At 38.0% G+C, this 140,857-nt stretch overlaps 14 protein-coding genes and 1 pseudogene across 28 annotated transcripts; 6 read left to right on the top strand and 9 right to left on the bottom strand.

Moving 5' to 3' along the window:
- Positions 1–7,700: 7,700 nt before the first annotated feature.
- On the bottom strand, positions 7,701–10,762 carry LOC149020529 (RING-H2 finger protein ATL46-like). 3 transcript variants are annotated; one of them, XM_089148696.1, is made up of 2 exons: positions 10,047–10,169; positions 7,701–9,807 (listed from the first exon to the last, which is right to left on the bottom strand). In XM_089148696.1, the coding sequence occupies exons 1-2, from the start codon at positions 10,068–10,070 to the stop codon at positions 8,941–8,943; spliced, it is 891 nt and encodes a 296-aa protein (XP_089004822.1). In that variant the 5' UTR covers positions 10,071–10,169; the 3' UTR covers positions 7,701–8,940. The 3 variants fall into 3 exon arrangements, with proteins under 3 accessions (XP_089004822.1, XP_089004820.1, XP_089004821.1); XM_089148694.1 differs by adding an exon at positions 10,452–10,762 and having other exon boundaries at positions 7,702–10,214; XM_089148695.1 differs by adding an exon at positions 10,290–10,444 and having other exon boundaries at positions 7,702–10,214.
- A 2,442-nt stretch (positions 10,763–13,204) lies between these two features.
- LOC149020528 (ubiquitin-conjugating enzyme E2-23 kDa-like) lies at positions 13,205–20,902 on the bottom strand. The gene is made up of 8 exons (XM_089148697.1): positions 20,739–20,902; positions 18,555–18,665; positions 18,354–18,429; positions 17,476–17,555; positions 14,604–14,718; positions 14,217–14,269; positions 13,773–13,901; positions 13,205–13,629 (listed from the first exon to the last, which is right to left on the bottom strand). The coding sequence occupies exons 3-8, from the start codon at positions 18,395–18,397 to the stop codon at positions 13,496–13,498; spliced, it is 555 nt and encodes a 184-aa protein (XP_089004823.1). The 5' UTR covers positions 18,398–18,429; positions 18,555–18,665; positions 20,739–20,902; the 3' UTR covers positions 13,205–13,495.
- Positions 20,903–36,964: 16,062 nt separating this feature from the next.
- LOC149020527 (protein RICE SALT SENSITIVE 3-like) lies at positions 36,965–38,984 on the bottom strand (annotated as a pseudogene). The gene is made up of 7 exons (XR_016172218.1): positions 38,780–38,984; positions 38,555–38,608; positions 38,275–38,451; positions 38,062–38,167; positions 37,908–37,949; positions 37,764–37,820; positions 36,965–37,581 (listed from the first exon to the last, which is right to left on the bottom strand). The product of XR_016172218.1 is annotated as a protein RICE SALT SENSITIVE 3-like (transcript).
- A 12,061-nt stretch (positions 38,985–51,045) lies between these two features.
- Positions 51,046–54,943, bottom strand: LOC149020526 (RING-H2 finger protein ATL48-like). The gene is made up of 2 exons (XM_089148698.1): positions 54,500–54,943; positions 51,046–51,576 (listed from the first exon to the last, which is right to left on the bottom strand). The coding sequence occupies exons 1-2, from the start codon at positions 54,582–54,584 to the stop codon at positions 51,416–51,418; spliced, it is 246 nt and encodes an 81-aa protein (XP_089004824.1). The 5' UTR covers positions 54,585–54,943; the 3' UTR covers positions 51,046–51,415.
- Positions 54,944–57,302: 2,359 nt separating this feature from the next.
- LOC149020524 (uncharacterized) lies at positions 57,303–72,636 on the top strand. The gene is made up of 18 exons (XM_089146841.1): positions 57,303–57,530; positions 57,643–57,705; positions 57,841–57,957; positions 58,138–58,405; positions 58,581–58,736; positions 59,198–59,349; positions 59,460–59,624; positions 66,864–67,323; positions 67,410–67,574; positions 67,650–67,789; positions 68,852–69,128; positions 69,929–70,203; positions 70,349–70,411; positions 70,561–70,677; positions 70,786–71,032; positions 71,130–71,288; positions 71,370–71,521; positions 72,017–72,636. The coding sequence occupies exons 1-18, from the start codon at positions 57,337–57,339 to the stop codon at positions 72,171–72,173; spliced, it is 3,327 nt and encodes a 1,108-aa protein (XP_089002967.1). The 5' UTR covers positions 57,303–57,336; the 3' UTR covers positions 72,174–72,636.
- Positions 60,995–65,113, top strand: LOC149020525 (WAT1-related protein At5g40240-like). 3 transcript variants are annotated; one of them, XM_089148691.1, is made up of 7 exons: positions 60,995–61,310; positions 61,426–61,488; positions 61,585–61,698; positions 62,813–63,053; positions 63,616–63,774; positions 64,043–64,194; positions 64,535–65,113. In XM_089148691.1, exons 1-7 carry the CDS (start codon positions 61,108–61,110, stop codon positions 64,680–64,682), a joined length of 1,080 nt encoding a protein of 359 aa, XP_089004817.1. In that variant the 5' UTR covers positions 60,995–61,107; the 3' UTR covers positions 64,683–65,113. The 3 variants fall into 3 exon arrangements, with proteins under 3 accessions (XP_089004817.1, XP_089004818.1, XP_089004819.1); XM_089148692.1 differs by having other exon boundaries at positions 61,170–61,310; positions 61,422–61,488; positions 64,535–65,112; XM_089148693.1 differs by lacking the exon at positions 60,995–61,310 and having other exon boundaries at positions 61,472–61,488; positions 61,577–61,698; positions 64,535–65,112.
- Positions 72,637–73,152: 516 nt separating the features above from the next.
- LOC149020523 (protease Do-like 9) lies at positions 73,153–84,820 on the bottom strand. Its single transcript, XM_089148690.1, has 9 exons — positions 84,024–84,820; positions 82,859–83,058; positions 82,583–82,763; positions 82,174–82,365; positions 80,963–81,195; positions 74,598–74,699; positions 74,441–74,491; positions 74,245–74,349; positions 73,153–74,152 (listed from the first exon to the last, which is right to left on the bottom strand). Exons 1-9 carry the CDS (start codon positions 84,619–84,621, stop codon positions 74,051–74,053), a joined length of 1,764 nt encoding a protein of 587 aa, XP_089004816.1. The 5' UTR covers positions 84,622–84,820; the 3' UTR covers positions 73,153–74,050.
- A 5,256-nt stretch (positions 84,821–90,076) lies between these two features.
- LOC149020522 (protein MOS2-like) lies at positions 90,077–95,404 on the top strand. Of its 5 annotated transcripts, none has more exons than XR_016172215.1 (4): positions 90,077–90,987; positions 91,093–91,159; positions 93,023–93,795; positions 94,533–95,404. XR_016172215.1 is itself a non-coding variant. In XM_089148689.1 (2 exons), exon 1 carries the CDS (start codon positions 90,204–90,206, stop codon positions 90,978–90,980), a length of 777 nt encoding a protein of 258 aa, XP_089004815.1. In that variant the 5' UTR covers positions 90,077–90,203; the 3' UTR covers positions 90,981–90,987; positions 91,093–91,973. The 5 variants fall into 5 exon arrangements, 1 of the variants encoding a protein (XP_089004815.1); XR_016172213.1 differs by having other exon boundaries at positions 93,008–93,795; XR_016172216.1 differs by lacking the exon at positions 91,093–91,159 and having other exon boundaries at positions 94,533–95,401.
- A 1,295-nt stretch (positions 95,405–96,699) lies between these two features.
- Positions 96,700–103,456, top strand: LOC149020521 (rac-like GTP-binding protein 3). 2 transcript variants are annotated; one of them, XM_089148686.1, is made up of 8 exons: positions 96,701–97,241; positions 97,514–97,601; positions 97,867–97,976; positions 98,069–98,132; positions 100,523–100,587; positions 100,708–100,773; positions 101,584–101,675; positions 102,527–103,456. In XM_089148686.1, exons 1-8 carry the CDS (start codon positions 97,137–97,139, stop codon positions 102,576–102,578), a joined length of 642 nt encoding a protein of 213 aa, XP_089004812.1. In that variant the 5' UTR covers positions 96,701–97,136; the 3' UTR covers positions 102,579–103,456. The 2 variants fall into 2 exon arrangements, with proteins under 2 accessions (XP_089004813.1, XP_089004812.1); XM_089148687.1 differs by lacking the exon at positions 102,527–103,456 and having other exon boundaries at positions 96,700–97,241; positions 101,584–101,679.
- On the bottom strand, positions 103,068–103,928 carry LOC149020520 (MLP-like protein 423). The gene is made up of 2 exons (XM_089148688.1): positions 103,676–103,928; positions 103,068–103,550 (listed from the first exon to the last, which is right to left on the bottom strand). Exons 1-2 carry the CDS (start codon positions 103,920–103,922, stop codon positions 103,270–103,272), a joined length of 528 nt encoding a protein of 175 aa, XP_089004814.1. The 5' UTR covers positions 103,923–103,928; the 3' UTR covers positions 103,068–103,269.
- A 1,206-nt stretch (positions 103,929–105,134) lies between these two features.
- On the top strand, positions 105,135–108,796 carry LOC149020519 (Protein kinase superfamily protein). 4 transcript variants are annotated; one of them, XM_089148684.1, is made up of 9 exons: positions 105,135–105,378; positions 105,455–105,514; positions 105,766–105,863; positions 106,007–106,191; positions 106,703–106,901; positions 107,018–107,181; positions 107,257–107,361; positions 108,040–108,162; positions 108,250–108,796. In XM_089148684.1, exons 3-9 carry the CDS (start codon positions 105,794–105,796, stop codon positions 108,484–108,486), a joined length of 1,083 nt encoding a protein of 360 aa, XP_089004810.1. In that variant the 5' UTR covers positions 105,135–105,378; positions 105,455–105,514; positions 105,766–105,793; the 3' UTR covers positions 108,487–108,796. The 4 variants fall into 4 exon arrangements, with proteins under 4 accessions (XP_089004810.1, XP_089004811.1, XP_089004809.1 ...); XM_089148683.1 differs by having other exon boundaries at positions 105,136–105,378; positions 105,739–105,863; positions 108,250–108,795; XM_089148685.1 differs by lacking the exon at positions 105,455–105,514 and having other exon boundaries at positions 105,135–105,454.
- A 572-nt stretch (positions 108,797–109,368) lies between these two features.
- Positions 109,369–114,813, top strand: LOC149020518 (uncharacterized). Its single transcript, XM_089148681.1, has 2 exons — positions 109,369–110,566; positions 114,095–114,813. Exon 1 carries the CDS (start codon positions 110,014–110,016, stop codon positions 110,563–110,565), a length of 552 nt encoding a protein of 183 aa, XP_089004807.1. The 5' UTR covers positions 109,369–110,013; the 3' UTR covers position 110,566; positions 114,095–114,813.
- An 8-nt stretch (positions 114,814–114,821) lies between these two features.
- Positions 114,822–117,773, bottom strand: LOC149020517 (xyloglucan O-acetyltransferase 3-like). Its single transcript, XM_089148679.1, has 3 exons — positions 117,293–117,773; positions 116,880–117,166; positions 114,822–115,838 (listed from the first exon to the last, which is right to left on the bottom strand). Exons 1-3 carry the CDS (start codon positions 117,489–117,491, stop codon positions 115,059–115,061), a joined length of 1,266 nt encoding a protein of 421 aa, XP_089004805.1. The 5' UTR covers positions 117,492–117,773; the 3' UTR covers positions 114,822–115,058.
- Positions 117,774–123,689: 5,916 nt separating this feature from the next.
- Positions 123,690–126,264, bottom strand: TBL27 (TRICHOME BIREFRINGENCE-LIKE 27). Its single transcript, XM_089148678.1, has 2 exons — positions 125,748–126,264; positions 123,690–125,615 (listed from the first exon to the last, which is right to left on the bottom strand). The coding sequence occupies exons 1-2, from the start codon at positions 125,929–125,931 to the stop codon at positions 124,432–124,434; spliced, it is 1,368 nt and encodes a 455-aa protein (XP_089004804.1). The 5' UTR covers positions 125,932–126,264; the 3' UTR covers positions 123,690–124,431.
- Positions 126,265–129,151: 2,887 nt separating this feature from the next.
- Positions 129,152–140,368, bottom strand: LOC149020515 (uncharacterized). Of its 2 annotated transcripts, none has more exons than XM_089148677.1 (5): positions 139,788–140,368; positions 135,905–136,276; positions 133,746–135,795; positions 131,202–133,648; positions 129,152–129,911 (listed from the first exon to the last, which is right to left on the bottom strand). In XM_089148677.1, the coding sequence occupies exons 1-4, from the start codon at positions 139,908–139,910 to the stop codon at positions 131,241–131,243; spliced, it is 4,953 nt and encodes a 1,650-aa protein (XP_089004803.1). In that variant the 5' UTR covers positions 139,911–140,368; the 3' UTR covers positions 129,152–129,911; positions 131,202–131,240. The 2 variants fall into 2 exon arrangements, with proteins under 2 accessions (XP_089004803.1, XP_089004802.1); XM_089148676.1 differs by lacking the exon at positions 129,152–129,911 and adding an exon at positions 129,918–130,891.
- Positions 140,369–140,857: the final 489 nt, after the last annotated feature.

Here is a 140,857-nt window from a genome sequence, read left to right as displayed (position 1 = left end):
TGAGGATTAAATCATTGGTTGAAGAAGAACCAAGTCATACGGCAAGATTGCTTAGATTTAGTTGAGGCATTATCTGTATCATTATCAATTAAGTTGAGAAGAATGTGACTGATATAGTTAAATACAGATTAGTTTAGATATAAATAAATATTTTTTTTTCTTCTGCTGCAGATTTGTTTAGACTTTATATCATTAAACTTGGATGGTCTTATTGTCTAATAGATTATAGCAAATATTGTATAGCTGTACTTTCTTGTTTTTTCCCCTTTTTATATAGTCGACCTTATATATATATATATATATATATATATATATATATATATATATATATATATATATATATATATATATATATATATATATATATATATATGTCATCATCTATAATGCTTTATATTAAACTAAAAGAATAAACTTAAATAATAATATATTTAAAATTCTAAAATAATAAATAATAAATAGAGTGAACAATATAATTAACACTTTAGTTAAGTAAGAAAGAGATGGAAGGGGAGGAGGGATTATAGGGTGAGAGAGAAAGAAAAAAGACTTAATAATAGGTAATTATTGGTTTATTGAAGGTTATTAATGATAATGGACATTTCAAATCTTTCTTGAAACGAATTGGAAGAAATATTGTAGGTATGGCTGCTTGTGGGAAACATGATATTGTTTTAATATGTATAATAGCAATAGAATGGAAGAAACTTGTTGAATAAAAAAAAAAACCACAGGTAACATTGGAATTATGAGTTCTTCCTCAAGTTTGACATGGAGCCATCAAAGATTTCATATTTTTTTTGTCACATTTTTCATAAGCACTAAAAAATTCATTGTCAAAACAAATGGATGCTTTTGTCAATAATTGTGCATTCATATCATCTCAATCTTTTGCATATACAAGGAAATTTAATACTTTTCATTGTGACACCAAAAATATTATTGAATATAAATATTTGGTTTCAGTGTAGTAACTGTCCTAATCCTAAAGCATCTAGCATTACCAAGTAGAAAATTTTCCATCAGCATTAATCTCATTGTGAGATTATTTATTTTTATTTAATTACTTGTTTTTTTGGTGGGTTAAGAGAACACTAAATTTACATAAGCATATGCTTAGGATATCAAAATTTCATTATTAGTTTAATAAAAGCATTGTCAATATTTATAAAGGAATTTGTCTCTTAGTTGCTCAGGGTTTTTTTTCATGGATGCAAATCTAAACTTAGCAGATTGATGGGATTACTTATTTGAATAGATTATGCCATTATGGGTATCCATGATCACTCTAAAGCTAACAAATAAAGAAGAATTCAATGTACATCTAATATTCAAATTCCATTCCAAGAATACATATTAGTCAATAACAATCCTATAATCTTACTTTAAGGTTCATTTTGTCGTCATCTACCAATACACAAAGACTAGAGGCCCATGGGATATGAGAGGAAGAAGTGGAAAGTTGTAGACTTGAAACCTATTTGATTTTAATGCTTCTAAATATGAAATTGCTGAATTACTGTATATTGTAGCTGGGCTGGGCTGGGCTGGGCTCAAGCCCAGGAGGCCTAATGAGTTCAGACTCTGCATTGGGCCTTAAATTTTGAGCCCAGCTCCCCCCTGGGGAATAATGATTTTTCACTTATTACTCTGGATATGGGAGTTGGGACCTTATGTATATTTTTACTGTTTAACCCTCTACGCGTGTATTGATTTAACTTCCACGACCAATCAAAACAATACACATCTGTTGCTTTTATATATTATTATTATTCTCCTCCAGGCTCCGATAGCCACACTGTGGGCTGTGGGCTGTGGGTGGGGCCCATTTTCATTTATGAAATAGCTAACAAACTAGTTGGTATCAGTGAGATATTTGCATCCAATCTGGAATTTTCTCTTTCAATCTGTAATTCATTTACTACCTTTATATATATATTTTTTTATAATTGAATTTAAGATGCGACAAATTATTTCTAATTATTTTGTAGATACAGCTATGCCTCTGCCGTTGATCCCCTTAATATCTAAATTATTTATAATCTTATCGTTAGATTTCCAAATGGCTTTCACCATTAAAAAATACAAACAAACGGTTCTCTCGAAATAAATTAATAAAAATAGAAAAAAGATTATGAAAGCAATATTCTTATTCTTCTTCCAACTCTTTTATCAAACTTATTTCATCATCATCAATAATAATAATAATAAATACTAAGAAGACTAATTCATTGATTAACAAAGATGCCGGCTATCTTTCTCTTGTATAATGTTGCCACCTTGTCAAAAGAGTCAAACGACTGAAACACAAGGGCGATATCGTCAATATCCATAGACCAGGCCGAACCAAACTGGACCGGGATGAGATGAAGTAAAAATCGGACCAAACCCACGACGCGTTGTTGACCCAGCGTTAAGGAACGTTGGTGAGCGCCAACTTGATCTTGTTCTTGAATGAGTTTGGACCGTTGATATAACGAAACGGAAATAAAAGGGCAACGTTTCCCGGGTTCAACCATAACCGCTTTGCTTAATGCTTCGCTTCGCCTCGCCTAACAAAAAAGAAAAGGAGCCGTTAGGGCTTACGGGTAGCCGGGTAGGTAACAACTGGCAATTGGCAATTACCAGCTGAGTTATTGTCAGAATAAAGGCATTACAAGTTCTTGATAGCCGTTATAAGTGTTTATTTTCTGCTCCAACCCTCTCTCACCTCTCTCACCTCTCACGCCGGCGAAGGAAACCAAGAGAGGTCACGGCGCTAGAAAAGAAGCAAGGGTGGCGAAGAGAGAGAGACAGTGAGCATATCGTACCCCATCATCTGCCTTCTGTCTCCTCTTTCGCTAACCCAATTGTTTCTTGATCTTGATCTTGGTCGCCGAGATGGGCATGGAACAGAATAATAATCATGAGAATGGTGAAGAGGTCCCGGATCTAATGTTCGCCAAGAGATCAGGTTGCTGCTCCTGGATGCCATGTTTTGGTTCGGAGAGATCGAATTCCGGCGGAAGAGGACATCCTGTTTGGTGGGAGAGAATCGGGAATTCCGAGAACGATGAGCAGTGTTGTTTTGCCAACAACAACAACGGTCGGAGCAAGACCGCCGATAACGAAGAGAGCAAGTGGTGGAGGAAAGGTTGGAATGCAGTTTTGAAGGTTAGGGAATGGTCGGAGATCATTGCTGGGCCACGCTGGAAAACATTCATTCGAAGATTCAACAAGAACGGCAACACCAACAAAAATGGAGGATTAGCGTGGAAGGACGGCAAATTCCAATACGACCCTTTGAGCTATGCGCTCAATTTTGATGAAGGGCGCGGGCAAGACATTGATATGGACGAAGATCGTATCTTCCGCGATTTCTCTTCCAGGTATGCTTCGATTCCGATAAGCGCCAAGTCCTCCATGGATCTCGGCAGAGAAATCCCTGCTTTCGGGTAGCGGTGGCAGACAAAGGCCGCCGGTGCCGGTGAAAACGTCGTTCAAGCTTCTGTGCGCGGCGTGCTATCTTCCTTCTCGCTCCAACATCCGGAAATTTTTCGGCATTTGAAGCATCATCCGCTGCTTGTGCGAACCGCCGGAGATTCGTCCCTCGTTTAATTTCTTCTCTTAAATTTTCTTAGTTGTTTAGTTTTGTTTTTTGGGTCATACTCTTTTTTGGGTTCTGAGGGAAAATAAAACTATAGGAAATTCTTCGTGTATATGATATGTTCTGAATTCTGATATGATATGATGTGGCTTTCGAGTGATTAAACAGCATAGTTTACCTTTTCTCCTTTTGTTTTTTTGTTAATAGCTTGTTTAAAAAAAGAAGTTAGTCAAAAGTCAAAGGAAGATTTGCCTCACGATCATCATTTTGTCTCTCTGTTGTTGGCGTTATCATGATCTCTCTAGAAGAACCTTCTGTTCAAGGTTTTGACATTTTCTAAGCAAGCATTGCTTCTGGGCTTGTTCATGGGATAGATGTGTTCTGGATTTTTGACCTTTTCCACATTTCCGGCTTGGTTATAGTCAAAAGCCCGACAGTGTTGCTGGTGTGGTGGACAATCTCAGAAGCTTGCAATTTCTTTACTGTGGCAACAATGGGAAGCAGGCTTAGAAAGGGGTATTCCAATTAAACAAGTACGGATTAATTACAACAGTGAATTTTGATCCTTGGTTCCAAGAAGTAAGGGGCAAGTCTGACATATTGAATTTGCATTAATTTTGCTTTTTTGGTTAAAAACATGTCTGGTATTCTGTTTGGCAGCATTCCTTGTGAGTCCTGTGTTAATGTTTTTAAGTACTTCTTGTGCTTAAGACATGTTTTCAACGGGATAATTCCAGCAGTGTTTTGTATCTTTCTTTTAATGCATTTTTATTTCATCAAAACAAGTACTCTTCCCACTTAAAAAGAAGGTATTTACTATTTAGATTCTACCCAAAAATAAAAAGGAAAAAAGAGGTGTCTATCAAAAAAACCAAGAAGTGCAACTAGGATGACATCCCTACTCCCCAAAGAGCTCCAACATTTCTGTGAAAGACTACAGCCTTACCCCAAAGAGAAAAACTTTAGAGAAATGAATTGAAAAGATGATTCACCAAACACTGCCACGCACTTCTGGTGCCTCTTCATAGACAGCCTGTGGCACTCTGGTCTCTGCATGGCTGAATCAACAGAGATTAGAAAACTAGTTTAGGCAGAAAACAATACAGTTATGGGCCTGATCAAGACTTGTGATCCGGAATTCTGAGAAGTTTTTAGTTGTAGGCTTGTAGCAAAGTTCAAGACAATTTTCTGTGAAAGACTACAGTTGTGAGTTGACCCCAAAGAGACAGAGAGAATGAGAATTTGGGGTTGAGTAAAATAACTCTTGTATACATCGAAAAGATGATAAAAAGATGCGTTTGACATGATTTCCTGGAGATTTATTGTTAACCTTTACTTTTTGGTAACCTATTGTTAACCTTCACGTACAATACATAAGTAAGTGTTTCGTTACCAGATTCTACAGAATCGGTTTTCATAGTATCAAGATTTAGAACTTAAAAAAAAAAATAATGGATTTAGTAGAATCACTTGGTTCACTTAAATTTACTTTAAACCTAAAATGGATTCAACACTGAGACGCCTCAAAACCTAAACTCAAGACTGAATCTACTTTTCAGATGTGGGATGTAGAAGCGATGGATTTAGAGAATTCAATCTGTCGAGCTTCTCCTGCTGGAATGAACGAGACTTTTGTTCGTCTTCTCCAAGAGTTTTGCTATTCTTCTGGAATCAAACTGTTGTATTTGTGGTAGTCATCTTCCTTTAGTTTCTCTTTTTCACTTTCTTCCTTTGAAGGAAATAACCCTTCTGGGTTATAGTTCTCCCCTTCCCTTTCTCTCAATTCCTCTTTTCTTTCTATAAATATTTGTTTATTCCTATGGTGCAGCTACTTCCCTAATTTATAGATATATAATTTTTGTTCTCTAATTGTTGAAATTTTTTCTTCTGTTATAAAATAAAGAAGATATTTAAGAGAAAGAAGAAAGACAAAATGAGTTCAATTAGAACTAGTCCATTCAGTTGAGTGCATTACATATTTATAGTAGAAAGAACATCTACTTTAATATGGAAATATGAGAGTCTCCAAAGAAATACAATACATGATTCTTACACACAATAAATATTCTTGATATGAAAAGATAGATTGCCACCCAAGATAGAAAGTGCATAGAATGAAAATATTGATTGCCAACATTGTATGTTGAGATCACTGTAATCTTCAAATTAAGATGGGAATGTAAATCACCAAAATTGTATGCTGAGTTAGTTGAGATCTTCAACGAGAAGTATTGTCTATAGGGGGTGATGGATATCCACAATCAATATTATTTATAAGAATTTTTTGTTTCATTAACATTATTGAAAATGCTATTGCCTAGAGATTTTTAACCTCATGTGAAACAATGAATCTTAACCTCAATTGGTGAAGCCCTTGGAATATGAACATGTTTCAAGAAGATGGTGGTTCAAATCCACCAAGATTCTATTTTAATTCGTTATAAGTTTAGATTATACATCACAAACAACTTGTAAAATTAATTTCACTTCAAGTATATAACATTTTTCCAGTACATACTTAATTTGATTTTGTCCCCCATTATATTTTCTAGAATATCAATAAATTATAATAATGTATTAAATTTAAATTTATTATATAATATTTATCGATTCATTATATTAATATTAAACTATAAACCCACATTTCAAAAAATAATATAGTTTCATGGGTTATATTTTTTTTAACTTAAAGATTGTGAAATAATCTATTTTAATGCATTTTATAAAATAAAAAAATAAACTATTAGATTCTTAAATCCAAAATTAGGGTTATGAAGACAATTATTTTTTATGATTGAAGTCTACATTCGAGAGTTAACCAAACAGTCTTTTAGATAACTACCAAAAAAAACAGTCTTTCAGATAAATTTAAGTTTCAAACTCAGTGATGTAATAAAAAAGTTTTTCAAGTAAATTTAAAATGAGTAAATGGTCCAAAATTGAGGACATGTGTTGGGCTTGCAGTACTGCCTCGGAATCAGTTTGGCACGTTTTCCGGAGTTGTTCATTTGCTTTTTTTTGTTCTTCTTTTGGTCCAATTTGCGGAACATATTTTGTTTGCTTGGCCCTTTAGGCCCTTTAGGCCTTTGGACAGAAAGCGCTACAAGCTTACACTATACTTGATTGCTGCATTAAGTGGTCCATTTAATTTAACTACTCCTGATACGGAGAAAATTATACCGAACCCATCAAATTGAGTTTGTACTTTCTGTCCTAGTTGGATCATGATCGGGACCCGTCTTAACCTAATTTTCACGCTTGTAAAAATGGACGCCGCATTATGGTTATAAGCCCCGTGCGACATCTCGAATCTTGCAGGATACGCAGCTGGTTTATAGAAAGTAACTACCCTCAAAGGCGGAGAGGGAGTCGTGCCAAGATGTGAAACAAATCACGCCCCCGAATATCTAGGGAAGAAGGTCATTCGGGAAGATATGAGCCCATCTCACAGTCGAGAATTGAAAGTAAAATCTATAAATGAATGACTTACTCACTCAAGAGGTATCTGAATCATTTTCCTTATTATCGTATTTAATTTCTGATCTGCAACTAGCCAAAACTTTATGATCAGTTCAACAATTGACTTAGCCTTCGGAGGTGGCCTCTCGACCCCCACGGTCGGACCATGTCTAACCTTGTTTTGCAAGGTATCTTCGTAGATTTTGAGACTGAACAGATTCTGGACGTATCAGGTCCAAATCTATGTTACATAGGATTTTTTTTTGGATTTAGAGCCTCTTATTACATATATAGAAAACTAGGAATGATGTGCGACAAATTCGCATAAGATTTAGGACACCATTTACTTTTAAGTAAGGAATAGCTCTCAGCCCACCCTGTAGTAATTTCATAGAGTTCAATGAATTTTTCTGAGGAACGGAATTCTTTTATCTCAATATAATTATTTTCCTTATGATGTTGGGACTGGTTATCAACATCCCACCTTAATGGTTGCAGGACAGAGTGAGTGTTTTCTGGTGTTACACAGAGGGAGCTGCTTGGAGGGTTTGGAAACCCAGTTAAAGGCTGTAATTGCTGTTCTTTTGAATTAACTTCAAGAGGCAAGATCTATAAAATTCATCTTGTACCGACCATAGGGAGGTCTTACCTAGATATGTTCGCCTTCCTCGCTTTATCAACCGGAATTTCAGTAATCAAATGGCTGGACTTTGGCCACCTACTTATAAAATATATAGAGAAGAGAAGGCAATTTAAAAAAACAAAATAAAACTGTCACCTTAAACCAACTCCAAGATACCTCAACCATAAATTTTTAATGAACAAAAGCTACCCATTAATCTATGTTGCTCGATATACAAGATCTTGGACTCTTCCGTCAACCAACCATTTCTTTTTATTTTTTTTGGGGGTAAGACAACCAACCATTTCATTATCAATTAAATCTTACCTTTCTATTTGATGAAAGCGTAAGGGGAAGAAAAAAACACCCCTCCCCCACTCTTCTCCCCTGAACACACTCACAGAAATACAGCGAAACCTGATGTCTTCAGTTGAAAAATATCATTACTCTCATATCTATTTTGTCCTGTTGTTATTATAATAAAGGATAAAAAGGGCCATTATTCCCTGTAAATTTCTGCTGAGAATGATGGGTTTTTATTTATTTATTCAACACCACACAATACAGAGAGGGTTCATACCCAGATTCCAGCATGGCTCCATTCTCTTCAAAATTTAAATCCCAGCCCACCACCAGGCCACCACCAGCAGCACCGATTCTTTTCTCTATGGATAGAAAGGAACCCCACCGGTGGGAAAACAACATTTCAAAGCAAAGCTCCCATCACAAGAATCCTTCAAACTACTTTTCACGGATCCCACTAAAATTATAGAATACAACAAAGTAGCAGTCAACTTGGTATTTGCACAACCCAAAAAGACTACAAAAGCCTGAACGAATGAATCGGTACACATATTTGCATTTCTAATTTTTTTCGCAAAATCAAATTTTGAAAGAAACGCAGCACCCAAAACAACTCGGAAAAGGAAAACCAGATATACCATACTATTAATGCTTAGCTTACAGACTTAAATTCAATCTGATACTAAATCCTCTGCAACTTGTCTTGAGCTCATAAAGATTAACAATGGAAGAACAAATACCCATCCATCAGACGAGACGTGTTAGCATATAGGCAATCTCCTTTATGATAATGATTTATACACGATTAACCAAAAATAGAAATTAAAAAAAGAGGAGTTGGTATTTCACTTTTAAGAGTATTTCTGCAGAGAAGCATAACTCCTACCCATTTGGATCCCGAGTGAAAAAATGCTCAATCAGAAACTGAATTGAGTGAATAAAATAAGAAAATACAGATCAAAATGACCCTTCATGGATCCGGAGTTCTTTCCGGCAACGGCAAGCCGACATTAAGAGAAGAAGAAGGAATGCCTATCATACGAGACGCTGAAGAAGCAGGAATTTTACCCTTTTTTGACGAGAGCCAGATCTTGGAAACGGAGAAGCTCTCACCTTTACTTCGTCTACTGAGTTTCTTCCCCTCCATATCCACAATAACGGAAGAATTATCGGTGCTTTCTCTCCCTCTCAATAGTTCTACACCACCACCAGCATCATCTCTATCATGGCGTAAGGCCACTTGCAGATCGGAATCAGCAACCACATACTGATATGAACCCATCGAATAACACCTCCTCGCATCCAAATTACGACTACTTGTCTCTCCTTCTTCTTTTTCTTCTCCTCCTACTTCATCATCATTCATATTCCTGAATTTACCGAGTCTCACGGGAAGAATCTTCTTTTCCCCAACAATCTCCTCTGTTTCCCCTGTTTTCTGTCCGCAGGTGAACCTATTCTCTCTGTCGGCGGGAATCCCGTCGTCCTCACTTGCATCATCAAACTCAAAAACCGGATTTTCAATCGAAATGCCAGGGATGAAAAGGGTTCCTCTGCAAAGAGGGCATGTCGAGTTTGATAAGAGCCAAGTGTCTATACAGTTGATGTGGAAAGCATGGCTACATATGGGCAGCAACCTAAGTTTGTCTTGTTCAGAAAACTCAGAGAGGCAAACAGCACAATCAAAGGGTTGTTTTTCACCAGTTATCTCCTTGTAGAGGAAAACAGGAAGAGCATCTATGAAAGCTTGATCTAGACCCGAGTCATGGAGATGGAATAACTGTTGTAACTGTCTTTGCAAGGTATCAGAGCCGGACAAATCTGGGTACCTATTTGACTGAGAGGACGCCGAAGAAGGTTTTTTTATGAGAAATCTAACAAGAAGGTGGAGCAAGCCAGATATGAAGAATATAACAGCTAGAATAACTATGATAAATAGAACTGCTGGACTGATTCTGCTTCCAGATGACGATGGGTTTGATCCAGTGGATGCTGACAAGGTTGATCCATACTGATCATTACCACTATAAGGAGATCTGAACGAGGAGTAAGAAGAAGAAAAAGGAGGAGACATACCAGGTGGGTAGATGGAAGCACCATCTTTTTGCTTAATTCGAGACTGAAACCAAGACATCCGAGTACGAGTAGATGGAAAGGACGAGAGAGCCGTCGTGGCTCTCATCTTTCTAGTATGAAAACCAAAACCCCTCAAGTGTAAGCTGAAAAAAGCATAATTTCCTGCTTCTGGAAGAAAACCAAGTAAAAAATTGTTTCAATACGAAGGAACTGAGAAGAGAAGAGAAGAGGAAAGAAGATTACCAATTCATTCGAGCAGAAAGTACATGAGAAAAAGCAAACATTCTTGAAGATTTGTGTTTCTATTTTTTTTTCATCTCTCATGTACCAAAGCAACAGAATTCACTGTACAAAAGACCAGGTGAAGAGAGACATGGAAGATGCTAAGGCTGCAGGTTTACCCACCTTTTGTTTTAGTCGGAACCCGCCATTAAAGGACTTCATTCAACTTTCATTTGGTGGGTTGTCTATGACAGCGTTGCAGCAAAAACCCTAAAAAGTGACAGGTTTAGTCTTCTTTATAGGAGTTGAGCGCGCTCCATTTTACAATGAAAGGGTAAGGTGGGGTAGGGTAGAGCGGCAGCGAACCCGAGTGATGTGAGAAGTGGTGTTCGCACTTCGCAGTAGCTTCCAAGGCCTCAAGCTTACTTACTTGGTTCTTCCCTTCACTTCACTTCACTTCATGGGGAAGAGATGCCAAAAAGAGCCGCAGGGGCAGTCCTGAATTCCCAGTCCCTGACAGCTGTGTGACTGCGTCTGGTTTTTTCTTACTTGAAAGTTGAAGGGAGGACTTTTTGGTAATTTCCTCAGTACGACATCCCTCGCTGCCCGTTGGTCCGTTGGATCAGACTCTCAGAGGTGATTTTCTCTGGAAGTTTCTTGACCTTCCGTTTACCCTATGAGGCCATAACGGAAAATCTCTTACCAAATAAAAAAAAGAAAAGAAAAATAACGGAAAATTGAAATTGGGTCAATTTGGGCTATAGACGGGTCGAACCGGATTTACTGTGTCTAATTAGTCAATCTATCCATGGCTTGGAATCAGACGGTCATGATAACATGTGCTTGCATCATTTGCGGCTAATGATGACGCAGCTTGAAGCACATAAAAAATAATCTATAATGAGAGTTCGTATTCCTTTTCTCTTGTTTGTTTTGGTTCAATTTGAAGAGATTTTTCAATCACACTAACCACCCCCACTCGATTCCATATTGACTTAGCTTCGTTTGAGATCATTGCTTGTCGCCACGAATTTAGGTTTGCGCCTTTAAGCGTCAATTAATTCTCTAACCCTTTGTTAAATCTTGGGTACAAAGTTAATTACGTGTGCTTGAGATGATAGAGACAATTTAATTAACCACCAAATAAGTAAAATAATCCATGATGATATGGTCCAGGGCACTACCATTGCACAACCGTACATCTTCGTTAAGATTGTTTGGATCAATGATTTTGTTTTGGGTTGATCTAGATTTGTAAATTATTATAGATTTTTCATTTGTAGAATTAGGGGTAGAACTTAAAAGGTCCCCCACTAGTAATGAATGGAAAGATAGAAAATTTGGAAAAAAATGGCCTTTTTTTATTGAAAACATGGAATTAGGTAAGCATTTTATTCAAATATATCTAATATCATAATGAATGGTTTTTGTTTTACACCTATTACATGTTCTTTGTCTCGAGTTATTTTAAAGTTTGTTGTAAAACGATTGATGGATCTGCACGCACACTAGAACTAGAACTGTTGTTGTAATCACAATACTCTTTTAGAGCTGAAACGTACATTAAGTATTTTCTTTAAGGTATTTAGACACCCCGAATTGTGCAATACGGGTTCTAAAAGTGTCTTCACCCCAAGATCAGTTAGCCCAAACCTTTAAGGTTACACCCCAGAAAGGTTTACTCAAAGTATAATTAGTTTATGTTTACTCCTGCTTAATAGAATAACAGGGAGAGGGAGAGAGAGAGAGAGAGGAGGAATTCTATGTGTCAAGAATGAGCACGAAATTGAGTTTATATAGAGCCCCAAAGGCTGTGGGTGAAAGGGTAAGGCTGTGAGGGTACCATTCAGCTCAATTCTCTTCACAGCAAGATACCTCCAACTGACCTCCCTACAGGAGAGTGCCACTCAAATGGCATCGCCACGTATTCACCCAGTAGTGGGCTTTCCAGAATAGCCTATGACAAACTGGGCCTTCCGGATCAAAGCCCACGACCCACGGTCTCAAGTCCCAAGTCCACCCGATTAATAATACATGGACTATAGGGTTCAGGCAAATTAATAATACATGGGCTCTTACTATATATAAACCACATAATCAGATCCTCTCAACCCGATGTGAGACTAAATAAAACCATGGATAAAAAATACAATTAAAATAAATATTTATATAAAATTTTAAACATATTTACAACAAAGTTAGGACATATTTTAGCCAATCTTATAATTGGAGTAATGACAAAGATACGCCAATCTTAAAAGAGAAAAGGGGTTTTCTTCACTAAAACGCTTGTGAGATGCTTTTATACTTTTCATTGTTTTGGGATATATTCTCAAAACAATTTAATATACTTAGAGTACTGAAGAGAAAATTAATAGTGTAAGTTATAAGTAATTACTGAAAATTTAGGACAGTCATCATTTGATTAGTGTCTATAGAGTTGTGAATAATATTTGATCACTTCTAACGGGGGGAGGATTTTCAATAATTGTTGATGGAAAATAATATTTGATGAACCTTAAGACACAAGGATAGACGCATTTGAACAGACAACCTGTATCTCAAATATTTCAGAAGTCCTTAATAGCCTAATCATTTTAACAGTCTTCAAAATTAATTGTTTCAACCTTCAAGATTTGTCTCAAATGTTTTGGAGTTGATGCCAAGTAAAACTACTCCTTTGAGCCCTTGGAATTTTTTTTTCTTTTGTTCCTTTGAAAAGATATTCTTTACCTTGTTGAATTGGAGAATTTCAGACCACACAAGGTTCATGTATTTTGATATCATAGTTAAATCCTAAAAATAAAAAGCACATCATTGACCCTATTTAATGAAGTTCGTTCTAACATACTGTTTCAGCTTGATGGGAAAGTATATGGCATCATGAACAAAGAGATTCTTTTATAATCAACGGTTTCCTACCCCCCCCCCCCCCCATAGAGAAATCCCTCTCATTGGTAGATTTTTCATATTCTTCCACAAGACATTACTAATCATAAATATTCTTCCTTTCTATTTTTGACCATTTATATTATAGTCTGCCTTCCCTCTGTTGATCCCTTGGACCTGCATGAAGGTTAATTCGGTATACCTGCGAGTTAACAAGCACGCGTTCTCACTGCCTACACATCTCTATAAACAATTGAACATAAAAGTTACAGAAATGAAGGATTTGGATACATGAAATGAGGCGATTCACATAAAACATGAATGCCCCAAAAAGTAGTTCATGGGTCTGCATGTCCTGCAACTTCATCATCATCACTTGATGTGCTCCGCCCATCACTAATGTCATCATCATCACTGCTATCTTCAGCTGGATTCGTTATGTTCTCTCTCTTTGCATATTTTTCACAGTACTCTGTTGCACAAACGATGTTAGACAACTAGTGTATTGTTCATTTCTAACTACTGATTTTGCTGTCAGTAGTAGAAAACTGATTTCCTATATTTTCAAGGTCGAAATAACTTAGATGGGATATGAAACTGCTGAGACATCTTCACCTTTCACTTTCTGTTCATATTGTTTCTGGTCCTTCATCATCAATGATGCAGCATCGCCATTTAATGGGTCCGCAGCATTTGGGTAAAGCAAAAGTTGCGGGAGAAACACCTCAAAGACATTCAGCAGATCTACAGCCACAGCATCCCACGAAAAAAAAATTCAAAATGAAAGATGATGCAAATACTTCATAGCGTTACTATTTTCTGAATTGCCACTGTCACAAAAGCTACCATGTTCTTATGAATGTTCACATTCAGATAAACTCAACTTCAACTAAAGCTTATCCCACTGAATGGCAGACCCTGTTTTGCCCTTGAGAATACTGTCTTCATTACTGCTAATATTGTTTTGATAAATTAAACGTCAAAGTGCAGAGTCGTGAATGAAGATTTCATTAATTCACACATGGAATATGGATGCTTGAAAAGGAAAAGTAGTCTCACCGAACATTGGGCTCCAAGATTGATTGATAACATCCAAACATACAGAACCAGACCTGTTATTCAAAATAAGAGACAGTCAGCATAGACCATATAACTATTGGACTATGAAGAACTAGTAATAAAAGGTCATCTAAGCCATTCATGAATATATCTCCCAATAAGGAAAATAACAAGAGCACCATAAAGCTTTACATTTTCAAAAATTTTCTATGCTGATAGAAGAATTAACAAATTGCAAGATAAAGTTCTTATACCTAGAAAGAAACTACAAAAGATCCATGCTACCACTGACATTTAAGGCAAATATGAAGAATCTAATAGGGAGGCATCTGATGCTCTAATACTCTCCACTAAAATAAAGGTATTTGACTGTACAAATGTACTTACAGCTCATCAACATTTGGGTGGAATATTTTGTTCAGAAATCCAATAGAAGGAGACTTGTAAGGGTAGGCATCTGGCAGCTCAACACGAACTTTCCACACGCCACCTTCGTAAAGGCCTGAAAGAAATACAGTCGAGCAGAACCTAATAGACAATCTTGAGTGGAACTAAGCAAACCCATAAAGCTATGGAACCTCGTGAAAGACAGAAAGCAACTTTTAAAGGTAAAGATTAATGCATTTAAAGAAGAACGATGATTCTTCAGCATATCTCATCAGTAGATCTGCTGACCAACAAAACTCCACCAAATTCCAGATTCCAGGTGGCTCTATGGCTTCATAAAATCCAGTCACTTCCTTCATACTGAATTAGTATGATAGAAAATAGGAATTGTTGCTTTCTTCCCACAAAAGAAAAGAGAGCTAGCCTTACCAGACAAAGTTTAAGAAGATCCAAATATGCAAGAAGAGAAAAGGTAATCTGACTCTTTTACAATAATCTCAGATTATTAGTTATAATTGTAATCTCTTTAGTTCAACTTAATGAGGTAAAGAGAAGACTCAAACAATGATGAATCATAGCTTAGCTACTTTCAAATGAGAAATGTCTCATACTACTTGTGCAACACGGAAATGGAGTCATTAAAGGCATTAGGCATAATAAACAAGGAAATGACAAAGTCATCAATAATATTTTCCACATCTTACCCAGGTCCAACTAGCCAATTCGTCAGGAAGAAACAAAGAATACCATTTTGCTAGAATCAGTATGAACATAATTGCTTTTCCCAAAGTGTAGTAATGAAGTGTAACTTCTTCCTCCAATCAATGATGTATGGCAATAGAGCTGTGGTTAACTCTGCAAAATGAGGTGGCCTTGCATTCCAAAGAGATTGTTGACGTCATGTCATCCCTCATAGTACTTCCCAATGAAAAGGTAGTAAAAACACCTAGCTGTTGATTGGAGCATCACTTCAATAATGAACTACAAAACTGTGTCACTGAGGATGAGGTTAAAAAGCTAGATTCAATTCATGTGTCAACTCCTTTCTCTATTATTATGGTTGAATCACTTGAATGTATCAACAATTATGTTCCACACATTCACCCTTAGCGAACAACAAGTTTTGTTTCGTGTTTCATATTTTTTATCCACAATCTGGTGATAATTGGGTCTTAAAAGTGCAATGTTGGTCATGACATGATGAGGACTGGGTAAGGCAGTTAACAAGTTTCAAATCCACAATATTTACAACTATTCGTTCTGTTCTGGATTTTCGCTTACATAAGATTGGGCCATGCTGAGTTTGCTGGAGCACATTACGCACATTAATGTGAGATAAATTCTAGTGGACCGTTGGAGCATCGAATGTGCTACCTCTGCCATGACCACCATAGTCTTTGGCCACGGCCTCCCATTAAATTGACCCTTTTACTGCGACCATGACCTCCACTACCGGACATAAAACCTGAATTATCTTTGAAAGAGGTCAAGTCAAAATTGGTGAAGGAGGGAGACATGGTACACTCTATTGGAAAAAATGCTTCATCATTCATGGATGGTATCTTCTCACCTGCAAGTATTTGGCTTTTTATGGTTTGAAGTTCAGGATCCAGCCATCCATATATTTGGCAACCAAGAATTTGACATGCGAGATACTTAGGACTAGTTTTAGACAATTATAAATTGGCAGTAGTTGTTTTTGTATTGTAGTATGCCTCTTTTATTATTTTAACACTTGTAGTCAACCTATTAAAACAAAAAAGAAAAAAAGATGACTTGAAGCTTTAGCTTTGTACATTTGCAGCCCCCCCCCCCCCCCTTTTCCCTTTCCTCTCCTCGTCTCCTCTTCTTCTTGTAAGTGTTCTTCCCCTCTTCCCATGAAGTCTGATTCTTTTCAGATTTCCCCTTCTTCCCCTATCTTCTTTAACCTTCTTTCTTCTCTATTCCATCCTCAATAAAAGCAAACTAGCTACATAGAACTATCCACGAAAAGACAAAGTTTCCTAAGCATAATTAAACTTGTAAAGTAACACAGATTTGATGTAAAACTCTAAAACTCTACAAAGGGACATAGCCGGTGCATAAGGCTCCCACCATTGCAGGGTCTGGGGAGGTCATAATGTTCAAAGCATTAACCCCCTTTCTCAAAGACGCTGTTTCCAGAGCGGGCCTAGAACTCAAAAAACTCCACCACAAAACTTTTACTCTTAACATACTCCTAAAAGTGAAAAGAAAGAATTCAGTTGAAATATAAATGATTGATTACTCGATTACTTTTTAATCAGTAAGTAAAATTTACTGTTTGAGAAGAGGGGACGCATAGCCAAATGCATCAGAAATATATCCATGAAAAGCCTCAGAAGCAACTCCTTATTGAATAAGGAGCCAAAAGTAATACAAACCCATCATAAAGAACAGTAAAGACTAATATAGTAAATTAGTAATATGTACTCAATTTCAGCTGGATTTTCCGTGGCAATCTCATTCCACAGGAGAGGTAAGTAGATTTGAATATTTATTCAAAGAAGTTTCAACATCTTCACTGAATCAGTTTGGAGCCCTGAAAGTACTAGAAGAAACACCTAACCCAAAAAGCTTTGCTGAACAAATTCAAACTTGAATTATGCTTAAACTGGATTTCACCATTCAAGGGACCTTGAGTTTTTATGTCTTCAATTAAGCTAATTAATAAGTTACAAGTATAAGAATGGTAAGCTATATCAAACCAACCAATCAATTAAAGAAAGTGTTTTCTCATCCTGCCTAATTCCTAATTAGCAAGTAATCAACAGCAGTAACACAAGAAGTAGGCAATCTGGCATATTAAGGTTACACTATACAAAAGAAACAACATAAGGAAGAAACAGCATACTTTCTTTTGGGCCATGAAACTCAACATTGAATTCAGTAATTCCATCATTGATCGGCTCAACAGTATAATCACTCATCATCCTGGATGAAGTGACAAAAGAAAAAGTTATAAGCACTTACACAATCCAGCATCCCAAGTATATAAAGCTTAAATGTGACTAGAGAAACTTCACTAGGCATCCTTTTTATTTGAGGTATCTGTCTGATACAAAGCAGAAACATAAAGTTGTAGAGCAGATTAAATAAGCTGGCATTGGGACCTCACTTGGTTGATGATTTGCTCAAACAACTAACGAAGTGGTGCATGTAAGATCTGAAAATATTTAGCAGCATATATGAGCATCAAATGCAATTGTCCAGTTATAACATATAGGGTGGACGACGTTGAACATTCTCCTTTAGTTTTTGCTCTTCTGATTTTTTTTTCCCCAATTACAATTACAACAATCTCTTCCCCTATTTTCAGTGGATCATTTACGGAAGGTAATTATTTGCTGCAGCAAGAATCACTGGGAATCAGTCCAGTAACAAGTGAAGCAAAAGGAAGGGGAACTTTTAAAAAATAATAAATACATAAGAATATTACGAATAATAGTAATGAAATAAAAAAAATAAAAAAACTTCTAATCATTACCAACAATAAGGATATAAACAACTCAAGAACATTCTCGATGGTAACTAAAAAATTTGCTTAACTTCTCAATCAATGTCCTTGGATTCCAGTTACTTATACAGTCATTACAGTAGTTTTTTTTTTTTTTCTTTTTCCTTTCCTTTTCTTTTTTAATCTTCATTTCATTTCCCTTTACTCACCACCAGGCAGAGATATAAAGGATAAGTTACTCAAAAGAGATTATAAAAATGATTATGCAGACTTACAGCTTCATGACATCCATATCTCTCCTTTTGCTTGGAGAAGACATCTTTTTTCCTTGTATAATCAACCAGTTCAAATCTGTGACACACTCATCAGGATATCAATTTTGTCATAAAATTTCATTTTAACAATAGATTCGATTTAAGTTTGAGCATTTAGCTCAACAAGGAAAAGAAGTAACACAGAGAACAAACATGGTGTACCTTTGAGAAGGTCTCAGAAGTATGACAATTCAAGAGATGAGATAAGGCACCCTCCCTGTCACAATGTCAAATCTTCTAATGCCCAAAACTAGGAAGAAAATGCAAATACAACTGCAAGAAATGTATTAAACAATTAGTGGATTTAGACCTTCCAAAATGAAATGTAGAAAAGCAATCAAAAGAGGTAAGTATCAACAAAAGAGGAGGACATCTCTCTCGATATCTAAATTGGTAGGTTACCTACCTACCAAAAAAAAAAAATAGTAACGTAGTAGTGCAGTTGCTTTGCACAATTTTACAAAACCTGCAAAACATATTTAAGCTATGGCAGTTCCACACTGACAGAAGCTAACCACCAAAATAAAAGCATAGAAAAAACTCTGAGGTAGCAATATCAACGATCCCAAAATTTTCACATTTCCCATATCAAGGACCAGGCACTTGTTTTGACACAGCTTGGGATCCTCTGTCTCCTTTCTTGTTTAGATGTCATAAAGACTAAAGAGTGAATCTTTTCACGGCACTACAGATAAGAGTCCATCGCAATTTATGTGGAAAAAGCAGGGCCAGAACCAGCATGTACAACACACTAACTATGAACTCACCGAACATTTCATATTTCCCATGTCTAGAACAAGGGCTTCTTTTTTAGAACAGCTTGGGCTCCTCCGTCTCCTTTCCATTGTAGATGTTGTGTAGAGTGGAGTGCTCCACTCTACTACATATGTCAGTCGATTCTAAGATTCTTTATTAATTGTTCATGGGAAGAAAAAAGGTTCATCACCAGCATTAACACATACTAAGACAGGAAGACCTACAATCTTAAGATCAACAAAGAGATCTCTCCCTTCCATGATGATAAAAGAAATGAAAATTGCGAACCAATATTTAGGGATTGGACTAAGTATCAATTTCAAACACAGTTTCTGGTATCATAAGACATGCTAGGGAGTTATATTCTCTAAGCAAGGTATAATCTGGCCTGATATCGAGACGGTTAGAGATCTAACATGAGCAATGCCGCAGAACTGCTAATGAAGCACATGGCAAAAACTTGTGACACTTGACCAGCAGTACAAAAAATAAAAGAAAACTAAATAATCAACTGTTTGGCTCTAGGATACTTTCAAAGCTGTAGTGTAGATGGTCATATCAGCAAATTCAACAAAGCATCAGCAATCACATTAGTAAGTAAAAAGCCTGCAAACTAAGGCATCGTTGAAACTTTGCTAAATACTTCCCAATGAAGTCCAAGTGAGGAACAAATTGATGAACGGCTTGGTGTAGTTCACATGTACAATTAAATCTGGCCGCTTCTCCTTTAGATAGTTAGCGTAAGTTGTTCCTTTGAGATTCGCATCTATCATTGTACCCGAATGGTATGACAACTCATTTCAAATCAAGTCGGATTTACTCCATATTGTTAAACTGGAAAGAGTGATAAAGAATCAAGACCAATTAGCTAACCCCAAAATAATACAATAATTTGGAATGCCGTTCGAAGAGTTAGAGTTTCCAATGTGAAATTCACCTAAAATCTAATAAATATATGTATATATAAGTAGCCTAAAAGCTTGCCCCAAGTAAAAAGACTTGAACAGTAACTCTAGGGTATAACTACTCATAAGCCATGCAACGGCTAAGAGGTTTCTTCCCACAACACATAAATGGATCAAGAGCTCTAATAACAGCTATCCGTGACTTTGAGAACATTACATAAATCTGTGGCGGATAGAAGCCCCAATTCATGAAGAAACGAGTCTAATAGCAAATATTACCAATAGAAGTATCCATTAAAGCTTATATCCCATCCCACTGATTGAAGTAAAACGAACAGAGTAGGGGAACAATGTTAACTTGCATCAAATTCCACATTAAAGATGAACATTCATTTTATTTTATTTTTAAACACAAACACATATCTAATCACTAGAAAATTAATTCAAAAAGGTAATAAATGAGATTAAAACTACCCAACTTTCATCTAACCTTATCAACATTCGCCCGAAGTAAGAAAAACTTCAGTTATAAATTCAAACGTTGTAACTTTCACAAACTAAAGTTTTTTTATACAACTCAACTTCTGATGGCCAAAATGAAGCAAGAAACAAGAAATTTGAAACAGATCTATAGAAAACGTACGAGTAAATGATCAAATAAAGAAGGTCGGATTGATAGACTAACCAAAACCGTAGAGTTTTTGTCTGATTCTTGAAAGCATAGTCCAAGTTTCAAACACGAAGAAATCCTAGAAACGAAGATCGATCAATGATCGGTGATATCTTTTTCAGGGTAAAAAGATCCTTTCTCTGTCCATCAAAGGAGCGTTGGAACCCACAGGAACACCAGAGCAGAGAAAAACAAGGAAAAATAGGCTGAGCCAAGAGACACTTATATAGGAAGCAGCCCCGGCAGAACCAGATGCACGTGCAGTAAGTTTAAAAAACAATAAAATGACGATTTGCGTGTCATGCGAACGGCAAGCCCACCTGTACAGGTGGGAGAGTGAACGAAACCCGATTTATGTCCTAATACTGTATGATTCCGTGATGATTCCAATCGAACATCCCAAAATTCATGGGATTTAGTCTGGACTCCTACATGAAATTGCTGAGATAACTTTCCATTAATATGAAATTGTTGTAGATAATCATACGAGACTTGCGACATTTCACGGATTTTACTTTTGCTTGTGATAGTATCTACTAATATGTTTTTGTTTTCTATTGTTTATTATACTACAAATCATATTTATATGAATGTGAAATCTACACAAAATTTGTTTGATATGAAAATTTTTTGTGAGTATAGGTCTCACATATTGTAAGTGTAACTATATAAATACAAGGGTAGGTTGCATGGAAAGAACCTAAATTCAAAACTTTTATAAAAGCTATAGCATGTGAATCATAAATAATTGAGAAAACCAAAATGTAGGTAACAACACATTGCAGGTGAACCACTCTAATTCTGTGTTGGTTTTCCACATGTTTGTCCTCAAATCTTAACAAAAAGCAATACTTCACCAACAAATCAAGAGAAGGCAACTGTAGAATCTGTTATAATGGCGCACTGGACCATATTGTAGAATCCATTACAATGGTGCACTAGACCAACTTGGGTAGTTTGGTGGTTACCTAAAAAGAAAAAAATTGGGTAGTTTAGGATAGGCTATATAATTTGTAGGCCCATTTAGAAATCATCTAACCAAAACCCAAATTCCGCCCAGTCAACTAAGAAATCCTAGGAACCCATTTGCTATGCACAACAATGTACTTAGATATCAAATAATGGGCTGAAATTTAAAAAGTCTAAAATAGATTTATAATTTTTTTTGTTTTTTCAGCTTATTATTTGGCATATAAGTGCATTGTTGTGCACAGTAGAGGATGTTTTTCCCTTAGTGAATTACTCCAAGGTAAGGGGTTTAGGAGTTGTATGGCAATGATTCTGTGTCAAATTTCTCAAACGGTACAAAAACAATTTCTCGAACTGGACAAACCTGACACAAATTCTATACTAAAATCTTGTATAATTGGACACAGTTGGGCACGTTTTTCTAGCAAAATTGGCATATAATCTTATATGGTATGCACAAAATGAGTACTTTTTATTGATAAAATAATTAAAAAAGGTAAATACATATAAGTTGATACACAATTACTCTCAAAAAATCAGGTGAAATTATAATGTTTCAAGTAATTAGTGGCAGTCTCACTCTTGCTGCCTAGATCCTGTTGGTAACCAGAAATAACTCCCTTTTTATTCCTTACAGCTTTAGGTGGGGTAAACATAAAAGCATTATTGGATGATGCAGCTGAGGAAAGAGGATGTAAGATATTGTTGGACTTTAATGACACCACGGGTGACAGAATTCAAGTATTTTTGGAGTGAACCTACCACTATCATCTGCTTTGAATTATTGTAGTCCAAGAAACAGGTTTGCTCCATTCTTCAACTTGACATGTAAAAGCTGCAACTGTTCTTGCCAATTACAAACTCAAATTGGATGTACAAGGAACTGATCTTTGTCATGCTGCTAAAAGTTATAGATCATATACTTGTATTTTCCTTGTGGAACTTTATTCTAGTTGTACGGTTAATACAATTGTTTTCTTTTCAATGAAGCAATTTGGAGAGCTCGCATTAATTGACACAACTAACAAGACATGTTCGTCAGAGGATCACCACCTTCTCCTGCTCTGTTGTTCAAACACCAATTAATGGTTTCGTTGCATAGAAGTGCAGGGCACTGGCAGATCTTTTGAAAAAATTCCACCATTTTGAATTGCCTTGGTCGGTCTAATTTCAGGGTAAAGGAAGTGAAATCAAATCAAAATCAAAATGAACTCATGCATTCATCACCCATGGTCTCACGAGTAATTCCAAAACTTTCATAATTTGGTTATTAGGTCCTTGCTCTTAAAAGAAAATAAGGTCCCAGTACTTTCACGCATTGTGCTCCATTTTTTCAAGAGAATTGCTTCTGTGTCAGAGAAACTCCAATTCGGAGCTTCTTTTTGGCATAGAAATTGTATACTAAACACCCGGTTCAACACACTTTTGCCGAACCAACACACTAATTTTATACCGGTTTACCATACATGATTTCGGCGACTTCTGTACCAAACTGGACAAATGGCACATAATTAATGTGCCATAATCATTGCCATACAATTCCTTAGGCTCTAATTTTTATCAAGAAAAAATGAATAGAGAACCAAGAAATGTTATCCTTCAAAAGGGTTCAACTTCAGTATTGTGCATTAGCATTCTAGTCTATCCCCCTTCACAATTCCTCACATAAACGAGTCCAAATTCTCTCTGTGCAGCCTGACCATATAATCATACACCCACACTTACACGAGTGTGGGACCCATCCATGCAGGCAGGGCCCTGCTTGTATCATGTTAAGGTGGGTGTATAGTTCTATGGACATGCTGGGTGGAGAGGATTATCGAAATTCCTCATAGATGGGGACCAGCATTGGGCAATGGCCTTTTTAGCGTTTCACAAGAGGGGAAGCCACCTGACAATGACAAGCAAGTACCCATTAGCCTTTATGTATCATAAACAAGGGAAGTGGCAGAGTTAGAATTCACTGGCTAATATAAACTTGGAGCCATTTATAATTGAGGCATCGCTATGTGACGTACGTACACTGGATAGCACATGAAGCCATGAAGGGGGTCAGGGAGTTGAGAGTTGGGACCTTTTAACTGTGTTTTTATTGCGAGCTGGATGTTGAAAGAAGAGAGGCAATATGACAAGGAGATATTTCGTCTCTTTAGTCCAGAATTACCGAGACAAAACTGAAGCTGATAGTTAAGCCTTGGATGATCAATTAACAAAGGGATTGGACATATGCTAAAGACAAAGAGGCCAGTGAACAACGTACCCATCACTTCACATGTCACTTGTTGGGACTGCCCGGGAACTGGGTTCTGATGATGCATGCCTATATAGCTTTCACTTTCACCTTTCACAGTTTCATGCCAAGAGTTTCGTAACCAAAGTGATGATGTGAATCCAAATCCAAGGGCTGCAGCAGGCACGAACAGGTTTAGATAAGACCATCTTAATTTCTTTTAGCCATGTTACAGCTAGCTAGTAACCAGCGTTGTTTTTCTTTCTTTCTTCTCTCCCAGAAGGCAACCTGGCCTCTCTTAATTTGTTTGCCCAAGAGAAACACAGACAATGCAGATCTGAAGCAGTATTGATGGAATTATATATATAGGATAACAATAAGGTATATATGAATGTCCTATTTATTTTTTGAAATGGTACGGTAGGACTTTTTCCCAACCCATACTAAATAAAGCAAAATAGATTGCTATATGGTTGGCTGTGTGGAAAGAATCTAACTAGGAGTTGAATTGGCCTTCGATAGGTGGAGGTGTAGACATGCATTACAATAATATAAAGGGGATGCGTCAGAAAGAAATAATATAAATTTTTTAAATTTATTTTAATCAAAAAAATAATCTCTATGCTAAAAAATTTATTTATCTTCATATATGATCCTTTAAATATCATCCAAGGGTTCATCAATTTAAACCTTAAAATATATATACCATGGAAATGATGTAAATGTACATTAAAACACAAGTAAGATTCACATGATGGATGGATGTGGGATCATTCATTTATTATTTTAAATCCTTAAATAATCCTCACCATGTGTACTTAATTGGGGCATGCCTCTCTCTACATAAAGATATATAAACGGATTCCACAACTATGTTTTAAAAATACCATGAAATACTATTTTGGGTCCAACACAAACTTTAATATATATTTTTAATGAGAGAGCCATAAGATTGTTGAGATGATGATAGCTTGCCGTGACAATTAATCATAAATACAACTGGATGATCCAAGCTAAATTTATCATTGAAGAGTAGCTAAATCGATAGTGACCCACGCCTCTTAATAAAGAGGTCAAGATGCTTTTTCTAATATATATTTAGGAGTCCAAGAAAAAAAAGAAAGTGAAAGAAAGAAAGAAAAGAGAAGAAGAAAGGTTCCATCCAGTAGCAGTAGCAGCATAGATATGTTTTGCTCGACTTTGGAGTACAATGCCCGCTGCAAATTCTATGTTGTAATTAACGAATTAAGTAAATGTTTTCAGGAAAAAAAATGGAATTGATGAAACACATGTAAAAGTTCTGGTTGAGAACCATGATTGGTTCGGGCATTAATCATTATCTGCTATTCTGAAGCTTCAGATGGTTAAAACTTGCATTTAGTCATGCATTAATAAGGCAACATTAACATTAACAAGGCAGAAGATCGAGACAAATAATAGTGATATAACAGGATAATCCATAAAAGCCATGGCTAGTGCATGCAGACCTAACATGAAACGTACGAAAATATATAGATAGCTATTAATTCATCAATTACAGAGCATTAATGAATGTTGTTCACGGAGAAAGACATCAATCCCTAATATTTTTAGAATGAAATTAAAGGGGAAAAAAAGAAGCTAGTGGATTAAGAGATAAGGCCCCTGGGGGCCGGGAAGACGCGAAGTAGAGAGATCGAGGGTGTGATGATGATGAATTATGATGGAATGTAGGAATTGGAAAGAGCTTGCAAAACGTGAACTTGGAACCTTAAACGCAAGATGTAATGAGCAGTGTGAAGGAAAAGAAGGTCTGGCTCCAATCCTATCCCACCTGGTACCGTCCTTTGCAGTTTTCTCACTTTTATTTTCACGGAGGACGACCCAGCTGCTGCCAAACGCTGCCTCAATCTCATCACCCTTCTTCTACTTCTTCTCGCCCACCGCCTTGTTCTTCCACCTGACATTTGCTTCAACACCAACTGCTGTTGTCGTCTCTTTACAATGCACATGTCTCTGCAATTCCACCTTAATTAGCAAGTACCGCGCGTGATCTCTAGCTAGCTTCCCAATAAATGGACTCTCGGTACTTAACTTAGCTGAGAATCTGAGATCGATCGATCGAGAGAGAGAGAGAGATAAAAGAAGAAGAAGAAGCTGTGTTTAATTGTGTAGATCCAGCGAGCTATGAAGGGACAGAGAGAAAAGAGAGTAGAAGGTGAGGTATAAATGAGTGAGGAGGGAATTGAAATTAGAGAGACCCCCCATGTGCGCCAAACCTCTTCCGTTGTTCTTTCTCCTGCTTTTGGCTCCGCCTTTGGAGAATAATAAAAAGATGATTATGGAGGGAGGGAGTGATGGAGGGAGGGAAATTCACTTCTCTCTCTCTCTTTTTTCAAGCTCCTCTCCTATACACGCCGCCCTACACACGCCCAAACCATTTTGTCGTTTTCTGGGTCCATTGACGACGTCGTTAGCTCCCAATGTTCCAAACGGCCTACGCACGTGTCTGACAGCTTTCTCCCGCTCACGCTAGCCACTCCTTTTCCGTGACAATATCCACTCCTCGTAGTAGTAGTCCCTCGAATCACATGCAGATCCGAGATATACCTATCCAACGGTCATACATACATACATACATACAGATAATATATATCTATCTATTTTTAAAAAAAAAATTCCTTACTGTTCCCAAGACTCTGAAAAGGAAAAAGAGAGAGAGAGAGCTCGAGTTGTCTCGTTGTGAGTCACTATCAATTGTGGACCTGCGGTTTGATTCGGGTTAGACCAGATCTCTCTTTAATATGCTCCCCAGTTAGTTAAAACCCTGTCAGGTTTTGACCATAAAATCTGTAATCAGAAATGTTATATTTTTAATTATACCCAATTACCACTTTTGTATACAAAGGTGAAAGGTGATCAAATTATTATTTATTGAGGACTTAATCCAGATTCTTATAGGTGATCCTTTTATTGCAGTGGAAATGATACTAGCAGGCCCGGACGGACTAATGGACTATCCCATCCCATCCCAGCGTAGAATTAGTTTATTGGTTTGTAACTGATGGGAGTTTTCTATCATTCACGGATCGATGTGATTACAGACGCTGAGGATTGACGTGGTCGAATGCCGACAAAATTGTGTCCTGTGTGTCTGGATCTACGAAGAGTGATGACTGATGACAACACGAATCGTTCGCGTACGTCTGATATATATATATGTATATGGGGTCATTCATGAACAGGTAGGTTATGGTTGCAGGTGATGGTGGAGGAGAGGATTTAGATGCAACTTGCAAGAAAGATGAAACGAACAGGTAGTGGGGTTAATTACATGCACATGTAAAATTGATACGAAATATCGAGATGCATGGGAATGTATGCACTAATGTAATGCAGTACTGCAGAATTGAAGCTGGGACACTAGCTCATGATCGATCGAGTAGCGAATTGAATGGAAAAAGGTTAGTACGTAGCTATGGTGTAGTAGTGATCAATAGTGATCAATAGTGATCATCCTGATATGATAGCTGATCATGTGCTGCTGTCGTTGGAAGTTAAGAAGGCCAAAATCATTAAGGAGCGTTTTAATTTGAGGTTGCAGGCCACCATCCTCTTTGAGGCTTCTCTTCAGCCATTATCCATATGACAGTCAATATCTTCGATGTATGTATATATATATATATGGTGTGTCGACGATAGGACAAGTTGAAAGCAAAATTAAGAAGCAGTAGTGAGTAGTGTCCAGGCAAACCATGCGGAATCGCTGTGAAGGGGTACATGGTGATGCATGCATGTTGCCGTGCTGTAGATGGAACAGCAAGGGTGGTGCCGGTGATGTGGGTAAAGTGGTTTAGCTTTAAAATCTTAGCTGGCCATGAGAAAGAGAGAGAGAGAGAGAGAGAGAGAGAGAGAGAGAGAGAGAGAGAGCTCTGGCGGAGCAAGAGCAAGTGGTTGAAACGGAACGCACATGTTTGCACATGACCCCGTCCCCTCCTCCATACCTTTCACTAGCTAGCCAGCCAGCCAGGGAGATATGATCAGATGTACTTACGTCTCAACCAAATCTGTCCGATTGGATCACTCCTCTGATTCTTTACAAAATAATTATAGTTAATTAGCGAAAGGGGTGAAAGACCAAAATCCATCTCTATTGTTTTCATGTGATTTATGTATCACCGTGGAAGCAACGACAAATATATCTAATTGCTTGCTACAACCAACTTTCAATCGATAATTAACATTAACCATGAAATCCTACTTTCGCCTTCCACCAAGAAATATAATATATGCTAATTACCTAGACTCGAATATTTGAAGTGGTAAACAATCTCACATTGCAATAGAAGTATCTACTTAATGAGCTAGCTAGAACAAGAACAAGAACAAGGGTGCTACGTACTAGTTCTACCAGTTGCATGTCTACGCGCTTGAGTTAATTAAGCCCTTATATATATGATTTGCCAAGGATTTACATGGGTTTGGACCACTTTACTTATGGTTGTGTTTTATCTAAGGTCCATACATCATGCACAATGCCTGTTCCCTGTGCGTTATCTATCAAAATCGACCTTTTTTTTCCCACTTCATCAATTCCTGGGCTGGTATAATTAGGGGATTATCATATATTGTTGGTGATAGAAGGGATTCCACGTTAACCCTATTGATCAGGCCTTTAAATGTCACTCTAGCTGTTGGGGCTTTCATGCATTCTCTACTCCCTAACATGGATTTAGATCAATTAGTATCAATACATCTCTGTTGATGCAGAACTCTATCAAACTGTTTTTCCTTTTTTAAGAATAATGGATCGATCATTACTTGGTTCAATCATCATGAAATAGCATATTTTTTTTAACAGATCGATCACTCTTGTTTTTCAGCTGAGATTTGATTATTGAGGGGTGAGGAAACCCATGCATGATATAGAAAAATAAGAGTTCAAATAAAGAAAATTATCGCTGTGACAATGGAATTCGCGTTTCAACTTCCAAGAGATAAACTTAAGCTTTTCATTTTTAAGATTTATCTTTAAAAAAGAAAAATATTGTTTTCATTCTACGTTAGTTAGTCGATCAGTAAGGTCAAAAGGGCACCATAACGTCTAATCAAAGATTAGCACATACAAGTGAGTCGCTCTAACACAATAATCGACATGCCACATTACCACTAACCTAAATAGTGTTATCTTTATTCTTTTGCTTCATGTGCCATGTGTGATTTGATTGCCACTCGTGATTAGCATTTCGATTCGCACCATGTGTGATGTGACCATAATTCCAAGAATTGGTATTGGATGGATCAATATAAACCAAGGGGTTAAGTTTAGGTTTAAGTCCTTTAAGTCGGATTAAGTAAAGTTAGGATTTAAGCTAGCTAGCTAGTCTGACCTAACCAAGCGCATTGATATCCCTACATGTGATAAAATAAAGCTCTCAGCCTCTCATCATGGAAGTGTACTTGATTTAGCAAGTTAAGAAATCTTCCCCCATGACTGGATTTACTGTTGACTCCTACAGTCACCAATTAATACCGATCTTTTCAAATTAAGAAAATTTTCTTTCCAATATCTTTCAACAGTAGTAGAAAATTTTCAAATCAGGGGCCTTGGAAAGTGATCAGAATGCCTACATTGTCTCAGGATATACACCTACCTACCTTTAGGCTTCACTGCTTCACTGCTTCACTGCTTCACTGCTTCAGTGCACATGACTGGTAGTTTGAATTAGATTTCAAATTGAGGTCCAACACTAACTTGAGCCACTCGCCAAAATGCACGCATCACCTGGGCCAGTCAACATGTGCCTTGATGAGTTCAGCTCATAATTAGACTAGAACTTAAAAGACAGTGATGCATCATGGGGACTAGCAGCGGAACACGTACGTACAGTAGTAATGCGGTGCAGTATAGGGTGCAAACCTAGCCCACCATGTGCCTACCAGTTTCAGCCCATATAGAACATGTGCTTTGGTGGTGGGCTACACAGTAGGACATTATGGGTGCAAGCCTAGCCCACCATGTGCCTAGAGGTTTCAGCCCAGATAGAACATGTGATCTATTGTGGGCAATACAGTAGTGCACGATGGGTGCAAACCTAGCCCACCCCATGTGCCTGTAAGTTTCACCCCAGTTAAGACATGTGGTCTGCTTTTGGGCCACAACGTCACTGTAATATTGGTCACTGTCACTTGTCACGCATTGCAGCTGGGCTCGTTTCTACTTTCCTTGGCTTTAATATTTATGGCTAAACCCAATACCACTAGGAAAGCCCGAAAGAAAGAAAGGATTGATGTAGTGATGTACTGGAGATTTCGTGCATGAAAACTTTTGTTTATTAATTACTACAGGTGGAAGTGGACTTTTTGGTGATTCAATTTTATATATATATTTCAATGCGTTTTGCCCTGACTGACTGTTTGTCTGCCTTTAGGTACACCTATTATCAAACTGGACCTGCCACGAACCCTCTCCTCTTAGTTAGTTGACGCGTTAGGACCAAGAGGGTCAACATGAATCTAAAAGCTTCGAATTGTCTTCATGAATCATGAAACTAGGAGAATTTTCTACAAAAGATCTAAATATTTTATTTTTCTGTCACGTTGATTTTAGAGAGGTTAATGTGGGTTGCAAAAATATTGATTTAGTGATAACATGATTATATATTGAATTTTATTTATTTTTATCTATAAAATATTATATTAAAGTTTCCAAGGATAAATCTCTGTTGCTCTATGTATAAACACTTTTCATTGTTAAATTGGATTCATGGGAATTGATCTGCACATTGCAATGTCTTGGTTCTGTAATTTTTTGCTTTTTACAAAGAATAGAGAGTTATAGTTTATTGGTAAAATTCCCTCATTAACGCGATAGTTTCTTTTTCTCCCTTTTGCAAAATGATAATAGTAAAAAAATTCTTCTTGTTTTCTGTTCAAAACTAGGGTTTAGATCGATTATTAATTCTATCCAGTTTTTCAATCGATTAGACCTTCTTCTTTTTGGGTCAGATAATGCATTTGATCTGAGAGGATCTCTATTGCAGCCGGAAGCAGCACCTCGGATCCTTTCTAAAGAAACGCCAAAAAACGACACACCCAGATTGCATTGATTGAAAAGGTAAATTTCAGACTCCACAAGTATATTTTGATCATACGCTGAAGTTTCCTGTCGTGATTCTGAATAAATCAAAATTGTTGTACTGGAACAGAGCTATTGCTCCAGTTTGAATTGGCTCGTTCTTTCTTCTGGTGCAGCATTAGAAACCTCACGGTAATAGGGCCAATAGTCTCCAATGATTCTTGACTTTTCAGGTAGCTTTGGCAGGAAATTTCTCTTATAAAATTATTAACCTCACATGGAACCACTAGCACCTCTGTTCTGTTCTGCCATGTATTCTTCTTAGACTTATATTTGCCCTTTGAGTTCGGATTTTGGTCCATTTTCAAGTTTCAGTTTTTAGCATCTATACTTCAAAAATATTTTCTTGTTTTTTGAATACCTTTTGGTTGCTGCCTGTGTCGTTTTAGTTTCGTCGATTTACAGAATTGTGAAGTCTCATTCTTTAGGACATGTTGAAGCCTATAAGGCAGTTACATGAAATCACCAAGATTTTTCCATTTCGACTACCTTATCTTCTGCTATTGTGGTTGAAACGAATTTGCAAGTTAGACTTGTCCTATCCCTTCTATATTATCAAACAGTGGAGGTTCTGTTTTTTTTTTTTGAATTGTCGTCCCAGATGCAGCATAGACAATGAGTTTGTGGGTTAGATTCTCTTTGCCGTGCCTCTGGTGATTAGCAATGATGTAATGATGTAAATGTTCATAACTATTCTCTTACTTCTTGGATAATTACCCTTGGTTTCTCAAGAATTTTCAGATCAATTAAGCTTGTCTCCTTCTGACAGCAGCTTCTTCAAATTGAATATGGATCAAGTTAGCAAGGTACCAATGGTGACCATGGCATTGGAGAATGTCCAAAAGCAGGGCAACACCTACAAGGCCACAAGATTCCCTTTTTTAAGGAGCTCGATAACTCTGGAAAAATCTTGGCAATTGCCTTTTTGGACAAGGCATAGGTATCTGGAGAACTTTTTTGATCCTTTCTTTCTAATTGTGCCAAAATAAAGATGAATGATGATCAAATCCTATAGGATTCAGCCCTTTGTGCATAATATTTTGCACCAGTAGCTACCTTTGTCCTTACTCTTTATACACTTCAGGAGTAATAAGCACTGTCCGCTGTTGCTCTAGCTGATCTACTTGCACTACTGGCTTGACTCTCTTAGGAGCATATTCTTGCACAATATGGCTTTGTTGTGAGCTATAGCTTTGCAGCTTTCAGACCTCCATTGGCTCCAGCCCCCCAGTTCTGGAGAAGGTATATTGGGAAAAGAACATTGTGATGTGAAAGGGCCTCAAAACAACACAGGTTTGTATTTCAAGGTAAAAAGATTTGATGCTTTATCACCCAGCACCATATGATTTTAGAGCACAACATAATCATATATGATGATTTCCCCACTTTTCATATTCTAAGCATGCAGCCAATTGTTGGAAAGTCAATTTTCCGACCGATCAGGTGGTAAGGTGTTAATTTGGACGAAGAAAATCTGCTTCATTGAACTTGGAATTCCTGTAATACTATTTCTGACTAGGGATTGTGTTTCAAACATCAGACTAGCATCTTTTCATGGAAGGCTTTTTCCTACGTTGATTTTTCATCCACATTGCTTAGGTTGAATCCAGCTTCACTTACCTACTCATCAGGTTGAAAATATCTTCTAGAGTTTGAAGATGAAAGAAAGAAAGAAAAAACCACTAAAACTAAAAAGAACATAGAGGAAGAACAACTAAAACAACTTGTCACCGCAGTGCATTCTTGTTGTAAGATAAAAGAAATGAAGAACATATCTAAAAACTAATGACAGGATCTCTGTAACTTTACCACAAAAATATAAAGATGAGTATGCTTTCATGTCTTCGACCAAGACTTACCTAACCACATTGAAGTTTTTTGTTTTATTTTTTCATTGTTCTTCTAGCTTTCGATTCTTGTTACCTTTTGATTATTTATCCTTTATTTTGTACAGATTGAGAAGAAACAAACTACCTGGACTGTAGCCCATGCCCAAGGTTGTTTGATGTTTGCACATGGAGTTGATTCACATAGAGGTAAACTCCTTTTCTTTTCTTTTTTTTCTTCTTCCAATTAATTGGAGGCTTTATATATATATGTCCTGGTGCGAACAAAATTTCTGGTCAAAAACCCCAGTGAAAGCCTGTCGCATTGAGTAATGCAATCACCCCAACAAAGGGCAGATCCAGTGCTGAAGGCTTCAGCACAAGTAGAGACCAAGGGAGGGCGCAATTTTCCTACGCATTCTTACCCCAAATTTTTTTGCTGAGAGGCTGTTTCGATACCTTAACCTTTGGCTAGAACTGCATTCCACCGACCATTGTGCCAGCACTCCCATTGCAATCACCCCAAACAAAACCTAAATAAAAGAACAAAAACCTACAGGATCTCTATTTACTTTGTCCTCTTTACAAGCTTTCTTCTTCATTGGAAATGTTGTTGGTAAATTGGAAATCACATCAAAGCATAGCTTAGCAGTGCAACTTTCCCTTTCATAATTCCTTCCTCAGGAATAATTGACTATGTCAATTTAAACTCAGATTGATCAATGTCACTGGTCTATTCCTGTTGACATCCCAATTACAACCAGAGACGTATGATTGCTCAAATACCGACCAAATGTTAGCATTGCATAGTATGTGAGAGGTATATCGAGCCCTTGAGTCTCACAGAAAATTGTTCATTTCGTAACCAAATCTAGGAAGAACCTCTATATCCTTTTCTTGGATATATTCTTTGGTTCTTGTTTCCTAGTCGTAATAACCTTCTATTCCCCTTTTTCCTCTAAGTGCAACCAAATTTCAGAACTTTCTTGTATTTAAGCGTTCATTTAATGCTATAATGTGCAGGGCATGGAATGGTGGAGATATCTCACTTTTTATTTGGTACAAAAAATTTGGATTGGATTTTAAATTCAGTTAATCATTTCAAATATTTTTGTAGATGTTTAGTTTACTAAATACCATGCATGTGATAATTGCACGGTCAATGGAAAACAATGCCGAAAGCAGGATTGCCTTTGCCAAAACAAAGAAGTAGGATTGCCATGACTGGGATAGTGTAATTCATTTCCTTAAAAGGCATTGAATTTTTTTTATTGTGATTTGACATGTATTGTTTTCTTTTTTGGCCTACACAATTAGGTATGTATCAATTTGAAGAAAAATCTGATTTCCCCGGAATGAGTTGAGAGGTTATCAATGTTAATCGGAAGGTGGAGTTCTTAGGGTATCTAAGGGACTGTAGTTGTAATGCAATGATAGATGATTGGGTATTTGTGAAGGCTTGCAAGAAGTATAGATGCTTGGGCAAAAGGTGCATATGGATGATAAAGATTATGGAGAATTTTATTTTTTATGAATAAATAAATAGATTAAACAACAAGAAAGCAAGAATACAAGGTCTTTAAGTAGAAGACCGAAAAGAAGAGCTTAGGCCCAAGGAGACAACAATAAGTTTGTTCCTTGGGGTATCATCAACAGGGGGATGGGGGATAGCTAACAGTTTAGAAAAAACATAAAAATAGATGGCATTTTAAATTCTGTCTATAGATCGGGATTTGGAGGACCATCTTCGAAGATTGCGCTTCCACCAAAGGTGATGGATAGAGGCATAGTATACTAGCTTACCAATCCGATCGTAGATGGAGGTACCTGAAAAGTTTCTCAAAATTCAAGACCAATCACGGGTAAACCCGAAGGAACGCCCCGAACGGGGCCAAATGGAAGCCAGGGCTTTCCCTAGATAGATCTGGAGAAAGGGCAAGAAAAGAAGAGGTGTTCAAAGTCCTCTAAACTATTCCACCAAAGGGTGCAATTGGGGCTAATGGGGATATGGCAACCAATAAGGAAGGATTGGGTGGGGAGAGCAAGGTTAAGTGACCTCCAAAGGGTTAGGGAATGATGGGGATGTAGCCTTTGAACCAGACCAAGGGTGGCCAGGGGGGTTTAGGGTTGTGGGTTAGAAGGAGGCTCCAGGCTGAGGAGGTGGAGAAGGTTTTGGTGGGGGAAGGTAGCCAAACAACAAGGTCATGAGTGGAACTAGAGAGAGGGGGGAGAGATTCCCAAACCTGTGTGAGAATGCGGAGGGGAGTAGGGGTCCAAGTCCATTTGAAATGAAAGCAGACAGGGGAGTGGATTTGGAGATATGGGTTTCATAGACAATATCTCCTGAGAGGAGATGACTTTTCCGATTTGAGTGGCAGTGGGCTATTAGGGCATTTGGGCAGGGTTTGGATCATGTTGGTTTGGGTGTGGCGGTTGGGCAAAAATAATGGGAATTTCAGGATCACCATCAACACTATGTTCTTTAGGGTGGTGAATCCGGATCCTTAATCTGCATGAATCAAGAATTGGGCTCCCCTCACACCTATCTACCCCACTTTAGGAGGGAGCACCTCCGAACACTGATAAGGTGGTCCAGAGGAGAGCACAATCCTCCATCCTTCCAGGTAGAGAATCCCAACTCGGTTTGTTTTGGTTGTCTTGTATTCTACAGGAAACAATGTTATTATTGGTCTTCAATTCTTCATTACTTATTTGCTTGGTATGTTAAGTGTGTCAACTGATTTGTTAGTGCTGCTATCTTTTTCTAATCAAATGCTAGTAAAGTACCATCGGTTGTTGATCCATAGGGAAGCTAAATCTGTATCAGCATTGCTGTGAATTTTTTTGGGTCGAATCATCCTCTATGATTTTTTTTAATAAGTTTATACTGAAATATTGTAGTGTCTGTGTCAGTTTCTGTGCTTGAAATGGAAAGAAGGGTCCAAGACACAAAAATAAATATGTAAGGGGGTGTCCTTTTTCATGTAGGTTGTCACTTGTCAATCAACTATCCTAATCATTATTTTCTTATTGTCCTTTTTATTGTGAGATTTTCTTTTTTTTCGGAAAAAGAACCAAAATGGAAAGTGATGCATAGGTGCTGCAATACCATTAGACTCCTTTCTCAATATAGAATTTGCTATCTGGCAGTACTCATAGTCTCAATTGTTAATAGATAAGCTCTGGCATATTGCTTAATACTTGTCAATCCTGTGCAGGTATGTGTGCTTTTTTTTGTTTTTTTGGAGGAATTTGCATTAGAGCTGGATAGGTATGCTAGGAAGATCAAGTTCACTGTGATGACGAAGACATTAATTAAATTTACTTGCTTTATTTATTTTGATTTTTTGCTGAACGGTTACTTGCTATTTATTGTTGAAATATTTCACTTTAAAAAAGGATAAAATAGGACAAATATTACCTATTTGAGATTTCACAAGGAAATTAACCTGTTGCTGATGGGTAGTTTCTTATTACAGTGCAGGATTTGATTCTGCATCTGAGTTGTACTGAAAACCTTGCACCTATACTAGGTTTTGGAGCTTCTTTCCTATTTTATAGGACAACAACAAAGAATATCCGAACTAGAGTTTAAATAGTTGTGCCTTGAGACGGTTCCATAAGGGATTGGTCCCCAAATCGTAATCATCTTGTGGTATCTTGGGGTTGATACCGTTTTGATCTAGGGAGTCCTTGGTCAGTAGTACTTGCCTAGCAATTACTACATCAATGTGGGATGGGTCATGCTGGTTTGGTGCTAATAGAAAATGGTTTTGCTGCTACACAGGGACTTTCCTGATACCTCGGCTTACAGCTAAGAAATCGGGACAATTCACTCCCACAAGTACCTTCCATTCTGTCTGGTATTTACACACCCGGATTTCACCTGTTTTATCTCCCTAGTAATTTAATCTCTCCCTCTCTTGCCCCCACCAGTTTTAATGCACCAGAGACATAAAAGCAAGAATTTCCAGTACATACCGAGAGAATCTTCACTATGGGGACAGCCAAGAGAAAATATAATGCACTGAAATTAAAGAACTACAGGTTAGAGCGGGATGTGTAACTTGTAGTCCATACATAGGGGAATCGCCTAAGAGTTAATCTATGTTTGATCTGCTGTCGCTTAAATTGAGGATCTGATGGTAATTATGGTTGCTCTAGATTATGATTATGACGGTGCTGATGATGATAATCATGATAATGATATGATGACATGGAACTGCTACTCTCGCTTGTCTCTTGCCTTTCTCCATGTTCCTCGTCTATCTCTTCCTTGGCCATCTTTTTCTTTCCCATCAAGTCTAATGACTGTTGTGATAAAAGCTGTGTTGTCTCATAGTATTGAGATGATGATGGTAGTGGCTGGTGTGACAATAAAAGCTGAGGTGTTGATTCACAGTAGCCAGACGAGGATGGGGACGGTGAAGGCACCACAGATGGGAGCTTTGAGAGAAGTGCTTCGAGGCTGCTCATGGACGGGATGATCTTTATAGGCTGACCATACTGATTGTAAAATTCGGTTGTTGCTGGTATTGTCGGCTGCGGAGTGATTGCTGCATTACCTGGCCATGTAGTGGGATCTGCTGAACTGCATCCCTCAACCTTGAAAGGGAATGCTGGAGATGATGGATGAGGTAGGAGCACACCCGGGATGCTCTCTAGATAATTAAACTTCTTTCTCAGTAGAACAATATAGCTCAGGTCTTCCACCACCTTGGATGCATTGAATGAGGACACAAGATGAAAAAGATTAGGAATTCATGGTTTGGAAAAGTTACCAAATTCATTATGAAATTGAAGAGTCATAACTCAGGTCTTTCACCAATTTGAATACTTCGAATGAGAACACAAGATGGAAGAAAAAGAGAGAGAGAGAGAGAGTGAGAGAGAGAGACCTTGTGGAGTGATCCTAATTGAACAACACCTTCTCTGACTGCTATCAAAGCAATGGTCTGCAGGGTTATTATGGGAAGAAGTTAATGGAGGAAAAGTACTATGTCTCCAGGAGAGTGAGGAAGGAATAGAGTTCGTATGTAAACCTTGATGCCACACTGGAACTGAGCTTCCCATGTCCTTGGATGCTAAAAGTTTGAAAGAGATTTGATGAAGGAGAAATAGGAAGTCAGATTTAAAAAGTAGTAAACAGAAACTGGAGTTTAGAATGTATGCATGAGTGTGTTTTTAAGTATTTACTGTCTCTCCTTGATTATGCCATGCAGAAAGAAAGTTGATTTCTGGGTCACTTGGCTCCTTGAATATCCACTTATGGCTCTGATCTGCGGCCACTTTTCCAATTGAACTGTCCACAGAAAATTACCATCATTGATTTTAGCTAATATTTACCAGTGACAGCATCAGTCAAAGAGATCTAGAGAATCACATCCTCACAGATTGAGGTTCGCTTACCCTTCTCCATAGTTGTAGATTTCATGGGACATCTTGAAGAAAAGCTCAGGTTGGAGACCTTTGAAGTGTTGGAATACGTAGTTCTCATACACAGATGAGTCTGAGTGGTTGCTGGACTCAATCTCGGCAGCAGTTGAAGCTGCAAAATTGCAGAACCCATCCTCCCATACTAGTATCCTAGCATATATCTCAAACTTGGTAAGTGACAGGTGATAACCCAGGTGCAATATAATCACAGCAAAAACTACTTAATGAGGATAGCAGAAGTGTGTATAAATACCAGTTCCTTCTGTTTCCTCTTGATCTGTCATAGGCTCCTTCTGGTACATCCCACCTGTAAGAAGCATACTAGATGATATTAGCAAATGTGAAAGGAAAAGTAGAAGTACTGTTATCCATGCATGTAGGCTTATGGCAGATGCAAATTTGGCATTCTACTTCTATTCCCTATATGGTGTGATGGAATCTAATATTTTAGAAGTTTTTGTAGGTCTTTTCCCCTCACTTTGGTGGTGGGTAATTTCTAGGTAAGATCCTCCAAAACACAGCATAAACCCATTGTGAGTTTTCATGAATGCATAAACTCCTCAAAGTCTGTTGAAGGAGATGTGAGGCAGCTAATGGGTTAAGCTGTTCCTCCATCAATCAACTTTCAGATTGATGCAATTTCTTCTCCTCTCTCTCTCTCTTTAAAAGCTGGAAGCACCCAATGTCCTATCCTCCAACTCTGAGGCAACCAACTAGGATTACCCACATTTATACTAAGCCTGGCCCTCTCGCTCCCCCTCCTTAAAGAGATAGAGAGAGCCCTCTTTGAACGCCATACATCATGCTTAACAATTGAACAGTATCATTACACCCCCCCCCCCCCCCCCCCAAAAAAAAAAAAAAAAAAAGAAGTTTAAACAGTATCATATGATGTGGGTCCACCTTTTCTTCCCGATTTCCAACGGTCTCTTTTCAATTACCCCACCATGCAGAACTGTTCATCTCTTCCTTTTCCTCTTCCTTGCGCCAATTATTAGTCAGGAGACCAAAATCTACACATCCATCACTGAGTAGAATCAGTAGATCCTCTCTCACCATTCATTAGACTGGTATTGATACACACTCCAAATGGATTAAACGTATCTACATGATTGTAACTGCGAGGATACATGCCAATATTCTTTTCTTCTCTACTTCTGAAAAATATTTTCTTTTCTTTCTAGTCCTTATGATTGGTGACAGCATATCTAGCTTTCTTTACCATTTTGTTCACAAAAAAAATGTTGCTTAAACTGATCCAGGCAGGCTCACAATCAAATTCATACAGGATTCATATCTACATGAAAAGGTACACGACATTGTAAGAAAAAGTGGCTAAAATTTACAAGTGTACTTGGGTAGTAGTGTCGCAGTGGGTAGTACCGTAGGATGAGAGGTAGATCTCATACTCCAGTAATTCATCAGAGAAGTGAGAAAAACCCTCCCTCTCCTCCTCCCGCAACCTCTTGGGAAATTTCATGCCAACAGAAGGAGCTTTCACTTTGACTGCTTAGATGGCTAGAAATTGTAATTTCTCTCCCTGACACCAAGAAAGTTTACCTGGGTTTCTCTTTGACCATTCAAAGGCAAGAAAATGACAGAAGAAAGAGTGATGTGGTAGAACTGTAGAAGATATACTTATGTAGAGAAAAAACTATCAACCTAATTTAACCGTCTTACCCAGAAGTGTGTATCTTCCATCTTTCTGACAATGACCGACGTTGTTGTCTTAGTAATTATAGTTTTCAGCTTCTATCCAGTGGGGCAAAAAACCCATAAGAGAGAGAAAGAGACTCAAACTGGGTATGTCTTTATTGATAGCGTAATAACGTAAAATGTATTATTATAAGGTGCATGAAGAAGGTACGACATCGTAGACAGGGTGAAACACTAGCGATGGAGACAGTCTCTGAAGTTGTGATGGGAACATGACAATAAGAGCCAAAGAGGTGTCTTGGGCTTCATGAGGTTTGGATTTAAGTGGGACTTGGGAGTGGTGGAGAACCGTGTTGGTTTTGTTTATATCCTTTGATTGATAATTTTGCATGGAAAGAGATTTGAATTGGAGTAGAAGTAGGTATGGGAGCGAAGAATGGCAGGAGAGGAGAGTCTCTGCAGGTTGAAGACAACAGGTGTCGACTGCCCCGTCCTTTTCCTCATTCAAGCAAGTGGGGACTTCTTCCGTTCATCCCATCCCTTCCAAACCCCAGCTCCTACCCACTTGAAAAATAATAACTTTTAAAACGATAGTCATAGACTCCTAGTGCAAATACCCAAAAAGGTATGATTAGAATACACTATTAGCCATGAGAACACAAAACCCACTTATTGAAACTTAGTAGAAGCTCTTTGAACTCAAGCATGGATTCCCTCGAGCTTTTCAGGCCAACAGCTTCCATGTTTTCTGTTGGAATGTTGGATCTAGAATGTATAATACTGTATTTCTTTATAGATTGTATTACTTGATGGGAACAGAATTAGAGATTGACTTCATTAATTAATACTTAAAAGAAACCTGAACAGAAACAAAGCACTAATTTATTTATTATTATTATTATTTATTTTTGGTATGAGCAAAGCACTAAACTAGGGAGATTGAATCCTTTTTTAATTGATCAATGTTGTAAACTAAAATAAAGTAATTTAGAACATTAAGAAAAACACTAGTAATTTGAAGAGTTGTCTGGAAAAGGTCCAAAAAAAGAGGATGATTTTGCTGATGCATCCATCCAATAACCCAAGTTTCAGTGTTACTTGGGCTGCGGGTCGAGTCACATTCTTATCTCCAAATTTAGATGATACAGAATCAACCCTGGAGCTTCTGCTTTTCCAAACAGATGAGGTGGAAATGAATCCACACTTTCCAACAACGATAGTTAATATTCACGATTCTTTCTACCTTCCAAAAACCTCAAAATTAATCTCGTTTGTTTGATCTGTTCACTTCGGCACCAACCAATGGGAAAAACTCATGAAAATTCATAACCGCCGATACTCTTGATGCAATTTTTAGTTCCTGAAAGCTGCTGTAGTTGGTCACCCATTGAAGCTTCGTTTTGAACATCGTTAAGTAATCTCACTGATAGACCAGATACTACAGTACTGAATGACAGAACAGAGAAACATCCGGGTGGCGTTTTACGTATATATTTTGGGCCTGGCCAATTTTTCTGTTCTCTCTCCTCGACATTTAAGTGACTCTAGTGAAGGGCCAGTTCAGGGAGAGAGTTTTGAGTGGCAAAAGTGGAGAAGGGTGTCATAAATTTTGAAGGTTTATTATTGGAAATCAAATCTGATGTGAAATTGGTCAATTCCAGAAAACACTGTCAGCGGCAACTTCCCCACACACAGAAAAACTCCGAATCATCACGTGAAGTATTGTTGGGCACAAAAGTTTTCTTGTGCTTCTTCCTTATTACCCTACTGTAAAACAAGGATTTCTTTTCTATTCTCTTCTAGAGGCGCCATTAACCCACAGCCTGAGTAACAGTCACTTGTGAAACAGGTAGTGGGATACCAATGTTAAGAAAATGACTACTGTCCACTGTGAAAAAAACAAAAAGGTATTCTGTATGCAAACAGGGTCATGATCAATTTCAGTGCATGTCCTTTTCAGCCCAAATAGACCAAACCAAGACCCGTTCTTGTTGGAAAGCCTGGCATTTTTGACCAAAAAGACTATTCTCTGACAGGCCAATTTTGTTTTATCACTGTTGGTAAAGATGTTGAAAGTAAAATATGTTGATGGCAACCTTATTCTCCATTGACAGTGAAACAAAATTCACGAATCCCATCTCACCACAGTCACCAAAGTAATATGGATTACCTTGTAAATCTCTAGATGCAGAGATGTAAACATTGTTTCCTAATTCCATCTCAATATAAGTTTTCTTTTTATATCTATAGCAAGAACATAGTCCATATCTTTCACAGATCCTACAAGGTAGCGCATCATGAGGCGCAGCTTATGCATAATTAGCAGGCCATTATATTCCTTGTTGTCTTTACTTATAGAATCAATTACGGGGCAAGCAGAAGATGTTAAATGAGAGAAAAAGCTACCTGGCTATGATTGCAATGGTAATAATGAAGAAATGTTATTGGGGCTTATCCTTTTGTTCTTGAGAATTGAAGTGCCTTGCAATCATACTTTGGACGGAATAGGCACCTAAGCTTTCAAAGGTGGGGACATATGTTGGGTGTGGTGAACCCAAAGGTTATATACCTTTTCCTCTTTTTTGACCAAAGGCCCTACTCCAAGCCAATATAGATAGAGATGCTCCATGCACCCCCAATGGAGACCCCTCTCTCTCTCTCTCTCTCTTCGAACCCAGAATCAACCATGAGTCGGAGATGATTTCTGTGTTTCTGAAACTAATGCCCAGCGACCAACTGAAGTACTAGTATAGGTTTTCAACCCTTCGAGCTTTAAAGCTATAGCACATGGAAATGCGTATGAAGGTTGTCCTTGGCTGTTGAGAAATGGTGCCAAAACAAAAACTGTGCATCCACAACTCATCCGTAAGCAACTCGATTTGGTATTCTGTCTACAAGCCTCGTCTCCAATATTTTCATTGCCTAATTCTGGTCTGTACGGTAAAACCTTATCGGAACGTGAATGTACTATGCTTTCAAGTGGTGTTGGCAGATGGAATTACGTTAGCGTTGTGCTTCAGTGCTGCAATTGCGCAGCTTCGGATCACTTTAGTGGTGGTTTTTTTTTTTTTTTTTTTTTTTTTAACTTTAATGGTTCATTCTCGACCACCGTTTCAGTTTTTTTCTTTTCTTTTGGGTTTTCGTAGTGTTTTAAAAAATAAATAAATAAAATGGGTGATCAAGATTGAACCACCAAAAGTGCTGCGCATTAATTGTGCAGTGCTGAAGCCAAACGCTGTCGTTCTTGAAACGTCACTTTCTGCACTCTCTATATCAATGATGATGCATGACCTGCCACATAGCATGTCTCCCTGGCTAAGACCATAGATTCTCTCCCAATAAATATCCTCTTCCCCCATTCACCCGGCCTTTTCTATGGATGATACATGGCCTATGCGAGTACCAACCAATCACGTGTCGCTAGTCCGGATGCCTAGACAGATGAAGGGATACAAATGAGTGGACACTATCCTTTGGCAGAGATGATCTAAATTCAGATTCTTAACCCAAACCTTCTTCATCTCCATCCTGAAGAGACCAAACTTCAACCTTTTTTCTTTAATTTTTTTGGGTATGAGGTTCATCTGGGCCAGCTTACGCCCACTTCGATTACATCCTCAAGGGAGCTTTATATAATTAATATAGGCGGGGCTTCGCCCCTGGCTCCACGAGGATTCGAACTCTGACTTCTTATATGGAAGCGTTGGTCTTTTACCAACTGAAATAGGGCTGTAAAAATTATACCAAACACCACCAATTTCCATTTATTTGGGTAAGAATCAAAAGGAGAAACTACACCAAACACTGCCTTGGTGACCACTGCTCCAACAATCCCGTCAGAGCTTTACAAGTTTACAACACGAGGGTGAAAGAGATTCTTTCTTTTAACTTGGGTGATGGAGATCGTTAGCCAATTGACAAAAATAACAATAGTTTATGCAAGTTGCAGCCAAAAGATCAACCATGGACATGGAAATAAGGCAAAGCATAATTACATACATAGGAAGACACAGGGACCGCTTCTCTAACCAAGAATTAGAATGGATCCACCACCCAAGAGAAAAGAATCTAACACATATAGGAGATATAGCTAGATTCCTAGACAAACCCATCTTCTTAACAAGACCTATAATGATATCTGCCTAAATTTTTGCCCGCTTCAAGCTATCAGTAGACAAAGACCAAGATGGAAACTAATTCTTGGTAATAAATGGTATCATCAGCTAGCTACAACTGATAACATGTCTAACAAAAAAACAGTGAGTAAAGCTTTAAATCACTAAGGCTAAAACACATCCAATTTTAGTTCAACAGTCAACCTTGATTGTCAATCACCCACCTCCTCCTCCTCCTCCTCAGCCCCCTAAAGTATTACTCTTAGAAGATAATCACAAACTAGACTATTCCTTGTTTGTGAAATCCAATTCAAGACCAAGAATAAATAAGTCATTAAAATTGCATTGGATTAAACTGCCAGACAACAGAATGCATGGAAAGATACTTCAACAGGAGATCAGCTGAACAAATCAAAGTATAAGTTTGCAACTATGACTTCACTTTAGGAAGTGGTCCTAAAACTCTTTTAGAAATGCATCTGCATGAAGCACAAAGTTGCTTACTTTCATACAGATCATGCAGTTAATCTGGGGTCCCCATTTCTCAAGTGACCAATTTGTCCAAAATCTATTACTGAAGCATCAATCAATCAGCTTTATTCTCGCCCAATACACCAAACCAAACACCCCCCCCCCCCCCACCAAAAAAAAAAAAAAACCCCTCTTCGGTGACAAGCTACCACTCATCAACTTCATTTCTCAAGGGAAGATGCTGAAGAAGCTGTAGTCTGACAGCATTCAAGCCTCTGTAGCAGCCAATGGAAGACCTAGCAGGGCATACCTAAGAGATGCCCAAAATATCTGTGACATCTTAGAGTGAAACAATTCCATTGGACACTTGCAATCCATGGAGGCCTGGTCCAATTCTGACATAATTACTAAAAAGAAACCTGATAGAATAGGAGAAAGGTTGGCGAATCATTGTTCACTCCACTACTCTATCATCCCTCTTTAGTCAAGATTACACACCAATATAGTCAGTTCCTCATCTTAGATTCTTAAAATAAAATTGCCAACGATATTGGCTTTCATCCTTCCATGCCAATCTTGAGCAACCCACATTCCAAAATACCGGGAACAAACTAATGTCATCTCCCACATACACTTAGATCATTCTTTGTAGATGGCATATACTCCACTCAAGCATAAACATGGCTTTTTGAAATGCATACTTGCATATTTTTCTGCCAAATCCCTGCATCATACAATCAAAATCTTCCTGAACCCAGTCTCACCGGGTCGACCATGCTACAAAGCCTCATACTCATATCAGATCCAACATAGACGTTTACTTCTTTACCCAGGTTGAAAGTTCTCACCTGCCTCCAACCCTTCCTGCTTGGGTTTACAAATACTAAATGTTTTGACCTAATATGGACCTCAAAGAATACCTGACCACCGCAATCATAATAAAACAAGGAAATCAAAATCTCTGCCTTCAACCCGAAGTTTTGAAGAAAGCTTTTATTCAGGGCTGACATAGAACAAAAACTAAAATCAAATAGAACCCTAATTTTTGTTATAGATTTCTGGAAATTTAAGGTAGCAACCAAAAAGATCGAAAACAGCCTGAAATGATTTAAAAAAATAGTAGCATGTTGATTTCTTAAGCAACTGCAACATACCACCACAGATATAGTTTCACCAAAAATCTTCTTCAAAGTAGGTCGTACAAAAAATTGATATACAAAATAACGAATCCTCCATCAAAAGTAGAACTGACTAATTTGAATCTTCCAACCTCTGATGAGTTTTTGTAAGAAAAAAAAAATCCTACTCCTTTAGCTTTCCTTTTCTCTCTAACACGAACAAAGCCATGTAGGTGTGAACCTGCTTGTTCATTGGTGATATTGTTTATTGGGTCCAAGTTGATCTTCTATCAATCTAGGAGACTAGGATTACAAAAGAATGGCTCAAACAGAGACTACCGTTCAGTAAATCAATATCATTATATCATTTGATATAGGTTCAATAATTTTTTTCAATGATCCAAGTAATGTACTTGATATGGAAAATTGACCACTTGAAATTGTTTCCTTCAGTTAAATAATCTCACAGATGATGTCAATCAGTGGGAATCTATGCTTTAAACAAGGTACGTGCCCCATAGGAGGATTGAAGGAGAGCTCAGATCATTGTGGCTGTGCAGCTTTCCAAGATCCAAGATTCCGAAACATCCTTCGTAGCGAAATTCAAGATATCAATTGTACTAGTGCATTCTTCCTACCTTTTAGGCCCAGTAATTCTCCCACACTACTCGCTCTTCAGAGTTCACTATTGAAACAAGAGTTGACAACTACTTAAGATTCCATACTTCCTATCCACCCCTTTCAATTTTTCAGCACTCTACTTGATCATCCCTCAACTCAAAGATCTATAGTAACTTCCTTCTCAACCCTGACTCCCTTCCTTCCTGCTGTCTATTATTAAGTCCCTTTATTCTCAAGGATATAAAGGGACTCAGAGGAATATATACCAAGTTTCTGAAGGAAGTTTACAGTTTAATCCAATAGAACTGTCATCTCAGACTCTGGAACTCCACCTAGCCCTGGAAGAATCATAATAGAAATGGCATCAACAGTTTATGCAAGTTGCAGCCAGATGATCAACCAGAAGATAAACCATAGACATGAAAATAAGGCAAAGCATAATTCCATATATAGGATAGCACTTGCGTAAAATAAAGACAAGGACCACTTCTCTAACCAAGATATAGAATGGATCCACTACCCAAGAGAAAAGAACCTACAACATATAGGAGATATAGCTGGATTCCTGGACAAACCATCTTCTTAAGTAGACCTAACTAATGACATCTGCCTAAGTTTTGGTCATTTCAAGCTTTCAGTAGACAAAGACCAAGATGAAAACTAATTCTTGGTAATAAATGGTATCATCAACTAGCTACTATTGATAACATGTCTAACGAAAAACACGGGAAGCTTTAAATCACCAAGGCTGAACACATCCAATTTGGTTCAACAGCCAACCTTGATTGTCAATCACCCACCTCCTCCTCCACTCCCCAAAGTATTACTCTTGGAGGATAATCACAAACTAAACTATTCCTTGTTTCTGAAATCCAATTCAAGACCAAGAATAAATAAGTCATATTCAATCACATTGGATTAAACTGCCAGAAAACAGAATGCATGGAAAGATACTTCACAGGGGACCAGCTGAAAAAATAAGTAAGGAATTCCTATGCATAAGTTTGAAACTATGACTCCACTTTAGGAACTGGTCCTAAAACAAACTCTTTTAGAAATGAATCTGCATTGAAGCACAAAGTTGCTTATTTTTGTCCAGATCATGCAGTTAATCTGGGGTCCCCACTTCTCAAGTGACCAGTTGGTCCAAAATCTACTACTGAAGCATCAATCAATCAGCTTTATTCTCGCCGAATACCCCCCCCCCTTTGGTGACAAGCTACCACTCATCAACTTCATTTTTCAAGGGAAGATGCTGAAAAAGAAGCTGCAGTCTGGCAGCATTCAAGCCTCTGTAGCAGCTGATGCAAGACCTAGCAGGACATACCTAAGGGATGCCCAAAATATCTGTAACATCTTAAGAGTGAAACAAATCCATTGGACCACTTTCAATCTATGGAAGCCTGATCCAATTCTGACATAATTACCAAAAAGAAACCTGATAGAATAGGAGAAAGGTTGAAGAATCATTGTTCACCCCACTACTCTGCCATTCCTTTTTAGTCAAATTACACATCAATATAGTTAGTTCCTCATCTTAGATTCTGAAAATAAAATTGCCAACAAATATTGGCTTTCATCTTTCCAAGCCAATTTTGAGCAACCCACATTCTAAACACCAGGAATGACCTAACATCATCTCCCACACACAGTAATATAATTCTTGGTAAATGGCATATACTCCATTCAAGCATAAACACAGCTTTTTGAAATGCTTCCATGCATATTTTTCTGCCAAATTCCTGTATCATACAATCAAAATTTTCCTGAAGACACTCTCACTGGGTCAACCATGCTGTAAAGCCTCATTACTCATATCAGATCCAACAGAGTCACATACTTCTTTACCTTGAAGAATTCTCTAAAGACACCTATCTCCAACCCATCCTGCTTGGGTTTACAAATACTAAATGTTTTGACCTAATATGGGCCTGAAAGAATACCTAACCACCACAATCATAATATAACAAAGGAAATCAAAATGTCTGAAATGGTAACCCAAAGTTTTGAAGAAAGCTTTTTGTCAGGGTTGACAGAAAACAAAAACTAAAATCAAATAGAACCTTAATTTTTGTTATAGATTTAAGGAAATCTAAGGTAGCAACCAAAAAGATAGAGAACAGCCTGAAATGATTTAAAAAAAAAGTTGCTTATTGATTTCTTAAGCAACTGCAACATACCATCACAAATATGGTTTCATCAAATCTTCTCCAAAGCGGGTTGTACAAAAGATGCATATACAAAATAACAAATCCTGCATCAAAAGTAGAATTGATTAATTTGGATCTTCCCACCTCTGTGATGAGTTTTTCTTGCTAATCACTAAAAAAGAAAGAAAAAAAGGGGGGGGGGGGAATCATATTCCTTTAGCTTTCCTTTTCTCACCAATGTGAACAAAGCCATGTAGGTGCAAACCTGCTTGTTCATTGATGATACTGTTTATTGGCCCCAAGTTGATCTCCTACAAATCTAGGAGACGAGGATTACAAAAGAATGGCTCAAACAGAGACAGCCGTTCCATAAATCAATATCATTGATTTTGGTCTATAATTTGTTCCTATAGGTTCAAATTTTTTTTCCAATGATCCAAGTAAAGTAGTTGATATGGAAAATTGACCATTGAAATTGCTTACTTCAGTTAAATGATCTCACAGATGGGCTCAATCAGTGGAAACCCATGCTTTAAACAAGGTACATACCCCACAGGAGGTTGAAGGAAAGCTCAAATCATTTTGGCTGTGCAGCTTTCCCAGATCCAAGATTCCAAAACATCGTTCCCAGAGAAATTCCAGATATCAAATGTACTAGTGGATTCTTCCTACCTTTTAGGCCCAGTAATTTTCTCACAGTACTTGCTCTTCAGAGTTCAATGTTGAAAGTTGAAACAAGAGTTTACAACTACATAAGGTTTCATAATTCATATCCACCCCTTCCAATTTTTCAGCTGTCTACTACATCCCTCAACTCAGGATCTATAGTAACTTCCTTCTCAACCCCTCACTCCCTTTCTTCCTGCTGTGTATTATTAGTCCCTTTATTCTCAAGGATATAAAGGGACTCAGAGGAATATATACCAAGCTTCTGAAGGCAGTTTACAGTTTAATCCATTATAACTGTTTGCCATCACTAAGTTATTCTATTCGAAATGGCTGGGTGGGTACTTTCTTTCAATGCTCAAACTTGAAATAATGTGAAACTCTCTGATACCAACTAATATAAGACTCTAAAAACCAATTGGAGACTGGCCCTTATGTAACATAATATAAGAATTGATGATACATTATTTAGCTTCAGATAGTCTCTACTGATTCAGACCAGCTCTCGCTTCCCTAGGTTTATTCTACTTTGAAGGTCAAATCAGCAACAGGAGATCATCTTTTGATGGATCTTGTGGCAACACAAACAAAGTCAAAGTAAAATGTCCCAATAGAGAAAACTGTGCCCATAATGTGTCTAACTATTTTTCCTATTCAAAAAACTGCCTTCAGCTAATTAACATAAAAGGAAGGCTTACCGACTACATCCGAACCATATGGGAATACCTACATTTACCTAAATCAAACTGCCCTTGAACTAGACAACAAAATGATATTATATAAGTACTACAGAATATCATTTTTGGAGCAGCAGGCACTGACCATAAAAAAGAAAAAATAAATAAAAATCACACGAGAAAACACTACAGCACCATCAACGCCCTTCACACACACCCGATAACTAAAAAATTTCAACATTATTAGCATACAGAAGGTGAGGGTATATAAGACCAAAGCTTCCCCTGCTTTGACCACATCCGTATGATATTGTTCAGTAGCTTTGAACATCAAATCCATGTTCCACACCCTTCCTACAAACTTCATCTACCCATGGCACAAAATGAAACTTCCTTAATGGCTGCAAAGGTAAAGCTCACAACAGAACAACATCAAAGTCTTCAGTATATTTTATCCAATCCCGAAACATCTTTGGTTCTAATCCAATAAATATTAATAATGAAGGAGAAGAAAAATATTTTTAAGCCCAAGAAATGGGTGTACACAGGAATGATTCCTGTCAGTATGCAGCACCAATACATAAATACAGAGAACATACAAGAATTACCGCTCATATTGTATCATGTTTCAACTACAAGTTATGCCAAAGAATTTATTGTGATGGGACACCAAGTATTCTATTTAGTTCCCTAGTGAAAAATTGACAGTAGTTATGACTGGCTTTACCAGAGACACAAACAAGTAAGAAACAGCATGGATATGGACCTCCAAAGCAACTGCTTGAGATCACATTTCAAATGTAAAGCCTAAGACCTGAAAACCACAGTTCAAGAAGGAAGTTTATAAGCTAAATAATGGAAAGATATGAAAACCTAGAAAAGATTCCAGGGTAGGCCACTGAGAGGTATGAACACCAAGAAAGATCACTACCAGGAGAATCCAACAGTTTCAGAACTAGTCAGTTCATCTTTAAAGCAAACAAGGGGGCCAGTTCTAATAAAATGCATATAGACCAGAAAATACCACCCACTTCTGCTAAATGCTAAAAATATATGACCTGTATGTCAACTAGAAGCACAGATCGGTCTGAACCAGTATCCAGTGACAGACATCCCAACAATACTCCAAAAGTGGTCAGCAACAGAAAACATTTTAACAAATACTTCCTTACAACAACAAAAAACAGCTTGGCCTTTTAACAGTAAGTTCCCTTATCTATTCCAGTCAAGCTATTTATCCTTGTGGGGATCCTCAAATGTAGAACTTCCAGTTCAGTAACACTCAATGAGCACGCCTTCCTCCTACATCGCAATGAGATTTATATAATTATTTTCAAGGAAAATAAAAAAGATGATATTTGGATCCCTGCCTTTGGAAAGAATGCTTCCTTAATATAAGTTGCAACTCAGCAACAATAATCTTCATACAGAATCAGAGGCACCTCAAAATTTATTACTGGGGCACCTGTATGCATGAGTCTTAGCATGCATGTCTTTTGTTCGTATTGGCATCTTTCTCTCAATTAAAAAGGAGAGTGACATGTCCAGATTATTAAAAAAAGCCACCTATATATGGAAAGTAAATATAATAAAAACCAACAAGCAGGTTTTACACAGCTAGATCCATCTCCTGAAATCTATTAAGACATCTCCCCATAATAGTAAGCAGTGCCAACCATTAGAGCAACAGTGGCTCCTTGGACGACTACACGAGCTCTCATTAACTTCTGACCCAAGTGAGAATTTCCCTGTCTGAAGGTGATTAAGCCTGCTGTCAGCACCCCTGCAGTAAGAAGTGCACCTGCAATTCATACGACAGTCAAATGATAGGAAGTGGATGGTAAAAGAACGTATAATGTTTCCAGCAAGCCGACCTACTAGCTCTAAGGCCAGAGTTGGGCAACTATCCAGATAAAGAAAGACTGACAATGCAGAATTCAGGGAATGGTATGGTGCTCGTTCCTATTCAATCTAATCTAATTGGCTAGTCACAAAGAGGCAGTACACTTTTCAACAATTAAAACCACTATTTGAAAAAAACAAATGTAACAATAGCAATAAGTTCTTTATCAAGAATGAGAACCTTGGAGAATGTAGATACTTCATAATTTGCCCAACAACAGGTTGAGAGAAAAACTAATAGTGAAAAAATGAAATCCATCATTAAGGAATGGAATGATTACTAGAGAAAAAGAACATAAATAAACATTTTCCATCTTATGGAGATGGATTCTGAATAATATAATATCATACATGATGTATGTTAACCAGAAAAATCAAATAATAAAACAGTAATAATGAATAAACATAAAAGATTATGTATCTTTTTCTCTAAAGGTTGTGCTTGGCAGATTGTCCAAGTGCTCACTCACCAAATGCTTGGTCATGGGTTCTAGACTTTGCTAACGTGGAGCCTTATGCACTGGTATGGCCTCTTTTGAATCCTTTTCTCTCTTCATTTTCTTTTCTTCTATTGGCAAACCAACATACCGTGATAAAGAAGATGGAAATAAAATAATACATAAACTTGCACTCTCTTTCAATCACATTAACACTTCAATTGTGGATAAGGGACTTATATTTATGGGATCCTCTAAATCATGTCTAAGAACCAAAAAAAATTCTTTCCTGCTTGAGTAATATAAGGATCATTCAAAGTATGTCCTATAAATCAAGCACATTGTAGGATTCTGTAACTCTTGTTTATTCTTTTTCTGTCTTTGATAAAATATTACAATAGGTCAATTGACTCCCATTTTCCCCTAAAAAAACCAGGTAACAAGGTGTTAAAGAGTTGTCCCAAAATTGACAGCAGAAATAAAAAGTAGATACAGACATTTAAGGATGATTCACAAATACTTGCTTCTCCAACCTTTTAAGTAGAATGGTAGAACCATGGTGGGAGATCTCGCTCTCGAGCGAGATCTCGCCACTCCAAAATAGAGAGATCTCGACCGAGATGGCGAGATCTCGGTCGAGATCTACCAAAAAATTGCGTAATCTCGGTGACCCATCTCGGTGGGTTTAGGGCCCTGGTTGGGCTGAAATTTGGTATTTAGTCTATTTAAAGCCTTTTGAACACATTGGTGGCCTTAGAATTGTGAGAAAATAACCCTAAATATGTCTTCTAAGTCAACCCTATGTATAAAACTGAAATGTAGAGATATCAAGTAATTCATGTTATCAACTATAAAGTATTAAATACATTACACATCAAACTATCAAAGAACTTAAATGGCTTCAAAATTTTACAACCATAAGAAGTTTTAGACTTTTAGTAAGTCATAAATCATAATCCATAAGTTCACAATCACAATCACAAAAGTATGTGAATAATAAGATTACAAGACTACAAGACAACAAGAGTATCACTCAGCATTCTGCATCAACTGATTCTGAACAGTGGCCACATATGACTCCCAAGTCAACTCATCACTATAGTATGTCACATATAGGTTTAAATGTCAAATTAAATTGGTTTTCATGAAAGTTAGATCAAAGCTTGTGGATCAACATATATTTAAAGCTCACACACCCATTGTAGAATATTCTATTTGAAAAAATTCATATTTGGGGGAAAATCTTACCTTTGTTGTAGATCTAGTTAAAATAGGCTTGAATGATGATAATTTGATGTTTTAAAGATGTTTAGAAGTTGAATCCCCAACAAATTCCAACAAAAAAATCAAGTTTCTGGCAATTTTTTATGGTTGCAGTGAGATACAGGCGAGATCTCGGCGAGATGTGGCGAGATCTCCCATCTCGCAGATCTCACCTCTCATCTCGTCTCGCTATGTCAAAATAGCGAGATATCTCGCGAGATCTAGCCGAGATCTCCCACCATGGGTAGAACAAGACCAGACAACCATTGCTGGGCTGAAACTCTGCTGAGTCTGTTCCTATAAGCTAGAACATTTGATAGAAGGATTTGCAAGCATGTGAGACGAGAGAATGTTCTAGACATAACCAATGTGGGATTATTTTTCTAACACTTGCCCTCATGTGTTGGCTGGATTATGCATGGGTTGTCAGGATCCAGACCTAATTTAATAAATACCTATTCCAAGAACTATAGAATTGAGGGACTCAAGAGATAAACAAGATCATGGAAGTCTTTAAACCAGGGTAGCCAATGAGATACTCTTCACCCATTTAAGTCAAGCCTTTGTAGCTCTCTATGTTCCAGCTCAGACCAGGGTGGGATGCTGTACAGAAGAAAGAACTACAGGACTGACCTTGAATTGTACAATAACTCTGCATACATGTTTCCTTATAGTTCTCCACTTTTCCATGTTCACTCTCCATGCTTGCCCCCATCCCTTTCTTTGGTTTTAATCTCCATCCCTTTCTTTTACCATCTTGAAGCATATCCTTCCCCAGCTTACCAATTTAGTTCTCAACAATTTCATTAAAATATCACCAAAATAAAGTGAAACCAATCAGACCCATCAGAGGGGGAGGGGAAGGTAGTGAAATCTTAGGGTATGTTAAAAAACAAAAACAAAAACAACTCAGGAAGTGAATCATGTCAATCAACATAATACAATTCGGTTCCACACAACAACCGAGGTTTCCAAGATGGGTTGGGTGGACCAAGAGACATGTTCAACAAAAAATCTTCAGATGTTCTAAGGAGCTCCGGCGTATCACTAATCAGCAGGGCTGAATCAGAATGTTTACAATACAATTTAGGAAATCTAACGCATAAGAAGAGGAATAAATACCTATAGGCACGAAAGGGTTCTTGACGCGCTTCTTCTGAGCAAACAAGTCTTCCAGTTCGGATTTTGCTGCACCCATATTTTCCATTTAATCGAAAAACGGAAAATCAGAAAAGAGTCGGGAACCTAGAAGGCTGGAACGGCCAGCAAGATCAATCAATATCTAAAATAGAGAGAGAGAGAGAGAGAGAGAGCAGCAAGCACTGCGTGCCTTCGGCTGCGCCTTATATAAGTTGGGTTGGGTAACAGAAAGGACGCAGACAGCAGACTTAAATGCTGGGCGTCATACCATTTTACCACTGCTACCTGCTCTTCAAATTCTAGGCATGGGTTGGGCCTGCGCTCACGCAGTCGTGAATGCCGTTCTGACGCTTTCAATGGTGTGCTGCTGACCATCGAACCCTCCGCTCCAGGCTCCAGCCATAGAAAGAATCTGTGCTAGGCGTACCGCGTACGACCGTGGAACGTCAACTGCTGTACCGACTTCAACGGTTAATCAGCAAACGTCATCCGTTGGTTTCATAATCTTGGCGCCACTGTACCAAGATACAGTGATCCTGCGGACGCAAAATGTGGCAGATAGTTCAAACTTCAAACTTCAAACTTTCTACGCAAATAAATATGGCCACACACCGTGCGCCCGTGCAATAGACGGCTGCGATTTGAGTTGGGATCCACCACCCGTTGATCTATTTTTCCGAAATGACCGACGTATTTTTCTTTGTAATGTACCGTAAAGGAGTGTGAGAGAAGTCTTGATCATTTAGCTGTTAAAGTAAAAGTTTGTGTTTTTCTCAAACATTTTCACCACAAATTAGGATGAGTTCTCACTGGGGATTTCTACTTCTAATTCATTATTCATCGGTGGACTTTATTTCTAATATGTGGTGGAGAGGTATGCGCGAGAGCACAGAGATTCCAACTCATGTGAGAAAAACACAATCGTTTAACCCTATATGCAGTCTAACTCTCAAAATTTTATGGACAAGCACTTCTCTCTCTTTTCTTTTTTTCTTTTACTCCCACCTCTGAATTATTTAAAATTGTATTTTACCCTTACAAAAATATAAGTAAATTATTAAAAAAATATAATCATGAGAATCGTTAACAAATAAATATTTTACAAAATATTTTTTTAGTGTTAATTAATTTTTTTCATTAAAAAAATCTCACAAAAATCAATATTAACGAAAAGAAAAAAAGAAAAAAAAAGGAGATAGACTATATAAATTCAAATAAAAAGGAAAACAAAAAAGAATGGAGGAAGAGTTAGAAAATACCCAAATAGTTGAGGTGTGCCAAGTTGATTCCAATCAACTTCAGCTCCCACACAAAAAAAATTCACTGCCTCTTCAGAAGTAGAGAAGAGAATAATTAGGATTTGATAAAGAGGACAAATTGGGAGAAATTTTAAGGATAATGAATTAGTTTTTAATTAGATTTATTTTTTCTTTCTTGAAAATAGGGTTTAATCGTAACTATCGGGTAATTATTGAGAATGACATTTAAATTCATCATATTTATTTATTTATTTATTTTAATTTCAATATTTGGGAGGGATAGATAATGATATTTCACATGCGAGGTGAGAAAAACTAGAAAAATATCCAAAATTTAAAAAAAGGAGGGGGTGGGGGCATCATACCCTAAAAAAAATTCATAGTGTGAATAATAGAGGGGCATTATGTTAGGAATTATTATGCATCATCTCCACCTGAGTAGGTCGTCTTCTCACTTCTCCATCTGCTGGGTTGAGGTGATACATGACTTGTAAGTAGTATACGGATATACCATCCTAGAGCATGGGTAGATGGGACAACGATCTGTCTAAGTGAAAATGATCTAGACTCTAATATGAGGTAGAAAATTTGAATTTCTTTAGAATTATTAAAGGTAAAATCCTATTGTGTGTTTAAATATATGTAAATCAAGTTAGTACTTAAAAGTCAAGAGAATAAACCTAAGAGGCTAAGATGCAAAAGAAAAAATAATAACGTGGCCTGAATCTTTCTTCGCTAATTAATTAAATAAGTATGTCCTCACATCTTTCCTTGTCGGCTTGTCCTTATAGTAGGGATACTTAGGTATCTTCACATATTTGCTCTTCTTCTGTCTTAATAGTTCTTACTATAATTAAATGAGTGGGGAGAGGTACAAGGCCACTGGACAAATCCCACCAAACTCATTGGGTTTATCCAGGCGATTCCATCCTGAATTGGATAAAAATCAACCAGGATCAAGTCAGTTGATTGGGTTCATCCAGGCGATTCCATCCTGAATTGGGTAAGAATCAATAAGGATCAAGTCGGTTGATTGGGTTCATCCATTCAGGTAAAAATCAATAAGGATCAAGTCGGTTGATTGGGTTCATCCAGGCGATTCCATCCTGAATTGGGTAAGAAAAATCAATAAGGATCAAGTCGGTTGATTGGGATCATCCAGGCGATTCCATCCTGAATTGGGTAAGAAAAATCAATAAGGATCAAGTGAGTTGGATTTGGACGTAATCTCGAATTTTCACCCCCGTGCGTGTAAGGTGTAACTGAAGGCCTCGCTCGTCATTTGAAAAGCCAACCCAGACAGATGAGCCCGGGACCCATTATTTATTTGTTTTGATTAGCCCTTCTTTACCCGTCTAATGATAATGATTACCAAAATCAATTGCGATTTCGAATTCAAACGCCGTGGTTGAAATTTTGTTGCCCCCTCTCCCTTTGCCGGCCCGTAGCTAATCATTCATAGAATTTATCCAACCGATGCGCCTCCCTCCACTGTAAGATTTGAGTTCATAGCGAGAAAAAGAGAGAGAGAGAGAGAGAGAGAGAGAGAGAGAGAGAGAGATGGGGTTGTTGAACGACGTTGGCTTGCATGATGTGGTTCCGTTTGTGGCGATGGTGATGATGGAGACTGCCGAAGTGGGCACAATCACAATAAGTAAAGCGGCCATGTCGAAGGGGATGAGCCACTTCGTCTTCATCGTCTACTACAATGCACTCGCCACCCTCATCCTCCTTCCTTCGTTCCTCCTCCACAGGTCTGCACCTAGCCAGCTAGCCAGCTAGGCTCTCTTTCTCTAGCTCTACTATTAATTTCTGCAATAATTAACGATGGATCTGACTCACTCACAGTCTTAATTCCATATGCAGAAACAAGCGGCCTCCTCTCACCTTCTCAATCCTTTGTAGATTCTTCTTCCTGGGCTTGATCGGGTATATATAAGACTGATTTTCTGTGCTTTGATTTGCAGATTGAACAAAAGAATGAAGTAATTATAAAACGATATAATATTTACTTAATTTGGGTGGCGTATGCATAAGATATATATATATGATGGATGCATGCAGGATATGTTTGAGGCAAATCTGCGCATACACCGGTGTGGCGTTGAGTTCACCAACACTCGCATCGGCGCTGGGCAATCTCATCCCAGCTTTCACTTTCATCCTTGCGGTCACTTTCAGGTTTGATCCTAATTCTAAAAATTCTTGCCCTAGCTAATTCATTCACTTTCCTCGATCGCCCACCACTATTGTTGTCTTCTGAACCCGGCCGCGCGTCGACACATCTTTACTGTCTGTCTGTCTTAAGATCGAGGTTTATAATATCACAATTTGTCTAGCTATATATCTTTGTCTAATTAGGATGGAGAAGGTGGATTTGAGAAAGGTGAGTAGTCGGGCAAGAGTAATGGGAACTATAACCTCCATAGGAGGAGCATTTGTAGTGACTCTATACAAGGGCCCACCAATCATCATCTCCAGAGTATTGCTCCACCCAGCTGTGTCTCATGATCATCATCAACTCCTGCTCAATCTTTACTCGGCGGAGCCAAGCTTAGCTAACTGGATCCTTGGAGGCTGTTGTATTGTACTCACTTGTATCTTCTCTTCTCTATGGAATATATTTCAGGTGATTCCACATATACTTCTCCACTTCTCCACTTCTCCACTTCTCCTTCTCCTTCTCACTCACAGTAGTAACCAGTCATACTCAATACAATTAATTAACCGGCCCCACCATCTAAAATGCCGATCGATTCAGTAACTCAGTCAGTCATGACCACAACTGATTGTTTAATCTATAGGCAGCAACAGCAAAGGAGTACGATAAGGCCACCGTAGTCTTTTTTTACAGCTTGTTTGGGACCATGCAATGTGCTGTGGTCTCTCTTTTCGTAGAAAGGAACATCAGTGCTTGGATAATCAGGCCTGATATCGAGTTACTAGCGATTCTCTACTCAGTAAGTGAATTTTATTTACATTGTTTTTCCTTTGAAAATATCTATTAATCTTTTGATACTCATGTTATGTCATCCATGCCTGAAGGGAAAAGAGATTTTCGACTTTACGGAAGTGGAAGTATAATGACGACACGAGATTTGAATCATGGGGTCACATCACTGTGGAAAAGAAAAGTCTTTTTTCTTAACAAAATCTTATGCAGAAAAAAAACAAAGAAATTTTTTTTACCATGGTGATTTGACCTTTTGATTGGAATCTTATGTTTTTATTAACTTCGATCTTCATATTGTATAAATGGGTCGAAATTATATTTCTCTGCATCAAAGGATCAGATGTCATAAACTTGTGATCATGGGGGTGAAAACAAGTTGATTTTATAATTTAATGAAACCATGCATTCAGGGGTGTATATGATCCACTTTTAAGTATTACATTAATGTCACGGTTGAAAATTGTGTAGGGTATATTAGGAGGAGCAATAACGAGTGCTGTAGCGACTTGGTGCTTAAGCAAGAAGGGACCTGTGTACGTAGCCATGTACAAGCCCATAGGGATCGTTATTGCAGTTATCATGGGAATTTGCTTCCTTGGAGATGTTCTACATTTTGGAAGGTTATTTCACTCTCTCCCTCGTCTTAACACAAGGTTTAATTTATTTTTGAATGATTAATTAGCTTCAGCAGCTCTTAATTGACTGTTATTTGTCTACTGCATGTATACAGTGTGATTGGAGCAGCTATAATAGTTATAGGGTTTTATGCTGTGCTATGGGGACAAGCCAAAGAGGAGCAAAAGGTTGAAGATGATGACAATAATATTGGTGCTTCAGACATTGGAACACCCACTCTAAGGGAGCATCTCTTGCCAGGAAATATGGAAGCCGCAGTGTTAATGAGTTAATTTTCACGTCTAAAGTCCAAAGCAAGTTAGTGAATAATCCAAAACTAAACATAACACCCTTCAGTTGTGAACGTAATACTTCATATGTTTCAGTAATAAAAGCTTTTGATGGGGATATGAGATCAGAGCTGAAAGGCTAATAGAATATTACGGTACTAGCGTCTAACTGTATAAGCATCCAAAGTTGAAAGCTTATGCAAGAAGCATGTTGTCTCCCCTTACCCTTCCCCTTCAAGCGTGGATCATCTCTTTTGACAGGGTGCTCTCTGACGGCATTCAATCACAAATTATGTGATGTTTACAAGTAAAAAATGATAAAATATTTAAAGAAAAAAATAAACTCATCACCTAATCCTGTGGGTCTCCCTATAATTTGTGGTCAACAACAATCTGGAGTGCTCCCTGTCGGGGGAGAAGATTTGGACTCTTCCGCTTCCTCTTCAAATATCGTTATTGTGAAAAATCTTTTTACTTTTCTACCCAAAAGAAGATATTCTCACATTTCTTTTATAGGGTATTTTTGCATAATTTGATTAAAAAAAATGCTTCAATCTTAATTGTATATTGTTTTAAGTGAGATCAAGACCGTAATTTAGAGGAGGCTTATCCAGAAAGATTAATGGTAGTGATGTGCTAGAGGCAAAACTGATGGCCATAAAAAAAGGGCTTCACATGTCACTTAATCTAGGGGCATGACCAGTCCAAGTGGAATTAGATTCATTGTAAACTATCTCTTTTGAAGCCTAATGGGAGTTTTCAAGGAAAATATGGTGATATAATTTCACCCATCCGAGAAAGCTACCATTCACATGGACATGTTCGATTTACCCATGCGGATTTGGAAGGGAAAAAGTTATTGATTGATGTTCGAAAATGGTCCTTCCTTTGGATAGTAACTCGTTGATTATTCAGTATCCTTTTCTGGACATGAAGAAGCTTCTTATCACAAATATACTGTCTTAACCGGTGTAGTCTCTTTTTTGTTTTTTTTTGGTCTTATTTGACCCCATTTCTCTCCACCCAAAGACAAAAAAAACTGATTTTGATGATTTAATTTCTTATCACCTTTAAGGGGAGGAAAAACTCTTGATTACTTACTTAAATGAAAAAAATTAGCGGTTGTTGTTTACTTTCAACAATACCAAAATTACCCATTGACGTTTAAACAAATATTAATTTAACAATTTAAGTGTTAAATTGGACTAACGTGTAATAAAAATTCAACTGTTGTGAGGTGTACGTGTTTTCCAAACATAAAATAAGATATGAGTGTTTTAAGGCCCTCTATTTTACGCTACCGGTGGAATTTCTTCTAATTTTATAACACGCAAGTGGGAAGTGTTTTTAATATTTGGTTTTCCCAGTTAGGGGGAATCGTCAGTGAAATCGATTCCAGGCCTTCAATAGAACAGAAGACAAAGAAGCAGGGGAGGGGAGGGGAGGGGAAGGGAAGCAGGGAGATCGGATGAGATGATACGACAGATGGGGTTGAGGAGATGCTTAATGGGTATAGTGCCGTTTGCTGCTATGGTGGCTGTGGAGTGCACCAACGTAGGATTAAACACCCTGAGCAAAGCGGCGATGTCTAGAGGGATGAGTACGTTTGTGTTCCTCACCTATTCTTATGGACTTGCCACTCTCCTCATTCTTCCGCCTGCCTTCATCTCCTTCAGGTCATTATATCGGTTCATGAATTTCTCACCTCTGAATAAATTTTATTAAATCTATAATTTCTTCTTCCTTGGTGTAAGTTGTTCTAATTGATTGGTTTCCCTTTCTGGAAGGCAGAAGAGCGGATCGCCCAATTACTTACTCGATTCTCTGTAAATTGTTACTCCTGGGTTTATTAGGGTAGGTATACATATCTTTCTCCATTTCTCCGTAAGTTTTCCGTAAGTTTATTTGAATTTTATCCCCTTTTTCCTTCTCAATTTTTGAGAGAGACAGATACTCGGGGCAGATGTTCTCATTCACGGGCATCAGATACAGTTCTCCCACTCTCTCCGCAGCAATAAGCAACCTTGTTCCTGGTTTCACCTTCGTGCTGGCCATCATTTTCAGGTTTCACTCTCTTTATACAGTTTTATTTTGCCTCTTCTCGCTTCTACTTGTAAACACAGTTTCTTGATTCAAAACGCAGCAGATCAGACTTTGAAGTAGTAGGTATTAGGTGAGTTCAGTATTGTGAATCTTGGACCCGCATGGGCCAAATGAGCGGCTGTGAGAAAAAATAAAATAAAAATTACAAGACTATTAAAAAAAATTTAATTTAAAATCAAGTTTTTAGCCACACCCTTCTATTTAATATAAAATTACACTGTAGAGCACAAGAGAGAAGAGGTGAGTTCAACCTCAACCCAACAAAAGGGTCAGTGTGGTGAGAAAGCGTATGGCTATAAACCGCCCAAAGGGAATCAATAATGTGAGACCTACGTCGGGTAGATTTCAACTGTAAGGCTCAAAGCCCTTCCTGGCATTGGCAAAGCTGAACCAATTTTGGTTTTATTCAGTTTTGGAATTTTATATGTACAGACTAGATGCTTTCCATGGTGGAAGCGTAGTCTCTGCATCGAGGCCAAAAGGCCACGCTAACACCCATAATGCTCAATATGCTCAGGATTTTTTTCTTTCTTTCTTTTAAACTAAGGCCAAGGTTTTCTTAAACCAAGGAATTTCTTCACTCATAGCTACCATTGCACTTGGATGAGTGTCTGAAGCAATGAAATGCATTTTGGACCTCCACTCTATTAGGAATAGATGATTGCTTAGTATTAAAAACAAGATGCAGACTTTTCCAGAACTGGTGGCTAACTGCAAGCTGGTTGAGGACCTTGAGGTGTTGGTGTCTGCAGTCTTATGGTGTATTAGGTATGTGTGTATTTTAGGTGCACATTTTGGATAATGTATAGAAGAATTGGATTTGAAGAGATTCTAGGTCAAAATCTTTTATGATATTGCATACCTAACACAACCTTAGAATGGAATAAACCCACACGCCAAGTAGCTCATTGTCTATCTAGGCTGTTCAAATACAAGAAAATTTGTAATGCGTGCGTGATGGATCATAAAATTTTCCTATTAAAAAATTACAAAATAGATCATGATTTTCTGTGTTGATGCCTTTAATGAATAACTGAGTACTTGTTGAATGTGGCTTCTTTGTTGTTGGGTTTAGGATGGAAAAGCTTGAATTGGGAAGGTCAAGCAGTCAGGCCAAGTCCGTAGGAACCATAGTCTCAATTGCAGGGGCATTCGTAGTGACTCTCTATAAGGGCCCTGCCATTTTGACGATGACCCCATCACCTTCTACCTCTCCTGATCATCAGCTTCTCATTTCCTCACCATCCAACTGGGTCCTTGGAGGGCTTTGCATTGCTACAAGTGCCATGTTGTTTGCATTCTGGTACATATTACAGGTACTACTCATAAATAACCTACAGGTACCAGGATCTCTGGCTGTTCTGGTTTATCCTGATCGTACACTTGATTTATGGAGAGTTTTATTAAGATATGTTTTGCCTGATTCCCATTAATTTCTCACCAATCAATGCCAATCTCGGATCAGATCAGAATCAGGTAGATCTGAGTTTGAGAGCCCTGAAATTAATTCTTCCAAAATCCCATCTAGAAAAGGAAGAATGGCGAGTAAATTCCACTTCTAAAGACCATGATCCAAAAACTGATGGCTCAATTTTTTTACTTTGGGAGAGGAATTAGCTTTTTAAATTTTGGGAAATCTGTATTCAACAGTGCTGTCAAGATAAGGCATACTGTTTGAACAAAAAAAAATGAAAAGACAAGGCATACTGTTGTATTGTTAATAAATGTTAACAGGTGTTTGCAATACAAGTTATATTTCCTTTATTGTACATTTTGTAAATCATTCCCTACTTCTCAACATTAGTCATATCTTTAGTACTATGTTCCTTGATAGGTTAAACTAAATTGTTATTTTTTTCCCTTTCTCAAACTGTGCAGGCCAACATAGTGAAGGAGTACCCAGCTGAGGTGGCCATAACCTGTATGTATACCTTCATTGTGACCATACAGTCTGCAATCGTCTCTGCAATCACAGAAAGAAAGCCAAGTTCATGGAGTCTAAGGCCAAAGTTGGAGTTGATCACCATCCTCTATGCAGTAAGTCCTTGACACCCAACTTTGTGCTTTCTCTCTGCTGTAGAAGTCCTTTGAATGGTGAGTGTTAGGTGTTATCAACACCAGCTTCCCTGATAAAAAGTTTATAGCAGCCTGTAATTATAATCTCTCAACTGAAATAGGCCCTCCTTAGTACACGAGGTTCAAGTACACTTCTAAGCTGAAGTATATCTACACTAAATGCCTCAAATTCTTTGGCTGGAATTCAAATTTAATCTGAAATCTTAGATCAATTATGGATTCGTCTCAGGCTGTTTTTGGGCCAACGTTCAGCACAGCTATCCATACATGGTGTATCCACAAGAGAGGTCCTGTTTATGCTGCCATGTTCAGGCCACTGGGGATTGTCATTGCAGTTGTCTTGGGTTTCCTCTTTCTTGGGGATACCCTTCATCTTGGAAGGTATGATATTTCTCACTTTTATCCATTTAGTACTGTTACATTGTTACTGTTCTCTTTAATTGTCACTAATAAAGAGTGAAGATTAAAATTTCTAATTAAAGCCACATTCAAGATAATTGAGTTTTCTTTGTCAATCTTTTAATCATTAACATAATGATTAGACCCTTGGCTGGGTCACCATTGCAGTCACATCTTTTATTGAGGAAGCCAAAGCTTCCCTGTCCATCGGCAGTTTGATGATATTGCGGGATTTCATCTCCTTCCAGTCCCGACTCCTTTCTTAAGTACAGCTTAATCTTCACTTCTCAATCTTTTAACTAATTATTAATTCTTTTGGCAGCTTGTTTGGTTCAATGATAATTATTCTTGGGTTTTACGGTGTGATGTGGGGGAAATCAGAAGAAAGCAAATTGGCTGACAACATGGAAATCAATGATTATGAAACTTTCATTCAGAATGAACCTCTGTTGCGGAAACCACAGGATTGAATACATAGAGTTCAGGAAAAGCTACTTCTCGTATCATGTACATGATTTTTTATGTGCTTAATTGTAAAATTGTAAGGGCCTTACAGTTACAATCAATGCTATCCTTTCTCAATCTGCGAATCAGCAGAATCTTCGATCTATGCTGTGAAGCTACAACAATTTGAGGCATCGTACCACTCACATATCAATTTTTGGGGACAGATTTTTTGTGCTTACAGTTCATCTTTAGGGTAGTATTATATGAAGTTTGAAAATAGAGTGGGGGCTTCATCCCTGGCCTCAAGGAGATTCTAATTGAGTTTCGGTTCGGTCCTAAGCAATGATAGTACAATTCAAATTTGATCAAAGATTCAAGAACTGAGTGTGGCTTTAAATTTGAATCCACATCCGAACCAGCTCTGTTTCGGTTCAAATGTGGCACTAATTTGGTTCTAAAATTGCTGCAATTTAAATATGGTTCTAATTCAGTTTATGCAAATTATTATTTTTTGTTTTTTGTTTTTTGTTTTTGAAAAAAGATAAAACTCATATTGAATATAAGGGAGTGTTACATTCTGTAGAAACACCAATCTTGTCTCTCTTCATCAACGAAGAGGGTAAGGCGATCAGGAAGTATGGCAAGGTCAAAAGTTACCATATGATTTGGTAAATCGATTCTTGCGCAATTTTAAATCTGAATATATATTAATTTTATGAACTAATGCAAAAAAAAAAAAAAAAAAAAAAGAAGAAGAAAGAAGAAGAAGAAAAAGAAAAAAAGAAGAAGAAGAAGACTATAATCCCATTAAATGCTAAATATTATATTAGCAATTTCTTTATAGTTTTATGTAATAATAAAATCTTTCTAAAACTAAAACCGAAGAGATAGTACTGATGGGATCGTAAAAGAAATCTTCTAATTTTAAAAGATAAATAATTTAAAAAAGTCTTCTACTTATATACTTTTTTAGGTAGAAAGAAATTTTTTATATATAGAAGATGAGTATATTACATATGTTATGTTGGTCTTCTACTAATATATTTTTTTAATTAAAAAGTGAAAGATGCATTTGAATTTAAGTAAATGGAATCCAATTATTCTAATTAGTTGTGGAATTCAAAATTTTATATGGTTCATTTTTTATAAGAAAATGAAAGATATACGTTCATCAGTCACATCAAAATGTTGAAATTTGAATTAAAAGATACAAAATACTTTATTTTAATTTATCCCTTTTGATGTGATTGATAGAGGCGTGCAAGTGATCCAAAGAGAAATGAATGGTCTATTTCCTTGTCAAAAGCTATATTGATAAAATTCTTGTAAATTCTATTTAATTGATTTCAATTGAATTTTAATTTGATATTGAGTTTTAGTCACGTATTGACACTTTTATCATACCTTTCTTTCTAAAATGAAAAGATTCATTATAGTTGTCATATCAAAGGAACCATGCTACTTTTATAGATAAATGCATTAACTTTGCAGATAAATTAACTGCTACGACAATGAAAGTTTATTAAAGATGACCAAAAATTTTAGGATATTAGGCCTCTGAATTACCTTAATAAGAGCAAATTACATTGACACCCCCAAAATTGAGGTCTTAAAGCATTGACACTCCCATTTTATGTTTTAAAAGCATAGAAACCTTAAAATTGAATTTTTATTGGATATATTTGTCAAATTTATTACTGAAAACCTTTCAAACGCTGTTTATTATTAAAGATAGACTTGAAATTTTAGGATACTCCGCTTCACTACTAACTTCTGAATTACCTTGACTTTTTATATTTTTTTAAGAAAAATATTTCCTTAACTTACTGCTCACCTACCAAAGAAAAACTAACTTACTGCTCACTTTACTCATTAGATTCAATGCCAAATAAGGCTTTATTGAGAAGGGAAAAAGAATTAACATGAATCGATCACTTGGAAAATCTTTCTAAAATTTACCTTTTTTATATATATGAAGAAAATAATATTAGTAACCCTTGGTCAAGTAAGAAATAATTTTAATTTAGGAAACTAAATATAAAAATATATAACTTCAGTTGTTAATTACATGACGCGATTTCGTATAGACATGCTTCAATTATATAAAAGAAAGCACGTAAACAATTCTTAACTATTCAATTTCTTTGCACCAAAAACACTATTCCATTCCTGCTGAAATATCTTCCACGCTTAACAATGGGAAGAGCAATGAGATTGTTCAACAAACTATCGGAGAAGAAGAAAACCATCATAAACCTATTGGAGAAGAAGAAAGAGAAGAAGTCACAGAAGGAGAACTCAAGCAGCAAAGAGAAGAAAAGATTGAGTTTACCAATGATCGCTCCTGAGGTTGAGGTTGAGTCTGTGTTCGTGAATAGCCATTACAACAAAACCGAGAAAGAACTAAACAAGCAAGCAATTGCAGTGGTTGCAGGCACGGCTGCCGTGGTTGATGCTACGGCTAAGGCAGCTGATGCTGCTACTGTCACTGAACATACGGCGGTGGTTGAAGCCACAGCTAAGGCGGTTGATGCTGCTATTGTCGCTGCAAGTTCGGCGGTTGCCATGTTTAGACTCACAAGTGATGTGAGAAAAACAATGTTTCCTAATGAAAGGGAGAGATGGGCTGCAGTGAAGATTCAAGCTGTTTTCAGGGGATATTTGGTAAGGGTTGAATGCATTATATTTTCTAGACTTGTTACTGCATTGACCTCAGACTACTCTGAATATTTGGGTGGTGTTTGTTGCAGGCCAAAAAGGCTCTTATTGCTTTAAAAGGGCTGGTGAAGGTACAGGCCTACTTTAGAGGTTATCTTGTGCGAAAGCGTGTGGCTGCAACTTTTCAGGCTATGCAAGTTCTTATGAGAACCCAAGAGAGCATTTGTTTGCAGAGAACTAAACAGCGCATCTCCATGGTAAGAGAGATTAGGATCTTTCAAACCTAAAACCCATTATCTACTGTATAAACTAATTACATTTTCTACGTTCAGAAAAACTTTGAGAGAATGAGTATCAAGCACAGGGCTCCTTCAATTCCAATTCAATATAGGAGGCAATGGAGATTTGAAGAGAATGCTACCAACCACCACATGGTTAAGAGCCCAAAAATTGTGGATATGGACAGGCCAAGGTCAAGATTTTGTAGAACCGACGAATCTCAGCCGTCATTCATGGCCAAAAGAGCTCAAATCCGGGTTTAGGTCGATTGAGGGATAAAATAGGGAAAATTACTGGATTCACATCCTCTGTAATTCCTTTCCCTACAATTCCCTGTAATTCCCTCATTGGATTGTGCCATGTGGCATGTAAGTAATCCAATGGTTATCCAATTTAAACTAAATTTGAATTTTATTTAAACCTACCCATAAATTTGAATTTTATTTAAACTCTTGTATGTTGGATAACCATTGGATTACTTACATGCCACATGGCACAATCCAATGAGGGAATTACAGGGAATTGTAGGGAAAGGAATTACAGAGGATGTGGATCTAGATCTTCCTGATGTAAATTTTTCCTGTTTTTTATTCTTAATACAACTCACCTTTTAGCCAAATAGTGATATCATTTGTTTTTTTTATGTTTTTGCCAATTTTTCATTTGTCTCACAGGTTTCCTCCTGCCCAAAACAGGGGCTGCAACCCCTAATCCTCTTCATCTTCCAGCCAAAACAGGACTACAACCCTTAACCTTTATCTTTTACCCAAAGTAGGGCTAATCCTCTTCATCTTCTTCCTCCTCCTACTCATTGCTGTTGTTTTGGCTAGTTTTGTAAAACCAAACCCAAAACACTCTATTTATATTGAGTAAAATAATAAAAAATTATTTTATTAACATAAGCATAATTATAACTAATCAATTAATTTTCCCAATAAAATATCCCTCAACAAAACAAGTTTGTTGGTAGGTTCTGATTGTTTGATGGGATGGTAGGTTCTGATTGTTTGATGGGATGATGTCCATATAATAGTTTGAAGGCCATTTTGAACTGTTTTACATTGCCAAAGATCAAGTCTTTTCTATGGCGAGCTTGTGCAGGAGGCGTGGCATCAGGAGAAGGACTTCATGTTAGAAAATTAACAATTGACTCTTCATGTCCAAGGTGCGGCTGCAAGGAAGAAACTATTGATCATATAATATTGCATTGCCCTTTTTCAAAAGCTGTATGGTTTGATTGCCTTACATCAACAAGGATCCCTACTTCATCAGATTTTGATATGCAGCAGTGGGTTAATTCATGGGAGATTGGGAAAGAATGTGGAAAGGAGAGAGCAGAGCAACTAAAGTATCTGGCCAGCTTTATTGCATGGTCAAATTGGAAGTCTAGAAATAGCTTCATCTTCTCCAAGACTCAAGATACTCCTTTTGAGGTGTTACTAAAAGCTTTGAATGCGTTTGAAGAGTTCTACAAAGTGAAAAATAAATATGAAAAGACAAATATAGCAAGGCCTCCTCAACCTCAAGCAATTGTATGGACTCCCCCTCATCAAGATTGGCTCAAGATTAACTGTGATGCATCTTGGAAGACTAGTATTTGCCATATCAGAATTTCAAAGCTTTGGCAGCAGCACAGAAGCGGAGGCACTGGCAATTAGAAGAGCTTTAGTTGAAGCAACTGAAAATGGGCTAGATAAGATTATAATTCAATCAGATTGTATGGTAGTTATCAACCCTATTTCTAAAGATCAATGGTCCTCTCATATCACAATTAGGCCCATTTTAGATGATATCCTGTTTCTGAAGAGTAGATTTGAGTCATGTGTTTTTGAACATGTTCTCAGGTTGGCAAACTCAATTGCGGATAACCTAGCTAAGAAGGCAATGTCGGCTAGGAGCACGACTTTAGTGCCTGTTTCCACTCCGTGGTTGAAAGATCTTTATATCATTTCTTCTTCGAGCTCTGCTCCTTGAATAAAATCACTTTTAACCAAAAAAAAAAAAATACATCCCTTCCTATTCTCTTCAAAATATATAATATATATATATATATATATATATATATATATATATATATATATATATATATATATATATATATAATAAAATAAAAATTCCTCCAAAGAATTTCAGAAACTAAGAAATTAATGTACAACAGTACGAAAAAAATAATGTAGAAACAAACGACAAATTTGGCTTTTAAAAGATTCCTGCAATTTCCCTTCTTTTTCCATTTTTTATGTTGAAATCTAAATGAGGCGACTCATAGTTATTAATTCGTTCAGCCATGAGCCATCTGCCCCAAACGAAATTATCTACCCCTGCCCGTTGATTTTCTGTCCTCCCTGTGCCGGGGCAGAGAAACTCAGAGAAAGACCAGAGATCAGAGATGGGGTGGGATCTGAATCTGAGACGGAATTGGAAGAAGAATGTGAGGGGAGTGATGCCATTTGCAGGGATCGTGATGGTGGATTGTATGGATGTTGGGATGACTACACTGAGCAAAGCAGCCATGTCAAGAGGGATGAGTCACTACGTATTCGTCTTCTACTCCAACGCCCTTGCTACCCTTATCCTCCTCTTCCTCTCCTTCTTCCTTTTTCCCAGGTGGGTTCTTTTTCTTCTCTGCTCAATCTTTCCCTCAACTCATCTTTCTTTTTCTCTTTTACTCCTTGATGTAGGAAGCGAAACAAAAGAGTATGAACTAACATCTATCATGTACTCTCTCAATTTCGTCTCTTGTAACTTGCAGATCAAATCGGCCACCTCTCAGCTTCTCTCTCATCTGTCGATTTTTCCTTCTAGCTCTTGTTGGGTTTGTATACCATCGCCTTCTTAACAACTTTTTCTTTTGAATCTGCCATGGGTTTTGCTTTTTTCCTAATTATTTTGCGTAACTGCAGACAAATGAAAATGGAGAGAGATTTTTGGGGGAAAACTTATTTTTTGTTAATTATTTTGCAGGATAACCTTGATGCAGAACTGTGTTTTCACTGGCATAAACTTGAGTTCTCCCACTCTTGGTTCTGCTTTGAGCAATTTGGTCCCGGCTTTTACCTTCTTTCTTGCAGTTATTTCCAGGTTCGCCTCTATTATTATTCCTAGCATCAAAAGCACAATTCATCATTAGCACAAACACAGGAATTTCATTGAAATAAGAAAAGATTTTGTGATCTTCTGTTCTCTTAGGGTGGAAAAGGTAAATTTTAGAAGCTCAGGCTGCCAATTGAGAATACTGGGCTCTTTAGTTTCAATCTCAGGAGCATTCGTAATCATACTCTACAAGGGGCCTGCGGTTGGAACAACCCAATCATCCCATCCTTTTGACATTCCTACTTCCTCCAATTCCAATTCCTTGACAGCCAGCAATTGGGTTCTTGGGGGTTTATTCTTGGCAGTTGCATGTGTCTGTCTCTCGATATGGCACACTCTTCAGGTACTGCAAATTCCAACTCTGGAAATTTGGGAACAGAAACTCTGAATCTTAAGTGTTATGGTTTAGCTGGTAGAGATAATCTTGGTTTTTACTACAGGCAGCAACTCTGAAGAAATTTCCAGTAGAGATGATCGTCGTCTCCTTCAGTAGCTTTTTCGGGACCATTCAATGTGCAGTAGTCGCTTTAATCTTGGAAAGAGACCCAACTGCTTGGACGCTAAGACCTGATTTGGAACTCCTGTCCATTTTCTCCTCGGTAGAGAAGAGCAAAACAAAACCAGGTTCTTTCCATTTTCCTTCATTTCTTGATGATTTGCACTCTTGTTGATCGGTGCAGGCTGTAATTGGAAGCGTTGTGACTCCATATGTGCTGACTTGGTGCATACACGAGAAGGGGCCGGTGTTCGTGGCCATGTTTAAGCCCTTGGGGATTGCCATTGCTGCATTGATGGGTATCATATTTCTTGGCGATACTCTTTATCTTGGAAGGTACACACTATTATTTTCTGTGTTTTGTGTTGTTTTTGCCTTAATTCAATAAAAAAATTTGTCGACGCTGTGTTGGAAATAGTAGAGGTCCTCTCCATTCATCATTTACACTCGTATGAGTGTGAGATCTACATTGTCCTACATGAGCCTATGATGAATGGATGTTGTCCTACATGAGCCTATGATGAATGGATGTTCCACTACTTGGAGGGTCTTAAAACGAAAATGATTTGTTTAATGGAATTTTACATATCGTTTTGGGAAATGATCGTCTCAGTGGGGTTAGGGGCTGATTCATTGGGAAAAAAATAGAGTTTTTTTTTTTTGAAACCATGTGGATTCTAGAAAGATGGTCTTTTAAATAATCAATGTAGAGAAACTTAAACAATGAGGAATATTTTATTTGAAGAAGTGAAAATACAGAGAAACCATGAAAAAAGAGTGGCAAATTATGTATTATATGTCTTTCATAATTGTTTATTCGTGTATGTGCAGCATTATTGGAGCAATAATAATCGTTATAGGTTTTCAAGGCGTAATATGGGGACAATCAATGGAAGAGAAAAGGATTAAAGAAGAAGATGATGATGTTGAGAGTTTGACCATCCCTATTGCGAAAGCTCCGCTACTGCAAAACAATAGAGAAGTATAAAGAAAGGGATATCAAAATGAACTTATGTGCAGCAGGTCTAAGTTCGTTCGATTTCTCTCTTTTAGTACCTTACCTAACAGTGAAAAATTAAAATGTCTTCCACACACTCTTGCTGGTGCTGGGTGTGTCAAAATTGTTTTCCATAAACCAAACCTGTATTAGTGGAGTACCCGTTGACAAACACAACATGAGTCCTTCATACATTTAGGAGGTGGTGGTGTTTGTGGGAGATTGCAGCCTGTTAGGAATACATAGTTTCTTGATGCCTCTTACTTAGTTTTAGCATTTAATTGCCTGTATATGATAATACTGAAATTGTATTGGCTCATTCAAAAGGTGAGTAAATAGTAATTATTGGCATGCGTGGGTGAAATAGGGTTATCAAGAAGAGAGAAAAAAAAAAGTTATATCTACCTAGGTGTGTCCATTTTGGATCTCAATCAAAAATGGGACTTGTATGCATTCCCCCCCCCCCCCCCTCCGGGTAAAAAGCTTGAAGAGATTCAGTAGGAGGTAGGAACCATATCGCTTTATCTAGTTCTCTATAGTATCTGTACCCAAAAAGGGGGGAAATTCTCTACAGTATGATATTAAATTATTGATCTGACATCGACTGTAATTTCCTTTTTGCTTACTCCATTATTGAGAAATTGTTTGGTAGAGAAAGCTAGATCTCAACCAAAATTTCAAACTTAATTATCCATTTTTCAAATGTGTGAATCGAAGATGGACCGTTCGTGGCACAATGTTGCTCAATTAATGCACAACTCTAAAGTCGAACTCTCATTATTGAAGTAGCTTTGCCTAGAAAAAGAAAAAATTATTGAGGTTGGAAAGTTCAAGGTCATATCAGTCATTCTACTCTAACACTCTTAAAGAATCCATCTGCATTGTGCAATATAAGATCAACCGAAATGCAGATATCATGAATCCAAAGAATCTTGGAACTTTGGACAAAATCACAATCTTATTATCGCCTAAACGTTGATATATAAGTATAACGATCATCCCTCGGTAAAAAGTGAGGATCAAGTCTCGTTAGGCATATGTGATAGGTTCCACTCCTAGTCCACATAAAATCACCATTCCGACAGAAAGAACTACACATTCCTTGAGAAGCCGAATTTAAAACGTAAAATTAATTGATACCTGCTACAAAACTGAAACGCTTTTAGGATTCCTACCGAAACCAGTGCCACTAACAGTTGTTGGTAATGAAAAAAAATTACCAAATGAGCCACCCCCATGGGGTTTTTCATGAAAAGATACCAAGATACAAGGAAGGTTACAAAAGGTCGTACATTGTCAATTGTCATCATCGTCATAACGTCTCAGATTGTCCTTGATATACAGGTGACATTAGAGCACTCCTCAAAGAAGTTTTTCTCAAAGCCATTACTGGGGAAGTTAGTGGAGACAGGCCTTCTAACACTCCTCCACCCCGTGTACCACGAACCATGAGACATTCCTCCCGTGCATCCGTTGGCTTGCGTTGCAGATGCAAAAAAACTGGGTTCTCCCCGTTGATTTTGACCTTCAAAGGATAGTTTCTAGATGGGAAAAACGCAGACCCATTGTATGCTCTTCACCACTTTTGTGCAAAGAATGCTACAGAAACAGTTCCCACTGAGAAAAAATAGAGGGGAAAAAGAAACCTTTGTATGGGATGCTGGATACATACTTCCAGATGAAATCTAACACTATTCTAAGTTTCTTTCACAAAGACATCATTTTACTAAATGTTAGTACCAGTAATTATACTAAATTATCAACCTATCAATATTATCTAATATCCTTCCAGCCGAGAGCTCCCGAGTATGATACTCCTATTGATAGTTCTACAAAAAGAACGATTGCAAGCACCTTTCATCACTTGACTAGATTGTCTTGAGATCATCAGACATTGGAGATGGTATGCAGTGCATTGTAAGAATATCCAGTGTTGCTACCTTGGCGGTCGTTGTCTTGAGGACCACCACCTGCAGTCAGGGAGAACTCTTTAGTTAGGGTATGGAAAGGAAAGGAGGGAGAGGAAAGGGAAGAGGGGGAGTGCTGGGGTAAAACGAGGAACCTGCTGATATTCCAGATCAAACTTCAAAAATTCATCTTCACAGTTTTCCACCATGCTGGCCAAGCTCTTTAGATTCTTGACAGGCTTATCGTTGAAAGCAACAACCTACGCAAAAAGGTAATGTTATCATTAACCAAGCCAAACCCAGTAAATAAGCTTATATAACCAGCAGCTTGCCTCTAGAGCATGTTCAAACCTGAGTATTGACAATGTCCTCATACCCAATATTGATATCAGCCACAAGAACCTGAAAAATAAGTCCAGAAAAGAAAATTCAGATACGATCCATGCCAAACAACACACTTCCAGTATAATGCAAGTAAATAAATGTGGTCAAAAAAAGAGAGATCAACCTGAGAAACCACCACGAGCTGTTCATCTTCTGATTGTGCCATTGCATGTAAGTGTTTGTCCAATAGTTTCACAGGTGCATCATATTCATAATCCTTCCCATACTGGCGTGTGAGTTGTAGAAAAGATTAGCACACAGTATTAGTCTGAAACTCATCCAACTCACAATGAGATACCTCAATCCACATCAAACATTCCAGGCTAAAATGAGAAACAGAACTACATATTCCAGAAACAGCTTTGAGTAACTCCTCAAATATTCCTCTGGTCATTGCACAGTAGTACCATTTTATTCAAGAGGGATAATAAAAGGAGAGAACCTACCATTTGAGGCCAAAACATAGAAGAAACATCACAAACAAAAAATAAATAAACAAAACAAAGCATATCATGCCATCATTGGGAAACCAACCATAGAAACCCAAAAACTTTGACTGCAAAACACAAGGCAGCCCGAAATATCCATACAACTGCAGACTGCAGCAGAAGGTTACACCATCTACGGAACTTGCTACACTTTCCTACTGTCACAAACCAAATATTAACAACCGGGACTCTCTGAAGAAGAACAAAAGAGAACAGAGATGAAACTAAGACTTTGGTAAGAATTGAATCCATGGTGGACTTGCTATCTCCTTTATATGAACCACTAACCAAATCTTAGAAGGAAACCTGCTAAGAGTTAAGTCATTACAAAAGAAAGCAATAACCACTTAATTCTAATTACAATCGAATATAATTAGCGACATAACACGCTAATGACAACTAAACCAAATATCATCCATAATCAATTGTTCCACCCGTCATAGAACCTATCCCATGAAATACACTTCAACAACCGCACCCAAATCAAGGTCTACAGCTTGGAACAACAAGAATAGCTGTTAACAGCAGCAACAGTCCTAACATATATAGCAATTGCAGACATCAGTGAGCAGAAAGAGAACTTTAATTGAAAGCAATACAAATCAGGCATCCAATCATCAGTAGCAATAGTAGAGAAAAGTATCAAATAAATCCAGCCAACAACAAACAAAATAAACAGCAGCAATACCAACCACAAGTCAACGATCATTACAACAGTCACAACATCATATGTCCTCAACGAAGGAAAATAGTCAGTAGTCATCTTCACAGAAAGAGAGATAAATTTGTAGAATAGGGTGCCGCAAAGGCGCAAACTAGTGGTATAACTGCAAAAAGGTTGCTGCAAACCTCTGATAAAAGTGATAGCATAGGTTGCTGCAAATACTGAAAAAAGAAGTATTAACTCCTGTGAACAAGATGACAGCTTAGGATTGTTAGCAGCATAAATAACCTTATAATGTTGGGATTTTTATTTGCTGCAGCCTGCAGCCAACGATCTAGATTTCACCATGTACTCGGAAATAAATCAGACGGTGGAAAACCAAATGGTGGGGGTTTAGTTGTAATTACGATTTTTTATTTTTACATTCAAGAGTTTAATAGTTTACAAATTTACAAAATGGAACCTGTCATTCTACCCGACTCTAATCCCTCATTTCGCAAGCCCTAGATTAGCATTTCTTGAGTTCAACCGTTGGCAACCATGGCCATGCTAGCTAACAGAATGCTGCTGTAAACTTGACTCTAAGTGACATTTTCTCTTTAAAATTAAATTATACTAACATTTCTTCTCTTTGTACATTGATAATCTGGCACTTAGAAACTGGCAATTTCTTTCTCGGTTATGAAACTAGCAGTTTCCCCACCACCAACAAAGAAGACTGACGAAAGAACAATGTTCTGATTTGTCTTTATATAAACTTCTCAAAACACATTCATAATGTGAAGGGATCAGAGGGAAGATAAAACCCTAGAAGATGAATGGGAGGAATGTGAGCCCAAGGCAATCCAACTTTTGCAATCTGGGTTCTGACAGCGACACTGGAATGAGTGGATTCACAAATCCAAACAGCGCAAATGAGATCTTTTCACGGTGGAATTCCATCATGGAAGGTGCCTATCCAGCACCATTTAGTGCCGAAATATTTTCTCCTGCCAGAGGACCTGGAGCTAAGAAGAAACCCAGTGGAACTGATAGAGGCAAGGATCTTCACATGTTTGTCTGGAGCTCTAGTGCTTCTCCGGTCTCTGAAGGTGGGATTCATGTATTCAGGGGAAGAGAGATTGGGAATGAACGTGATGGGGTTCCTCATCCTGTTGACACTCACCCAAAAGGTTTGAACAACTAGAACACTGTTGATTTGGTTTTTCTTAAATTGATTTTTGTTGTTTATCCCTTTTCTTGATTAATGATTATCCACAAAAAAAATTGAAATTTGCAGAATATGAAGAGTTTGGCTGAGATAGGTCTAGTTTTGGAAACAAACAAGCTAACGGAGGTGGTGAAAGAGATGAGCCTAGTTTGTCCAAGCTAAGGTCAAGCTCTACAGCTGAGCTTCACCCAAAGCCTGCAGCTAATGGAGGCTCAAAGCCCACATCAATGCCACCACTGATGATAATATAGGACTTGCAAAATGAGGGATTAGAGTCGGGTAGAATAAGGGGTTTCGTGTTGTCAATTTGTAAACTATTAAACCCTCGAATGCAAAAATAAAATAAAATATCATATTTACCACTAAATCACCGCCATTTGGTTTTCTACCGTCTGATTTCTTTCTGACTTCTGAGTACGTGGCGAAATCTAGACCGTTGGCTGCAGGCTGCAGCCGCTGCAGCAAATAAAAATTCATAATGTTGTTGGTAACCACAAGACATAGCACATGGTTGCTTGGGAACCAATACTAACAACATCAAGTTGTTGCAAACCACTGATAACAGCAAAAGGTTGCCGAGAAACATACTAACACTAAAGGGTTGCTGGAACCACATCTTGATGCTAAAAACCACAAAGAACCAGCTTCACAAGAAAATACGTCATTGGAGACCATTTCAAATTGTCAGAATACAAGCACAAGGAAGGTAAAAACGAAAAGATCCGAATCCCAGGAAGCAGGATTCGGGATATATGCTTGTTTTAATTTTGTTTCTTTTTTGTTTTAGGACTCTGATTCTTTCACGTAAACTACTCTTTTTATGTTAAGATCTGGAGAGGTCCTCACAAGTTAACATAAAGCCTCTCTTTGGCTGAAACACTTGTCTTGGTTTTCTCTTCTTCTCCTTCCTCTCTTTTTCTGGTCTTCTTCAAACATCAAATGGTAACTCCAACATTCGATTTGCATGTTGCGTGACAAATGGACAAAAGGAGAACATCAAAGGATAACCCATCATGATATGGCATCAATAACCAGCATTCTGAAATCACAATAATCCATGGTCAAGAGTGGCCATGGTGGCATCCACAGTAGTGACAGAGCAGATCAAACTAGATAACAACTCCAACACAGAACACAAACAGGTCAAAATAGTATTTTGTTGATAAGTAATGATAACCCAAGACCGGAGACCCTGACGTATTCCAAATTCTGGCCGAAAGCTCCTTGCAGACAATAACAGTAATCCTCAAATACTGAGTTGATTATATGGCTGGTTTGATTGCATATAGCATGCCATCCGAATTAACAGGTTACCAAAAAAACCCAAGAAAAATTAATTGCATATCCTAGGACCCAGTGAGGTGATCAATTAAACAAATATGACTTGCAAAAAACTCTCATAATCGGACGGCTGGATCTTGATAAAAAGCATAGGCACAGAAATAGTTCATAACCATGAAAATAAATGTAGTGGCAGTACTGTAAATATACCAAATGAACCAATAGAGGTGCCAAACCGGTAAATAGTTTAAGCTGCAAGAGGAACGGCTGGTCACAATCACCCAATAAGCCAACGGGTAACGACACAGAAGGACACTGGGAAAACTATAAGTGGTATCATGAAGTCAACAAACTTGGAAGCGAAGTTATTTACAAGATTGGTGAGGATAAAAGAGAAAGGGAGAGGCATTACCAGCAGGGAAGGAGCTCCTCTGGGGCCAGGGAGCCATGGCCCCCCTCAATTTTTCTAAATTTTCTCCTAAATCTTTTTATTTTCCCTTATTCATTATCCAAAAAAAAATTTCCAAGGGTTACAATTAAAACCCTATCTTTAAGGAAGAAACAGTTAACCGTCCCTAAACTTTCTCCCTCTAACTTCGATCCCTCCTAATAAAATTTTCAATCTCAAGTCTTAACTACCTAAAATATTCTTTTAAAGCTCTCATTTATTTACCCCTAAAATATAGTAACCACTATTCATGAATTTTTAAAGTTTTTAAACTTTAACAAATCTACTCGTATCCTTATGCTTTATGTCAATATATTTTTAATATTTTACTTACAACTGTGTCACATATATTTTAATCCTCCTAATAATTTACCTATATTTTTAATGTGTGGAGTCCATGCATGAATATGATAAAATGATTCAGAGGCGGAACTCACTAGCCCCACACAATGTGTGTGGTGAAAAAGCATTAGTGCTCCCCCAACGAGGAGGTGATCCAGACTCATTATCCCCCCCCCCCCCCATGTTGAATTCTGGCTCCGCCCCTAATTGCTGAAAATCAGAAGAGCTGAAAGAAACAACCTACAAAAGAGGTTGTCTCCTTCCTTCATCGGGTAGAACCAATGGGGAACTGATAGGAATCAAGAAGTACTTCCTTGCAAAACCTTTGTTCCACTGAAATTACGGGATGGGGTATAACAACTCACTGTCCTACCAAAAACAAGTGGGCTACCAAGACAACAAGCAAAACAAGGAAGCACTAAACAGAACTCTAGCTTTACTTGCACAGAAGTATCTCATCATAGGGTGCAATTTGGGGCTGCAATTCTATAGACTGGTCACCAAAAGAGGAAACCATTGACCTAAACCGACGTTGAAAAGCGGGAGGGTAGACAGAAAAAGAGAGTTGACCAATACAGCTGGTTGCAGCCTTGCAGGTGTCACCAGAATAGAGTTGATAGTAGAAAACTAAGAAAACAAAGGAGGGAATTTACTCAAAACCAGAGCACCCACAGGAGTTCTATTTTTCTTCTTCATTGCTTTGATTAACTAACTACCTTAGCAGGGACATGTGAAGAAGAAAAACTGAAGAAAAGGGACATCAAACCAAGAATCTATATTGCAGTAACATTCAAATAGTTAAACTAAGACAAAACCAGAATCTTCTACCAAAATGAATCGGTTTTCGGGTTAAAAAGAGGGAAACTTGGCCACATTAGGGCTAGGGTATTGTGGATCTAGGGTTTGAAAGTTGAGGTGAGGCATTAGGTTTACTTGTTTCAGTGACGCTGAACTGAAATAAACAAACCAGTGAAGGTCTAGGTTGAATCAGCAACAAGGCAAAGTACATTACTGTAGTCTAAAGGAAGGGTTTCAGGAAAGGGAAACAAAACAGGCTCAAGAAGATTGGCTGGGTAGAACCAACTCCAACTTGGATCCAATTCTTCAAAAGGGAAGAGGAGGCTTGATCAGTTTTGGGAGCATTTCCAAGTCTTGTTGAGGCTTGGCAGGCTGAGTAAGGTCCAGAAGTGAAGAACAACGGCTAGGGTTTGAATCGGATGCAAAGTTAATTGTTGATAATAGTAACACCTTGAAGGAAGCTTGCTTGATACAGAACAGTGGTGGAATAAATATAAGAAATTGGATAGCCACCAGGGATTCCCACTGCAAGGTGTCAATTCTATTAAACACCAATTCCTTCAAATGATCCAACTGGAAACCCATCACAAAGAGTAAATTGGACCAAACACCAACTCCTTCAGCCTTGATCGAACACGAGACAGATACCCAGTCGACAAGAAAACAAGATCAGTACAAATTCTCATTCATTAAAAATTTCATGTGCAATGTGCTCGTCCCCTTAAACCTTACATACAGGGAGACTCCAAAAAAAGAACAATTGAGAACCCATGAACAGACACCAGGAGGGTGCAATTTCAGATATGATAGTATTCTACAATCAAATATTAGCACCTTCTACAATTGAGATAGAGAGGGGGAGGGAGGAGTAGAGTGTATTCGATTGGCATGGTCCAGGTCCGCATTGCTTTTTTCTACAGCCAACTTCGCTGTTGGTTTGAAAAAACTTGACCATCCACCAAACCACACTAAAGACGAGAAAATATCATAAAGAATTTCAGTGAACATGTGCAAACTAGTCTACCAACATAATCAACTGTATATAGCATAATGCAATTGACAGGTTATTAGTAAGGTGAGCTATTTGAAAACCCAAGTATAGGCATGCGCAAAAGAAAGCAAAATCTCATTTAAGAATATAAATTTATTCTGTAATACCCCCCACCCAAAAAACAAAAAAAAAAACAAAAAGAAAAAGAAAGAAGAAGAAGAAAGTAAACATGGAAAAATGAAATTTTAAAACTAAAGTAACTCTTACCTCGGACCGTAGATAGGGAACAGATACAGCTGCGAAGACAAATCCAGCAATAATATAATAGGAAGGAGGTTTTCCCTTGATGTGTGCTGGGATAAGACGTTTGTGAGTCGCCAGTTTGACGCTGAATTCGAGAATTTCTGAATTGCGGAGAACTTTCACTACAGCATTCTCTCCAGTGTATTTTTGAGAAACTAGATAACTAAAACCAATGCGCTCTCCATGCCTAAAGGCAACTGTAAGATCACCCAGCGAGAAAGCAGAATTAGTTACAACATAATTGGACAACAAGGCTTGGAAAGATAACTCTGTTATTTTTTATTGCATGTGCAATAACCTGATTCAATCAATATCAATACAATGCAAGTCATGACACTAATATTGAATTAGTTACAAGATTACAGTTAATATCCAGTTAGTAAAAGAAGCCCCCCACTACAAAATGTTATTGAATGCTCTTAAATTAAAGAAATACCCCCCCCCCCCCCCAAAAGAAAAAAACACACACACACACCCCAAAAAAAAATAGAGCTTCTTTCACTTCTTCACAAATAACTCAAAACTAGATACTAAATAAGAAATTTAAATATTAACAGATCATAAGACTAAAGTACTATTTTACGATTAGGGGAAGGGTTCCCAAAAAGGACAGCATATGAAAGAATTTGCACATTCCACAAATGAGGGTCTTGAAAATGGTGTCACTCATACAGGGTTCACATGGGAGCCATATGGTCAGAATAGGATAGAGAGTATCAATGTGGATACCGCTGACTATTACGTGAGAAGGATATCGTAATCTACACAGAAGTGACACGCTTTGTTTTCCCTTGATATTGTTCACTGAATCATAAAGACTAGTCCAAAAAAAGAAGGTATAAATTTCAAAGGCATCTGCCCAAGGCCTCATAATTTTCCTTTACAACCCCAAATAATATTTTTACCATTACTGGAGAATAATAACTAAAAGATCATGACATAGCAATGAAGAAGTAGGGGTCCTATGTTCCTTAGGCCATGAGCACCAAGGTTAACTAGTCGACCCAGATGGGTCAAGCTGAAGTTACAGAAGAAAAGTGAGACCATTATGGAACAAAAGAAGAAACATGAACTCAAGCGGTTGACATTACATAAAACAAGAAATAGCCCAAATCAACCAAAATAGTGTCAACTGGCAAAACAGAAAAAACATTTAATAAGCATAAATGCCAAACCTGTTCCATCATTAGCAATATCAATTCCGTCAAAACTGAGTAATACATCTGATGGCTTCAAAACTTGAGATTCTGGAGCAGTAGGTTCAATTCTTCTAATGCGGACACCCTTCTGGTCAGGTTTCATACCCATTGCCATTCGTAAATCTGGATTTTCCATCTTTTGCCACTCAACTCCAAGAATTGGGAATCCTGGCTTGTAGCAAATGGTGTTCAGAGTTCATAAAAGAAATGAATGAGATTCTCATTTCTCCAACAAAAGGAACATTTGATTCCTTCCCAGTAAATTTGGCACCAAATTATAAAGTAAGGTGTACAAACGCAGCAGTATATTTTGATGTATATAACTTTACACAAACCACTAAAGAAGCAAATTAAGAAGAGCAACCAGACTAGCACATCAGCGTACCTGTATATTCTCCATTCCTCTCATAGTCCTGAATGAAATGCGTAATGACAGGGGTTGGTATCACATAACCTATATTCTCCACATCTTCATGTTTAAGGGACTGAAATGCAATACCCACACATTTACCCTTGTCATTGAAAGCGGGCCCACCAGAATTTCCTGAGTTTATGGCAGCATCTATCTATTAAAAAAGACTTACAGATGAGGATTCAAGACAAATTTTCAACAAGGTGACATAAAAGGTAAAATAAGTAGGTATAAATCCATTAGCACAACCTGCAATCCCAAAAGCTCAGTGGAACCATGAACATATGACAAGATTTCCAAGCGTGACACCACACCACTTGTCACAGAAATTGTGTCTCCTCCAATTGGGTAGCCCACAACAGTGACATCATCTTGGAGTGCAGGCAACAACCCAAACTCTACAGGTGAAACGCCTTCCCAAAACTCATCGTCATTTACTGTAAGCATCGCTGTAGTTGAACCAGATAAATAAATTAAATCAATACTAAGTCTACATCAACGCTTAAAAGGTTTGAAACACCGGAAATTGAGGTCACTTAAAAACAAGACAGTGTCAATAATTGTTAAACCTACATCTCCAAAACATTGTCAAACTAATGAAAATTTTGAACCATTGGATAATCTTCAGAAAGATTCTGGATAATAAATGGAGACAGAATAATATCCCAGTGAGTCTTCTTTTTACAGCACCTGATTCACATATCTGAAGATCTAGAATGGAAGTCAACAACGAAAAAATAGTGGGTTTTAATACTACAGTGCTACAACATTTGCTTGTTCTCTCTATAGAAACAATGTACCAATCATCCATTATTTAGAAGAAGAACCCCCCCCCCCCAACAAAAAAAAAAAGGGCTGTCCCGTTTAGCAGAGTTTAGGAGGATCAAATGTCTATTTCCAGTGAGGCTGTCTAAGCATAAATAAAGTGAGAAGCTTATGTGATTTTGTCACGAAAGCATTGAAGAAACTAGTTTAAGAGAAAATACACGATTATAAGAACCGCAAGCTTGTGTATTAAAACATTACTGTTTGTTTTACATTTTGAAACACAAAAGAAAGGGCGAACCCGGGCAAATGCTTTACATTTCGAAACATTTCAAGAAAAACAAAAAATTAAGTAGATACATTTCGAAACATTTCAAGCAAAACAAATAATCAAGAATTCGGAAACATGGTCAGGGTCCTCAGGGAACATCTGAAATAAGTTTCATGTAGCTATCCAAGAAATTAAAAGGAAAAGATGTTACCAATATGTAAAAGAATATAATCATAATTTAGAAAATATTATACAATAAATTAAGAGAACATCATACAATGCCCAATTAAAAATCTTAATACCCTAGAACACAGAAAGTTCAAACTGGCAATAAAGCTGCGTATCGAGAAAAGAGCAAAGCAGGATGATCTTTCATACCAATATCACACTCCGTCCCAATTGCGAGTACAGTGGCCAAGTACTTGGTATCGGAGCCGCGTTTCTTGAGCTTAACCTGTGTAAAATGCTCGACGGAGTGGGCATTGGTGAGAACCCTCCGTCCACCAATAATGAAACCACTGCTACCAGAACTATACTGTCGTTTCCGCTGCCAGGGAAGGGAAAAGTTGGGCTCCGTATGAACACAAAACACCTTTACGACGGCATCCATGGATGAAACCACCTTGGCAACATCTTCCAACCTGGGCGGTGGCTCAATAAGCGAATGCCTAACAACGTCAGCGGAGACTGAGACAGCAGGTACACAGTCGCCTTTTTTTTCGGCGGCACGAGAACTTCGCCTGAGAGGAGAAACGACGATAGCGGTTTCAGCGTTGTCGGAGTGCCTTACAGCTTTTCGACCCCGACGACCACGTCCCTTGCCGGCAGCCGGAGGATCGGAATCTTCGATTTCGACGCCAGTGACGGAGAAAACGTCCTCCGTGGCGGCAGAGGAAGTAGTGCCTTGATTATTCCTCTGAGGTTCCGGTGCTGGCTGCTTCGGTTTTCGGCCTCGTTTCCTCTTCGAATCAGCCATCTGATACTCTGCTTATTAAGTTCTCTTCCTCTTGCAGTTTCTAACTTATCTTTTATCGCACTTTGTGTCTGCAAGTCCCTCCTGGACTGAGAAGTCTGGAAACCAAAACGAAGAAGAAGAAGAGGATAGACAGACAGGCGGTGCGTAGGGACATCCCCGGTATGGAATGCGAAACAAGCCGTACCCGGACTGTGTTATTCAAAGCTAACCATAAAGGGCAAAAGCGATAACTAATTACATTTTCCTACACTGACACAAACACAGCAGCTTATCTGGCAAACGGAACAGTGCAAGTGTGTAACAGTAACACAAGCACCAGCACCGTCTCACTCCGCGTATACGCACTTGTTGGCTGTAACAACGCTAGATACTTGGATACAGCCCTTGGGTGGAACAGGCTTGATCGGGTGGCTTTGTTGAGGAGTGAGGATACATCTTGAAGTAATAATAGAAATGACTTAGACATTGCCAACAGAAGGCTAGAGATTGTGTCTTGCAATGTTTACCGCGTTGCTGACACTCTTATTTGGCTTTCTTCCACTGATGGTGTGTTATCCCTTAGCTGTGTGTATGAAGTCATCCGGCCACGTGGTGAGAAAGTTACTTGGAACAACATTGTTTGTTTTCCTCAGCTCAACCTAGGTTTGTCTCTATCGCCTGGCTGGTCTTCCTCGAGAGATTAATCACAAAAAACCGTATGGTTGCATGGGGGTGGTGTCATTAATTCTTCATGTTTTTTATGTGGTATTCATGAAGAAAGCCATGACCACTTATTCTTTAGAAGCCCATATATGATGCACCTGTGGCTTGATTCCCTTACTCTAAATGGTCTGAGATTTCATGGGCGGATCTCTTGGCAGGAAGAGCGTAATTGGATAATTTCCAAATTCAAAGGGAATTCACTCATATAGCAGGTTCAGAGGTTCAACTTGAATGCTCTAATTTATTGAGTTTGGGAGTAAAGAAATTCGGGTATATTTAATGGAACCACTGTATGTCCTAAGAAAGTACTGCATCAAGTGGTTGCCGATACCAGAAAAAAGATTATATTTTCCTCAACGGTCTATTCTTGACGATGCCATCTCTAGAAGCTTCTTCCATCGATGGAAAATCAATGTTAGTTTTATTTTTAAAAAGGCTCTTGCAATGTCCTGGAATAAGCCGCCTATTGGGTGGATGTCAATTTGTTGTGATGATTTCGGGATGAATGAGATGGGAAGTTATGGCACTATAGGCAGGGATTCACAAGGTCGATGTATTTTTGCTATTTCCAATTCCTTGGTGGAGGGCAATATTCTTTTGATGGAACTGCAAGCTATTAGAAAGAGGCTACTACAAGCTATCATTTACATATTCCCTGTGTGATTATCTATTCAAACTCTATTATAGCAGTGGCAATGGTGTTGAGAAAGTCCTTAGTTTTGTGGAAGGTGATAGACATTGTGGAATACATCATAGTGATGACATCGCAATTTTAAGAGTGTTTATTCAAGCATAATTTTCAGGAGGTCAATACTTGTACTGGTTTTTTGGCTGGATTTCTTTCCTAGCTAAGGGAGGTGGTATTTGATTGTAACATTTTTCTGCTCAGGTTGGCTAAGCTTACTTATAATGACGCTTCTGGCATAACTTATAGATACTTGCTCCACTACTTTTGGCCCCCACGAGCATATTTTCGGTACAAAAAAATATATTTCTCATAAAATATCAAATAACAAATATACATATATCTATATATTTTTAGATCAATCATCATCATCTCGGCAAATAAGGATTGAGATTAATAAGGTGCAGAGGTGCAAAAGCTCAACTTTAACATCTCGTTCATCTGACTGTCTTTACATATAAAGTTGTCACCACTATGCTAGTATACCTCTACAATGAATTTGCTTAATCAAATGCATGAAAAAATAAATTATAAATTTATTTAAATCAAGGAGCTTAATGGATATAATTTTTTTATTATTATTATTTTTTTTACCATCATGAAATGGTTTGCTTGTAAGAAAAACCAAAAGATTCATGCTTCTCAGTGGTCGTGGGTTTGATCCTTGCGGACAGCATCTCCCCCCTGAGAAAGTAATCAAGGTGCGCACAAGCTGCCCGGATGAACATCAGCTTCAAAAAAATAAAAAAACAAAATAAAATAAGATAAGACGATTTTATTGGAAAGTTGAAAACGTGGCTTTAAATGGTAACTATAAATCACAATAGTTTTTTTTTTTACATAAATCACAATAAGTTAAATCAAAGAAGAAAGAACAAAAAAATTTGATGGGTGATTCATTCAATTGCTGTCTCGCTAGTGCCATTAGAACTTAGCATTCCATAATTATTTGATTTATCAAATAGTATATTCTATTTCAAATTCAAAGTATAAAAGGAAAGCTGCTTCATTATTATAAGTATAGAGAATGTCACAAATGATTAGTTCTCTAAAAACACATTGAATAATAAACAAGAGGAGTTATTGGTCTTAACTGAATTTTATCAATGAGTTTAAGGTTTCAAATAACTGATTTGGGTAAACGAAAAATAAGAATAGCTCATCATGATGCTTCGGCTTTCTATATGTATAAATGACAAAGTTACATAATACTTATACATTAAGAAATTTTGGCAAAAGAATATATATATAAATTAGAGGGTGATGACTATTACATGTACCATTTTTTTTTTTTGGTTGGTAAATCAGAATATTATTGAGATAAGGAGCAGGGGTTACACAAAGCATTTTGATTACAACAATCAAGTAGCCAAGATTCATAAAGTTGCCAAATTGTCCTGCCTGCTAAGGACATGACCTTTTGTGCTAGGGTGTCCGCAACTGAGTTTGCGTCCCTACAGATGTGTTTAAAGCTGACAAAAGATAGGTCTCTAGAGATGAGTTTAATCTCATTAATAATATCTTGGATATCCAAAGAGGGAACTCTATTACATGTACCACTGAGACTCTAAGAACTTTAAACCTGCGACCTCTTCAATAAGAAGTATCAGTCATATTAACATTTTAATGGAAAATAAAAAAAAACTTATTTTTTTTACCCATCCACCCATTTTTTTGTTGAGTCCAGAATTTTGGTCAATGGTACTTTTTATGCTATTTATACATTTGCTACCCACGAATACAGGGGAAGCCACAATATACCACTAGGGGCTTCACTATTTTATTATTATTTTCAATTATAGGCCCCACCAACTTTTTTGGTTGAAATTTATAAAATGAGCATAAAGTGCTTCCCCGAATAATCCAGACTCTTGTTTGTTCTACCGTGTGCTTTATTTGTTTGCCTTTGAATATGTATAAATCAAAGGAATAATATAAGAGCTGAGGTTTTTTATAACTTACAAAGTCTAATAAAATTTTAACCACATTAGAACCAAGGTGCAATATTTCTCTCGATATCGCCTATAGCGAACTGGTCGAAATGACGAAATCTTAGATATTTGGCAAGATTTCGCCCCCCATTTCGGAGAGTACTTTTCGTCATTTTAGGCTGAAAATTGATGTCTACCCTAAATAAATTTGTCCATATAAATACCCCTTCCTAGTTATGTTTAACCTGTTATTTTCTGAGGCCTAAATTGAATATAATTAAAAAGGTGACCTGCTGACCTTAAAAATTATATTACATAATTTGTTCATAATTTAAATATTTTCATCTATAAATTCTTCCCTGTCCATATTTGACACGTTGTCTTTTGAAGTATGAATCACTATGGTATAATTGATAAGATTGCTTATTAATCTTGAAGATTTTGTTATAAAATATATGTTTACTTTGAATTATTTCCATAAATTATTATATAGATTCTCCTTTCTAATCACATTTGGCACATTGTGTTTTTGAGTATTGAATCATTGGGACAGAATTGGTAAAGATCGTTCATTGACCTTGAAAATTCTGCTATAAAATTGCGAAAGAAATCACTTAAAAATTGCTAGAAATCCTTTTATTCCAGGTATCTAGGTATCCATTTATCCTTTCATATGTGTATCTTGTCACCTCTACCCACCTTTCATGCTAATCCTTTCTTCAAAACCTCTCTCCCTATCAAGACACAACGCCAACCCCAGGAAGGAGCTGATCCCATCTTAGCCTCTATAAAACTACAATTAGGAAAGTACACATTCTTCATTACCTGAGCCCAACGCGAGTTAGGATTAGTTAACAACTTCCATGCCAACTTGAATATGGATCGCAGGGCCACTAGGATTACGGACTGAAATGTTACCTTTCTCTAACATTAACAATTACTGTTTTGATTTGTTTTATAACTCTTCATATGGGAAACCTATGCTAGGTTGGATTTTTTCTGTTATCATCGTCACTTGTTACATGCTATGGCATGTACGTAATGACGTGTTGTTTAGAAAGGCTAATCCAAATCTAGAAAGGGTGATGAAAAACATTTATTCTTGGTGTCAATATCTAAAAATTCACCCTTCTGGGAACTCAAGTCATTCCCATCCAAATGTAACTCATGTTTCTTATGATGAGCACAGTGGGATACTATTCTCACACATGCAAAACTTAGCACCTATGCATCTAACAATGTTATTCTGTGCAGGTACAATGCAACAATCAACAAAGGAAGTGGGATGCTGCTGGGGGATCACTTACTCAGGGAAAATCGTGTATTGTTGCTATGGCAAACAGGAAGGCGGTTCACTAATATCATCGATAGTAAAAGGATTAGCATCAGGGCTGCAATTGGCACTAAAGCACAAGCTCCGGATAGAGTTAATAGCAACCAATTGGAAATGCATTAATCAATATTTGCCGAGACCAAGTACTCCTTGGCCGATAGAAATAATCCATGATTTTCTATTCTTAGCAACCAAGACACAAGCAATTCCAATTGATACATCTGAAGAACACGAGTTTCTACGGAAGACCAAACTCTTAGCGGAAGCGGCATTACAGGATCAACAGTTAGGCGAATGGAACCAGATAATAAATACTTTGTAATAAGAGTTTTTTTAACTGCTTTGTATCAAAAAAAAAAAAAAAATTCCATGCCAACTTGGACAGTATGGCTTTGTTGCGAGTTGAGCCATCTCTGAAACCCCATACCTCCAGACTTTTTGATCTACACAGTCGCTTCCAAGACATCTAATGCGTTTTCTCCTTTCCATATTGAAATCCCCAATAGAAATTTGCTGCCATTTGGGAATTTTCATGGTGAAAGATCTCAGGCAATTTGAAGTGGCTAGCAGCAAAATTAAAAATGGACAGGGCTGAACTTTTCAATAGCACTTCCTTTTCAAATGGGACAACAGTTTCTGAGATCAATTTTGTATCCTCTGAATTAAGTGTGATGACTTGGTTTTTGAACCATTATAGTATTATGGCAATTAAACATTTCAAGTAATAAAATAAATAAAGACAACAATTTATATCTATTTCTGTTCTTAATTTTTATTTTATAGTCATCCAAACACAGACTTTTTAGTGATCCAAACAATAGCACAGCAGCACCTAGCACCGCTTGCCCGAGCCCTTCTGAGCTATAAACGCCTGACGTCTTCGCACGCTGCTCGTTTAAGTTTTACCACAGGCCTGCAAGGATAAGAAACCATGAAACTTTCATTTTCCCTTCCATCCAGAGTATCTTCCAAGCCAATCCAGAACAAGACAGCTGAGATTTTCGAAGAGAACTTCGAAATAGATGAAGAAATCAAACGTGAATACTTCACAGAGTTTGATCCCTCCAACACACTGAATGGTTCGGAAAAGTTTGTGATTCCGCCTATTCCGAACGAATGGGACCCCAGAAGAAAACAACGAACTGGTGTTCGCTCTTCCGCGGATGACCTCGGTGTGGGTTTTAAGGTTGAAGCTCCGTCGACTGCCGGAGTACCTGACTCAAACACGTCGTTTGGTCTGAATCTCAGGCAAGATAAGGAAGCCAATACTAGCCAGTATGCCAAAGAGAAGATGGAAATTGATTCTCTTGTTCGATCAGGGCATGGTGAGGAGTTGTCACTGGAGAGATTGAAGGAGGATATTAAGAATCTGCCTCAAGATCGAGGACTCGATGAGTTTGTTGATGTTCCTGTTGAGGGTTTCGGGGAAGCATTACTTGCTGGGTATGGATGGCATAAAGGGATGGGCATCGGAAGAAACGCAAAGGAGGACGTGAAGGTCTACGAGTTTACGAGAAGAACAGGGATGGCTGGGTTAGGGTTTGTTGAGGATTTCAGTTCACAGAATGTTCTGCCCAATGGACCTGATGACCTGATTGAGCGTTTGCAGGCTCAGGTAGATAATATGCTTTCCCCAAGGAAGCCTATGACTCAAGAGTGGAAAGAAGACCGTATCAGTAAAGATGATGAAATGGGAAGAGAAGAGTGAAGAAGAGGTGAAGAATCGAGATACAGCAATTTATATAATCAAAGCACTTAATTTATTTTACTCTACGCTCGTCCCAATGACTATTACTGAATTCTTAGTTTATGATTCGCAGGGTATTCATTTACTCAAATTATGTTTAGCAGTAAGTGGTCAGAAGCTCATACTACCAAAGAAAAAAGGTGGTCAGCAGCATCTCATATACTTAGGGTCTGAATGTCTTGCTATTGATTTACCAAGAAATGAAAATAACTGTGAATGTCTTGCAACTGATATTGGTCTAATGGTCTTTTCCTTTTAAGTTTATGGTAAGGTCTTGTTTGAGGACATTGAACAACCGGTTATGTACCTGCTAACTTTTGTGCTTTGGCATTTCCGTTTATTGTGGTTGTTCTTTCTGTTCATTAGTGGCCGTTTAGTGTGATCATTGTAGTTGGATTATATCATCCTGGTGTCAGACCTAGGCATGTATAATTGTATCTTATAATTGGGTATGATTTTTCTGCTGAGAGAATAGTCTCACATTAGCTAATCTACTTCCTAAAAGCCTCCCATGCCCTCATGTACTAGTGAGTCCCTACCCAATAATTTGAGCTTTTTGGTCAAATATTTACATGTTCTGAGTCATGACATTCATGACAGAGTATTTGGTTTTGAAAATTTCAGTTCAGAAGGTGGTATAGGATATTTTAGGGGATAATACTGTCAATAAATTATGAAGGATTATGTCATTCAATTTCAATGGGGAGATATCCATTGATGGTACTGAGTGCATAATGTTTTATTTGGAAGATTTGTTATTGGATTTCTTTCTTTTCTTCTTCTGCATTCTTTCTTTCTTTTGTTCTTTTTTGTTGGGGGGGGGGGGGGGAAGGGGGGCATAAAGATAAGTATTGGCTCAAGGAAACACAAGATCAATCGTTTCAAGAAGATCCCAGTCAGACTTCTGCTGCAGCCAAGATGATCAATTGCTGCCAACGAAAGACTTTGCCCACCAACCCCCCCCCCCCCCCCAAAAAAAAAAAAAAAAAGAAAAAAGAAAAAAAGAAGAAGAAGATGATTTTATAGCAAGGCTGAAGATGAGGCTAATCGCTAATTGTGATTTTAGAGTTTTAGATTGACATCCTTTGATTAAGTTCCTCACTCTGGATCCGTTTTTGGGTTGGAACTCTGAAAGCATTAATGGTTTAAAGTCTTCTTCCATTGAGCTGATCGATAGGGTTTAATGAGTTATTCATGGCAGAGCTTGTATGTTGTCGCTCTTTCAGTGTATAAGGTCAACTTAATCTAGGATTTCTGGATGTTATACTTCGAGTCATGTTGGAGTTTTTGTCAGTTGTTGCATTTAGTCATGTCAAATTTTCAGCATTCTGAGTATTTAAATACCTAATTTACTATCTGCAGGGGAGATCTTGGCATTTTGTGATTTCAGGTTTAAAGTAGAGTTTTTATCATGTATTATATGTGTGGTCTTAGAAGTTAGAACATGAGATGTTGCTGGGCAATGACCTTCGAATATTTTTATTGATCATCATGGCAATGCTGGCTTGTGATTTATCTTTTGTCAGCCATGGAAGACTGTTATAGAAGGCTTCCCTCATACAGGTGGAAAATTAGGAATGGATTTAGTAAAAACCATACCCACAATTAGGTTGGAGTTCTTGGTTTTTGGGCCTGTAAATGATGAGAAAGCTAGTTCAGTATGCAATGTCTTCAATTTTTTGAGGTGTTTCAAGTTTCATGTAATTACCTAGTACAAATGCTCTGTCTTAATAGATGCTTGCCACATTTCCAAGTAAAGGTAGTGATGGGTGCAGGTTTCATTTAAAAGAGGAACCCTTAACCTGAACCATGTTAAGTAGGGCTGCCCTAACCCAATTGAGAGATAATTGCGAATGTTAAACAATCTGCATTTTTTTCTTGAACTTGTTCTAGTGTTAACCTAAATCCTTTAATTATGTAGATTTTTCATGGAAAGTTTTCTTTTATCTCTCATAAGCATTGACCCAACTGACATGACTTCCTCATAGTATTGTTATTTGCAGGAACCAGATGCATTACTGCAGAATAAGGCTGTTGCTTTAGGAAAGGCTATGACGATAAGCATCATCCCAGGTAGCAGCAGCAGGTCAAGTCTTTCAACTTCCTTCGAGTCTCAAGAGAAATGCATGCAGAGAAATTTACTCATTGACATTATCACTACTGCTCTTGAAGCATCAGTGTAGGCTATAGCTGGTGTTACTGTTGCCTGCTCTTTCCAAAATCCCCAAGGGCCTAGCAAGGAGACCAAAAAGGTGTGAGAAAATGACCCATCAAATAGCTGTTAAATTAGGAAAGATTATGAGGAGCAACACTAGGAGCGGTATTGTGAACAAAAATGAGAACCTGAAGTGCTTTGACTTCATGGTCAACAAAACCAAGCAGTGTGGATGCAGAGTTTACCAACTCCTCTACACAAATTTGGTGAGAGGTAGAGAAGCATTGGGTAAAAGTCTTATCTTAATAGTTCCTCTATTTCCGTTATCATGCTTGTTGTATTGTGGGTACGCATTCGGTCCTGATCAGCATTTTTATTACAATTCTGATTGGGTAGCATTTGTAAGCAACAGTTTCTGTGAAATAATATTGTTTTCAAGGCATTGCTTGTATTGACCTTTCTGGAATTAAGTTTTATAAGTATGGGTTTGTTGGTCTTGTGTTAATCTAAATCATTGTAATATTCTATGCACTAATCTAGTTTCATAGTTTTACAGTTCCTACTCTTTGAAGGTCCTCACATATTAAAATTCCAAACCTTGGGGTCATCTTCTGGCAAAAGGTATGTATAAGAATGCACAGGATTTTGATTGTTGATATCTTTAATTCATTAATTAGTTATAGAAGCGGCAGGAGTCATATTGGTTGTTACGAGTACACCATAAAATATTGTCTTACTACGTATAAAATAACCAGGCTAAGTGAACAGCTTTTCAACTGCAATGTTCATTTGGTTATGAACTGCAAAAGCAATAACTATTTAGATCTTATGTGGCTGTGATTCATTCTCTGTGACAGCAACTCCTCACCCAATACTAATGAGGTTTGGTGGTGAAGAGTTTGCTGATGATGTTTTCCATTCTCTGTGACAGCTTCTCTGTGGGAAGGTGTTGCTGAATGACTAAAAACAATTAAAAGTGTACAAGTTAGGTCTTTTTCATGGTCTCCATCCTACCTAACCTTCAAGGTCCAATATTTAATTTCACCCGATACTAATGAGGTTTGGCGGTGAAGAGTTTGCTGATGTTGTTTTCCATATTAGAAAGTTCAGGGACCTAGAAACAGCTTCTCTGTGGGAAGCAGTTGCTGAATCACTAGAAACAATTAAAAGTGTACCAGTTAGGTCTTTTCGGTGGTCTCCCATCAAATATTTCATAATTTCACTTCTTCGGGGACCCAGTTGATTGTTGATGTCTAATGTTAATTCATTAATTAGTTTTAAAAGTCACAGGACTCTTAGTGGTTTCCATCCTACCCAACAGTGCAGGTTTATAACATTTCATAATTTCACTCCTTCAGGGACCCAGTAATTGCCCAGCCCTGGAAAGATAAAGAGGAATATAAAAGCTCTACTCCATGGTGGTCAAGTGGTTGTCTTCGTAGTGTGTCACTGTAATAAATACCAGGACTTGCAGTGATATGCAATACAAGTTGCATTTGTAATGTTTTGGTCAGCAAATTCCATTATAGCACACTCATTATGGTCAATGTGATAAAACCAGGACGGATCAGGTGAATCTGTTTCTGTTGATCTGAATCTTGATTCCTGTTTATCTGGAAGAGCCGATTCATATTTCTAGGGTTCAAGTGGAGTCTGGAATCCGATCCGATGCTGTTTCGATTAGAGTTGGAACTGTACCCACTTCCCGTACTGGGATCCCTAATTATGGTGCTGAACTCACGTTGCATTTTGTAGATTTTATGCCGTTCATCACCTCCGACTGAGCTTAGATTTTGATAACATGAACCGTGGAAAGAAAAAAGAGGCTTCATTTGAGCCCTTCAAAATGGTGTCCACATCAGGAGCTGCCAAAACTCCTTTTGGGCTTCCTTCGGTCCTAAAAGCACTCTCTTTCTTCTTGAATCGACAAAGCGTCTCTCATGAAAGATGAATCTCTGTATTACCTTTTATTAAAAAAATCCAGGAAAACCATGTCATATTATGTCGCTAGGTGTCAATGAATTACCATTCACTAGCAACCTCAAGTTACAGGTTTTTAAAGGAAACATGTTTATTATACCTAGGGGCAAGCACAGAGAGACATCAGGGAAGATGTTTCAAACATCTAATGCACAAGCTCATTGCCATTGCAGAGTTTGAGGAGGATTACACTTTCTCTCATCAAAGATTCATAGAATATGGGGGTTATGAATACTCTAATGAGGACTTTTACACACTGAGTATACATCATACAGAACCATGTCTATATAAATATTCTTTAAGCTTCTTTCCCCCTTTTCGAAACCCAATTGCTTTTCTTTCCAACCTTCCCTTTCCCTGTCATTGTTGCTTAACCTACACTCATGCATCAAGTATAATTTCAATTATTTTGTTTTGTTTTACTTATTTCCTCTCCAATCATTCTACCTTCCTTCAAAAAAGAAAGTGAGAACAAAATGCAGAGCTGTTCTTTTGAAATTGTAGAAATGTTTGTTCTACAGATTCTATCTAACAACATAGTCTCTTTAAATCATCGTTTGAGTTTGGTGAAACTTAAGAACACTTACCTTGTATGTCACTTGACAAGTTGACTTGAGTCCAGCCTAACTGGGTTTCCCAGACTAAGAATACCTAATGCCAAATTTATTTTAGGATATTCTGAACTTACATGTATGATATTTTATTTCGAATAATATTTTTAATATTTAAAAAAGAACATATGGGTGAGACAAGAATCATATAAAGAAATTAAAGAAATTAAAGAATGTTTATTTATCTAAGTCCAAGACCGTCTTGTGGGATGCAGCTTAAAACATATCATATGCTTTATTAAAATGACTAGGATCCACAAGTATCCTAAGTAGTTAAAGGTATCAACTCATCAATCAAATTATTAAAAGGAAAGCTATGAGAATGCTCTTTTGATGCTAGGGACAGTTCACCAGTAGCTTGAATTCATATGTTCTCTTCTTTACAAGAAGACATGGACACCCTAATGGCTTTTCATGTATGAAACCATTATGTCAAAATTCACATATTTTTCCAAAAAAAAAAAACTTTACTAAACAAACACGGTTAGAGGTTTCTTAATACAACAAACATTTGAACTATCTTTTATCTTTAATCTTGCAATTAAAAGATTCTAAAATTGTATAACATGGTATGGATATTATATTATAAACATTGAATAAATTTAAGATTCTCAATGAAATTAAAAAATTAAAATTTTCATACAACAATGTTGAATTATTCATAGACCAATTGTCATTTAAATTTGTTTTTAGGAAAAAATCATGTCGCAACGGAAGTTTTTGACGATGTGGGATTATCAGGCAGACACTTGGCACATCATCCTTATGATTGCCGATGTGTCAACAGCTGCGTAGGATTGGAATCAGGCATAAGAAGTATACTTGCAGTTTCATGTTGGTACATGCAGGGGATCATATCTAACAAAGACAGCGTGTTAAAGGCACAGCGGAAATAACGAGTACATACAAGGGTATTCTGGGAATCAAGCGCAACAACTTGGATTCTTGGATGCATCTCACCAGAATCACCACACTAGTCGACCAACCAAAAAAACCAACCAAGAAAACCAACCAAAACGTTCAATTTCTCTCTCCCTCGGGCGATGACTGTTTCTGAGGCTCTCACAAAGGAGATCAAGCGAGTTGGAACTGTGGTCTCTCTCCCTTCAATTCCACTGTAACGTTTGCCTTTCACTGTTTTCTGTATGGTCAATTTGGTTTGTGGTTTTTCATTAATTCGGGCCATCATTTCTTGCTCTGAATTTCATTTCAAGAACAAGAGGAGGAAAGAAATAAAGAAAGTAAGAGGGGGTGAGAGTCATATGGTCTTCCTCAGTTTCTCTCTTTATGTAAAGCTAAGAAACAGCTCGCTGTTTGTTCTTCTCTTTCTGTCTATATACTTTTTCTACCTTAGAGAGAATAGTTTATCCAATGGCGTCAAGCACGTCAAGGTTCATCAAATGTGTTACAGTCGGAGATGGGACTATTGGGAAGACTTGCTTGTTAATCTGTTACACAAGTAACAAATTTCCCACTGTAAGTCTCTTCCAATTTGATTTTGAATGCTTTAGATTTTTAATCTTTTGGGTTTTACATTTAGTTTTGCTTATTTTCTTCTTTGTGGATATGAATTTCTTTTGGCTTTTTCCTCGTTTTATGTGACGTGATTGTGCTTGTCTTCCGGTTTTCCCATTTCTGGTCTCATATTTTATTTGAGTCTTCGAAAATTATCTTTGTAATGCCTTTTCGGCATAAATTGTCCGTCAGTATTTTTGGTTCTTGTTCTCTAATGGTTATTTATTTTTCAGGATTATGTGCCTACTGTTTTTGATAACTTCAGCGCGACTGCTGTGGTTGAAGGAACCACTGTCAATTTAGGTCTTTGGGATACAGCAGGTTAGATTTGAAAATTCTGGGCGAAATTTAGCATAGATAATTTAATGTTGGTATTTAATTGGAAAGCTGGCTACCCATTGACAGCTAGTGTTTGAAGACTGCTTTTGAATCTAAACCTGCCGCATGCACTTCACAAACTTGATATATAAGTCTGATATAAATGATTCTACTGAATTTGGCATTTATGTTTCTTTTAATTCCCCCTCCTCCCCCTAGTGAATTATGTTTTTCACTGTTGTGGATCTAATTTTTCTTTTTTTGACAGGACAAGAGGATTACAATAGACTAAGGCCCTTGAGCTACAGGGGAGCTGAGGTTTTTGTTTTAGCTTTCTCATTAATTAGTCGTGCGAGCTATGAGAATGTAATGAAAAAGGTACATGATGACAAGTATTGTGAATTTCAGTTCTTGATTCTGAAAGAAAATTTATGTGACAATCTGATTATTTGTGTATTATTTTGCTGCAGTGGATCCGAGAACTACGGCATTTCTCTCCTGGAGTACCTATTGTACTTGTGGGCACTAAATTGGGTAAGTGTATGAGCTCCGCTGACATCTGTTTCTTCATTTCCTTCCTAAGATTGTTCTGTGTTTTGTTATAAATGTCTTACTTTATCTACTTTTTTTGATAATCTTTTGTTCTACTTTATCTCTAAAACATTGTTAGATATTATCTTCCATTTTTCTCTTATTATTTCTTTTAATACACGGTAACGATTCGTCCTGCTCTTGATGATATTATAGCAGGAACCACCCTTTGGATTGCTTTTATCTCTTCACCTTAATGTACAAGTAGTTCTGAGCCAAATCACAGCAGTGTTCTTAACTGCATTAATAGAACATCCAATCACCTAATACATGTTGCAACACTGAGGATTTAGACAGATGAAATTCGAAGTACATGGGCACTGTTACATTTGAAGTGGATGAGAGACATATTTTTTTGGAACCTAGTTTGTACAGATGTATGGCTGACTGGTTGCTGTTGCCCATGTGCTTTTGGTAGACTTGCAGAAATCTGATTTAAAAGGAATCAACATGCAATATAGTATCTCAGTATTCATGAATTGAGTATCATTAAGTGGACAGCTATGTACATTTCTTTTTACATGCATTTTACTTTCTTATTTCTTCTCTCTCTAGATTCATAGTTAAAAGTATATCTCATTCAGACTTGCCATATAAGAGAAAAGCATGAAAATTGTGTCCAAATAGTTTATGGTTTAAAGCTGTGTATATCTACCCCTCCCAGACCTTGAAGTAATTGGAGCCTCGCGCTGTGGTATATTCTTTTTTCATGTTTGGACCATGTAAGCATCACAGTTCGGGCTCCATAGAGATTGATTTTCCCCGCATAGAACCAGTAAGTCGAATGAGAAAAATCATGTGCACTCATTAATTGTACAGTTGGGTGCTTCTGTATGTCTAAAAGTTTCTTTCTATGATCAAAGCATATATGCTTTTCAAAACTCAACCAGTATCAATTCATTGAGCTTATCTAAGAAAATATCTTTCAACTTCCAAAAATGCTTGGTTCAAAAATCAGAGGTTTCAGGCATTTTGAAATTCAAAGTTTTATAACCGACTAGCATTGATTTGCTTCATTAATGTCTTTAGTCAGCCTATCGACTTAGTCACCAAAATGTGCACTGATAGGAGATTGGTTGGAGTTTCTCTCCCTTTGATTGTGCTCTAATGTGGAGACAATGGAATTGCTTTGGAACATAGTCCTCCTTTGAGTTACTCCAACAAAGTTCGTATTGGTTGGTAAAATCCTACTAAATTATACCTTGCAAAGTCAGTCGATGTGGTTTGAGCCTGCTAAGCAAAAGCCATTGAGTGTAATTGTTAGGAGGAGGTGATATGGTTTTGACTGTAGGAGTTACAACACCCTAGGGGTCCAAAATTGGCTTTGGAAGAAGCATAGTTATTTTGCCTGGTACTATCTTTATGATGAAGCAGTTCCTAATGGTGGACACGACAACCTGCATTTTTGTTCAAGGCGCCAATTGCCAGGATCTGCTGATGATGAAGGTTGCAACCACCATGGGGCAAAAGTCATAATTCTTTCTGTGCATCAGCAGCAGCAGTAATCTCACAACCATCCCGCAATTGCTGCAGTAGTGAGAAGACAATGAAAAAAAGTTACAGCAGCCACAGCCATAGCCATAGCTGCAGCTACTGTTTCTGTTCCCAGAGAGGAGGTAGAAGGAGTTGGTGGTGAAGTAGAAGAACAGAGGGAGGAGGGTGTTCCTCTTTTGCCACTTTTTATGGTCAACTGTTGACTGTGTCATTAAAGCATATTACGGAGGGCATGTAGGTGGCACACTTAGGACTACGTCTAAACCATGCTTCCCAACAGTAAGTCACCCATCTTAAGGATGGCAAATGTAACAAAGGAATGGCTCAGTGAACTCCAACACACCTAAGCATCCAAGTGGCTGGCCATTGTGTTGGCCTGCCATTCTGGCTTGTTATGATGGAAAGCAGCAGCGAGAAAAGATATGGATTGCTTTGATTTTCCCACAAACATGTATTTAAGGGAGTTGAATGACCAACCTGGATCTGTGTAGCCGACCCCATTAAGTTGGAATAAGGCTTTGTTGAGAGTCCCTCTGCTTGTTTGACTCCAGTAAACAGTAATACACTACATAAGTTCCATCCCTAAAGTGTGTATGCACGAAAAATCTTTTCGGTGTTCCATGGTTTTACCTTCTTGCACACAACAATAAATGAAGCTAGATTGCTAGCCTCAGTTGCAGATATAATTAAACACTAATGGAGAAGGTTTTCCATATGCTAGTGAAATATAAGAAACAACTAGGTCTGCTGGCACATTTGATGCGTATACCTTTTATTGAGTTGTTTTCAATGCATCCATTATTTTCTGTCTTTGCTGAGTGGTTTATATGGATGTACAGATCTCCGTGAAGATAAGCACTATTTGGCTGATCATCCTGGATTGTTGCCTGTGAGTACTGCCGAGGTATTATTTTTGCACCACGTGTCTGTGTGAACTTTGTAATCAGATTCATCTGCAAAAAAAAAAGAAAAAAAAAACTTCGTGATCAGTGCTCTTAATGGTAATGACTCCTACAATTATCAGGGGGAGGAACTTCGCAAACAGATTGGTGCTGCATATTATGTTGAATGCAGTTCTAAAACTCAGCAGGTAAATTAGCCTATACCATATTGAAATAATTGTAATTAATAGCAAGCTACATAGAGACTCCAAAAAGGAGGAAAGATTCCCCATCCATCGTTGTAAAGATGAGAAAGGTTTCTGTTAATATATTTTAAAAATTGATTTACAAAATCATTATTGTAATGATGATAAATGTTTTAGTTATATTCCATTCCATTCACTTTGAACCAGATGAAGCCTTCAGTGCAGGTGTGCCTTACTGCCTGAATTTCATCCTTGACTTTGGCATCTTTGTCCCTGTGTCAGTTAGATTACCAACAAGATCTAATTTGATTTGGATGTCATGCTCTAGTCAGAATGGTATATGATCAATTAGAATACTAATTACCTAGCAAGTTTAATCTTAGGAGTGCTACTTGTATGTTCTCAATTTTGCTCTGGCAGATTACTGTCTCAGTGTTCAATTACTTGGTTGAACCATGTAGTTGAACTCTACAATAACAGGGCCTTGTGAATTCTAGTTGGTTTTTGGAAATTTATGGAAAGAATATTGGTCAGATATCAGTTTGTAATGGTGTTGGTTGAGATTTTCTAATTTGGTTGGGGCTTCTATTATTAGGTTGCAGTTAGCATTTCATGGGTCTTCTTTCATTGTCTTGATCTCATCTTTTCAAATATGTTGCTGATAGATTGACAATGTGGTTTTGCAAGATCGAGTATATTATTAGTCTTTTCAAAAAATTCTACTTTGGCTAGGTTGTACACAGTTTCTTTTATAACCATGTTGCATGTAGATACTTCAGAAGCCTTTGGTTTATGTGTCCATCCAATGTGCAGAATGTTAAGGCAGTATTCGATGCTGCTATCAATGTAGTTATCAAGCCGCCACAGAAAGAAAAGAAGAAAAAGCGACGTGGGTGTTCACTATTGTGAGTTCATTGCGTTTCCCTTCTTCCCTCCCCTGCGTCCATTATCATTGAAAATTGTTTTTGTTTTGTTGTCTTTTTTCCTTTTCTCTTGTATCCCATTGGGGCAGATTAGTGCGGTAGTGCCTTACCCTGCTTTCACACAGAGAAGGATGTTGGGTTAATAAAAACCTTGGTATTAAGGATTTCTCTTTTTTTTGGGGGGTTGAGGGGGGGGGGGGTGGTGAAAATTCTGAGTAGAAGAAAGATGAACACAAAATCCGCTCTTTGCTAAGCTTTTCTACACTACTGGCCTACCCCCATGGTCTGAAAGGAAATAAAAGCTTTATGTTTTTGATATCATTGTATCTTTATGCTTTATCTTCATTACTTTTCTGCTCTACTGGCCTACCTCCATAGTCTCAAAGGAAATAAAAGCTTTATGTTATTGATAGCAATTGTATCTTTATGCTTTATCTTCATTACTGTCTTATTGTATTATGAACCACTTTATGTTCTTGATACCGTTGTATCTTTTTGCTTTTACTTCCCTCTCTGTTCTTGCTTTGGAGACCATACATGGTCTACCGGGCAAAACTGAAAGATGACCTCAAAATTCATGCAAGAAAGAATCCATGATTATGGAGCTTGCTTTTTCATAAGCTGTCTTCCTATTTGGAAGTTTCATTGGATGGACATTGTGAAAGAATAGGTATTGAGATAAAAAATTGGCTGAAGATAAATGGGATCCATAGTTCCTAATCCTTAATAGTTTACACCCAAAAATAGAAAATTTCTTATCTTAAGCTTCCCTCGCTGTTACTTCCAATATTTTTCTCTACTCAAGAAGTATATTATTTTGGCTCCAACTGCAGGAATGTACTATATAAGAGGAGTCCTTCAGGCAAGCGAGGTTCAGCTTCTTGATGATGTTGTAGCATATGCTTCACCGGCTTACTGTGAAATAAGAAAACTTCTCTAACATGTTCGGATATGTTGCCAGACGCCCAGATTGCTCAGTTCTTTTGTGTGGCTAGTGCTTCGGTTTGAGGCGACGTAGTTTGTTCCTTGACTCCGTGACAAGCGTTGTGGCGCTATCAATGCTTGGATGTCTAATAACAGTAATCCTGGATATTAGACACTAAATGTGCTCTGTAAAAAGTTGAGTATTTATTTTAGTCACTAGCACTTCGATTTTTTTTCTACGAAAAAACATGTGTATGGGTGATGTAATTAGTGTTTAGTGTAAGTTATCATCGGCTACTGGTTCATGATTTTTCTAGATCCTACTGCTCAGAGGAAAATATAGAATCTCTAGGAAGACAAACAACTTGAAACACTTGTATTTTGTTTTATAGACTCTATTTATACTTGACCCATGAAAGTTTCTCCATAGAAGTTTCACAAATGCTAACATTGACTGATCGACAAAGCTGAATTATTTGATCATAAAATACTCAAGGAGTAATGACAAAGCATACTAAATGTCTGATGACAATTATTACTCTAATATTTATGAGACAGAGTCACCGGCTTCAACCCCTTCAAGGGTAAACACCTGATAACACCTAAATCCCCATGATGGCTACCCAGCTACATACGTTAATTAAGTAACTTCTTAAGGCTGGGCAACAAGGTAATCATCCAGGGCCTTGAAGACATGAAGTGCGAAGTCTTGGATGAGGTGTGGATCAGGGACATCTCCACTGGCCTTCTCGAACTCACAGCAACATTTGACCAAGCTCCCCTGGCCATCAGCTTTGGTGGTAACCTGCAACATGGACTTGAGATGCTTGTAGTACTTCGCCACATCTCCATCAATGACGCTAGAATCCACCTTCTTCCCTGCCTCATCCACAGCATCAATTCTCTCCTTTGAAAACTTCACCCCTGGTATCTCTGTTGTACATATTTATGTTATAGTGACATTAAATCATTAAATGGGATACGTCAGTGTATGTGTATGCTAATGGTAGAATAAAATAAGAGCTAGCAGCGATGTTTGTGAATTCTATATATAATACCTTCAGCGTACGTCAAGAGCCTGACGGAGCCGACACACTTGCCATCTCCTTCGAGAACTTGGATGCTCTTGTAGTGGGTAGGTAATATCTTGGGGAAGAGAGTGGTGGAATCTCTTACGCTTTCCCAGAACTTATCTGCACTGCTCTTCAATTCCATCTCCACTTCAAGCTTACCGCTGGAACCCATTATAGCTCCTCCTTTCACACTGTGACAACACAAAATCGAACTGCAACTGGAATGAGCCATGGAACGACATGGATATATAGCTGGCGATGTGTTGATTATTGTTTGGCGAGGTAGGCATTAGGGTGGTCAGAATTGAATGAAATGCCATTAATGATTCACCTAATTCTTTCTCCATTGTACCGTCGACAGTAGTATGGATCTATCACAATTCACAAGGAGGATTTCAAGCTTGATGACGGGACAAATCTGCCCTTGGAGAATTGATCCTAAATAATGCTAGATTCGACTTCTTTCATCTGACAAACCCTAACAATCCCTGTTTATTATGTTTTAATGATGTGGTTAGATTTCGATTCTAAACCCAGTGGATCTATCTGAATAGATCCGTGGAGTCAAGGTACAAGAAATCAATGTTAGAAGAAAAGGACAGCATGGTAATTACAGAAGATCCAAATTCCAAGTTCCAACCGTCATCGTCGGTGCATTGAATGCCTATCAGCAGATGGTGTCTACTTATTTCTTTTATTTGACAAACACAATTTTAGCTTTTATATCCACCGATTAGAGAGTTATCTCCGATTTTTAAAAAATATTTCAAAAGAAAGGAAGAGATGCAGAGGAGGAAAAAAAAAGGGGAAAGGTTATTTCATGGATGAGACCTCTCCATAAGTGGTTCTTGATCTCTTTACGGTAGGAAGTAGGAACATGGTTTTGGTCTCTTACGCTAGGAAGTAGGAATTCCATCACTTCAATTTAAGTTTTATGGTAAAATTGTCGAATCTAAAACCACACTTAAGATTCAACTCACCCTTGATGTGTATCTGAAACCGTTGATTCATATTATATTCTGAAAAATGATTCCTTCAAGTATACATTTTGTTCTTGGATAACTTCTTTTTTGGGTAAAATTCTGATTTTGCATAACGAATCCGTGAACCCTACTGACCTACTCTTGTGGCTTTGATAACAATTGCGGTTATAAATGATCTTTTTAACTGCCAATCTAGTTGTTCTTCCCCAGCGACACCATGCGTGATCATGGTTGGTCGCTGTTTCTCTGAGCAGTAGAAATAGAAAAACGTCTGGGCCCTGGAAGCTGCTATGTCAATGTCACCGGCTGATTCATGAGGCAATTAGTAGGAAGGTAATCCTAATCTCTAAGATGCTTTAATCATTTCGTTTCTATGTTTTTTTTGAAAATTCCCCAACTTCGTTTTTTCTTAGTTAATTAAGATTATTTCACCAAACATTGCATCCGTCATCACTCATAAATTACGAAATCAGAACTGTACAAGTCTGTGAGTACAGGGTAGCGACTAGGGGAGAGATTATGGTTGATTGAAAGCTTCCCCTCAACGGCTATTTCTCTCTCTCTCTCTCTCCTGTACAAAAGAAAAGGCACAAAAAAAAGGGTGAAATGGAGGAAGAAGGAGAATGCAGTTTATCTTTCCTTGTCAAATACACCCCTCAGGAGAAGCATTTCTCTTCTTCTTTGTTTGCTTTCCTTTCCATTCAAGTACTTTTTTTCTTCTTCTTATTAGTCCTTGGATAAAATATCCTGTTGTTTCACGTCTTGTACTTGGTTAATGCAGGTGGGTAGGAGATGGGATTGTTGAGTATACCTCAAATCTAATTCTAGCTTCACTTGCTCTGTACGTACCCTTACAAGGATTCATATACTTGTTATCCTCTTCTATGTTTACCTGTTATTAAAATTTCTTCATAGTTTAATGATGCTGAAAGGGTGTCCCATGCTTTCTGTGGGGTGGGATGTGAAACTGTTCTTTCCGACTCTGGAGACAATAGGAAATTATTTCGGACTTTTCATGTGCTTTTCTGTGTAAGGTGTTAATCTGTCGTTTAAATCGTCCAATAGGAAGACTCTTGTTCTACTGGAGAGCAGATTGCTATCTTGACAGAATCAATTCATCATGCCTTTTGGGTTGGTCACAGCATGGAACAAGAGGCGGAGAAGCAAATCGGAAGATCACGTTGATCCTTGTATGTTTCTCTTCTTTCTAATTATCAGGTTTTTATTGATGTGTTGCCTATGATGGAATTTTTCGTAAAATGCTTAAATGGAAATTGGATTCTCGCGCCTTGAGTCAATCTGCTGTCTAAAAAGATACACCTATTTTTTTCAGGGATATATAAGCCTGTAGAATTCTGGCAACTTGAAGTTCAGAATCCGCCAGGAAAAAGACGACATGGGTCCTCAGTGTTTACGCTCAAGGAAATGGAGGAAGCAACATGTTCGTTCAGCGAAGAGAATTTGCTTGGAAAAGGAGGTTTTGGGCGAGTTTATAGAGGAACTCTGAAATCAGGCGAGGTACGTATCCCCCTTCCCTCCTCTTCTTAATTTTCCTTCTTTTTTTTTTAGCTCTTGAAAGCCTATCTTTTGACCTAATAAACTTGGAAAGATTAAACATTGATTAATACAAATAATAAGTCAATAACAAGAACCAATGGTGCTGAATTTCTGCCTCTCCTGTCAACCTATTTATCTTCCTATTCGAGCAGCATTACCACAGTTGGAATTACAGGTGATTAATCCAACAACAAATACTTATGTCCTCCACAAGGGCTAGTTTGAGAAGTCCACTTCTTAACATAACAAACTTGGAATATTAAACAGAGACTAATTAATACATGCAGAACCTCAGTATCTCCTATCAAACAAATTGACTCTGAATTCGAGCAGCATTTGATGGTTACTCCTGTAACAAATGCTTGTTTGCTCCACCAGTGCTTCTTTTTCTGATTGTTGATAGTTGTAAAGTTCTGTTAGAGAAAATTATAGGTATCTTTATGACTTTATTTGCTTCTTTTTCCATTATCAGGTTGTGGCAATAAAGAAAATGGAGCTCCCACCATTTAAAGAAGCAGAGGGTGAACGAGAATTCCGAGTGGAAGTTGACATCCTGAGTAGATTGGACCACCCAAATCTTGTAGCTCTAATTGGTTATTGTGCAGATGGGAAAAATCGATTTGTAGTTTATGAGTTTATGCGCAATGGGAACCTACAAGACCACTTAAATGGTAGGGTTATTACCACACTCAGTAGCCCATATTGCCTTATACCAATCTGTAGATGCATGGTCAGGTTTCTAACTTAAGCAATTTAACCATGTCACTTTTTGTGCTTGCAACTATAGGAGTTAGTGAACCGAAAATGGACTGGCCTTTGAGGCTCAAAGTAGCACTTGGAGCAGCGAGGGGACTTGCTTATCTCCATTCTAGTTCTGCAGTTGGAATCCCTATTGTTCATAGAGATTTTAAATCTACCAATATACTTCTAAGTGCTGATTTTGAAGCAAAGGTAATTTATTTTACAAACCATCTATCTGCTACTTTATGTGTAGTGAACATGACATAAATGGTTGTTGCTTCTCAGATATCTGATTTTGGTCTCGCCAAAATGATGCCCGACGATCAGGAAGTGTTTGTAACCACAAGGGTGCTTGGCACATTTGGTTACTTTGATCCTGAGTACACATCGGTATGAATTTTTATTTATAACTTTCTACTTTATTGTTTATTCTTTTATCTGTGTACATTGACATACAATTGGAAGTTTATGTTTAAGAAAACCATAGTTTTGAACTGCACTTTCTCACCCTAGTGTTTGAGTTTTAGATAAAAAAGAAATCCAGTGAATCCTGCTAATCTAATCTCTGGTGGCTTCCTTTTGCAACCTGAATCGGATAGCAGCGCAAACTTGGTTGAAATTTCATGTGAAGATCTCCTGGATCTGTTTTGCGGATCACTGATTTTACCAAGAAAAAAGTAGTTAAGGTTTTCAAGCAGAACTCTGGATATCAATAATGACTCTGAATACAAAGCAATGTAGCCACTTGAGCTGCCTCCGCTTCCCGTCTTTTTAATCCTCATTATAAACTTGCATCATACTTTAAAGCCCACCTTTTCACATTATCCACAGGGAAATTTACTCTTAACTAATTCCGCTTCAAAGTGGTTGAAAGTGTTGTTTCATCCTTTGATATTATGTGATTCTGTTCTCTCTAAATTATTTGCCCAATTTTCTATTTTATAATGTAATTCATAGTTCATGTGGTAATAGGCTTTATACTGGACTACTCGTTTCATCTCTAGAACAAGAATGGTTTGTGAAGGGTAGCTGAAACTCTGGGCTTTTGGATGTTTTTACTTTGGCCAGACAGGGAAGCTGACTTTACAGAGTGATGTTTATGCATTTGGAGTTGTTCTTCTGGAACTGCTGACCGGACGCAGAGCTGTTGAATTTAATCAGGGATCCACAGATCAAAACCTTGTATTACAGGTGAACTGATTTTTCAGTTTGAGGGGATGTATGCAATAACTCAGTGATCCATTAATCCATAACAGTCTATATCTGTGAACTATTCAGGTTAGGCACATATTGAATGATCGGAAGAAGTTGCGCAAGGCAATAGACCCAGAGATATCTCGGACTTCATACACCATGGATTCAATTGCTATGTTTGCCAACCTTGCGTCTCGATGTGTCCGTGCTGAGAGTAGTGAGAGACCCTCAATGACAGAGTGTGTAAGGGAACTACAACAGATTTCCACTACTAATGCAAAAGGCATAAGCATGAGTATACGCTCGTTCAAAATGCCTTGAGAAAAGTAGAGCATTGTCTCCGAGAGAGACAAGCTGCTTGAATCAAACAAAAATATAATTTATTTTCTTTCATTTTGGGTTAGAGGTTATTGAAGCTCAACACTGTAATATAATGTATTTTGATTGCTGTTCAAAAGAAAACAATGTATTTTGATAGAAGGAAAAAAAGAAGAAATGAACCACATACATCACGTGGTTCACGAACTCAATGCAGGCACTGATTTACTTGGCAGGTTTACATCCTTCTATAATGAAATTATTTTTAATCTTCGGTCTCTCAACCATATAACATTATAGGGAGTCTTCTTTTAAATTTGAAAAATTAAGCAAGGTTTTAAAATATAAATTTATATTTCTCTTTACCCCATGGGCAAAATTGTCATTTCAATCTCAAAATTAATAGAAAAGAACGATGGGTAATTTTTTCAGTGGAATGTTTGAAAATTTATCCAGTTAAGTGGGCAATCAAAAATTTAGGACCCAACTTACATGGGCACCATAAAAATAAAAACTCTATATAATAAACCAAACCTATTTTTTATTATATAATAATAAAACAATTATTATGAAACATAACCTATTATCATATTTGATAATTCATAAGTAGATTATAAACATAAGTATAAACTAATTCAAAGGAGCAATAGCAGAAGACATCGTTACCAAAGTAGAGAATATGATTTCGATTTAATGTAATACAGTTCCCTCACAATATTTTTCAACAAAAAAAAAAAGTTGCCTTACAATATGTATATACACATAAGGATATACGAGGTGGGCCAGGTGGCTTATCCTTCCATGTGGACATGGGCCCCCTACTCCAAGAGAATAAAAATTGGGTTAAATGGGTTGGACATGGACATGGGCCTAGCCATTGTTTTGTGATTCCCGAGTTTAGACTCTGGAACTCTTTCGGCGATTCGCGAGGTATATTTCAGGCGTAAAAGAAGATAAAAATGTTTGCTGTTAGAAATTCTTCGGGTGAAGAAGCGAATTCGAATGCAAAGCTACAGAGACTCAAGCAGCAGTGAGCAACAATGATGATGCCGTAGACAAACCGAAAAGGGGGTTTCGATCTGGGAATTCGTGAAAGTTTCAGAGCACCATAAGTACGGGATGATTGGTGTGATTTTTCAAGATCTTTACAGCTTGTCTTCGTTTTCTCTCAGCTTCATCTTCTTTTTCGTGTATTCCTTGCGGCCAGCATCACGTATTGTTTTTTGCCTTTAACTCAATTGCTCTATACTGTGTTTGATCCATTCTTTCCTCCCTCTCCCTCTCTTGTTGCGAACCCGTCTTGTTTGATTATTTCTTCTGTTATTAATTGGGTCGGTTTTATTTAGGGAGAATTTCTGTTAGTTTCTTTAGGATTTCCTTTTCTTCTTCTGGGTATTCACGAATCATTTGAGTGCTCAATTTATCCCATCTTCTTTCATTTCTGTTCTTGAATTCTGCCTTAGTTGGTAGGTTCTTTTTCGTTGCTATTCGTCGAGTTTCATTTTGGGACAATTTTTTTTTCTCAAGAACATGTCGCAAGGCTTTGCAGTCGAACTTTACTTCGACCCTGCACTGGAAAACCAGGTCTTAAAGGCTTGGAATGTCTTGGCACGGCGCCAGATCAGCACCCAGCTTATTGAGATGGCATCTCGGCCACACATCACCCTCCTCTCCAGCCCTCTTCTCGATCCTCCTAAACTGGAGAGCATCATAAGGAACTTTGCTTTGAAACAAGAGCCTCTGGCGCTCTCTTTCTCTACCATTGGAAGCTTCCCAAGTGGAGGCAGCGTTCTCTTTCTCGGCCCGACTCCATCACTGGCACTCCTTCAGTTTCACTCGCAATTGTGTGATGCACTGAGAAAGGAAAACGTGGAAATCAGTGAGGAGTATAGCCCGGACTCCTGGGTCCCTTACTGCTCGGTTGCGCAGGAAGTTCCTAAGAACAGAATGGCTGAGGCTTTCGGTGTTCTGCGAGATTTGAAATTGCCTGTTACTGGGTATGCAATGGATATTGCCTTGGTAGAGTTTTCCCCTGTTCGTGAGCTCTTCTCATACCCTCTTGGGAGTGTACCTGAAGCCTGAGGTACCAGAATGATCTTACTGATTTTCCTTTCTTTAATTTATTTTTCCTTTTAATGCACTTACATTTTCGTCAATGGTTCTGCTTATGATTTTTCAGTATGGTTACATATGCATGATATTTATACCTATTCACTGTTTAATAAGGATTGTGAATGTCTGGCTGGCTGATCCTTTGGGGTAGCATATTTTTTTGGAGGAATTGCCTTAGGGTGGCATTTGAACTGATTTTTTTTCGTTTGTAAAAATACCATATCAAGAGAAAGGGATTTTGCTTCCCAGCCAAGGGTTTCATTCTCAAGAAAGTTCAATTGGATGTGAAACCTTTCTTTTGGTACCAACAATAGATTGATTCCGATAACTTTTGCTGAATATAATTATGCAAATTGAGAATAGAAAGCATTTAGTTACACTTGACTTTGTGAGCTTTTAAAATGATTATTTGATTTGAATGCTTTACCAAAACAGTCTCTCAGGAAAAATTTCTGGAGAGTATAATTATGCAAATTGAGAATAGAAAACATTTAGTTACACTTGACTTTGTGAGCTTTTAAAATAATTATTTGATTTGAATGCTTCACCGAAATAGTCTCTCAGCAAAAATTGCCAGTAAGGCTGCATGGGAAATTGCTCCCCCAGGCTGTGCTTGTGCAGAGGCCTTCAGCACAGGGTTCACCATTTTAATGCTTGGTTTGGAGAGTGATTAGGTTTCCCTGATAAGCACACAAACCTAATTTTCTGGTTTGTTTGTCTTGCACCTTACCTTTGCATTGTCACTGCTAAAGTGGTTCGCTGGTGGAGGTTAGGGGTCGCTTTCTTCTTCAGGTACTGGCTTGTGTTGTTGTTACTTCATTCACTGGAAACCTCAAGTGCCTGCTGCTTGTGAGTGATTGCTTGATTTAACGCTTCTTGACTAGTTCTAAGTATTCAGTCGGTTTATCTGTTGGGTCTCAGTCCAATGAAGTCCATGGGCCTTTCTTGTGCTCTTCCAAAAGAAGCATCTTTTTTTTTTTTTTGGATGAATCAATAATTTAATTAAACAACAGCATGCTTACAACAAAGAGGAAAAGGCAAAATTACATAGCACTAAAGAAATAATTCGCCTCCAGTTCTTTTGGCCAAAAGAAGCATCTTTGATATGACTTGTAATGGGCTTATTGATGAAGATGCATGGTTTGCTTGGGGGGGGGGGGGAAGTGTCATGTATGTGGATTTTAATCCATTATGGGCATATTGCACTATTTAGAATAATTACTTCTCTTTTGTTGTGGAGAAACCTGCTGGAGTTTATGGTTGAAGGTATTCTTCTGTCCTAGTTACTAAATATGAACATATATCTTGGAAACTTTATATTTGGGTATTCATTAGCTCTGGAAAATGTATGTGTTGTTGGGTTTGATTTTAAGAACACCTGTAGAGGTAGCTTCAAGGTATGACATGTTCAAGCAGGATTTATCCAATTTTTTGACATACACCAGGATGGTCACTGCTGAAATACAGGAGGCGGTCTTAAAAATTTTGCACTACTTTTCTTGTTTATGTTTTATTAACAGTAATGAAATTTGTGCAGTGTATCAGATATTATCCATGACAGAGAGCTCCCCTTTAATAGTCATTTATCCACAAGAGAACAGCACCCATGATAGTTTTTCCTATTGGTCATTAGGCTGTTAAAACAGAAAAATGAAATTGATGAGGTCTTATTATTGGCCCTTCTAGCCCTTCTAGAAAATCCATATCTTGAAGCTATTGAAAGTTGTGCTTCGAGAAGGTCATGCTTGGAATGTTGGTCAAGTGCTCACTTGCTGAATGCTTGGTCACATGTTTAAGTCCTGAAAACACCCCTCTGGAAGCAGGGGTATATGTGTGTAAAACTAGTGCATTGACTTTGTATACATGCTTGTTTTCTATCTGGTAACTGGGAGAAGGATATTTTGATCTTTCTATGTGGATTCGAACAGTAGAGGCTTATCCTTTACAGGAATATGGAACTGTGAATTTTGATTGTTTAGCTTGATTGCATTGATGCAGGGATTTATTCCCTCTTGCATGTTATTGTAGACTCTTGGTTGTTGAAGCTAAAAATAGGCAGTACTAGTTGTGTATGAGTCTGTCTTCACTTCATGGATCACCTTTTTTAACCAGGGTCAAGTTCATTGGAATTTTGTTGATTTTTTATTCATTGTAGGACATTTAGTTAGTTTATCTGAAGATTAAATTTGTTCATATGGTAGGAAGCAAATCTTAATTAATTATCTTTGCTGGGAATATTTTATAATAACCTTCTTATTTGATTATATTTACGGAATTCTTTACCTGCCATGGACATAAATTAAAGGAACTCAATATGCAGAACCAAAAACAAGTAAAGAACTAGGTATGTTTGGAAGTTTTTTGAAAGTTCTATTGATGTTGAAAGATTTGGCTTGCCTAGAATTTGACCGTATTGTTGTTATTGTGGTTCACAAAGACTTTGGTGCAATGTGAAGGTTGCTCCATTGCAACCTAGATGTTATGGATATGAGTAGGGAAACAGCCACTTTGCAAACCTGGGAAATAAAGTTGGGTACATTTTGACCATCCTATCTTTTACATGTCTTATTCTTTTAGTTTTTATGCCTTGAGGAGCCTGTTGGCTGGACATCCTTGTACCGGAGAATGTTGGTGGCAGAGGAGAATGAAGGGGAAGAGTGGATTTAAACTTCAGAAGTAGCATACTGTGTTACCTTTTAAACTGAATGATGCCTGGATCACTTTTCTTTTAAAACCTAGTGGTTTCTTTCCTTCTCATTTAAATATGGAGGTTCTTGAGAATTTTTGAGTAATTGTAGTAGTTCTGTTTGATATTATAATAGCCTTTCACTTAAGAATCAGGTAGCAAAGATGGAAGAGAGCAAGCAGGATTGCAGTATATCTTTGCACCTTTTTCCGAGAATTTGAACAAACCAGAAGATTATTACCAAAAAGAGAGAAAAAAAACCAAATGATTTTATACTGAATATATGTTGTTACAAAGAAAGGGGCAAACACAAAATGACCAGCATCTCTGAAAGTCTGGAAGCTGCCAAATACTAGGTTGTAGGAGATAAACGGATGGACTTGCTATGTAATTGGGTTAAAATTGTATAACTTTTGAATGGAACCTTTTCTGTGGATTGCTTGGATAGTTGAATGAGCTGAAGTTCTATGACCGTGAATTTTCCCTTTTGTATTGGAAGCTCATATACTTATGTGAGAGTCCATTCTTTGGACATAGAGCCTTCTTTTTATCATACCAGTTCCTAAGCTAGAAGGCCCCATTTATTTTTAAAACTAAAGTGGTCAGCATCACAGCTGTGCTCCCATTTTTATACTCCCACATGGCATTTTAGTTGTAGACTTTGGAAGACTTGTTTACTTTTTGGTTGTTTTGTGCTTTACAAGCATGATATCCTTGTCCAAGAATCTTGAAATGATCACAAACTTAACTTTGTACGTAAAAATCTGAGGAAATTGTCTTTTTTTTCTCAAGGGTTTAATGCATAATATGCAGGTTGAGTAGTGAAAACATGACAGTCAATCTACACGAAGAATTGTTGGGATTCGGAGAAGTGGCTTTAGCTGACTGACTCTCTTCACCGTTGGCTTCCTTGAATCACTGAAGTTTGGATAGATGGTAAAACAGTAGACATAAAGTACAATGTAAAATTACAATGTAAAATGGCAGAGAAATAATAGCTTTTCTTTTGGAGATTTAATCGATTTAGTTGCTTCATTTCATTGGTTACATCAATGGAGTCAAAGAAAACTATGGATTTACTGTTGAAATTTCAGTGCAGGGTGGGGATGTAGATTCTTTTAGATTTAAAGAGCACTTGGCTTTTTGATTATCAAATTGATGTAACATCACTAATTTTGCTCAGTTCTTTTCAATCTCTTGGTCATGTTTTTGTTATGGAGTGCTTTTATCACAGTTAGATGTTCAGTTAGGTGAAAACACAAAGAATTAATTTTCTCCAGGCCTGGTGGATTTAGATTGAAGTAGTACACGCTCTAAAGCATTTATTGAACTCTTTCCAGAGTATACCATGGGAGCAGCTCATTCTGTACATCCAGGGATTCGGTGCAGTTTCACAAGTGATATTAAATTAAATATTTCTTTTAGTAATTCAAGCACATAAGATGCAGGTATGAACAAATCAGGTCACAAAAATTTTGTTTGTATTTTCGCGGAATGGTTTAATTCTCAGATCAATTAAACATTGCCAGTATACCGATATAACTAATGATGCATTGCTTTTCACTATTTTCTACTTCTAGATTACACATTTGGCTGGTTACAGAGAAACGACAAGCTGAGAATGCTTATTGACTAGTAATGGTTGAATATGGCTGCTTGCCCATGAACACAAATAAAGGGCCCTGTGAGAGTCTATGACCTGGTAGTCACTTATCCATTAAAGGTGAACGAACAATTAGGATTTGTTTACAAAAAATAAATTTATGTGTATAGAAGATCAATCTAATGAAGAATTACTGCTCTCCCTGCTCAGTATAGCCACCAAAAGATCATTCCATGCATCAATCGGTCCAGGCAAGCACCAATGAACACAATCATTGAAACCCGTCATTCCTATGTTGTTCCAGTGAGATCCTGGATGTCCATCAGGTCTCATCAACATTGCTCTTGTCACATCCAAAGCTTCCAACTTAATACCCTTCTTCTTCCCTTCTTCTCTTGCTCTCTCAACTTCTTCTACTTGGACTCTCCTGATTTCCCAGTCATTGCCTTGAAAGTTTGCTTGATCATGATTTATGGGCTCTGTTCTATTGCAGTTTCCTCCAGTATTCCAAGCTCCATTCTCAAAATGAGCTGGGGAGAAAGTTCTTAACAAGGTAAGTAAGCCCTTGCAGTCCTTGCAATTGAGGATGTACTGCAGTACTGTACGCACCGTCCTGCGAACCGGAAAACTCAAGCCGTAATCGGTAATGTTTGGTTCATTGCAGAAAATGCAACCAATAGGCTTACCACCTTCATATACATAATTCTTCCGGAAGAACCAGTGGGCGTCGGATAGGATGGCATAGTCCATCGTCGGAAGCTTGTTGGCCCAGTTTTGATCAATCTTGTCAAGGTGCAAGTCGAACACCCCGGACAGTGACCCGTTGATTTCTCTCTCTTCTCCTACCACCAGGAATTTAGTCCAGATAACCTGAAGAGTGAAATTGTGCGAGGGGAAGTACCATACAGGGGATCTGTCTTTGGAGTCATTGTAAACATTGGTTGGAGTCTCCTCCTGAAAGATGCAGTTCAATAGTGTCACTAACAATAACATGGTAGCTAGCTAGGTACATCAAGAGATTATATTATAATTCATTGATAGAATATATAGTAACCATTAAAGGAAATTTTAATTATATCTATGGAGTAAGAAGGTGAGAGAAGTAGAAGTGTAGAACTAGCTGTGTTTGATCATGAAGTTGTACATCTCAATCCACCCAAAAAAAGAAAAAAAGAAAAAAGGGAGAGAGTTGTACATCTCAGAAAACACATCATCGCTGTTCTATCTCTCTCTTTTAAAATGAAAATCTCATGCAACCATGGATGTAAAATATCTATGGACCATGCATGGTGGTGCAGCGGCTGCATGACCAGACACCTCTGATGCTTATCCTATATTAGGAGGTGACTTTCAGGTCCCACCTTTGAGTCATTCCAATTGGCGCTATCCCTATTCAGTGGTGGGGAAATTGCTTCAGTCCTGCACAACACTGATCTGCGAACATCAACATGGATGAATTCTGGTGGTCCCATTTTGGTGTTTGTTTTTTGTTTCACTTTTTGAATTACACCACTGAAACATAAAAGAAAACAAAACTAATCTAGACCACCACTTTAAATTTGGATCATTCGTATCTCAGCACCGAAGCCAACAAATTCCACAAGTTGAGTCTAAATGTGTAAGAGTTTGTACTCTTCTCTCACTCTCCACCATTGGAATTTGGCTTGGCGAATGGTCTAGATTAAAAGTGGTGGTTGAGATTCGATTTTGTTTTAAAGTGGGTGGTCGATCGTGATGGGTTCTTGAGACTTGAGAGTCTATGCACCGAGTCCTAAGCCGATTATCATGCTTACTCGATCTCGATCTGAATCGATTTGATTAATGATGATTATGGTGCTCAATTGTTGATTAATATATATGTCAATAGTACGTAATTGTGCAGTAGTGGTTTCTCCTCTAATTAATTAGATATGATGATCATCTCATAATGAAATAGGGAATGAAATTAATGGGAAATAATTAACAATAATGGTGAGAATTGGAGGGGAAACTTACTTGTGAGAGGAGACAGAGGAGGGATTCCATATGGTTACGAGCAACAGAATCGCCGACGAAAGCGAGCTTTTTGCCACGAACAATCCTGAGGAAGGTTTTTGGGTCAAATGTTGGGAGGTCACAGCCATCGGGTTTCCATCTCCATTTCTGAAAATCAACATCTACCCTCCCGTGCTTTTCACAGTTCTTGGAGTCTGGTAATGTCTTGCAACTCCAATTCGTATAAAGCGGTCGTTTCAGGTCCCTGATCCACTTTCCCTTGAACAAGTCACAGTAGTTTTCCTGCTCTGAACATCCATGCACAACAATATCAAGGGATTATTAATGTATGTAAGTAAAGTAAAGTAAAGCGGCAAGTCTCTAGCTGGCTATAGCGACGAAGAAATTAAGAGAGAATGATCGATGTCAGATACCATTGGTGGTGGATGTGGTTCGATGGAGATGATCCTGTAGAGATAGCCTAAAAGGGTTTGGAGAGTAGAGAAGAAAAAAGACGAAAAAGGATGAGAAACCTAGCGACCATAGAAAAAACAACCCTAATCTTTGTACGTTGATGTGCTTTATCTCTTTCATGTCAGGTTTGTCCAAGAACGCTGTCGGAGAATGCTTCATGGTTTCAACTACACAATGGATTGACGCAGAGAATTAAGGGGAGAGAAAAGGTAAGAAGGTAGGTAACATATATGTGGGGTGGTGGATCCAATAAACTCTGGATTTAGGATAAAAATGGAAACAACAGATCGTGTGCTGTGGACATGAAGTGCAGTACCATCCATACAGAAGATAGAAGATCGAAGATCGAAGAAGTCTGTTTCTGGTCTCTGGGATTTGGAAAGAAGGTTGCAAATTGCAATGGAGTAAAAAACTTAAAAGAGGGAAATTAAGTGAGGAAAGGAGAACTGGAGAAGGCGATGGAAGAATCGGAGCTTTATTAATGGTGGTTTGTTTGTCGGGTTCACACACACGTGGAACATAGATATGAATTAAGGAGTAGTGTTTGTTGCATTCAGAATCGATGAGATACCATTTTTCACTTTTTAGAAGATCGTTTCGCCGCTCTTTCTTCCAAACCGAGCCAGCCACCTGGCCTGATAAAGCGGCGTAATCTCTGCAATTTATGTTGAGAATAATTGGATAAAAACTTTTTCCGATCTTCAAAGACTTGTGCACATTTGACTTAATTATATAAATAAATAAACAAACTTGTGCACATGATACAGATTACAGCGAAGGATTAACTCTTCTAATTGATGAGTTTTACTCTCGCTCATGATATATATATATATATATATATATATATATATATATATATATATAATATTTTTATTTTTTATAATATAAAGTATGCATTTGTATCAAATTCTCGGTGGTAGTCATCGTAATTTTGAAGAGAACAGTTTTTTCTTGTTCTGCTTTCTGGTGTGTTCGTTACTTCGTTATGGAAATGGGTAAGAAAACATTAATAGCCAAGGTATTTTTGGTAAATATAAGTAAGAGTGGTATTTCAATCTTTGTTAGGGGTGGAATGGTCATCTGATGCCTTAATTAATGCGTTTGGATTTCGAGGCCCTCAACCAAGGGCCTGTGAGTTCCTTTTTCCATATATATATATATATATGGAATTTATTTACATAGAAAAAATTGGAGTTGAGAACTATTTCGTATTTTACGGTTGGTCAAAGAAAGGTTCCATATATATATATATATATTTTTTACTTTTAAAAGTGTGAATCGATGTCGGGTGTGATGGACCTAAAGAAAGTCTCGTGAGTCGTGATATTGGAGGAAGTCTTCGTCACCGCACAGCATTCCACAGCTCCTTGACGTGATCTCGAAGGGCCCGCAAGACAAGACCAAAAGGTCTAGTAGGCCCTTTACTTTTAAATTTTTATTTATTATTTATCATTTATTATAATTTTTTTAAGATAAAAATTTTATTAAATAAAAGAGTTAAAATCATTATCAATCATGAAAATAGATGGAACATTCCACTATGATCTAGAAATAAAGAAACAAAAGGCTCCCCTTAGCAAAGAAAACAACAAACCTCTTACAAGAGCTATTGATGAAACTAAAATAAATATAGTTCAAATTCTCAAAAACTAAACTATAATAAATCCAACTAAGGATTTATGAGCACCTCGAAGTGCTAAAATTGCAGGTAAAAATCTGAATTTATTTGAAAATTGGAAATTCCTAAAGTCCACCCAAGAATAGGCCATCTCTAATAGCTTGGAGCTCAAAAATTGCTGTCAAACTACCCAAAAAATCAAAACACTGCGCTGCTACAAAGATGCCAGCCGAATCCCATAAGATGCAACTCTTACTACCCTTGCTTATGTCCCCATCCTAAGAACCATCCATAGATACCTGAAAATACCTCACACCTTCCATAGAATGAATTAAAACAATCAGTTGCCTTCCTCTATCATCGCCAAAATCTTATGTTGAGATTTATTATATCTGCACACAAAAAAGAAAAGTAAGTCATAGTGCAAGTAACCGAAGCACCAATACCACTAAAAAGATAAGCATTTCTAGTGTTCCAAATATACCAAGTTAAAGTACTCCAAATTTGATTGACTCTATCCAAGTCATTACAATCTTTAAATTTTGTGTGGATAAAAGCCATCCAATCATGAATATGACTTCTTCTTAATTCTGATGTGTCAATGCACAAAGAAAGAAATTCCCAACAATGTTTTGCATGAGAGCAAAAAAAGTAAGGCAGGACAATTACTTTCCATCCCACAACCACAAACCAAACTTATATGAGCTAAAATTATACATCTAACAAATAAAGAATTGTTTGTCGCAATTATTTCATTAAATGATCTCCACAATAAATGTTTGACTTTGGGGAGGGTGGGAATGTGTCATATTTGTTGTTAAAATTAAGAAGAAGAGGATGTTGAAGCAATATTGCCTTGAGAGTCTGTCATAGCCAAGCATTGGAACTAGGCAGATCTAATAGGGAAAATATCAATTTTGTTCTTATATCAAATCCATTTAACAAGAGAGTCACTGTAAAGGATGGGGATTGTCAAAATAGCATTGACTTCAATGGGTGTGAAGAGGGGTTGTAAAAATGGAATATTCCATTGTAATTTAGGCCAACCAATAGGATTTTGGACTCACATCGTGCATTGGCCTAAGGGAGGGGAGGAAATACCTTTAAAAGGTAATGAAATGAGCCAATGATCTTTATAAATGTTAATAGTAGCCTCATTACCCACTCGTTTAACCAAACCTTGTTTAAGAACTTCCTTCCCCATAAGTATGCTTCTACATCCCCATGAGTTATAAGAGGGAGCAATGCATTCAAAAAAATGGGTGTCTTTGATGTATTTGCAAGCATAACTTAGGCCCAAAGAGAATCTGGGTTGGTTAGCAAACGCCAATTTTGTTTGTCAGGAAGGCTTTGTTAAAGTACTGAACATCCCTAAAACCTAGGCCACCCTCTCTTATATTCACAAAGAATTTCTCACTTGACCCAAAAAAGGTCTTTCCTATGGTCATCTTTCCATCAAAATTACTGAATTTTTTGATTAATCTGGTAGCATAGTTTATTGGGGATGAGGAAACAAGACACTGTATAAACTGGTAAGGCAAAAGCCAACGCTTTAATCAGAATTTCCTTCCCCACTTGAGAAAGCAATTTTCTTTTCTAATCAATTAACTTGAAAATCAAAATCAAGAACTAAGGAAAAAGTTTAGACCTTGATTCTCCAATGGAAAAAAATCAACATGTGTAATTTTCATCTTTTATTGGTTATAAATTATTTGGCCCATTTCTGTCGTCTGACTCTGGCCCACCAATTGGCCCACCCACCGTAAATTCAAATTTGACATTTGATGTGGCCAACATGGCTCTTATCGGTGTGATCTCGGCCGACACTGGTAAGCATATCAGGTGGAATTGGTACAATTAGATCTTTTTGTGTCGATTTGATTGACTTAATACCTGCTACTACTTGCTAGTGAGGTGAACTAACATCGAAACCGATGTAATTAATGAGTCCCAGTTGGTAACATAAACATTAAACACACCTGATGTCTTATGTAGTTTCAAATTTCAAATATGAAATTGTTAGGTAAGCAAAAAGTCAAGTGGATCCGTCACCGTCATGAATTCATTCATGGTTACATACATTACAAGAAACCTTACAAGTGGTGGAAAACTATAACAATCATATGATCATTGAAGAAAAATTAGGCTTCTTTTTTTCACACATAGCTAGCTGGGCCGACAGTTTCTTTTGTAGGGAGGCCTCCATTGGTGAGGGTGGGTCTTTCTGGGCTTAAGTGATCCACGTTTGGGCTTTCCAACTACCCAAAATTGGAAAAAGAGGCTACGTGAACTCTGTTTGGGCTGGATACACAAAGCATCTTAGATTTGGGAAGTGTGTCATATGTATTGTGTAGAGCTAGTGCTGCCCAAAGAGAAAGGCTCAAATCCACATATATGATGATATATATCAGTGGTTCAAATGCAAAGATACGCGTGGATGTAGAAACATTCTTAAATTTGATTAAGGGTTGGTTGGTTCCACACTTCCACCTAACCCAATAATGGGCTAGCTGTGTCGGAGTCTCACCATATCAACCATTAATCCAAAGAGGTCATGATAAGATAAGTTTCTTTAATTCTCCTATAAAATGTTCTCTACTCTTTCACATGGATTAGCTTACCTAAACAACAGAATGACTTTTGATTTTAATATAATGAATGTGAGATTTCAAATGTCGGAAATTCGATTAAATGGCCTATTGGCCTTTGACTTGACCGAGTTTGGCCAAATCTGATTCTTTCCCACTCTTTTCTACCATCAGCTTTGGGGTTCTAAACCTACAGACAGCTAGGAGAAAATTGAAGTTGTAATTTGTTTTTAACAAATATTTGGTTGATTGATTCGTGTCAACGTATAAATTAATTTAAAAACCCATGCAAAGAAACGTCAAATCAAATGTGGTTTACTTTGTTGGAAAAGCTAGCTAGCTAGCTAGCTAGCTAGCTAGTGGTAAATACTTAATTATTAATAAGTAAACTAAAACTATATTAAAATCGAATGTTAATACCCATTTGCGTTATAAAATCGTATGATTTTGATAGGCTAATCTCCCATGTAACATATGAAATATACAAGTAATAATGAAGAAAGGGTTCACCAAGTCAGTCATTCAGGAGGTTTTCAATAAATGACCATGTATGATATTTTAACTTATGAATGCACATCATGTCATCCCAATGTCAACGTCTGTTACAGTTAAACAACGTGACTAGACGAGAATCAAGTCTTTCTATCTTAGGGATAAATTCAAGAGAGGCTCAATTTGCCTCATTTGTCAACTCCAACACCAAGTCACCAATGTACGAAAATGATAAAATATATTAGACCTGAGAACAAAGAAAAAAATTCAAAAAAACTCAAGTTTGGACTAGATTAAACCAACCAACAACCAATAGACATCTATCTCTTGACATTTTATGTATATATATAATATAGATATATTTACATAATTTAAAAAATAAACTTTTGATGATAATTTACAACTGTAATTGAAAATAACTTGATGATAATTTGTTAATTGTTAGAGAACGGGAACAAGGAGTAGGAAGGAGGAGTAGGAAGAGGGAGCAATCGTTTTTCTTTATAGAACTAGGGTGTCTTTAATGGATGGAAGCAGTCTTGGTTGATCTAATAATCAGTTTTTATACATCTCATCTCACATCAGAATATTGTTGGTTTGGGTCACGATCATATCATATCACAAGAAAGCAAAAAAACAAAAAAAGCATGTAGTGGAATTTATGATAGCAACAAACACCACAGCTGCAGGGTTTAACCATTAAGTATTGTTTCATTACCTGCCTTCCTTTAAGTACCCAGGGCCCACCCATGACAATCCTTCCGTACAAAACTTAAAAAGGAAAGAAGAAAAAAAAACAGCATAATAATTGCTCGTGAAACTAAAAAATTAAATTAAATTAAATAATGCTAGTTAAAATGTTTGCATTTAAAGCAACCGGTTAGAATACGGAATGCCCCCACTTTTTCACAATTTTTCTTGGGTCATTCGTATTAAATGCAAGGGACCTTTTAATGCACAGGACCATTAAACCAGATGTTGGATCTGAATTTTGGTTGAAATTTCGATTTCGACCATTGAAATTTAACTGTCAAAATTCAATTTCGACGGTGATTCTGGATCCAACAGAATGGAACTTGGCTTGACAGTAGTGTATATGACCCGAAAAATTATACCATCACCCAAGCAAAATTACTTTTTCGAGTCTGATTTGCTAGTCTGCGACCCCGATGCTTCAAGACCACAAAAGCCGTGGGTCCCCTCTTAGAATACACAAGCAAATTAAGGGGGGAAAAAAAAAAACAGAACTCGAAAGAGACAGAAGAATTCTGTCTGTCATGAGAGATGGATCAAGGTTGTCAAGAATGATTTATATTTTAGGGAATTTTGGACATCTATTTTAGAGGTTGTCAAACTTTGCTTGCATTTTATTCTAAAGAACAATGGGATTTTAAATTATTAATTATTATTATTATTATTATTATTATTATTTCAAAAAGGAAAAGGATATGTAGACATACCACAAGGCACTAGTAAGTGGGCAGCCTTAATTACTACCTAGTGGGAGGGAGGGAGGGAGGCTGGTGGTCCAATATCAATCAAAGTCTTGCCAAGTTCATAAGATCAATAAATAAAAGCTTTGCAATGGTGGTCTTGACAAACTGAAATCATGTTATTTTAAACCAAGATGGATCCGCAATGTGGTCCACACACAGGCGCTCTTTCACTCTCTTTCTCTCACTCTCTTTCTCCAGGCCAGGCCAGAAAGCAGCCTCTAATCTCATTATCTGAATATCAGAATTGTTATTCATCTCTCTTTATTATAGAATGACTCATTACTTTTTCCTGTATACAGTCCCAGTCTCACTACATCAACCCATTCCTCCTGTAGTGTTTACTTTGGAGAATCAGCAACCACACAGGCCACAGCTAGCTATATATCATGCATCATCCCTTATCGGATTTACTTGGCCCTACCAGAGATATCACCACTAAAGCATACACATTTACACTTCCCAGCCTAGTTTTACTCGTTCAGTAACTCGATCCCAACAATCTTTATTATGATTAAAAAGCAGGAGAAACCAACCAACACTAACCACTTTTGCTCTCTCTCTCTCTCTCTCTCTCTCTCTCGTCCCTCATCTACTTTTTTGTCTATTTAATGCAGGAACGCCAAGAACTCAATACATGAACCCAGAAAGAAAAGAAAAGAAAAGCAAAGAACAAAAAATATTGAAGCAGCCAGCCCACTTCGGGTACCCAAAAACAAAAACAAAAACAAAAAAATAGTAATTGAAAAAACAATTGTATTTGTACACAAAAGCATGGGTTGTTACCCTACCTCCCTACCCAACAAAGTAAACAAACCCAGCTTTTTTCCGCTTTCTTCTTTTTTTACACCCCCTTGCTTGTTTTGGAGCCACGGGCTGGCTGGCTGGCTGGCTGGCTGGCTGCCTACCTACCTTGAGAGGGAGTGGGTCTCCGCCCAGGCCCACTTTCTAATGACGGCCAACAATATCTCGTTCCACGTGTCAATGGGCCCAGGTAGACACCAATGTACACAGTCATTCTGCACTCGTTCAGGAACTCCATTTGCGAATGGGAAAGGATACATGTACGGTCCAGGGTGCCCGTCCGGCCTCATCAACGCTAGTTTTGTTACATCCAACGCCTCAAACCTAACCCCGGTACTCTTCTTCTTCTTCACCGTTAGGTCCGTCACCATCTCCACCTCCTCTTTCATGGCTTTCGCACCTTCCAGCTCCTCCACGCCAATCTTTCTCATCTCTGCATCCATACCCTCCACCGCTTTCTCACCTTCACCGTAGGGTTTCTTCTTCGGACACGCCCCTGCTTTGTCCCACTCACCCTCGAAATGCGATGGCGAGAATGTGGTCACAATCACATCCATGCCGTCCCCACCTCGCCTCCTCCTACTCCTCTCGATTACTGCTTTCAGTGTCGTATGGAAAGCTTTTCTGTAAACATCGTAAAACCCGATCTCGGTGTAGTTTTGACCTGGGCAGTAATGGCACCCAACCACCGATTCTTCGTTTTCTTTCCCCTCGTAGTACACAGCCGGGTGGAGGAACCAGTGACCCACCGACAGCACCAGCACGTCCATCTCACCCAGTTCCGACGCCCATCGTTCGTCCACGGTGTCCAAGTAGAGCTTGTTGTGATCAAAGCCTTTCTCGGATTTCTCGATGCCCTTCACCAGGAACGGAGACCAATAGACTGAGATGTTGACGTTATGAGAAGGGAAATGCCAGCGCCGGAACTTGTTGTCGTCGCCGCTGCGATACACCAGATCCGAGGAGAAAGCCGAAGAGACAAGGCACATGAGAGACTCCAATTGGTTCCTGGCCATGGAGTCACCGACGAAGGCAACGTGTTTGTTCCGAACAAGGGAGAGGAAGATGGAAGGTTCGAACCTGGGCAACCTGCATTGCTTGGGTTTCCACCTCCAAAACAGATAGTCCTTGTCCGGCCGACCATGGTTGAGGCAATTTTGCCCATCCTTGATGGTCCTGCAACTGCTGCCATTATAGAGTGGTCCCTTGTTGTCGCGTACCCATTTGCCAGTGAAGTAATCGCAACTATTTTCCTTCTCATCGAAACCAGCTGCTCCTCTCGTTAATACTGCAACACAAACAACATGGAAATTAAGATCCTACTCAGTTAACCTCATACATACCCTCTTAATAGTCTCACAAGCATGCATTAATTACATTAATTACATCAGGAAGAGGGAACAAGTGAATGGGAACGTACCTTGAGCGGAGATGATGATAGGCTTGTGATGAGGAGATGGGCTGGAAATAGAAGGGGTGAGGTGGAGAGGGTAGAAGTAGAGGTGAAGAAGGGTTAAGGGAAAGAGAGCATAAAGCGCCCAAGATCGTAGCTTTGTGAAGGAGCGAGATTGATCTTTGAATGAGTTTAGTGAACCCATTCCCATCAGATCAGTCTCCTCTTCTTCTGCTGTCGCTGCTACCTTTTTCGCTGCAAGAAAATTTCTTCTTCTCCTCCTCCTTTTTCTTCTTCCTGGGTGAGAGAGAGACGGAGCTGCTGGAGAGAAATCTGGAGACCCTGAACTGAAAGGGCCGGAACAGATTTGCTGTGATTGTTTTGAGAAATGAAAAAACCTAATTCCTCGGGGTTGGGTAAGGAACGAGCGTCTGAGATGTGATGATGGTTGTCTGTACAAGTGGAGAGGACAACAGAACAGACTGTGGGAGGTGGTGGCGAGAGGTGGTTGTGATGGGAAATGAGAGATGGAAAATTTTTGGCTCCTACCTACTTTATAGAAATGCTCCTGCTATCTAGTCTTGCAGTCCAAAGAAATGGAATTATTGATCTCCCCAGCAAGATTAACCTTTTAGATTCCATTTCTCTGAATCAGGTGACCTTCACATCCTTAGTAGGTCCATTGATCCATCCACCCAAATAGCATCTCAGGAAGCGTTTGGATGGCCTCAGCCCCTGCCACGTCTCACCGACAGCTTGGTTTTAGAAAAAAAGAATATATATATATAAAATTGTCAAGGGAAGCGAATAAGATAGGTGTCCACACGTATGTATGTGCCAAATTGTTGTGTTCCTCGGCACTCGGCAGTGTTAAAACTTAAAAGATTCCTCCAAACAAGAAAAGCTCCATCCATGACCCATCCGACCCGACTACCCAGTGCCCAGTGGTCCATCACTGGCTGTCAGTCATTTCAATCAACTAATAAATGAAATAGAAAAAATTAGCAGGTCCCAGAGCAGAGTAGTACCTTTACCGACTAAATAATGCATTTTATTGTAACTACTAAAGCCAAATCATTTGTCTTGTTGTTCTTCTTCTTCAGTCTTCTTCAGATGTAATCTGTGTTTTGTGGGCCCATGGGCTTTGGGTTGGCATCCAATACCATACCATTTATTGTCTGTGTCAAACTTTGGTCTACCTTTAAACTCTCTTTTTCCCCTCACCTCCATGTCGGACGCCACGAAACCGATACAGTTCAATTGATACCGACTCTCAAGTCTCAACTGTAAACTCAAAAGTAAAATTATGTTTTTGCCCCCATGGTTTAAATCTGCATTTGTCCAAATAATGAAATAAGATAATCAGAAAGAAAACATTTGATAAGTGAAGACATCATCAACAATTATGCTTTGTCTTTTTCTTTTTTGGTGGTAGAAGACAAATACAATTATGCTTCTCTAACTCCAATAAACCAAACCGTGATTCTTTGTTTTCTTTCCTTCTATTCTGTTCTGTGGTATATGGTCTTAAACTCTTAATAGCTGGACATGGTCATGTGACCATGTGGGCTTAGCTTACTATGTATAAATCCTATTAGATCCACGACAAAACCATGTTAAAGTTCGATTCACTCGAGGAACAACATTATTAAAACACATAAAAATATTCATAATTGATGTCACACTTTATCTTAGATTGCATGCAAATGTTAGCTTTGTTTCCCAAATAAACTATTTCAAACCCTAAGCGAATTCGGTATTCCCCAATTTAAATAATTTCAAACATAATCTAAACATTAGAATCCTCATATTAAATTACTATAAATAGCATTTTAGGGTTGGAATCCACCATCTGATTTAGTTATTATTCATAAGAAATAGATCTTAAGGGGAGTTGAACTCATGATCCATGATAAATATGTTTTTTTTAGACTTTGATTTTCTCAATATAAGTACAAATCAAACAAGTGAATATAATTAACACAATAACCCCTCAAACAACTCTTACTATGGAGTTTAGTTAAAGGACTTTATTTTTACTTATTTTTTAAGAGGTTTTATTCTGGTCTTGCATCGAAATTACATGTGCTATTTCTTATGTTGGGCTAGAATAATAAAGCTAGTTTATTACTTCACTTGTTTGTGTCAACATCATACGCAATGACAAAAGCACACAAAAATTCATGGGGATCGAGGGCCTGGGTCTACCCAAGATGAGTGGTGTTGATGAAAAATCTACACCCAGTTTAGGTTTAGGGAAGTATGTGGAGTCATTTTGGCATAAATTGTACTGTGTAGTCTAATTTAATGTCATTATTTTCGTTTAAATCATCATTTAAACTAATGTTCTTGATTAGCACATGTCCGGTTATATGCGGACGAAATTGAAAGTCTGAAAAACTCATATTAAACAATGTAAACATGCAAAGAGAATCCAAGTACACAACTAGTGAAGAGAAATACTAAAGCCTACAATTCATTATACAATTACAAGATACAATGTCACCACAAAAGTACAACAATGTAAGCAAATACATAGAGTCATGTATATGGTTCATGCTTCACATTCTGTAGCCAACAAACACAAAGAGAAGCTTTGAAGAGGAGAGAGAGAATGAGCCAAAATCAATTTAAAATTTGGTCGAAAAATCAACCGACACTTTGCGATATTTCACCGACATTTGATACTTTGGGTCTATCTAGGACATTTAATGCTCAAATGAATATTTCTTTTTTTTTTTCAAGTATTAGTATAATTTGATTGATCATATTCGCTTCTTTTTCTTTTTTTTTTTCTGGGGTAAAGAATCATATTCACTAACCTGAAAAATCGGACACATAAATACATAGGATAACTGCGCTTTTTAAAACCGTACTTAAATGTATGATCTCGGGTATATTCTCCAAACTTGTCTAGCCTAGAATAGTAAATACTGATGTATCCTTTGCCTTTAAATTTTTTTTGATTTTGGTAGAATTAATTGTGTTAGAACGTGGTCCTAAAAAGAATGAGGGGCCAACTGGACTACACAAACATTAATGGGTAGTGCATTTTTTGGACTTTTCATGAATGAGATTAGATAGATTTCCCATAGAAATGGATTTTGGTCTTCTCCATTGACTTAAACTCCTTCCTCCTATCACGTACAGATAAGAATCAATTCCACTGTGTAAAAACAAAAAACAAATGACCGACAAGTCTATATTTGTGTCAAACTGAAAGGAAATTCCATTAAGTCAGGTATCCAGATGTAATTGGTAAAGAGATGATCTCAAGTGGGGAGACGGAAGACTTCTCTTTTCTACACGGTAGCCAAGGGAGAGCTTCTACCAAAAACAGAACAGGGGGAGAAGAAGAGAGAAAGAAATGTGTTCTCGTATTTTTCTTTTTTTACTTTTTCTTTTATGAACCCATCACACTCCAGCTGTGATTGATATAAATATAAACCCATTGCTCAACGGGCATAGTTTTCAATTGGATAAAATATGGCTGTGGCGCAACAAACCTAACCCTTTCTTTCCCGGATGTACTCAACTGTATGGCTGTGGTGCAACAAATATATAACCCTTTCCCGGATGAACTAGTTTCACTCACCATCCAAAACCATTGAAAGGCAACGTGGACAGCAGATCCAGTTGCACCCCCTCTGCCTCTTCGTTTCGTTGTTGTTTGATCAAGGAATCTTCTGACAGTTTTGCATTACGATTGGATTTGGAGCATTCACGAAGAAAGAAACCAAGCGACAGCACAGCATGAGCAGGCAGTTCGGTGTAAAAAAACCTCCTCCACTGAAAAATTCCTCAATAATCCGTGCGACTTTTCATCTCATCCATCACGGCCGGCTACAGAAGAATGGCACAAATTACAAAAGAATTCCTCTCCAGCGACGTTATTCACAAGAGTCACACCTTACACCACCCAATAAGAATCAATCGGGTCTGGTGGTGGTCAAACCCAATCGCAGAAGATCCAGCTTCTTCAGCCTCCGGGACTCCTGAAGCATCGACTAGCTCATAGATACGTCACTCATACTCACCACCAAGGCACCAAGTCTATTATTCCCGATCATAGCTGATACAACACAAAAACGGCTTTTCCATCCCCAGCACACACACTCCACTGTCTCCACCCGAACTGAAATTTCCTTGTGAAAAAGAACCAACCTGCAGGTTGCGTAAAGCAAGATCCATCTGTCATCAAAAAACACCAAACTTCAATTTGAAGACCCAATGGTTTAACGTTAGCAACATAGGATATCCTGGCAATCAAGAACCGTGCAAAAACTTATAAAGAACCCGTACATGGCATATACTCAAATTCACTTCTTCAATAAGAATCAAGCTTTACAACTTCAGTTCTGAAATGTCTTGCCAATACAAATACCTGCTTGTACTAATACCTGCTTTTTCAAGCAGGACTTGGGGCACTGCATATTCTGCAACAACTTCGTGTTCACAGCCAAAAGCTGCTACATGGCCCATGCAATTACAACTCTTGCAAACAATATGCTTCCGAAACAATCTAGGCCCTAGATAACCAAAAAGTTAAGCCAACAAAATGTTCATGATTGATGAGAACTTTAGTAAAGACACCAAAACGATATTTGGAGGCAACTACCTTCGGACTAACTACAGCATTAAACATGAAACAAATGTACATCACCATCACTCCAACCAAAACCTCAAATACAAAATTTCTTGGTCAAGGCTAGATTATATAATATATATATATATATATATGCAAAGGCAAAAAACTATAAATTAACATCAAGGCTTCTTCCCAGGCCAGTTCATATACCCGGAGCCATTTATATAAGGGATTGTAATGTGGGTAGAGACAATGGCACAACCTGACAGATTACGGTCAAGGTACCACACACCATGGTGACAACTGATGACCAATCTCAAAAGTGTCAGGGCAACAAAGCACAGATGCCTCTCCAGCTGTTAAATATCTACAAAACAAAACTGATCTGCGGTCATCTCACCCAGAACAATTCTAAGGAACAAACAGCTTCCAAAAGACGACCGATTCTTGTAAGGTACAGTTGGAACACTGGGGAGGTGGTGGTCAGAGGTTATAAACATATCGAAGGAACTCCCTTGCTGCCCATTCCCCAAGAAACATTAGATTAAGTCCTCTTGGAGCTGGTCGGCACCCATCCCGAGAGCTGGGGAGGAAACAAGAAAAGGAAAACATTGACATGAAAATCATTTCAGCAAAAGCAAAGAATGCCAAACATTTACAGGTATTACAGCAAATGTACTGTGCTCTTCACAGTGAAAAGCACAACATATGTGGGGATGAACTTTGAAAATGGAATAACAAAAAACCAGAGAGAGAAAGAAACCCCCCACATATGCTTTGTAGTATTTAATTCAAGGTGTAAAGAAGCCTTGTGTGTGTGTGTCAGCACTCACAATATAAACACCGTCACCAACAACACTCTCAAGGGTTCATGGGAGGGAATATGAGCTCACCAGCAGTCATAAATCTGTGAAGTTCTCTCTTGGATTCTCCTACTGCCAAGAGGATTGTTTGTAGCTGAAACTCTCTGCATTCCAACCTCCTTCAGGCTCCTTCCTCTTCAGCACCCCACCAACTGCCTGGTACATTCTAACATGATCCTCAGTTAGGGCCTGCGAACTAGAGGCTGAAAATTGCCTCGATGCTGATGGTAACCTATCATCCCTCCCTTCCATATCAGTAGCTCCTGGACCTGCATTCAGATCCAGACCTGGCCTTCCCCACTTTCGACTGCCTTCGGCCCCCACATTGGAAGCACTATCAGGAAGGGTTATCACACAAGGCCTCGGATAATGAGAAGGGACTGCCAATGTATGACCCACTAGCTGTGAGGGTACTGCAGGGAAGCATATTCCCCCACCTGAAGAAGAGTCGACATATGTAGTTGTGCCACCAGAAGGAAGAGAAAAACTAGTGCTGAAAGGATATCCTGGATATGGGAATGGTGCAGCCAAAGAAAAGGCTACCGCAGGTGATGAAGACAGCACTGGTCCTCTATATACTTCAGGCACAAAATTGGAGCCACCAGTAGGTGGTCCTAAGCTCCGTTGTGCCCCACCAGTAGCAACAAGCGGGTAAGGCTGCTCCCCTCTATTATCAGGCAAGATCGATGGAATGGCAGCAGCAGGGAAAGAGTTGCCCAGAGGGAACCATGATAGATTTCCCAGTTCTGCGTTGTTCATCCTCAGCCCACCAACAGGAGATAAAAATGGCACATTACTCTTGGAATGTTGGAGACGAGGCACTGGGTCGGCACCACTCTCATCAACTCCTGGCCCATTATTCAAATCGAAGTCTCTCAACACATTAACCCCACCATTAGGTAGTCCACCAGATGATGATGACCGAACTGGCATGACAGGGACTTCAACCCTATGACTTGTAATTGCTGGGAATTGCCCACTCTCCATACCTTCATCAACTCTGTTCAAGTCAAGGTCAAGTCCACCGGTGCTACGGCCAAGTTCAGATGAAGTCCCAAACCCAGATGATCTCCCTTGAACAGAACTTTGAGAAGCTATGTCCTCAAGAAGTCTCTCATCTGGAATATTCAAGTCAATATCCAGTGGAGCGCGACCTTGTTTGCTTGCAGTTATATCATGGTGGATGTCAGTATTACTGAGGGGCATCTCCAGAACCTTCCTTGGTTCAGCAGGCCGAAATGCACTAGTAGCAGCTGAACCTTTCCACCCAAGCTCCCCTTTACTTTTCAATAGGTTTTCTGGAGGTATGAAAGGCCTTTTATTAGGAGCAGCAACTGTAATTTGAGCAGGAGAACTGCTTGATACAGAAGGAACAGAAAAAGACAGGTGGATAGGTAGATGTATAGCAGAACTAACTGGCTCACTTTGGTTCGCTTCATCCATAGAAAAGCCTTCATTCAAATCAAAATCTAACTTCGCAGCCATATCTGATCCTGCAGCAACAGAAGAAGAAGCTTCGGCCACGGAGACACATGCATCAACATCATCCGCTTCAATGCCAGTCAACTTTGACCCAGCTGTTCTCAAGCCTTGCTCATTTTCTCCAACCGGTAATGGGGACAACTCTGCATTGGAATCTGATCCATTAGAATGGTTCTCGTGATGCTCCCTCTTTTTTGAAGCCTCGTCATTCTTTTCATACTTATGATTTGAAACAACTGGACCCACTCCAGCTCCACCTTGATCACCAAAAGTTGGAAGAACATTAAGTTCTTGCTCCTCTATTTGGTTCTCACTCCGCTCATGATTCCCCAAGTCCACGCCATCAGGTTTCTCACCCTCAAACTCATTCTCTGGAACCATAACATTAGCAGAGGTAGTGGGTAAAAGCACATCCCTGCCACTGAACTCTCCAGACACACTTTGTGAATCACCACGTGGCTTCTGCTCAGATGCACTGCCAGCATTAAACCTTTCAGGCACAGGATTCTTGGTATCACTATCAAGTTCCACAACCGGACAACATGGTGATTCATCAATCAATTCCTTCTCGGCTCTTGCAACTGAAACCATTTTATCAATACTACAAGCATCAATAACAGAACCACAATCAACATTCGTCACTGGAGCCATACTATTCCCAGTTATTTTTTCTTCCACGTGATCAGCTTTCTTCTTCTCATCCAACAGTGGACCCCTAGCCTTTACTTTTGTATCCGATAAACCATCACTGGCCCCCAAAACAGCTGACTTATTTTTTTCTCGTAGTTGACTGACTCCACCCTCTACACCAACTTCTATTGATTCAGGAGCACACGTGGCCCCAGAAGTAGCAACTGTATTGTCATCCGGTCTTCCATCGGATTTAGAGGACAAGTCCCTGCTTCGCTGCACACTTTGACAGGTTGATATTTGAAGCAGCTCAGTTCGCTCCCGTATTTCCTTCTTCTCTTCAGAACATGTGCTTTGATTATCACCTGAAGAGAAAATTTTAGAAAATAAATAAATAAGAGAACATGGTAAAGATATGACTTAATTCACCTAAAGCTACATATAGGCCTGATATGTTGCTACCTGGCTTCTCAGTGTCACCATCTGCCGCCTCATCAGGCTGACCTTGGCTTTGAGGTCCAACATCTTCATGTAAACTCAGTTTGGCATCATTACTGGTACAGAAATCCTCTCGTACAGGTGAGCTTTTCCGAGGAGAACTAACAGGTGAAACCATATCAGATTTTGACATCTCTCCTGTGGCCACGCTGGCAAGTAAATTCATTCCAACATCATCCCCTACCAAAGATGCATTAGCCTCAGAGTATTTGACACAGCTTTCAATCAAAGCATTTATGGAGCTGAAAGAAGTCATTTTCGAAGATTTGGGATCATTTGCTGACAACAAGCAGGAAGCTTTAGGTACATCTGTAGTTTTAGCAATTTCATCATTCCTGCAACGCTCTTCATCAGGAACGGCAGAAGGCAACCCATCTCTCTCATCAGATGCAATGACTCCATTTTTTACATCATTACTCTGCCCTGATTCTGTATTCACATCTGGCATAGTATTAGCACGACAAGCATCAGTCTTTCCCTTTGCTTTACGATCAGAGTGGTCAAGCTTTTCAGAGTGCCCAGGAGAAGCTGCTCTGCTGACCACGACAGAAGTATCATCAAATGAACCCCCACTGACACTTCGTGCAGGGCTGCGGCCAGGGTTAGGGATTCTAACAATCAGCCTGTGGTTACCAACATGATCAGCAGTAGCCGTATCAGGTCCAGAAGGTGATATCTTTTCAGAATTGGCATTCCTATTCACTGAGCTGCATTTACCCACAGTAGTTTCCTTCTGAACACCTGAGCCAGCTGATCCTAGAAACCCATTACTTGATCTTCGATGTCGGGAAGCAGCACCGGAGGTTTTATTCACACTCACAGACCCAGCTGTCGAGCTCCTTGCATCCTCCCTACAAGAAGAACCAACGGTTTTAGCCTGATCACTTGAACAAGACTGGCTATTGTTCTGAGATTGACTAGAACTGCTACTCTTTTCCTCCTTAATTATTGACAACGGTGGATCTGAGGCACCACCACTAACTGTCATTTTGCCATGAAAATCCTTCGCACTATTAGCCACCGGAGCAGGTAATGATGCTGACTGTTTAACAGTTCCAGGGGATGCTGATGTTGACTTGGAAACACCATCTCCCTGGCCAAGTTTAACTTGAGATGATTTAGAAGCAGAAGGTTGTGTAATGGAGCTCTTCACAGCAACATCAGAGCATCCTCCTGTGCGTCTGCTTCCTCCATGCGAGACATCTGAAAAACCTGGCTTGTTATGCCATGAAACAGCCTGACTAGATCCAGGCTTTGCATCAATGATTTTCATTTCTGCCTCAACGCCTTTTTTCCATGTGTCAACTAAACTCCGGGCTTTCTTCTGGATTTCCAAGTTTTTGTAACTACGCAAGTTGTTCACAGACTTGCCAATATTACTTGTCTGCAGGGCATTAAGATTCACAGGCAACTTATCAAGTGCCCGGAGCAAAGCAAAGAGCAACTCTTCAATTGATTTGTCACCTTCCTTGGGGCAGCTACCATCTCCAACCTTCCCTTTATGCACCTCTTGAAGCCATTCATCCAATATAGGCAGACCCTTGAGTTGCACAAAGTGGTCAAGGCAATCAAGCCTATCAGTGGCTGCTATCACATCTGCAAGTACTATTCTACAAGCCAACTCTATCTTCTTTTCAGTTCTATCAGGCTGCATAAGCTGGACAAACTTCTCAACCCCTTCTAAGTCAACAAGTCCTCCTTTCTCGGTTATTTTGGCAATTTCAGATTTTAACATGTTCTCAGGTCTACAATGACCTGGATCCCCATCATCTGTTTTTAAAGAACGTTCACGCTTGATTGGCTCAGAGCCCTGATCACCTCTTTCCCTCTTCTTTCCCTTACCTTGAGATGGCAATGAGGTGGCACTATTCTGTAAACTATCTGAACCAGGCTTTACTGTTGGTGTTGATGTCGGACCATTCACTGGTTTTGGAGAACGCCCTCCTGACTGCACTGCTGCATGCATTTCTAGTCGTGTTTTGTCTAGTAGCTGATCAACTTCTTCCTGTCGCTCCTATAGAAAATATAATATAGTTATAGAAGCTACACATCCAATCAGCACAGCAATCAAAGCATACCAAAAGCAGCTCTAATAAAAAAAGCTTACGAAGTGTAAAGCATACATTGATATAATCTTGATCAGTTAGCCACCATAAGCACTTGTTCGCAACGTCATAAACTCGCCTGCAAACAAATGAGGATATCCCTGAAGGAAGTTCAACACCTTTACGAAGGAATGCAACTTTACACGGATGGAGTAACGATGCAGCAGGTATCTCATCCTTATGAAATGAATAAAACACTTCGTTTGGTGCGGCGTCCAACAAAATGCCTTTGCCAAGCTTTACTTCAGCAGGTCGGTAAAGCCAGTTTACACCTAACTTAAGATTATCCTCTTTGCCTGATGTCAACCAACGAATTATTCCAATGAAAGGAGGTGACTCTTGCGGGGGCTTGAAAAGTGCACAGTCACCAACGCTAATTTTGCGTCCATCCTACAGAACGCGAGAAACTTCAGTAGAAGTAAAATAAGTAGAACAGAAGAAAAATAGAGGCAGAGATGACAGACAGAAGATAAACTTGTAGTTGGATCAGTAGGAAATAGAACACCAAATCATAACCTGGAGCCCAGGATTACCACAGGGTCAGTATGAAACCTAATTCTAAATCATAACTAGCATTACCATTGGAATGGACAAACAATCAGTTATTTCATAACAAAAGAATCAAATGTCCATATAGATTTTCACGGACATCCACAAAAATAAGGTATCTCTCACTCCAGAGCGCAACTAAGCATAATATAAGTTTTCTAAGGAGGAATGGGAAAGAATGATCCAACTACTTATCTGTAAAAGTCCCCATTAACATCACCCTTTTACCCCCCCCCACCTTCTTTTTGACTGGAATTTCATACAAACTTCTAAACCGATGGCCTCTTTAAAGCCATCAAACAATATCTTACCTGCCATACCACACTTCTGATTCCAATTTAAACAAATATAGCTACCAACAAACAGCAAATATGTGGCTACAGCTTTTAAGGAAACAAAGCCTATTAATTAGTACCATAGTTTAAATGAAATCAGAGCAAGCATAGATGCAACCATGCAGAAACCAAAAATGCTGACCAAAAATGTTACTGAAAAACACTGTTTTTGTTCTATGTACAAAAAATTATAACCTCTGACTGCAACAAGATATGACCATGGAGTAGGTAATAAACGAAAACAAAAAATTTTAATTTTAATTAAAGATAGAAAGGGGGAACAAAAAAAAAAGCTGTTCCATGAGAAGGATTAGCGTTCAAAGCACCAAAGAAGCCAAAAACAACAGTCATCTGAAAAATAGGACAAAAAGCAAAGAAGACACAGGGTTCAGGGAATGAAATAGTCACTACACAAAAGGGAAATCCACCTACATGCCCTCTAAGCAATAAAAGACTGTCGTGCATCAATACCAAAAGCAGAAGATACCACAACCAAGATTTAACGTAAAGGATCCTCTCTCATTCTCCAATAAAAAATGAAGGTATCAAGTAAGGTTCATCATGCAAATAGGGTAATCAAAATAACCCTACATCATTCATTGCAGATTCCAATGGACTTTCTAATCAAGACAACATCCATAGCATATGCAAAACCAAAATATGCCATGTATCGTCCTTGATACAAAAACCAGCTACACTTCTTTTTTTGGCACCAGATGAAATTTTATGATCATATCATACTACAATATATATATATATATATATATATATATATATATATATATATATATATATATATATATATTATATATATATATATATATATATATATATATATATATATATATATATATATATATATATATATATATATATATATATATATATATATATATAAGTAAAACTTCAATCAGTTGTGGCAAATATTTCATTGGATGAAAATCACCTTCATCCAAAACAACATACCTTTTCCTCATTGAACAAACCCTTGCAAACCACCCCCGTTTAATAGTCGTTAGATCACGCCACCAACAAAACATCCCACCTATTCTTAACAGGTTCTCTCAAGAGGTACACCTCTTCAATCAACACCCCCTTACGTCTCTTCTTCACCCACCTCCCTTATTTCTCTCCTATAGACATTATTCACAACCCTATTAAAAAAAATTAATAAATAAATAAATAACCCCATTCTAGTTCATCCAATACCAAAAATCTGCCCAATTTATTTTTTCCAAGAAAACACTTTTAAACAAGGAGAAAAAAAGGTAATTCTTAACAATTATTCACAACCAAAAAAAATCTCACAGTATTTCATCAAACCCCAAAAATCTGCCCAATAATTTATTTTCAAAAAACACCTTTTAAAAAAGGAAGGGGGAACAAAGGTAAAGCCTAAACAATTACCACATCAATCAACACTAATAACTCATAAATGTTTAAAATTTTAAAAATCATAAAAGAAAAATGAATAATTTAACCTTGACCTTTTATCTGTTTATTTTCAGGAAACAACAAAAACTACATACATATGCAAGTGAAATTTTTCTAGGGTCACCCAAAAAAAAGGAAGCTAACAAATTAAAGGTCATGCGGTGAACATACTTCACTCAATTTTAAAATGAAAATGACAAGAATGCTGTTTATGACAAAAAGAAGACAAGGCGATAATCAACATTAACTGTAACAAGATTGATTTAATGGGAATGCTTTCAAAAAATGAAAGCAAGAAATAAAAGATATTTTAACTAAGTAAGAGAATTTCCAGAAACTTGTTACTCCACTAAGCTCATAAACATTCAAGTTCCTCATAACTTAGTTTTACTTCTGCTCCCAATTCAAGAGGAAACCATGTCTTGAACTTTTCCTTTTACATCTTAAACCACGACCTTTTAGTTCATATGATAATTAAAATACCAACACTGGAGAATACACTCCACAAACATATTAGAAAAATAAAAAGGGCATCACAAACAAAGAGAGATCAAAATGACAAGTATCATTTGAAGTCCCAGCAATGGAAATTCCTTGCCATCCTAGAATTCTGGTGGAACATTAATGAAATGGACAAATAGTTCAGCGTCAAAGATACATGACATACAATGACACAAAAACAAAAATGACAATGCAGTTCATCGCAATGCTCCAGTTTGTTTATGTCTAACGATCAGACACTATGCAATATAGTAGCCTGGCATTTCCTATCAGCCAGCATATCCAGGAACCGTTTCCTGTATTTCACTTAAACAAAGTAGAATCCTAAAAAATTGTTCTTTTTGCTCGGTTCAGCCAAACAATAAGAAAAAGTAAGCATCAATATCCATCTGCTTTAGACACACACAGAGATTGACACAAATTCATCAATCACGAGCAAAAGTATCCAAAAATAACAAGAAATAACAGAACATATTAACTTCAAAGGTCCTACTGAAAAGCTATTAATAATATTCATTTAATCTCTACTGTTAAGAGAACTCTTTTCAAACTTAATAATGCAATGTCACCACAATACAACTTGATGCAAAAGAGCAAGAGCATTTAGACAACCTCGGCAATCTAAAAATAATGAAAAGGCCGCACCAGTCCAGTAAATTTGGTTCAGAATCAAACAAAAACAATCCAGGAAACAACAGCCCAGTATTTAGTATCACGTTTTTAGCTGAATAACTCTACTTCGAAAGTAAAAGAATAATCAAATAAAAACCCCAATCTCCACACCTTCCATCGACTAAAACTTCTAACGAATTGCAAGTCTAGCGATCCAATTTCGAAAATTTTCTCGTTATCCACTAGGGAAGGAAGAGGGGGGGGGGGGGGGGGGGGAAGGAGACGTATAACGGGGATGTAAGAGAACTCTAAATTCCATAACCAACAGCCTGATAACATATAGGTTCGGAAATAAAGTTTTTCCTCTTTTGGTCTCTCCCATGCCTACCTTCACAAAGCCCCAACACAGCAACACCAACCGATTTATATCAACGATCGGAACAAAGGCAAAAGAACACATAAGGGGATACCTTGCAGAAAGAATCAGCGGTGTATGTAATTGTAGAATCGGAAGCTACAGTCGTCGTACCAAGCGCGGGGACCGGCCACATGTGCCGCCTCCTTTTCCTCTCCTCACCTTCCCGCCCATGCATAGCCTTGCATCTTCGCCAATTTTTAATTCGATCACACCTTCGTCCCGCAGGAGAAACATCAATCCCGCCGTAATTCCACCTTCCGATCCAAGAATCCTAGAATCGTCCTAAAATTAGAGTAAAGGGAAACCCTAGATCGAATCCAAAGTCTTGTATCACCATGGTCCGAACTCTCGCAATAACAGAAACCCTAATTTCCGCCCATGCGACGCCTCGAAACAAGGGGATTCCAATATTAGGGCTCAATTCGTCTACGGCAGAGATTCATACACCGATTGAATTTACCGCTACGCAGTTCAGATCCAGGTCGACACCTAACGATGATTTCGCTCGCGATCTCAAGACAGAGAGAAATAAATAAGGAAAGAAGAGATAGGGAGGAACTCAGGACTCAGGACTCAGGACTCGGGAGAGAAAGAAAAACCCTGGGAAAGAAACAAACGAAATGCCGAAATGGTTTTACGAGACCACGCCAGACGCCAAAGCCAAGCGTGTACTTGGTACCGCATCACGGGCAGCTCGGGTAGACCGGGCAGACAGAGAGATAACTGCATTCCTTACATTGTTTCTATACGTACATCATCGTATCCGATTTTATTATTATTTAATTACTTTTTCTCTTCCAATTTTAAGCTTCCTTAAAATGTTCACCAGAAAATGTCCACCAATCCTGCTTATGCTTTCCGCTAAAGTACGCCGTGGGTTGGATATGGCGGACAGTTGATATACTAGTACTAATTCAATATTTAGCCAACAAAAAAATTTATGATATACTAGTAATGGGCTGCTGAAGGCGTCTAAGTCTTCTACACCAAGGGCCAAGGGGGTGGCTTACGTTAGTGAGCTGGGCTGTAAGAAGGGAAAGTTAGGTGCACCGTGTACTCGGGTGGAGGAAATCTAAATTCGTAGCCAAAGCTCTCCATGACTCTACTCAATCCCTCACGAGT

This window comes from Hakea prostrata, chromosome 3, assembly GCF_041222555.1.
Source record: "Hakea prostrata isolate BN-2017 chromosome 3, UWA_Hpros_2, whole genome shotgun sequence".
Classification (NCBI taxonomy): Eukaryota; Viridiplantae; Streptophyta; class Magnoliopsida; order Proteales; family Proteaceae; genus Hakea; species Hakea prostrata.
The sequence above is the reverse complement of the archived record's forward strand: the minus strand, read 5'-3'. Positions and strand labels throughout refer to the sequence as shown.

Coding starts and splice junctions, on each gene's coding strand:
- LOC149020523 (XM_089148690.1), bottom strand. CDS start 84,621: ATGGCTGATTCGAAGAGGAAACGAGGCCGAAAACCGAAGCAGCCAGCA. Junction 82,764..82,858: donor CTGAGCTTTTGGGATTGCAG/GTTGTGCTAATG, acceptor CTTTTTTAATAG/ATAGATGCTGCCATAAACTC. Junction 81,196..82,173: donor TATTGCTAATGATGGAACAG/GTTTGGCATTTA, acceptor GTGATCTTACAG/TTGCCTTTAGGCATGGAGAG.
- LOC149020525 (XM_089148691.1), top strand. CDS start 61,108: ATGATACGACAGATGGGGTTGAGGAGATGCTTAATGGGTATAGTGCCG. Junction 61,311..61,425: donor CCTGCCTTCATCTCCTTCAG/GTCATTATATCG, acceptor TCTGGAAGGCAG/AAGAGCGGATCGCCCAATTA. Junction 61,489..61,584: donor TTACTCCTGGGTTTATTAGG/GTAGGTATACAT, acceptor TGAGAGAGACAG/ATACTCGGGGCAGATGTTCT.
- LOC149020521 (XM_089148686.1), top strand. CDS start 97,137: ATGGCGTCAAGCACGTCAAGGTTCATCAAATGTGTTACAGTCGGAGAT. Junction 100,588..100,707: donor TGCCTGTGAGTACTGCCGAG/GTATTATTTTTG, acceptor TACAATTATCAG/GGGGAGGAACTTCGCAAACA. Junction 100,774..101,583: donor GCAGTTCTAAAACTCAGCAG/GTAAATTAGCCT, acceptor TCCAATGTGCAG/AATGTTAAGGCAGTATTCGA.
- LOC149020519 (XM_089148684.1), top strand. CDS start 105,794: ATGCCTTTTGGGTTGGTCACAGCATGGAACAAGAGGCGGAGAAGCAAA. Junction 106,192..106,702: donor GAACTCTGAAATCAGGCGAG/GTACGTATCCCC, acceptor TTCCATTATCAG/GTTGTGGCAATAAAGAAAAT. Junction 106,902..107,017: donor CCTACAAGACCACTTAAATG/GTAGGGTTATTA, acceptor TTGCAACTATAG/GAGTTAGTGAACCGAAAATG.
- LOC149020522 (XM_089148689.1), top strand. CDS start 90,204: ATGAAACTTTCATTTTCCCTTCCATCCAGAGTATCTTCCAAGCCAATC.
- LOC149020529 (XM_089148694.1), bottom strand. CDS start 10,152: ATGAGAGCCACGACGGCTCTCTCGTCCTTTCCATCTACTCGTACTCGG.
- LOC149020528 (XM_089148697.1), bottom strand. CDS start 18,397: ATGTCTTCTCCAAGCAAAAGGAGAGATATGGATGTCATGAAGCT. Junction 17,556..18,353: donor GATATGGATGTCATGAAGCT/GTAAGTCTGCAT, acceptor CACTTCATCCAG/GATGATGAGTGATTATACTG. Junction 14,270..14,603: donor CACCCAAATGTTGATGAGCT/GTAAGTACATTT, acceptor TTTGAATAACAG/GTCTGGTTCTGTATGTTTGG.
- LOC149020524 (XM_089146841.1), top strand. CDS start 57,337: ATGGGGTTGTTGAACGACGTTGGCTTGCATGATGTGGTTCCGTTTGTG. Junction 69,129..69,928: donor CTCCTCAACCTCAAGCAATT/GTATGGACTCCC, acceptor CCTGCCCGTTGA/TTTTCTGTCCTCCCTGTGCC. Junction 71,033..71,129: donor CGATATGGCACACTCTTCAG/GTACTGCAAATT, acceptor TTTTTACTACAG/GCAGCAACTCTGAAGAAATT.
- LOC149020526 (XM_089148698.1), bottom strand. CDS start 54,584: ATGGAAAATATGGGTGCAGCAAAATCCGAACTGGAAGACTTGTTTGCT. Junction 51,577..54,499: donor GAACCCTTTCGTGCCTATAG/GTATTTATTCCT, acceptor TATGAATTGCAG/GTGCACTTCTTACTGCAGGG.
- LOC149020520 (XM_089148688.1), bottom strand. CDS start 103,922: ATGGCTCATTCCAGTTGCAGTTCGATTTTGTGTTGTCACAGTGTGAAA. Junction 103,551..103,675: donor GCTCTTGACGTACGCTGAAG/GTATTATATATA, acceptor TATGTACAACAG/AGATACCAGGGGTGAAGTTT.
- LOC149020518 (XM_089148681.1), top strand. CDS start 110,014: ATGTCGCAAGGCTTTGCAGTCGAACTTTACTTCGACCCTGCACTGGAA.
- TBL27 (XM_089148678.1), bottom strand. CDS start 125,931: ATGGGAATGGGTTCACTAAACTCATTCAAAGATCAATCTCGCTCCTTC. Junction 125,616..125,747: donor TATCATCATCTCCGCTCAAG/GTACGTTCCCAT, acceptor TTTGTGTTGCAG/TATTAACGAGAGGAGCAGCT.
- LOC149020515 (XM_089148677.1), bottom strand. CDS start 139,910: ATGCATGGGCGGGAAGGTGAGGAGAGGAAAAGGAGGCGGCACATGTGG. Junction 136,277..139,787: donor CCGCTGATTCTTTCTGCAAG/GTATCCCCTTAT, acceptor CGCGTTCTGTAG/GATGGACGCAAAATTAGCGT. Junction 133,649..133,745: donor TGGTGACACTGAGAAGCCAG/GTAGCAACATAT, acceptor TTTTCTCTTCAG/GTGATAATCAAAGCACATGT.
- LOC149020517 (XM_089148679.1), bottom strand. CDS start 117,491: ATGAAGCATTCTCCGACAGCGTTCTTGGACAAACCTGACATGAAAGAG. Junction 117,167..117,292: donor AACCACATCCACCACCAATG/GTATCTGACATC, acceptor ATGGATGTTCAG/AGCAGGAAAACTACTGTGAC. Junction 115,839..116,879: donor TCCTCTGTCTCCTCTCACAA/GTAAGTTTCCCC, acceptor TGCATCTTTCAG/GAGGAGACTCCAACCAATGT.